General features: G+C 45.0%; 1 protein-coding gene across 1 annotated transcript; it reads right to left on the reverse strand.

Moving 5' to 3' along the window:
* Positions 1-13800: 13800 nt before the first annotated feature.
* LAMC1 (laminin subunit gamma 1) lies at positions 13801-120414 on the reverse strand. The gene is made up of 28 exons (XM_024552833.4): positions 119572-120414; positions 55572-55876; positions 50646-50776; positions 48497-48663; positions 45535-45723; positions 44605-44722; positions 44119-44217; positions 43887-44023; positions 43171-43293; positions 42886-43075; positions 42480-42592; positions 39826-40047; positions 39528-39716; positions 35266-35511; positions 34620-34773; positions 33679-33821; positions 32507-32685; positions 31686-31842; positions 28111-28316; positions 27590-27669; positions 25905-26042; positions 25209-25353; positions 24021-24170; positions 23648-23762; positions 22077-22276; positions 20931-21089; positions 18582-18681; positions 13801-16823 (listed from the first exon to the last, which is right to left on the reverse strand). Exons 1-28 carry the CDS (start codon positions 119981-119983, stop codon positions 16567-16569), a joined length of 4824 nt encoding a protein of 1607 aa, XP_024408601.3. The 5' UTR covers positions 119984-120414; the 3' UTR covers positions 13801-16566.
* Positions 120415-144179: the final 23765 nt, after the last annotated feature.

Below are 144179 nucleotides of genomic sequence, written 5' to 3' on the forward strand. Positions count from 1 at the left end.
ACAACCTTGACAGTTTTCAGGAGTCCTGGTCACTGTTTTGTAGAACGTTCCTCAGGTGGGCTTTGTCTGATATTTTTCCCATCATTAGATTGGGGTTGAGGGGTTTGGGGCGGAAGACCACGAAGGAAAGTGCCATTTTCATTTCATCATATGAAAGAAGCGTGATTACCAACATAACGCATCGCTGCTGATGTTGACCTTAAGCACCAAGCACCTGGCTGAGGCTGTGTTTGCCAGGTTTCTCCACCGTGAAGTTACTCTTTCCCCCCCTCTTTCCATACCTGACTCTTTGGGAGGAAGTCACTATACACTGCCCACAGTTTAGGAGTAGTGAGTTGCCCTCTACCTCCTTGAGAGCACAGTATCTGTGTAAGTTATTCAGAATTCTTCTCTATGGGAGAGTCGTCTTTTCTCCTCAAGTAATTTTTTTGTCTAATCTTTGCTTGAATGAATTATTTCATTTTTACCAGCCACCACTGAAAAATCGTCTACAGCCAACTTCCCCTGAACTGATGTCCTCAACACACACCCCTTTCTGTAACGAAGCATTCATACTTGGGAGTGTTCTGAAGCTGGGCATGGGGGGAATATAACAAAAACGAGATTTCTCAAACACGAGTTAGCAAATGCCAGCAGTGGATTTAGCAGCTCCTTGTTAACCCTTATATGGAAAGGCCTGAAAATGAACGAGGAATTAAAAATAAAACAAGTGGGATAGTCAAAACCAGTATGAATGAAAAGCTGTGAGCCAAGTGGAAAAGAATCCGCTGGCAAGTTTAAACTGGTTACCTCAGCGTGTTCTGAAAATGTGCTTTCGGTGTCCCAGGCCACTGGGTTCCTTTTGTAGCCACAATCCTGCCCCTCCTCAGAAAAGAAGCCCTCTCCCTGTCTGTCCTGAAACTCACACCTGTGGATGGCTCTAGCATTGACATGCTCTTAAAGGTCACGTATACACACACATCCACCGCACAACTTGAGGATACACCCCGTGTTTTAGAATTAGAATAATTACAGTTAGAATAACGGGCTGGGGAGCTGAAAATCCTCTTGGATGTTTCCTTAGAAAGACTGCTTGTAAAGCTAAAAAGTATACATTTGGGGCTCTTCATTTGAGAGAACATGGGGGCTGAGTATTGTTGGCTCAGCCTATAAGATTTCTGTATCTTGTCTGGTCATCTCAAACTTTAGTGACCATTGTCTTCATTTTATCAGGGTATATTTTTTTTCTCTTAAAGCAATTCCGAACTTGTTTGCAAAGCATCAGCTAACAGAAGTAGGCGAGTGTTTGATTATTTCTTCAAAGTTTACCCCAAGACTGAGAGACCCTTTGTGTGCTCAGCGGGTCCCTTTCACTCCCCCGCAGGTGGCGCACAACCGGGTCACCCTGTGCCACGGTGGTTCTGAGACGTTACTTTGGAAACCCACCCACAGCACAGAAGCCCCTGCTTCCCAGCGGTGAACTGCTGTCTGTCCCTGTTCTGGGCTCTCACAAGCCCCTGAGGACAGGCCTTCATTTTGATCTGGTGTCTCAGGTTGTTGCAATGAGCAGATGGAAAGAAGCCTCTGACCAGCTCTAATGTAACGTCGCTGAAGATTTCTTAAAGGAATGACTCTGGCCGGTTCAGAGTCTCCACAGTTCCTACAAACAGAACAAACAGAGAATCCCTGATTAAACAGAAAGTTCGGGACACACGCTGTTGGGGTCGAATATGGTTTCTGGCTAATTAAACGCCCGCTAACAATTTGTTTCTAAGGAAGGCACTGCACTTTCCAAACCGAAGTTTTCATGCCTTCACCTAACAAATTAGGGGTCCTCTCTGTGTCCCCCATATTGTCTAAAGTGTGATTACTGTGATCATTCTGGAATATTTGGGATCTTGTTCGTTCTCAACCATTATTTTTACCCTTCAGCATTATAGTTAATAGAGACAGTATAAGCTGAATTTTTGCCCACCCTTACTTCAAAATTTTGGATAGTTCTTTGTCTTTATTTTTTTTTTTTAGTGAGATCTTTGATAAGAGTTTATATTCTTGAGATTTTTTTCTTTTCAATTAACTCAATTGCTGAAAAAATCCAGTCAAATTAAGGGTTCTGATTAAGAATTTCCAGGTAAATGGTTTACAAACTCTTTACCTGGAGAGGTACATTTAAAAGACCAATTTTCAGGAAGTCAGGGCAACCACAACGGGAAGTGCAGTAATCCGATGTTGGTCAGGGCAGATCAAGTATTCCATGGAAACCACTGGCTCTACCGAAATTACTCAAGCGAACTTCATCAACCCTAATATGAATGCTTGCTAATGAGTATTTGGAATTCAAACCCATCCCTTTCCATCACGAAATCTCATCAAATGTCCCAGTCATATGTCTGTGTGCAGGATGCAGGGAGCCAGGGCATCCGTGAGTCACGATGGGTCATTCATGACTTACGGGCTGCCTGCGAGCGAGGATCTCGTTGGGCCTCGTTTGAGTGCTAAAACTTTGGACAATTTAAGAAGGTAGCTTCAACAGGCACAGAACTGCAAGGGGAAAATGTGACTGCTTAACCAGCTCAGGCAGAACTCACCCTGCTCAGCGACTGGCTCCTGAGATCACAGGTCGGTCTTGCCATTCCAGGTAACAGTGCCCCGTGTGAGGTCCACAGGGGTCTCACCCCTCCCGTTCGTCAAGGACAGCATTCCACCCTCTGAAGAAGGATTCCTCATCCTCTCTCCGGTGTCACTGCCTTTTCTTTCTCTTCAAAGTTTTTCCCGTCTTAAAAAACAAGGGCAACCCCTTGAGCCCACGTTGCATGTGAGCTTCTGCCCTGTTTTTCGGCTCCCTTTTAGCCTTGTCTCCCTTAGGAACAACGAAAGAGTTGCCAATACTTGTGCTCCCCGGTTCCTTTCCTCTCAGTCTCTCTTTAAGGTGTGCCGTTCGATTTCAAGAAACTCCGTCAGCTCCTGCCATTAATTAACCTCTGTCTCCACCACCTCCTTGACACTGCCCCTGCCAAGGCCGTCAGGGATGGCCTTGTTATGGAACCCAGTCCTCAGCCTCGTCTTCTGGGATCTATCAGCACCATCAGACGTAATGGATCATTCCTTTGTCCGTAAAACACGTTTTGTTTGTTTGTTTCCAGGACATTGTGTGCTCATATGGTTTTTCTCCTACCTCACAAGTCACCCCTTCTTGGTCTACTCATCTCCCTGACCTCATAGAAGTGCACTCTTGGTAGAAAGAAGCCACCCAAAGCTCAGGCCTTGGACCTCATCGCCTTCCTGTGCATTATCACTCCCACAGTTTTCTCAGCTTGTCTCACAGCTTTAAGCATATCTGCTGATGACTTTTACATTTATATCATTAGTCTGCTTGCACGGCTCCCCTGAAATCTCAAGGTCACATTCAACTGCCTAGTTGGAATCTCCATTTGGGTGGGTAATTAATTTCCCCAATGTAATAAATACAAAGCTGAACCCCCAGTATTCTGCCCCTCTGCACCTCTTCTATCTCAGTCTTCTCATGCTTTGGGCCTTCAGTCCAAGCACTCGACTCCTTTCTCTCCCAGCGAATCTCACCATCTCATTCTACCTTCAGGTCCTCATCAGAATTGGGTCACTTCTCATCAGCCCCACTGCAATTGCCTTAATCTAAGCCCCCCTCATCCTTGGCATGGATGATGGTGATAGATTTCCTGTGTCAGCCCCCTGCTTTTGCCCTTGCCCTGCTTTAGTCTGCCCTAACACAGCCACCAGACTTCTGTTACAGTTTAATTCAGATTGCATCACCCTTCATTACAAAAGCTTCCGATGGCATTATACCTCACTCCACGTAAAATCCAAAGTCCTTGTAAGAGCCTCAATATCCTACACCATGTAGGACCTCTAATCCTTATTTCCCTCTCTGTCCTCCGTTTCGCTCGCCCCAGCCACATGTCTGCTTGCATCGTGGGAGTTTGCTCCCCATGTGGTTCTGGTCTCTACTTGAATGCCACTTTCCCAGTGAGGTATTTCTTGACCATTTGGTATAAACATTGCATACTCCACCCCACGTCCCAAACACGATCTTTCCCCTTCCCTGCTTTATATTTCTCCATAGAAGTTTCTGCCCTGTAGACGCTGGTGTGCTACCTGGAGGTGTTATGATGGGGGGGGGGGGGTGAGATATAGGTAGGGGCTGGCATCCGTCTGCCTGAGTTCCAGGCCTGGCTGTACCACTTTCCAGGGAGTCAAGATAGAATCTCTCTGTCTTTTGTTTTTCCCATCCATAAAATGGGAATAAGAATAATAGTGGCCATCCCATTAGGTCATGGGCTTAATATTAAGTTCTTAGAATAGCATCCGGAACATACTGCATGCCACATAATTAGCTTACATGTTTCATCCACCTTTTCTTTGTTATGCCTCCTGCACTGGAAGGTAAATTACATCAGGGCAGAGCTTTGTCTACCCTGCACACCGCTCTGTCCCCACCACACAGGCCGGGGCCTCGCTCAGAGCTTCTCAGTATACAGTTGTAGAATGGCAGCTCATCAGGTTTTCTCCTCTCCAGGGTCAGTAAAAACACTTGCTAGAAAACTGCTTACGGTAATGACTGCACATGAACAAAAGTTTGAGGCCCCCCGTGCTGACGTCAGCATGGGCCTAGATACATTGGGGTTACTCACCCACGGCTGGCAGGTCTCTCTCCCAGTCATTTCAGAAAGTCACAGAATAGACTCTCAGCCTGCTAGGCGGGCACGCATCAGCTCTCTTGCTAGATCACTGACAATCAAAAGCCATTTTCCTATAACACAGGGGAACTCACCGAGGTGTGCCACTTCTACATGAAAGCTCCTCTTAGTATTTTCTGACTAGAACATTCTTCGCAGTGCGCCTGAAGACAGCTGATAACCCGAGGGTACTATGGGGTCCCCAGTGAAATGGGATCCCCAAATAAAAGATACTATTATCATCCTGGACCATCTGACGAGCTCTGGAAAACTAGACTCAGAAGGGTAAGCTTAAGAGTTCAAAACCTTTAACTCATTGAAACAGCCTTATTTCTGTTATCGTTGCCATTCTGTTTTAATAAAAATATACCAAGTCCTGGCTGAAAGGTCAGGGTCTAGGTTCTTCCTGCCCAGAGTTCATGGGCAAAGTATGGGGTGTGCTTAGAGCAGGCTGGGGCCTGAAGGGCTGCTGCTCAAAGCGGCCCCCAGTAGTGGGCTGTCTCTGGTATGCAGTTTCCTGAGCACAGAGTGGATGGAGTTCTATATTATGGAGTGATCTTTAAGAAGTCAGTTTGGCCTCGTCCAGGTCTGAGATAAAAAGATTAATGGAGAAGCTAGCGGAGGCTCTGCCCAGTCCAGCCACGCCCCATGGTCCCTGTGAATGCGCACCTTGGGGCGCCCTTTCTTCCTCGGGCAGAAGTCTGATGCTGCAGCCTCTGGGCACATTCTGCAGGCCTGGCACTCCCCGGGGAGCCGCACCCACGTCGTCATGCAGTGAGCACAGCAAACAGGTTCTCCTGGCCAGACGGCCGCTGAGGTGTCTACAGCCCAAAGGAAGTACAGTCACGCACACGCCCAATGACACAGTGACATAAAGGCAGCAAGGGCTCTGCCTTCTCTGGCTTAAAATAAATATAGAATCTACACTGCTGCTGGATCTCCTGTGTGGGGGTGATGGAGTTCACGGGCCCCTTCCTAGCCCTGTACTTAGTTTTGCATCTGTGATTTCATGTATTGTTTTAAAAGAAGGCTCCAAATCAGACAAGCTTCGGGCCCTACAATAACTGAGTTTACCTGGCTATCCTAAATTCTGCGTAGTGTCACATACTTACCCATCCCCGTGAAAGCTCTCCAAGGTGGTGCCGGCCCCATTTCCAGGGAACGCAGGCGAAGTTCACTTGGTGGAGGGCGCACCGCTACCTTGTCCATGAATTGTGCCCACTCTGTAGGGTCTGAGGTTTCCTTTAAGCTTCTTTTGATGTCTTTCAGTGTATTTGTTGGTTATCCTGATTTCAATGAATTGCCCACGTGAAATGACTTGGCTCTCTTTCATTTCAGGCTTGAGGAACCATTCAGGACGAGCTCACCAGATTCACAGCCTTAGATAGGAATGATGAATCATAAAAAGGCTAGTCTATCCCATGATATTCCGGGCTGTTCACAGCTAGTGGATAGAAATGATTATTTAAAAGATCTTGTGGAAAGTGGAGAATCAATTGGCAATGAAAATGCTAACGTTAAAAGATCTCAAAAGTAGATGCGTCAGTCTCCACCTACGTTTTATGAAGGCTTTTGTCTTCCTTGGAGGAATGTCTTCATTACAGAACCAACTGGATGCTTATAAATACTTAAGAGTTTCTTTGTAGTTTTACGAAGCACAGAGAAGAATTAATATTGGTTGCGTCTAATACTATAATTAGCACAGGCACCCTCTGAACTCCTTCCTTCCCAATTCAAAGAAGTTACAACCTGCTTCCTAGCAAGTGTGGAGAAAAGTGAAGATGCTGCCTGGTTAAGCCCAACACGCAGACACAGAGGATATACCAGCAGTGACGACGAACACAAGAGGGAAAATTGTTAAGGACTATACATCGCACTCTCCAATGCTCGAGACAGCATCAGAATCCCCTGGAGGAGGCTTGTTACCATAGAGATTACGGTCCCCAACCCCTGCATTTCTGATTCCATAGGTCTGGGGTGGGGCTGAGAATGTGCATGTCTAAGAAGTTGCCTGGTGAGGTGGGTGTTGCTGGTCTGGGGACATGACTTGGAGAACCACTGCTCTAGGAGATATTCTAGGAGACAGTCCACAACCCTAGGTGAATACAAACTTCAGTTTGCTGCATATTCAGCTCTCACAAGGCTCTGTGCCAGAGCATGATAAAGCCCACAGCAGTTTTTGCCAGCCCTTCTTAGAATCTAAGGAGACGCCAATAGCCTATCAGTGGTTTGGCAGCTCCCCTATTTGATCTCAACATGATCTTTCTGCTTTGGGCCAGGATGAATGACCAGGCACTCCTTTCGGGCCTCCACGAAGCAGTGAGAGTGTGAAATAACTGAACAATTTGCCACGTGGTCGTAGGTCCCGTGAGATGACGACATCACACCTGCAAGAGTAGCCACACGTAATCAATAAAAAGCTGGAAGCTGGAAAATGAGCACACAGAGCATAGGAATTCTCCCCGGGAGGCGGGACCACAGGGCCGGGTTCCAGAACACCTTCCGTGCAGGGAGCAATGGGTGGCAGGAAAACTCAACCACTCTACACACATCACGGAAGCCTCTGTCCACGCGTTTTCCCATCTGTCTGGGTCAACGTGCCATGCCCATTTCCATTTTCATATTCTCTCTGACACAGCTGAAAATATACCCTGTCATATAAGTATAATTTATTCTCCAAAGACTTTCCAAATGAACAGTCCTGAGCATTCATTTATTATACCTATAAATAAGTGCATATTATATATAAATACATATTACATTGATACTTTTGGAAATATATACATGTAAAATATATGTAAAATATAAAGTATTATTATAGATTATATATTTTATATATTTTATATAATCTATAAACATAAAATATACATATAATATCCCTAGGCATCTGTTTACCAATATTCTTATTTTCTAGAGATAGATGTTCTTCCATTTTATTTGTACAATTTGTACGTTTTGTTTTGTTTTGTTTTTTGCCTCTCCATTTAAATAAATTCCTCAGAGCAAGAATAACTGCCTTTGCCGCACTGTAAGACCCGCGAGTACCAGCACTGAGCAGGCCAGCTGACGAGCAGTGGGTGCCCAGGAAACATTTGTCCAGGCTGCGTTGAAAGGCAGGAGTCGTCTATGGCAGAGAACAGGCCACGGCACCGAGAGCCAAGCAGCCTGATGAACAATTGGTTTAAAAGTCATTTTGAGAGTGTTCGCATACATTTAGTAGTCTGCTTCTATTGTTGCTTTTTGACATTTTGAGAATAAAACCTAATCTTTCTCCCTGGAGAAGTGGCAAATTTCAGGACCAGGGCAGTGAAAGTAGAAGACACATCTGAAGTGTGTTGCTGTGCCAAAAGTAAGTGCTCAGAGCGACGGGACTTATCAAAGGTCACAGGGGCAAGCTTTAAGGTGTTTGAAGGTTTTCTCACTGGCCAGGTAAGGGACCCTTGAGAATCAAGATAAACAGACCCGATGCTGTCAGAGGGGAGGGGCTGGGGGGTGTTGGGTGAAAAAGGGAAAGGGATTAAGGAAAAAAATCAGGGACACAGACAACAGTATGGTGATGGTGACCAGAGGGAAAGGGGCAGGGGGAGGTAGAAGAGGGTAAAGGGGGGTAATGGTGAAGGAAGGAGGCTTGACTTTAGTGGTGAACACACAGCACAATATACAGATGATGTATTTCAGAATGGTACACCTGAAACATATAATTTTATTAACTGATGTCACCCCAATAAATTCAATTAAAAATTTTTAAAAGTAGAAAAGTAAAAAAAGGATTAAAATAAATCTCAAGAACATATTGTAACTCATTAAATTAAAAAGGAACCCATGACTCTAAAATGACATAAATGCTATATATGAAATGGGGGAGAAGGAAAAGCTCTACCTCACGGTAGAATGACGATTATTCAATATAGGCAGAAGGATGGAAGTAAGAAATGTCCATTTGGCAGCCCTCATCAATGAATACTAAAACTAGTGGGCAAAAGTGTAAGGAGTAACAGGATATGTATATAGTCTCAAACTATCTCCCCATAAGATGTTTATTAATTACAAAGGATAATAGCAACTTCACAATGAGGAAAGCTGGAGGCACCACCACAATCAAATGTCAGAGTTAACATTTGCCAGGAATGACTTACATGCCTCCTGATTTAATGTATTGAAAAAAATTCAGCATCGCTCCTATGATTTCCTTGCCAAAAGTACATAACCTGTATCCAATCAAGAGAAAATATTAGATGAACCAAATCAAAGAGTATGCTACAAAATAACTGTATTTTTCAAAAATGTCGACGTGAAATACAAAGACTCAGGAACGGTTCCAGATTAAAGGAAAAAGACAAGACAACTGAACACAACTCATGAATTCAGATTTTCTTTTTCTATAAAAGAGATTATTGAAATAAATGGTGTATTAGTTGTCTATGACTGTGTAACAAGTTACCCTAAATTTAATGGCTTAAAATAACACAACTTTCTGTTCTTTCAGTGAGAAGTCTGATTGGGGTCTGCCAGGGCTAAAATCAAGGGGTCGGCAGGTTTGTTCCCTGCTGGAGGCTCTAGGGGAGAATCCACTCACGCCTTTTCCATCTCCTGGAAGCCGCCCCGTGCGTGCTCCTTGGCTCCGGCCCCTTCTTACATCACTTCTACTTTCCTGCCTCACTCTTCCAATGATAAGAATCCTGTGATTGTATTGGCCCACAAGATAGCCAAAATAATCTATTTTAAGATCAGTTTAAATTCCTCTTTGCCGTATAATCTCACCCATTCACAGGTTGTGGGGATTAGCATGTGGATATCTTTGGGGGCCCATTATTCGGCCTACCACCAGTGGTACAACCTGAATAATGCCCGTAGATAAGAGCAGTGTAGCAACGGTAATTTCCTGATTTGGACAACTGTACTGCCCTCACGTAAGAAAGTTCCCTGTCTTTAGGAAATAAACAACGAAGTGTTTGTAGGCAAAGGGGCAGCATGCCTGCAATTTAAGACAGTCTCTCTCCCTCTCCTTCCCCCCTTCTCTCCACAGACAGCAAGAGTGAGAGCATCGGGATAGCAAATGTAGTAAAATAGTAACATCGAGGGAATCTGGGTAAACAGTATCAAAGCCTGTTTTGTACTATTCTTGCAATTTTTCTGTAGCTGTGAAAATATGTAGTAATAAGAAATGTTAATGTAATCTTTGTTAGTAAATCTCCCATTTCTAATGAATATTTAAACTTGTCACATATTGTTAGGAATGACATGTTCATTTTGATGGATCTTTAAAATTCTTTTGAAGCTTTAGAAACATTTTAACAACTGGTTTAATGGCATTACTTGCAATTTACTGTGAACATGTTATACATTGGCGAGTCTCACGTGTACTAGGGGAGTGAAATCAATCATTTCAGATTCCACCCTCCGATTGTCCCGTAGCTTGGGCATTAATGTTGAGTATTCTGTTTCTGTTTTAACATTCAGGATTACTTTAAAAAGAGGGGTCTTGGAAAAGAAGCTGTTTAAAAGCAGGCAAAAGACTGGTGTTAAGAGAATTCTAGCAATATTAATTTCTTAGTTTGGATAAATGTACCGTGGTTCGATCACATGTTAACATGGGAGGAAGCTAGGTGAACGTAGAGATAGGTGAGCCGGCTCTACACTCCTCATCCCTGAACCTAACAAGGGGGAAGAGAAAGGGAGGGACACGCCATGAGCAGCAGGGGAGGGGCGTGAGCTGGGTGGTATATGTGGCCCAGGCTGCTTGAGGATAACCAGGTTCCAAGTAATGCTTGGATACATTAAAGTAGGGTTACAATGGTAATGCAAATAAATAATACAATAATTAATATTAATAGAAGAATAAACTGTTTCATGTACTTACAACTGTAAACCTACTTTTGCCCCACCCTTGTATTTACATTCTGCCTTGATCTCTCCAAAAAAAGGGGGATTTGAGGAAACTTATAACATATATGTGTATAGTAGAGGTTCTTAGAGGGAAAATAGACCAAAATCACAAGAGAGAATAGGGCAACATGCTGAAACAGGGGTTAGGAAGATGGAGCGGGAGAGCGTGTTTGAAGTTCCTCACTGGGCAAACGGAGATCCTAATGCAATGAGGGGCAAAAGAGGGAAAATAATTACAAAGGTGCCTTTTCAAACCTGGCATATAATGCAAGCAAGCTCTCTTGATAGTGCCAGTCCTTCCAAAGTCCCTAGAAACTTAATTAAAGAGGGCAGCCCATCTGCAATCTACATGGTGAACCTCACGTCTCTGGCCAGTTCTGAGCCTCTGTACCAGCCCGACAGAGACAGCATGGAGGGCAGACTGTCTGTGCCAAGAGACACCAGCAGGTTCTAACACAACCTTCCCTGACCAGGCTAAACATGTAATCACATTGCAGCTGTCTGTCCCGAGCCTTTATCTCGGACGCTGGCTCAGCAACCCCGGAGGGTATAATCCACCCCAGACAGCTCTGCCGAGGCTGGATTGTGCTTACGTTGCACAAACCTCCACTTGGAAACCATGCCCAGGAGGAAAGAAGCGTCCATGGAAGAAACGGTGGAGACCAAGGAACAGACAGGAGCAAGCAAAGTCAGGATGGTACATCCTAGAAGACAGGCACTGAACATTCAGAAAGAAATTGCACTAGGAATTCTTAACCCTTAATTGCCGTAGCACAAAATTTGATGATCGCGGTTAGTGACTGCAGTGACAAAGGGTGTCAGCGTCAGGGCAGGCACCAGCGATGGGCCCCACAAGCATCAGTCTGAGGCTCCAGTAGGCTTTCTTGTTACTGGCCAGGGTAAAAAGGGACTGTGGGAGGGTGGAAGGGTGGTCCTCAAAGGTGTGAGCAGGCACATTTCGCAGAAAGTCACTTAAATTGACTTGGCCACTAAGGTGGGAACAATGGTGTATCAGCGTTGTTACACTGTTACACTGTTGACCACGGTATGATGCTCAACTTTGTATAAAAATACATGCAAACTGTCCTGAATTAATCACAAGCCACGCCATTATGGCCTCTATTAGCAGGCTTTCTGGGGAGCTAGAGAAAAAGAAGGGGAATTAATGTTGTAACTTGGGCCAGAAGCCGGGGATACCTACTGAAGGGGCTGTGGATAAAAGTGGCAGACACAGGCGTGTGGACCCAGAGTGGCTGTGGGGAGGCAGGGAGCCGGAGGAACAGGCCTGGCAGACCAGGTTGCTGACTGCATAGCCGGGTGCGTGGTGTGAGCAGTGCCATTTGGTGAACGACATTGGTTTCGACTCTTTTCCTGCAAATCCCTGCTTAGGTGGGTGTGTTGGGTGTTGGCAAGACCCCTTCTCTGCTCACAGCAGGGAAAATGTATGCGGAATCTGAGAAAAGGCAGATGATGAAGCTTGATCCCCTTTACCCCATTAAGACAACCTGAGTGACTACTAGGCCTCCTCGGCCCTGAGGATGTGGCCGTGCACCTGCGTCCTGAGGGAGCGGCAGGGAGGTAGACGTGGGGGAGACACCTGACCATGCTGGAAGCCAGTACAAGGCTGGGGCAGTGGGCACAGGAAGGGTTGGCTAGTTTCAACAGAGTGGGTGACTTTCTGGTAATGGGGAAGGGAAAGGACATTCTAAGCAGAAAGAAGAGTTAAAACAAAGTCAGGGAAGTTTTATAACACTTGAAAGGTTGGGTTTTCTCGCATTTGAATTGCAAGTCAGGGACTTTTAAGCCTTTCTTTGGACTTCTACTAAATATTGAGTATTCCCATTTCTGAAGCATGCATTTGACTCCTACTTAGAATTTTATTCATTCATGCAGAGTGGGCATAACCCTTCTAGCAGACCCAGTACAAACAGAAGGGGCTCCAGCTGACGACCGCTGAGCCTGTAGAGCCTCAGGGACAGAGTACTAACTAGAAAGTTTCTTATTTTCCACTCCGACTATCGATACTTCAGCCAAACCTGTGTAGTGTGAATGGGCAGCATTACCTACCATGTACAGTGTCATTTGTGTCCATCAGCTACAGGCCTGGAGAGACTTGCTGTTCCCCAGGGCTGGGTCTTTCCTCACCTTCAGATGAAGGTGCCACCTGCTTTTCTACCTACTGCCTCTCCGTGGGTCCAGGGGACTTCTCCAGGCATTCCACTTTGAGCTTAATGGGGTGGAGTGGGTGAACGCAGATTTATTTGGCGCTACAACGCTTACTTAAGGAGTAAGCCTGGGGGGCTTTTTTGAGTCATCTTATGCTGGTACCAACTTTTGGTACCAGATATCGCTGACCCTGAAACCAAGAGAGTAGGAGCAAGTTTTTAAAATCCCACCCACCACTCTGACGAGGTAACTAGAAAGGACGTGTTTGCATTTGAACGGAATCCTGCAAATGGACGTGTAAGACACGAGTGACTAGTGCCCTCTAAAGCTCTCAGAGGAAGTCGAATGAAGAGTTCCGGTTTTCCTTTACAGAGTACACAGTTACAGAGTTTATACGGCGGGAAGGCACACGCCATCCACGGGGACGCGGGGCTATAAACAGAAGAGCAGAGCGAAGCCCACCCGGTCTCTGCGGTTCCAGCACCGTTCACCTGGGTTCGGGCGTCAGCCCCCACATGGCCGGCTAGTCCAGCACATTCTTACTCACCTTCTCCTTTTATTCCTTCACATGTTGGAGTGTTTCTCATCTGAAGAAACCACTGTTAGCTAAAGACGTGTGTATTTAAAGGGGGAAACAACTTTTTACACACAGTTGCTAAGTCAGGAAGCCCAAATGATTTAAAAATGGTCCTCAGCGGGCACTGCTTGAACTTTGAGATCACACTGGCCGGCAGGCCTGTGGCCCGTGTTTATGACAGTTTCATCGGGACACAGCCACGTGCTTTTTTGGTCACAGGTTGTCCACAGCTGCTTCTCTCTTACAATAGCAGGGTGTTGTAACAGATGCTGCACCATCTGCAAAATCTCAAATAAATATTTGCCAACCTCTGGGCTACCCCAAAGCACCCCAACCTGAGGAGGACCAAAGAAAAAAAATTCACACATACACGGGACTGCACTCAGGAGAAAAGGCAACCTAAAGACGCGAGTAGTTCTCCCTTCATCAGGGCATTTAAAACATCTTCTGTCCCCCAGTACTCAAGTCACACCACATAGGAAGGGTTACAAATATTCAGATTTTATTATAAATAAAATACTGGTTTTTTAAAACATAAAAAATGCCAAGTGTTGCATTTTATTCACCACCCTGGAAAGCAAGACTGCAGAAATGAAGGCAAACAGCTCAAGTGGAGGCCCACGTCAAAGGGCCACAGGGGGAACTGAAACACAGTCCCGGGGAGCGGCGGTGTGTGCCCGTGACACCCGGCAGTCCGCAGCAGCCGCCCTATCAACCGTATTGACGTAAAATACAGGTAGCTGCAACCATACAATAAAGTAATGGCTGTATACTGCAGGGGTGTAATCAAGGTATCATCTTATAAAGAACTTTTATTTAAAAATAAAATTCTGTTTAAAAATACACCACACAGATGGAGGAAAAAAGGCAACAAATTCTACAAAGTTCGCGTGGCCCAAGACTTACTGGAGTGAACCTGATCATCCGTGGGCTAGATGGGAAACTACCCTAGCGGTCTCTCGTCAGTCCTTTCCCTGTGACCTTGACCACAGTGCCTGTTAGGAAACGACCACTTGACAAGAGGAACTAGCTAGGAAACACAGACGGGACAACTTGGCAAGAGCGAGCCTCGCCTCCTGGGCTGGAGAGAGACCTGAGAAGCAAGCGAAAGCTTAGGGGTCTGACAGGTGAAAACGTATGAAGTCAGCTCTGGGGCGCAAGGGCACACGGGAAGGGGCAGAACTGAGCTGCTCGGCTCTCCCTCTCTATCCGTAGCACTATCCCTGATGCTATGTGCTCTCAGCAATCACACAGACTCACAAAGCTGACCCATCTGGCCTCAACCACTGCAGAAAGGGCCTTTCTAGCCCATGCCTGGCTAGAGCCGCCCTGATGTGGGAGACACCCTTCAGCACAATATCCTCATTCCACCACGCCCCGGCAGCCCGGCACCCCTGCTCTGGAGCAGGCACGAAGCACAACGCTGTGCTGTCGTCGTTAGGGTCATCGGGACCACAGTGGAACAGGGGTCTAGGTTCCTTTGGACATGGGCTGTGTGTGGTGGAACACACGCCGATGTTAACAATGGAGAACGGGCCAGCTGCAAACACAAGGTGAAGGGCACCGCAGTGGGGAACGGGCGCAATCTGAAGAACTGCAGATGGGGGGGGGGGGGAGGAGGTAACCAGACACGTTGTGCCGGGGAAGAGGAAGAGTGAAGTGGACAGACAGTGCCATTCTAGAAAGAGGAGCACGTATATTTACATAAATTCCTTACTCTATAATCATGATAAACAACAAAAAATTCACACAAAAATATAAATTTGAAATAATTAATAGCACCAGTGTGTCAGATAATAGTTTCTTTCCCCCGCTACGCAAAGTACAAAGTTGCATAGTGTTAAAGGCTATATATGAATCTCAAAGGCAGGTTGGAAGGAGAAAGGGGTCGTGCAGCAGGGAACTGTCACACTGTGATCTTAAAAGAAAACCACAGAGCCGAGGACCAAAAGTTGAGAAGCCCACTAGGAAACTCCGCTAAGGGTCTTCCCTCGACACGTCAGAGGGAAGGGTCAGAGTGGGTTGGAATCACAAAGTGCAGGAACTAGACGGTGCTGGCAGCTGCACGCGCTACCAAGTGCACGTTATCTGCCGCCTGGACTTGGCAAACCCTGTGTTTGGGGGGATTCTAGAAGGTGGGGACGTCCAAGACAATGGAGGCTAAGGGTCAAATGTTTCATCTCTTCCCAACGGAAGGAAAGTGGACACACACACGGGATCCCGACGATAAAAGCTGCACCGAAGTTTCATCCGTTTGCCAGGAAAAGACTAGGGCTTGTTTTTCTTTTGTTCTGTTTGTCAAGGTCTGAGGGACCAACTGCTGTTCTCCGCCAGATAACAACACTAGCTTCCACCCTAACCTGCTCACAAAGCTCTAAGAATTAGATTTCGAAAGGAAAACTGTAGTGGTTATCATATCCCTATTTCTTCTGCATAAATTCCACTGATTGAGATACCAAAAGATGTCTGTTGGCGAGCACCAGCTGCCCGCCCAGATTTAAATTATCAGCTGCCCATAGACCTGAAAGAAGTTGATCTTCCCAGTCAATTATTACCATAGGAGACAATGTTCGGCCTACCACTACCGTCCCATATTCTCCTGGAGACTGTCACAAATAATTGCATCCTTACCCATGGATGGCTCAGTGTCCTACACTCAAAGTAGCTAAAACCACTGGTGATGGCTCTCACATTCTAAAGGACCGATACCTTTGGCACAGGATGTTCTAGTTACTTTTGCTTAAAAGGAGGAGGGGCGGGAGATGGAGATGCCTTTTCTTTAGCTATAGACTCGATATACTGGCCATCACAATGCCACTATGAGCAGCCAAACTTTTCCTTCATAGAAACAAGAGTACTGATGAGACTGAGGAGGTTCTGCTGGCGTCAGTGAGCAAGGGAGGGCTCCTTGCTCAGCCCCGGCACACAATGGTTCCCACGAAGTGCTTATGCCACTGAACGACAACGTAGGAGGCCACGTCCTTAGGTGACTCGGAAGGGGAAGTGTGGGTAAGGGGGCGCCGTAAGTGGAAGAGAGACTTTATTAGATAAAACCCTTTGTTCCCGATTCACGATGTTTAATTTGCTTCTCTTTAAACTTTGTGACTTTTCCTGGTTCAAAAGGACAGTGGTGGAGAGCAGCAGAGAAGCGGGGGTCTGAAAATGTAATCTTTGTGTTAAGGCACCGTATGGCCTCACAACGGCTCCCCAGCAGGGAGCGCTGCCTTCCAGCCCCGAAGGAAGACACTAGGGCTTCTCGATGGACGGGGTGTTGAAGCAGCCGGACGGCAAGGTCTTTCTGATGTCCTCCAGGTTGTGGATGTCCTTCAAGATCTCCTCGATATCTCTGTTGTAGTCCATGATGGCAGCTTCCTGCTTCCTGGCTTCGTTCTCCAGGTCAGACACCTTCCTGTCTAGATCACTGACTTTCATTTCGTCTTTGGCTTTGTTCAGGGTGCCTTCGATCTCATTGAGCTTGTTCAAGTCCACTGTGTCCAGCTGCCCTGCAGAGTCAGAGAGGACACAGAAGGGAAGAGATGCATTCAGTGAGGACTACAACTTCGCTCCACGGGCACCCGCTCGCCTTTGTGTAAAGCCTGCGGCGCCACTGTGGCGAGGCGGCCTGCAGGCGTGGATTGTTCTCGGTGATCAAGGGCGTACGCAACGCCAACCAAGCACGACCGCCGGCTGACGCCGGCAGGAATGGGGCAAACCTGGACTGACTATTGGGCTGGCTGTTCTCTCCTGAGAAAACGGCTTTTGTGAAATGTTTTCTAAACACATGGCTGCCATGTTCTAGACCTCAAACCTCATTTGTGGTTTTGAAGGTCATCTGGGGACATACAATGCCTTTTTCATGCTTATGTATGTAATCTGCGTGCCATTTGAGAGCCATCTCATGTACACAAAAGCTTGTGAGCTAGAACCCTAAGCCCACAGTGCGTAGAGTCCGGGGAAGCTGGGCTGGTTCTGGGAGTGAGGGCCTGCTCTCAAGAGGCAGACACTATTAGGAGCCCTCCTATGGAAAATGGTCAGGGTTATAATGCTGAAGTCATTAAGGCAAAGCTTCATTTTAAAATGAGCGAGAAAGCCCTGGCCGGTGTGGCTCAGTGGATTGAGCGCCACTCTGCAAACCAAAGGGTTGCTGGTTCGATTCCCAGTCAGGGCACATGCCTGGGTTGTGGGCCATTGGTTGGGAGCGTGTGAGAGGCAACCACACATTGACGTTTCTCTATCACTCTTTCTCCCTCCCTTCCTGTATCTAAAAATAAATAAAATCTTAAAAAAAGAAAAATAAACCATAAAATGAGCGAGGAAAAGAGGTTCTTTTGAAAGGAGTTGCTTCCGTAACAAATGAAAGCAAATGGCCGCACAGAAATCAGCGCTTGGCACACACCACACTTGATAATTTCGCACACGCCCATCGTACAGCAGTGATTCTCAGATGTCCAGTAATCCGCCCAAGGTCGCACAGCGTACATACAACAAAGCAAAGATTCCGACCCAAATCTGATGAACTTTAAAATCCAGCTCCTTCTGCCACAAAAAGCTACCTCTTTTAGCTTCTTGCTGTCATTTAAAACCCATCTGGTAGCACCTAATTCATTATTCTTGAAACGTGAGACAGATCCCCCCAAAAAAACACTGACCAAACTTTAAAGGCTAGGAAAGGAATGGATGCTGCCCAGCCTCAAAGCTGAACTGACTGGAATATTCCCACTTTATAATGAAGGCTGGTGGCAACGAACTTCTGTCTTATAGTGACACTTGCTCCCTATCAAATTGGATTAAAAGAGGGTTTCCTTGAAAAATCAAGCCTTTTCTTTCTTTTGGCATGTAAATATCAATCAAGTCATCCTTCGATTGGCAAGTGAGAATTCCAGGCAGGGAAGTCATGACCTGTTGAAAGTGTTCTTTTATCCCATCGCTGAAACCCTTTAAAGACACTCTGCCGGCAGGATGAGCTTAGAATAATCACTGTTCAGTTGCATCATCAACCTCGACCAGAAATGAGCTGCCCTTACTGGCAGCCCGTCTCCAAAATTTTGTGAGTCCCTGGACCACAGTCAGACTCCAATACTGAGGTCAGATTCCATGGAAGGACCGCATAAGTCCTTCTTGAGTTAATACAGCATAAAGTCAGGATTCAATTCACACAATACTCACCTTATATATAATATCTATTTGGAGTCAACTAGATCAGATCCCAAGAGCGGTACAAAGAATCAGAGGCGACCTAAAATGACTCTATGGTTACTCACCCAGCTGCTCCAAGAGGTCATTAACAAGGTTGAGGAGGCTGGTAACGGAGTTCTTGGCCTTCCTGGCATTGATCTCGGCTTCCTGAGCAGCCTGAGAGGCCTGTACGGGGGAAACCACAGATGATGCACATGGTCCTGATGGTATGTTCTCACCTTCTTGAAAAATTTCTTCCCCGTGGAGCCAACAAATTTCAGATACTTTCCCCTTTCCTAACTCATAAAGCCACAATCTCTCACTGTAGGTTTCCTTTTTCACTGGGGGAAGTCGTATCTTTATGTTGAGGATGCCACTATTTTTAATTCATGTAACACCCATGAATAGGCACTCATTATACCTACATTAACTGTATCTGTATTTCAAAGATCGGAATTATCTCCTTTTCTCTCATTCTCACTCAAGAATACATGGAGGTGTATTGATAATAAAATCCATTAAGCAGAAATAAGTTGTTTTTAAAGAATGAGCATAAAAACTATGCTTTAGACCCAAAATATGTCCTTCAGAACACTCTTAGGGACTCGATTATTGAAAATGTCTTATTCTGAGCCCTGGTCAGGTTGCTCAGTTGGTTGGAACATCATCCTGAACGCCAAAAGGTTGCAGGTTCGATCCCCAATTGGGGCATGTACGGGAGGCAACTGGTTGATGTTTCTCTCTCACATCGATGTTTCTCCCTCTCCCTCCCTCTTCCTCTCTCTCTCTCTAAAATCAATAAACATATACTTGGGTGAGGATTAAAAAAATAAAAAAGGGAAATGTCCCACTCTCAGAAAACTTTTATAATCGTGTGATACTCTTCTACAACTGTGCCCCTGACCTGCGTGCGCAGGCGTGCACACAGACACACACACGGGGGCAAAGCAACTTACATTTTAAGAATAGACCCAAGGTAAACATATTTGGGAAGATTCCATGAAACCTGAATAAACACACTGTGTGTGAGTCACAGGAGACGGCCAGGGGAGAGGAAGTGTCTAAATATCAGCACGCAGATGCTCTCACCAACAAACCCAGCCGGGACCCAAACAGGCGGCTTCGAGCCCCCCGCCTCGTAATTGTTTTTCCTAGTTTTGGGGTCAAGGCAAGGCGGTATTTTGGAATAGGGACAGTGTCAAAATTTTAAAAAGAAAAAGATAGCAAGGGGGCAAAACCCTTCCCAAGTCAATGCTTAATCTCTGTTCAGATCCCAGCCAGGCTCTCCTATGGAGCCTCCATAGGCTTTTCCAGGCACGCAAGGACCCAGCTAGGACCTGCCGAGCGCAGCACGACCGTGCTGGCCCTGCCGCCCCTCGCCCGGCAACAACCATGAGCCTGCGTTCTTTTGCTGAAAAACAAACCAACCCCGTCGCAGACTCAGACAACACTGGCCCGATGCTGGCCTTTCAGGATTGATGAAAACAGACGGGACAGTATGTGAGAGCGCTTTGTGACCCTTAGAGGTTATTCACCAAAAGGAACAAAAAATGGATCTTCTTTCCACCCTTTGAATTGAGTCTATACCTTTTCTTGAAGCTTATGAAGAACACAGCCTTCTTCTTTCAATAGGCTCTAAAACGAGTGTTTCTACAACCAGATTACAGATGAAATCCACAGACCATCAGCAAATACGAGAAATATGTATTTTTACTATGTGGGAATTTCCACTTGAGCCACGCCTTGGTACGGAAATGAGGACAATCCAAAAAAAAAAAAAAAGCATAATAAAATAGGGTGTTTGCACAGGGATGCTTCCTGCTTTCACGTCCTAAAAGTCTTCTTTGCCTACAGTAACGGGCTAGTAGTCCTCCTCCTCATCCCAAGGTGAAAATGACTCGCAGAGAAAGGCCTGTTTTTCAGCACGTGCCCTAACCAGGGATCCAACCAGCAGCGTTTTGCTCTGTGGGACAACGCCCAAGCAACTGAGCCACACGGGCCAGGGCAAATCTGGGATATTCTGTCAGCTTCAAAAATGTCCTTTTACACAAGAAACTGATCTCTGCCTCTAGGGAGCAAGTTTGCCAGGAGAACAAGAACAGGAAGGAAATGAACTTTTCATTGCATCCTTCTTAGTTCCTTTGTGATTTTCCACTCTCTGTGAATCACCCATTCAAAAATATAAACGCATACTCTCAAATATCCCAAAACCTCAGATGTGCAAAACAATGTTTCGATTTTAAGTGAGGAGCTTCGGGACAGGACAATTGTGCAAGAACCTGGCAGGAGGTCCAAATTCTTTGTCTTCTATGTAAGTTACTAACCCAGTTCTTGACTATAAAAACACAACGAAAAACAGAAGTCCGTAGGAAAGACTCTTTTTCATGAAACGCCCTTCGCTCCCTGCCCGCAGGCAGATGTGTCGCCCCACTTACCATCCCTGCCATCATCATATCCTGGTCAGCATCTTCTTGTTTTCGCTTCAGCTCCTTTTCTGCTTCCTGGAGCTGCTTCAGCATACTGGTCACCTCGTTGTCCAGGTTGGTGACTTCTGCAAAAGTCCTCTCAGCTTCTGCCTTGGTGCTGGTAGCGTTCTAGGCACAAAATAAGTAACGGTTTAAAAAGCTTTTCCTTTCCTTCCTCTGTCAAATGGCTCAACAGAACAGGGCAGTAACCTACGCTGTATGGTGAGGTATGGTATAATTTATTTTTGTCTCTTCTTAATCCTGAAAACGTCATGTTCTATGACTTGCGTTTTTAGCTGTGGCCACACAGCTGGCAAATGCTCAGCATTTAAATGGGGTACATTTTCCACCCCATCATACTGATCAGACTCACTTGGATGTATTCTAAATTTAAAGCGGGTCTTGTTCTACTTGTACATCATACTGTACAAAAGACCATAATTCTGAAATATGAGTATTTTGTACAATACAATCGGTAACGGACCGTTTCAAAGAAACTTAAAAAAAAAAGGGTGATTCTCAAATACATAATTTTAAAATCAGCACCAATCTCTCCTTTCAATAAAATAAATAGATTGGCTTGCAGGCAGGGGAAAAGCCAGGCTGGAGAAAGTATTCTTTACAATGAGTAGAGGAATTCGGCAATGGCAGCCACAGAACTTCTAAGTAGGCGGGGCTTAGATACAGCACCACGCCCGAATGAGCAGCTTGAAAGAGCAGCTGGACGCTGTACTGACTTGGCACCCTATACAAGATTGAAGAAAAGATGCCAACTGTCCAAGTCAAAGATCTATGTTTATTTACAGAGTCTAACTTTTTTGTAGGAGGGGCCCTACGGGTCCCCGAAGCCATCTACCTCCTCACATCTCGGTCGCTGCCCCTGAAACAGCAGACATTTTGGTGTCAAAGACCCTTTTGATGATTCTGCCTCCTCGGGCAGTGTGGTCACCTACTCTAATGCCTGGGGAGAGGCGGGGGGAACAAGGTCGGTTTAAGATCATTGTACTGGAGTCAAGGAAAGGATTTAAGATGGCTCTTAGGGGTGTGAGAGAAACCGGAGAACGACTAGGAAAACCCACGAGCAAAGCCTTTTTTCGGGAAGAGGTGCATGCACACCTTCTGGACGGCGCTGGCGATCCTCTCCGCCTCGTGGGCCTTGTTCTTCGCCTCGGTGGCATCTGCGGCCGCATTGCCCAGGGCCAGCTGCGCCTCCCTCGTCTTTTCATTGGCTTCAATTATGGTCTGGTTGATGGCAGGGATTCTCTTCAGTGCTTCCTCCGCAGCAGTCTTATTATCATTCACTCGCCTATCGAAGTCTGAAACAAGTCGAAGGAATGCATGTGAACTAAGCTCTCAACAAGCCCAAAGGGATCCTTCCGGGGAGCTGTCACTGGATTTTAGGTTACAAACAATGAAAGTCAGGGGAGAAAAATGAGAAAGAGCATGGACTGACGTCTCAGAAGAACAAAGCACACAGTTCTACATGGCAGAGTCGCAGGAATGAACACCTGATCCTGGAAAGCAAGTTCTTACCTGAAAGTTTACTTCCATGCAGGGTTCTGAGTACGCCATCGCTACCCCTCAACCAGTATCAGAGGCTGCAGTTTACCTGTGTTCGCTGTGTATGTGTTCAGTGCTGAGTTAGAGCTCTGTCTGCCTGTGACGCAGGCATTGTATCATTTTTACATGTGAGAAAACTGAGGATCAAAGAGACAGATAATTTCCCCAAGGGTTCCCAGAAAGACAGGGATGGGGATTCCAACTGGAGCCCCCTGACCCCAGGACCCTACATTCACCCACACTTACAGAGCCTGTGGCTACTTTATCAGAGACAAGTCCAGGGCTACACAGTGAACTCAAAACATTTCCTTTTTATCTGGGCAATAAAAGACGACACAAAGATTGACATGTAATTGGCAGAGAAAATTAAAGGTAAATTCACCAGTAGAGGTCAGCTAATAGGTACATCTAGGTTACGTATGTTATCCTACCATAAGAAAATTTCCCTTTTTTTCCCCCCTACTGAGGTATGCAGGGGTGAGATGACATGAGCTCTGGGATTTTTCTCTGAAATACTTCACTGAAAATGTAAGCTGGGTGCTGGGGGATGAAGCAAGTGCAGTAAAAGTCGTAACTGTTGAATGTGGATGACAGGTATGTGGGATTTATTATGTATACCACAACGGTCCCCCTTATCTGTGGTTTTGCCTTCCACACAGTTTGTTATCTGTGGTCGACCACAGTCCAAAAACAGTAAATAGGAAATTCGGGAAACAATTCATTACTTTTAAGGTGGCATGCTGTATCCACGCAGTATATATGTGCTACCGTAAGATTTTGGAAGGGATTGCATTCAATTCCTTTTATTATGGCATTGTTATAATTGTTCTATTTTATTATTATTGTGTTAATCTCCTACTGTGCCTAATTGATAAATTAAACTTTATCATAGGTATGTATACTATCCGTGGTTTTAAGCACCCACTAGGGGTCTGGGAATGTATTCTCCCGCAGAGAAGGGGCGATGACTATACAATCTTTCATACTGTGCATGATCAGACTCTAAGGGGACTAAACGGTAATGGAAAAAATACAATAATTTTTTTTTAAAAAAAGAAAAAGGAAAAAGGAACTCGCCCTTGTGGAGGAAGCATACAAAGGGACGCTGTTATTTGACCCTTTCATACCTTTCAGGTTGTTGAGAATGTCATTGGCTTCTTGTAAGGTGTTTCTTCCCTTTTTGGCAGCTTCTTCTGCAAGAGCCTTGGCAGCGTCAGCTCGGGCGAGGAGCTGGTCAGCAGTCTGCAAACACAGGGCGGATCAGAGGACAGGCCAGTCAGGGTGAGCCACCTCTCTCTTATCTGATCAGACACCGCTGGGCCGCCACCCTGAGACCGGCTGGCGCCCAGCAGGTGAGGCCTGGGCGTCCTGGTAAGGCCCCCTTGGAATGCCTCGTGGTTTGCTGCCTCTGCAACTCTGGTAGCATTACGGACACAGGTAGCACGTGGACAGATTCCAATTTTGCCTCAAGCCATGAAGCAACCTGCCAATCAAACCAACCTGCTGTTCCACCTTTCCGCTCTCCAGAAGTTTCTTTACTTCATATTCCTTCTCTCTCATGTCGTCTCTGAGGTCCTCATAATCTTTCAACTTCTGGTCAACCAGACGGTCCAGATCCTCAGCGTCCTTCTTTATCTTATTTGCCTCGTTCTGTGAAAAGCAAGTAAGATCATTACCATTAAAATTAAGCAAACGGACGAAAAGGTAGACTTAGTAACCCTACAATACTTACTACTCAATAGGTATTTTTAAAAGAACAGCATTGGTCAAGATATAGGCTTTATTGTAAAAAGCGGTGTACACTTTACACATGGTGACATGCACGACACTTAGTTTGATGAATCTGGACAAATATATTCACCTGTCACCAACACCCCAATCAAGATACAGAATATTTCCACTGCAGGAAATTCCCCTGTATCTCTTTCCAGTCAGTGGCCACACCCACCTTTCCAATAACGCAGCTCACTGGTCTGGTTTTTGTCCTCACCAATGAGCTCTGCCTGCTGTATGGACAATCATACAGTGTGTAGACGCCTAAAGAGGCCTAAACCTTTATGGTAAAAATCAAGTCAACACCGCGGATGTGAGAGGTAAAACTCACAGTAAGTTTCGAGTTTAGTGTTGAAATACACCTTTTATCCAGAGCCTGGCGAGAGGATTCATGATTTGAGTGCAGGTGAAATAAAATATTTTCCAGTGTATTTTCCCAATCCCAAAATGTTTTACCTGGCCCAGAGCATGCTGACACACACACATACACACACACACACACACACACACACTTTTTTCCCATTTAAACCATTCTCTTTTATTTCTCTCTCGTTCTCAACCAGATGGTGCCTAGAAGTTAATGGTCCAGGTGTACTCTGCTTTAATTAATGCAAATGTATTATAATCTGGACTTAAAAATTTATGAGGGACTACTCCTATCACTAAAAGTAGTCTTTGCTTTTTAACGCTTATACTCACAGGACTCTTTACTCCAATTAGTTCTATTATGTATCTAAAACGGGACTTTACTGTCAGTGGGTGGACCACGGAGGCAGGTCCCAGAGACAGCTGCCGGGCAGGCAGAACAGCTCTAACCCCGACTGTGTGCGTGTGGCGGGGAGGGCAGGGGAGGGCTGGGGTGGGTGATAGCAGCGACAACCAAAGCCCTGTGCAAACGGGGTGTCAAGCCCGTACCTCCAGGGCCTCCGAGTCCACGGGGGTCAGCTGGGACACGCTGGCGTAGATCTCCACAGCTTTGTCACCGGCCCTCTTGGCCTCCTCGTGTACCCGGGCGGCTTGCTTTTCTAGATCCTGCGAGATGTTCTTCGCCTGTTCGTACCTGAGCAACAAGAGATGGCATTTAGTGAAAAACTCAGTTGTTTCTGGCATCTTTGTATTACCTGGATTCATTTTAGTTGAAATCACTACAACAGTATTTCCAAAACCTCAAAGAAAATGCCACATTAAAAACTGCTATTGTTTAATACTGACATAGCTGAAATTTGTATTTCATCTCGTCTCTCCTATTCACACCACAGGGTTTACCTGATACTTTTCTCATTTTGGACATGCTTCAAATATTTATCGCTCAAGTAAATTTTCTCTCTGTTACAATTCTTTTCCCTTCTGTTTCCATTTATGCAGAATTTTAAGTATGATGGCTAGTCTTGTTACCATTTTCTGCAGTTCAAGAAACTGGATCAAATAAAATCTCCATCTCTCTCCATCCCCTGCTCTAATTATGAAACCATCTGAAAAGCACGATTCACGAAAGAAATGTTGCTTCACGAACACATGCCCTGAACTTGCCAGCATTTAACTTTTCACCGAACTGGCGTTACCTTACAAGAAAACCTGAGTGGTCCTCAGCCGCTTTTAAATTTCACTCACTTTCTATTAAGCTCTTCAATCTCCAGCGCTGTTTGATTTTCTCCCGCCAGGGTCCTCAAAAGCAGATTATACGCCTCAGTTGATGTATCACTGGCTGTGTTTGCCACTCGTACAATGTCGTCAGCTTCTTGCTTGTGGCTGGGTAACATACAAGGAAAAATGACCCGTGAGACAGAACCATCTAATAGGGAAAGAAGCAGAACTTAGGTGATGCTCACCTTATTATTACATGTACATATACTGTATATATATGTGTACATCTACAAGTATCAGAAAATCTAAAAAATTTGGAATTCTGTAATCATTTCAGGGGGCCTGGGTTTATAAATAGCATTCTGTAGTTTGAGAAACATGGTATTTCTAAGAAAATTAATGGTGTAACACTTAAAGGAGCAAATGTTTACATTCCTTCAAAAACTCACTTAGAATTATTTAAGAGTAACTCATATATATAAAGCCATGGATGCGGGCAAGCAGTCACATCTCTACTCATAAACACAAACCCCAGACCGAGCCTGTTTGATCACCACTCTGGTTCAGTTACTACACAGTCTTGAAATAGCTTTGACTATTGGGATTTCTTACATGCAACCCAATCACTGGCCCAGAAAAGCAACTCAACCCCAAATGGCAAGTAACATATCAACACCAGGCCAAATAATGCATTTGAGCTGCATAACCACTAAGGTTTTCTTTAGCTCTAAAAATTTGTATTACATTGTCACACTGCAGTAAGTAGCCATTCTTTTGGTGTGACGAACTTTCCTTCAAGATCCATGTACGAAGTACACTGAAAGTAACTCATCTCCAAGAGCCTAACTTGCTTGGGAGCCTTCCGTGGTGTTTCGGCTGCCTCCTTCTAATCAGAAAACGCGGCCATGAAACCATGAATGTTCTGTGAACTGAACGGCACAGCTCACACAGTCCCAGGTCACAGAAAGAGAGCACAGGTTTAAAAGCAAGATGCCAATGTAACTGCTCCCAACACGGAAGCTGAAACTTGAACATCGGGACCTGTGAGGCCGAGCGGCCACTCGGCAATGCATTCAGCAAACATTTGCTGAGCGCTTACCGTTTGCCAGACACTGTTTTAGGCATTCAGGGCTTCAGCAGTGAATAAAGCACAGACATGCCTGCCCTCACAAAGCTTACATTCTAGCAATTTTTATTTAAAACATTTTTTAACTTGATGCCCTCTATGATTTAAAGTCTTCTTAAGAAATTACATGGCACTTGATTTTTTTTTTAAATCACAAATGCAATAGTCTGTTTTCTTTGGCTGATTTTCACGTGCTTTGACTTAGTAAATGTGAGTAAATGTTTGAGTTTCTATTGACACTCAAACATTTTTATTACACATTTAAAATTTTTTCTAAATAACTGAATTCTATTGAGTGTCTTAATTACCTATTAACTTTAAGGTTTTAAAATTAAGCATCTAAATATGTTATATATTTTTTTCAGATGTGCAAATATAATTTCCCTTCAAGCCATTATACTCTAATATTCAAAGTAAATACTCTAATTTCAAATTAAAAGGAAGAAAAGACAGAGCTGATAACATTTCAGAACAGGGAGCAAACTTTGCAGGACTGGGTTACGGGGAAAGGGTCTGTTTTGCAGGCACAGGACAGAGAACACGGCCACACGGCAGGAAAGCCGTTCAACAGGGATCTGGAGATTACCGCTCAGCAAGCTTTCGTGCCTCTTCTGCCAAAAGGGTCATGTTGTTTGGGTCTCCCGTGGACTCTGGCTGAGTGATTGACTGAGGAGGAAATAAACAAAGCACTAGTTTTAAAGGACTGGATTATTTAACTCTAATAAAAGCAAGTTCTCAAAACTAAATTTTTATAGTGTCATTTAGCAAAAAGAACGCCTCTTCTTCATTTCAGAGATCTTCAACCTCAGCGTCCTTGACGGCAGTTCATGACTTCTATTTTCAGGAAGGGGTAAAAGAAGCTAAAATTGTCTAGCGCCATAGAAAGAACAAAGCTAGAGGAAGGGCCCTTGGGTTTTTATCCAGTTCCCGGTAACAACTGCATGACTGCGATGAGCAATGTGGCTTTCCCACCCCAGGTTTAGACAAACGGAAGGACACAAGGAGACAATCTAGCTGAAGGAGCACTCCACCAGACCTCCTGCCAACTGCCAAGGGATGTCCCCACCCCCGCTCTCGCCCCCACCTCGGAGCATCTCCGTCACTCACCACGTTGGTAACGGCAACCTTGGCTTTCTCAAGTTCCCTGGACGCGATTTCAATCAACTGCTCGGTGCTCTCTACCCGGGCACGTGCTTGTTCAGCCAAGTTTCCAGTCTCTTCGATGGTATTCCGGATGTTCTGTAAACGGCCGATTTGGCTGGACAAGGTGGAGTTCACTCGCTGGAGGCGGTCCAACAAGTTTTGGTCGACATCTGCAATGGCAATGCAGAAGAAGGGGCATGAAGGTCCTGAAGGGTGAGGGGGCACGTCACCGCCCATGGACTCCGAGCAAACACGGCACCTTTCTGACAAGTCTCCCCGAAACCCATCAGCACAGGGGGTCGGCCAGTCATTACGGTGCCCAGTTACATTCATCACGCTGTCTGCTGTCCCACCCACACTTCACCGTGAGCTTGTCTTCCTTACTCATCACTGTAATATCCCCAGTTTCATATGGTGACTGGCAAAGAGAAGACTCCCAAGAGGTGTCTGATGAAGACAAGGTTTTCATACTCCAGCACATGCCAGAGTTCATCATAGAAACACACGCTGTTAAGAGCACTCCCAGCCCTGGGAGCGGGACATTCTTCTAAACTAGGAAGCAAGTAGGGTCAGATGTTGAAGTACGGCAAATTAAATTCACTTTGCATTTTAAACTAAACAGACTCTTGCCGTCACTCCCTACCCCTGGCATATTTGTGTAAAAACCTGATTTCTGCTTTTGAATAGTCCTTCAAATTGTTTTTTATTAATTCAACTTAAGCCTCATACCTGGGTCCTGATAAATCAAAAGATAAATATAAGTCCCTACAAATACAGTTCTGTCACTATTAAAATTCTCACATCATGAGGTTATATTAATACACAAGAACCAATAGGTAAGTGCTATTCAAAACCGACCAGTTCTTATTTCCAGCATGAGGCTCAGTGTTGGCATCTAAATGTTCCAAGGAATGTACAAAAGAAGAGAGGTCAATAACGCTAAGATCAATAACGATAAATTACAGGCTTGGAAGACAGCGGCTTGTGAGCAGGGCCAACAAAGTCCACGTGCAAAGCTGGTCTCCCGCACACCTCTTGCCCAACTCCGCCCAGTGGCCCTGCTTCGATGCTTACTTAAACAAGTCTCAGATAAGCTAAGATTTTAAAGAAAATACAAAAGATAAAAACAAGCTGAAGCCACAGAAAATCCTTTAATTTAGGAGGCATAGGGAGCCAATGAAGTTATGGAAGCCCCTTCCCCGAGGGGTGTCCAATCTGCAGCCACGGGCTGCACACAGCTCGGATGGCTGTGAGTGCGGCTCAGCACAAAATCATAAATTTACTTAAAACATGATGAGATTTTGTTGTCACTGTGTGTCACAATGTATTTAATGTGGGGCCCAAGACAACTCTTCTTCTTCCAATGTGGCCCAGAGACACCAGAAGGTTGGACACCCCTGCTAGACCTTCAAGCATGTAACAGATATCAATCTCTGTGGATAGTTCTTCAGAGAAACAAAGAATCTGACAAGAGAATAGATAACCCAACCGGTAGAATCACTTCAAATGCCTTCCAATTCCACATGTAACTACAAGACCTCATGGCACCATATAAATCACTGCAAAGATATTTTTATTTTTGGCTAGTTTGGGCCCAAGTAGGAAGGTCAGCCAGGAACTCCACAAATAAGGCCTAAGTGAGAGTGGATTTTAACCCCAGCCTCGCTCTGGTACTCCCCGAGCTATCAGAGGCAGCTGCTCATTTGGTCCCCTACTTTTCGGGTAGCTCAGGAGGAATATGATGGCCATGTCCTATCAGAGCCCGTGTCCAACAGAGTCACCTGCTTGGCAGAGGAGGTAGGCAGTCACTGTGGCCGAAGGGAGCCAGACGCAGCTGGGGCTGCACTGAGACAGGACCTGAGACGAGGGGCAGTGCTGGGTGGCCCCCTTTCTTGCCCCCCGACCACTCGCATGTGCTGGTGCTGCCGGCACCAGAGCTGTGTGCGAACCCCACCTCACAGGTGGGCTGATGGGCACTTCAGAGCGGTAAGCCCCCATTCAATCCCTCAATACATATGGCAGGACACAGGGGAAGTTGTTACAAAAGAATGCATTAATGGCAAAACACGTGTCACACACTGTTGCTGGGGAATGCATATCCTAAAAACCCGCTTTTGTTTATAAAGAACAGGAAACATTTATTTCCTCTTAGTGTATGCTTAATACTTCCAATGTTACAATCAAAACAAAAGACAAACACCTAAAGTGGACACGAGCTATTGCTCTCTCCTTTTATATTTTGATTTTTAAAAATTTACCTCATAGGACATACTCTGGATTCTCATATAAAAATTAAGCTGGCCGAAAACAGGTGTTCCCAGTGTCTTCCTTCTCTGTGTTGGTAATTTTATAAATCAAAATTCTAGACACTAGAAATGTTTACAACAAGAAATCAGCAATGTGTTTAGCTTTTGTTGACCTGATTTTCACAGGAAGACTCCTGTGACTCCAAGTGGACACAAATTCAGACACTCAGCAGGGACGTCCACCACGTGGTCCCAGTGTGAACTAATGTTAGTACATTTACCCTGAGTGCCTGGGGACACTGTCTCAGTGATGGAATGCCCCAAATCAAAGTGACCTCAGCCACGTGGTGAGCACCTTGACAGAAGGAACACTATCTCACTCATCTTCCCACCATTGTTTTTTTATGCACAGTGTCTGGCACACTATAGGCACTCAATAAATGTGGAAAAGGACTTGTCCAAATTTAGGGAAAAGCTTCATTTGGAGGGTAAGAAATAAAAATCAAAATCTAAAGGGATTTAAAAAGCAAGTAAATTGTTAAACATTTCTTTACTTTTGAAGTTTCAGAACTGTTTCTTTTAAAGTCAATAAAGTATTTTAAAGTAAACTGTTTTCTAAATCTTAAATCAACCCTTCTTCTGCCTCTCATCAGTCTCGTTAGTTAATGTACAGAGGTATGGATAATGTACCAAATCGCAAATGATATTACACATGCACATAGTATATAAAAATACATGCTTTTATATACGCTAGCATGTTGGCTTGCTGTATATTAAACAGAAAATTTCACAAACAAGCACTAATTTCTAGTCTTTACTTTTGCAAATACTACGTGTTACACGTTCAGTAGCTGTTCCGTCAATACATGAAGACCACGAATTTTCGTCATGAGAGTCCTTTCTACGGAAATAAATCAGTGCCTGAAGTAAATTTTTACTCACTAGAACAATAGAAAATCGATGTTAAAATTTTCTCCTTAAAATAATGCACACCTTCAATGATTTTTGAAAACGACTTAGAGCACTTTTAAAAAATGCATAAAACAGTTGGAATTTTACCATCTAATACTATTTCTTATGGGAGAACTTTTAATACTTACTATTTCTTAAAACATTACATTGACAGGTTCTTGTATTTTCACACATTGTTTAAAAAATAATTCATAACCTACAAGTATAGTTGAAAAATCGAGAAAGCATTTTATAGAACCATACTGATTCACCCTGAGTTAGGAGGCACCTCTACAGACTGGCTTGCCTCCAGGAAGCTGCCCACTGCTGGGTCCTGTGTACCTTTGGCATCCTGAGCCTCGCGAAGGAGCGCAGTCACCTCCTTCTCTGCTTCCTTCAGTCGATCCTCAAAGGCCTGATCCGTCACCACCTCACCCCCAGCTCCAAGGTTCGCTACGAGATCCTCTAGTTCCTGCAGTTTCACCCGGTGATCAGCAACCTAAACGTAACAAAGGGAGAAAAGGAAACGGTGGGACATACAAGTATTCCTGAAGAACTCAACGGTACTTCCTGCAGGAACGGTACTCGGAGGACACTCTATAAAATGCAGGTCCAGACCCTCCACGCAAGTCTATGTGTACACAGAGAGCACGGGTCGTTTGTCTTTACTCTGCTGGCTTCGAAAGAAAAAAAGTCAAGCCTATTCCATTCACTTCATTTTTATTTCTATTTTTTTAATTGTATTTTTCAATTAGAGTTTACATTCGATATTACTTTGTATGAGAAACATACTTTGTATGTTCCAGGTGTACAGCATAGTGGTTAGACAGTCATGTACTTTACACGCCCGGTATTTCCGGTACCCACCAGGCACCGTGCACAGTCATTACCACACTGACTATATTCCCTGTGCTCTACTGCATTCCTTTGACTTTAAATACTACGCGCTGATGATTCTCCAGTTCTGACCTCTCCCTTGCATTTTAGATTACGGCCCTGATGTCTCCACCCAGCTCTCTGACAGGCATCTCAACAGGCGTCTTTGAGGACAGGGACTGTGTCCACCTTGTCCACCATGATTCCTCCAGAGCTCGGAGCACGGGGAGAGGCCATTCAATGTCTGTGCTGTAAACGAATGAAGGTCTGCACTGCTGACGGCTCACCTTATCCTTTACCAGCCGGTAACACGCTGGGCATTCCTGGCAGCCAGGCCAAGACCGGTTGTAGAAATAGTTCTCTTCACACTGGTCACAGCGACTTCCCACAAAGCCTTCGCGACATTCGCAGCGGCCGTTGTCTTTGCACTGAAGTGACAGGGAGCCCTCAGGGTGACAGTCACAGGCTGCAGGGGGGAGGGAAAAGAGGACGTAATATGGAAAAGAAGGAAGAGCACATTTTCCTCTGACTCAGACCACCAGTAAGCTCATTGGATGATCTTTATAAGCAGACTTTTTTTTTAAAAAAAGGCTGATTGGTAAGAATTTTAGTGGTTAATTCTGCTTAGCTAAGAATACAGAAATTTTTCCAGCAAAAGTAAAGTTTAAAGTAAAATGTGCATCCTTTGAAGGGGGGTTACATTTCATGTTACTAATAATTATAGAAAGTAGTCTATTAAACGAGTCAGTGCCCTTCTGTGCACTTCAAGAATTCGTCTCTCCGCTGTTTAGTATTATTTCTCTTACGGAGGAACTAGAAAACCCAAATGCTAGTGCTTATTTTATATTGTTTTATAGTTTGCTTTCTCACTTTGTTCTCTGAACTGAGTCAATCACTTATGCTACGTTCCACGGGAGAAATGAAGGAATTCAGAAAGCAAAACCCCAAGCTGTTCTGAGGCCTAACTCCAGGCAAGTGTTTGTGCCAAGGAGAAGCAGCTGTTTACATGTAACTGCACCAAAAGCGCCCCAAGGGTGGGAAGCAACCGGCAACTGCAGCCAGCAAGTCGACAAACATGTTCTGAGCAGACTCTCTCCCCGTGTCATTATCTGCGCTAAAAATGTGATCGATAAAAAAAAGTTTTACTAGGCACAGTAGGAAAGCTAGGTAATCAAAGGGAGACTTTTCTTGGGGAAAATGAAAGATTGGCAGAAGGGAGGATCAGACACACTGTAAAAGAAGACATAAATAAGGAGGTTGCAAAGAAACCGGGGAAGTGCTCAATTCCCAGAGTTCTAGAAAAGGGTAATATTCATCGGATCAAACATCAGTGATGATTTAGGGACAGCCCTGGCGGCGAGCCCTGTGGACTGCGGCTGCCTACGTCCCTTCTGGACCTATCTGTGGCTCTGCCTGGAATCAGGGGAGACTGGGGTTCTGTGCCAGCAACAGCCCTTACGTTTGCAGCCTTCGGGTCCGAACCCAAAGTGGTTGACCTCGCAGCGCTCGCAGTGCTGACCGGTGATGCCAGGCTGGCACTCACACTGGCCAGTGCGGATGTCACACTGTCCGTTGGTGGAGCCCAAAGCATGGCAGTCGCACCTGCAATGAACAGGACAGGTAAGAAAAACAGACTTTAAGCAAATCCCTCTCCCCCCTTCAGCATGGGACTGATGTAATTTGTAATAGAAAACAATGTTAATGAGGGCTACTGGGCCCCCAAGGTTCAAGTAATCTTCAGGAGTTCTACTCGCCACCTCTTTTTCTAACTTACATACAAACACTTTTTACAGTGTTTAAATAACAGTGTTTGTGTGACCCACACTGCCTGTGGTTCTCCAAGCTGGCACCGCAGAGGCACCGACCACGCACTCGGAAAACAAGAATTCCACACCCGCCACTCTGGAAGGTCTGATTCTAAGCATCTCTGAAAGGACCTTGTAATTTGTGTATTTTTTTTATTTTTTTAAAACATTTCATTTATTTTTAGAGAAAGGGAGGGAGAAAGAGGAGAGAAACCTCAATGTGTGGTTGCCTCTCATGCACCCCCGCCTGGGGACCTGGCCTGCAACCCAGGCATGTGCCCGGACTGGGAATCGAACCAGCAACCCCTTGGTTCACAGGCCAGTGCTCAATCCACGGAGCCACACCAGTCAGGGCTGTGTACTTTTTTTAAAATGTTGCTCAGGCAATTCTAACACAGCCGAGGCTGCTGCATTCCACCCTTTCCTCCCATTAGCTTAATCCCAACTGCCAGGTATTGCCTCCACGGGGGCCTAGCCTCTACGAGGCGCTCGAATAATTCCCAAACAAAGTCGAGCCAATGGTAACTCGTAAAAATGCATCTCTTACAACAAAGCAAGCAAAGACTGCTTCCACCAAAGGCACCCGACGTCTCACCTCTCACAGCCTTTCCCGCTGTGCAGGTGGTAGAACCCAGGGTCGCACTCGCCACAGTCCCGGCCGGTGACGTGAGGCAGACACTCGCACTGCCCGGTCACAGGGCTGCAGGTGCCCTGCTGCCGCGTGGTCCCGTAGGGATTGCAGTTGCAGGCTACGGCGGGGAGACAGAGACAGCAAAAGAGGCGGATCACCCGAGAGAATTACTGAAATGCAAACCATTCAAATAGACTCCTTGGACTTGTGTTGTCCGATACAGTAGCCATCGGTCACCTGTTGCTACCCAGCACTGGAAATGCAGCTGCTCTGAACGGAGGTGTGCTGAAGAGGGGAATACACCCTGGGTTTTGAAGACTTGGTGGGGGGGGGGACATACATCTCAGTAACGTTTTCCTGGTTACTTGTTGAAATGACAGTATGTTAAGACATATTAGGTTAAATAAAGTAGATGACTACAATTAACTTTGCCTGGTTCTCTTCATCTTAACGTCTCTACTAGAAAAATTTAACTGACGTCCGCGGTGCACGTCCATTTCACTGGGCAGTGCTGCTACGGACCGAACGACTGTACATGTTTGAAGAGACCACAGGACGCGTTCTCACAGAGAGAGCACGGCTGTGACAGACCCTGGAGGCCGGCGGTCACCTCTGCATTTGTCTGCTGGGTTGGGAGCCCGCGGGTTCCCGAAAAAGCCGTCCTGGCAGCGGTCGCAGTAGAAGCCGGCAGTGTTGTGGATGCACTTGAGGCACTCTCCCGTCAAGCGGTTGCAGTTCCCGACCGCGTTGGGGTCGATGTTGTCGTTGCACTGGCACAGGCGGCACAGCCGCACGGGGCCGTGTCTCCCCAGCGGGTCTCCGAAGTAGCCGTCGTCGCAGAGCTCGCACCTTTTACCTGGGCACGAGACAACCCGATGTTAGGAAAGACAGGCCTTAGGGACTTCCGGCGCTGCTGGTTATGAGGAGTCCGCTCACAAGTGACCACTGGTCATGGGCAGTTTAGTGTGACCATCGGCTGGGCAGCCACGTACACAGGGCACCAGCCTAGGGGAGCAGAGGACCTGGGCCGCGGTCCTGGCACCGTGCCAAACCAGCGGAGTGACCTGGGGCGCATCTCCGTTTCCTCATTGGAAAGCAGCACCTGGTTGGCCTACTTCACGCCACCTGTTCTGAGGATCACCTGCAATCACACACTGAAAGGGCTCTGACAGTGAGTCAGGCTCAGGGTTATTAACCTCTCGGGCCCCAAGGGATGGAACAGGGCTGAGAGGGGAAAAAGAGCAAATCAAAGATTTATCTTGGATTTGCTCAACTTTGACATTCCTTTACCATCTGAATCAAGATCATGGCAGAAAAGAATCGGCGCGTTCAAATTCGCAAGACGTGAAGAGCATTTAGTAGAGACACCATCTACAGAAGTGTGGGCACTGCGTAGGGGACAGCAGGAGGGTGTAGCATGTGCGACAGTAACCACGGTCGGCGGGCTCCGTAACCCGGGCCACAGAGGGTGGGTGGAGGGTGCCACTACCAGCACCCAACAGCGTCTAACCTGACTGGAAAGCCCTGTTTGGCGAAGGCCACGTGCCAGGAGCTGAGAGCCTGGGTTAAGGTCACCGGACCACGAGGATCCTACAGAGAGGGAGCCTTGGAATGAACACTCTGCCCTGGCCAGGGAGGCTGCCAGCTGATGCGGTGTGCACAGGTCTCGTCAGGGTGGACACAGATGAGAACGGACGAGGAGGGGCGTGCGGAAGGTTTCCAGCCCACCACCCACGTGGAGCTGGCAAGTGGGCAGCCGGCGCCCAGGAGAGGGGGGTCAGGGCTGAGGGACAGATCTGGCAGCTGGCGCACAGAGAGGCTTTGAGGCCTGAAGACGGGGCCTGCTCAGCTATGCGGAAAGCACCATCAAGTTGACGTGAAAGCCCTAGGCTGAGAATCACGTGTGATCAAAGGAGCCCCAAGAGGAGAGACTAGGAGGAAACCAAGGGGAGGGAAGCGTCAAAAACGGCAAGACGAGAAAAGGTTTGGAGCCAAGGGAGCAAGCAGTCCACCCTGTCCAGGGTTGCGGAGACGGGCAGATGAGATCTGGAACTGACCACTGCAGCCAGCTCCCAGCGACCAGAAAATGTGGCTGGGGCGGCATGGGGGTGGCAGCGTAGAAATAAGATGCTAAGAGGGGAGCGGAGGCCGGGGGCCTGCTCATCTCGGCTGTAAACAGTTAGCAGACCCTCACCTGAGATCCCTGTCCCGATCAGTGTGAAGACAGCATTTCAGTTCAGCTTTTCCATCAGATAACCTAGCTATTCTAGACAGGACCCACATTTAAAATGTCCCGAAACCTGTTCTGAGTAATACTTAATTTAAAAAATCTGGCCGAAAACCTAAAACAGAGCTACATGGTAGCACATGAAAAGCTCTCACTCCGAAATACCTCCTGGCAGCCACAGCTCGTTTACCCTCTTGTCTTCCAGTCTAGGTTGTAGGGTAGGGTCCTGGCTGTACACCTTGTATGACCTTGCACAGGTTATATGCCTTTGGGCCTTAGTCTTCCTCATCCTCTCACCCCTCAGTGGGAGAGGTATTCTCCTTCCTTCCCCTTCGCACGCTGTGTGCCTCGCTCTACCTGAGCTAACCGCACTGTATTCAATGATACCCGCTTCCCTCCGTACTCTCTTGGCCCCAAAGAGATGGAACCATCCCTTAATTGTTTTTATATTCCCAACGCCATGCGCTCAAAAATTGGTTGAAAAAAGAGTGTTGTTATTAATTTGCCTCAAAGGATTTTTTTAAAGATTAAATGTGAAGGCAAACCATGTTTTAAGGTCTCAGTGACTATCAAGTTATTTATATTCTTTAATGGTCTTCTAACTGAAGAACATCTTACCTTGTTTTACCTACAATCTCTATTCATTTAGTCAATAAATATTTGTATTCATTGAACAAACACGTATGCTGAACACTGTTCTGAATGTTAGGGAATCACAAGTGGGTAAAACAGATAAAGGTTTCCGCTCTCAAGGAGCTTAAGTGGGGAGTGGAAGAGCAGAGGGGGAAGACAGACAATAAACAAACAAACACAAAAGGATCAAATGGTTAAAGAGTGCTATGCAAAATATAAAGCAGGATAAAGGAATAATGAGAGTAATTTTTTTTACAGCATGCCGTTTTTCATATGGACATCTACGCCCTAATTAACATCCTTAAGAACTGCTACAGGTCATTCCCTTCAAGCCAGGTGGTAACTAATGAAACAAACATATTTCACAAACTTTGTGTGAGAAACGTCTGATTAGTGACCAACAGGTTTGTAACGTTTCCCAAGACCTCCCACATTATACTCCATCTCTCCATGAAGCATCCCAAATACTCTCAGCCCACCGTTGGAATTATTTTGCATAGACGGGAGAATGACCCCACTGTGCTTAACCGTTTCATTGTGCAATTGCCACCTCCCTAGTGAAATCACAAAGTGAGTAGGGGATCTACCACCAAGTGTGGCATGAAGCCCTTCTAAGAGTGGCTGCTGTAAGTGGGATACGCACTAGGTGCTATGGCAACAATTTAAAGGGCACTAAGGACCTGGGGCAGGAGCGCAGGGAGGGTCCATCAGAAAGCTTCCTGGGAAAGTGATGTTTCAACCCAACGCCCCAGAAGAGACAGGAGTTGGCCCAGAAAAGGGAGGTGCCCTGAAAGAGAACAGCACACAGCAGGCCAGGGTCTGGCCCACCTGCGGGATGAGGAGAAGCCCAGAGGGGCTGGAGCTGCGCGTGTGAGCGGGTGGCGGGGAATGAGGCCGGAGAAGTCTGTCTGCGTGATACTCTGTTGGGCCACTGCTTAAAACAAAAAAAGGGCAGGAAAGAGTCAAAAATATGAAGTTCTAGACTAATGTCTTCTCCTTATTTTCTCAACTATCTTAAGCGAGCGATCGAGTCTCTGTGTTGCAACGCCCCTGTTCCTGGGAGGGGTCAGGGGAAGGACGATGGCCTGTTTGGATGCTGCCCAATCAACAAAGAATGTTTTGATGGAACACAAGAGATACAGATTACTAGCTCAGGGTTTTGGTTTTTTTCCACTTATTTTTACGCTCTGTAGCAACTTCTCTGGAACAAAAGGTTTGTGATGGAGTCAAAGGCTGTATCAGAAGCCTGGCCAGAACCTCCCCAGGACTGGAGGCTGAAGTCGACAGGAGAAGACAAACCGTGACCAGTGAACCTCAGTCTCCTTGGTCAGCCAGCCCAGGGTGGTGGGGGGACAATACTCCTTGAGTAGCTAGGAGAGATCTAGTTCTATGTTCTTATCACAAAGAAAGAAACTCAGAGAATGGAAACACTGGCCTATCCAAAGCTCAAAAAAAAAAATGAACACTTTCCCAACTACATAGGCTAGGCTCTGATACTCTGAAAGAACTATTTTGAGAAAGAATGTAAACAAAATTTTAAATTACCACCTTACACCAAGACACCCAGGATCAGCGCCCCACAAAACTAAAAACCACGTTTTGGCTCTCATCTAGTGAGGGGCTGTACTGCAGTGACCCAGGAGTGTCATGCCTGGGCTGAAATGCTCGCTGCTCCCACGACTAGCCTGCAGGCCTGGCCACGCAACTTCATGTCCCTGTGCCTCAGTGTTCGTAGCTGGAATGTGGGAGTAGGAGCAGAACCCGCCGCACAGGGTCGTGAGGACTCATGAAGCAGGAAAGTAGCTGGCCATAAACAGGTTAGCTACTGAAAGTACCTGATATGCATTTTATAAATCTATAATCAACCCGTGTGCTGCAGTACTTGGCCTACTAGGAAAATTGCAATCATTAAGCCAAACAAACAAACAAAAATTTGGACACTCCGAAGCCCTTCTTCCCAAGGTGTTTTTAGGGGACGAAACCCTGCAAGCCGATGGGAGGAGCAGACTCACCGGTGGTGCCAGTGGGGCAGTTCGTGCACACCACCTCCTGAGTCTTAGGGACGACAGCACAGCTGGAGCCCCCAGGACACGGACAGGGCTGGCAATCGGAGGAGGTGCCCGCGGTGGAATCTCCGTAGTAGCCGTCACTGCACTTCTCACAGTGGGGACCGGCTGTATTGTCTCTGCAGTGACAAACACCTGTGTGGACAGCGGGCATGAGACGACAAGTCAGTAAGACAATGAGCATTTCCTACCCACCTGCTAAAGAGAACTCAGGTCCAGCAGCCCCCGAAGAGCATCCGCTTACCCGTCTCAGGGTCGCAGGTCTCACTGTGTCCATTGCAGGTACAAAGCACACACGGACTGTACGGCCCGAGACTTGGGGTTTCTCTTCTGTAACCTGGGAGGCACGACTCACAAAACTGCCCTCCGTATCCCACAGGGCAGGTGCAGGTCTCCACCCAGGTTGCGGGGACTCCAGGTCCAGGACGAGCACTTGCCAGAGTGACATCATCCAAATATCCAGCACCTGTGTGTCGTGTGGGAAAGAGAATCCCTGAACTGGCTTCTGTTTTCCCAAAGCTCATGAAAAGTCATTAACATTAAAGAGTAACCAGACCCAAAATTCCAGGGACAATCAACCACTAGTACAGTCATTTATTGGAGAAGGTAAGTAGAAAACAGCATTCAGAACAACGTGTGGTACCTGGTGCTATGTCTGGAATAGCAAACTTAGGTTTTTACACACACACACTCTCCTCCAAGTTTGGTGGATTTTACAGTTCTCCCAAACACCAATATTAACAATGAAAAGCATCGACTGGACCATAATCTGGGGCAAGATGGAATATAAGAGCAAGAACACAGAGGCCAAGAAGAGTTTAGGTCTGTAGTCATGAAGCAGTGTTTTTGTTCTTTTGTGACAAAAGCAGACACTGACTGTAGAGTTCAAGGATAAGAAAGCAGGCAAAGCACCTGTCAACAAGTACCACTCAATTATGTATTTTTACCCTGCCTTAAACAGCAAAAATAAGCAAACAAGTTCTAATGCTCAGGGCTACTTCAGAGAGTATGCAATTATTCCGAAGCAATTATAACCAATGTGTATGACAATGCTTTTCTCATCTCCAGAAAAAAATAAAAACAGAAGAAGCCTTATGCTGCCTTAGACCAATGGTTCCACCAACCCCACAGCAGGAGCGCGCCATGGAGGAGGTAGGACGGGAATACGTCCTCGCATTTCCCCCTCATTTCCATCCCACTCCTGTCTCTGGCCGCCGATCTTTCAAGTGTACTTCCCCATGTTATCACATATCATTTGCTGCTTATATAATTCTTAGAACTTGATAACCTGAGGCTGAAGGACATCTCTCCTATTACTGCCTTGAACTTAGCTAACTTTTAATTTCTTCATGGTTTTTTCCAACAATTGGATCATGAGATACATTTCCATTGGCTGATGTTCTTCCAATGCCAACATTCTCAAGTCGCCCCACCCTAAAAGTATTCCTCCTTCCATCCTGTCCCTAAATAATCCATCTCTTTCCCTTCCCTTGTAGCCAAACTTCCTAAAAGAACAGTCTTTACTTCTTGACCTTCAAATCACTCATCAAAGCGCTGCACTATAACTTCAGTTTCAACACTTCTTAAACGAAAAAAAACCTCTCACCAGCGGTTCCTTAGTCACCCAATCCAAAAGCCAATGGGGTTATCTCCTTAAACTTGTTAATTGTTTCTCCTTCTTAAAATTCTTTTTCTCTCTCGAGGCTCGGGGCATGGTCCTTAAATAACTGTGTTTCCAGAATTGCATGTTCTCTTCTTTCTTCCAAGTTTCCAAGTTCAAACACTATTGCCCATATACTGACAACCTTTTAATTCTAGATCTCCAGTCCTAAGCCCCAGAGCCGTACTTCTAACTACTGTACTTATAAGACATTTTCATCTTGCAGGCATCTCAAAACCAGCACATCCAAGGACTCGAGGGCACGATGCTAAGTGACATAAGTCAGACAGACCAAGCAGAAACCGCACGATCTCACTTACACATGGAATCTTTAAAAAGAAACCAAAAAAAGAAAAACACTTAACTCATAGCTACAGAGACCAGAGATGGGTGGTTTACAAAGTTCCTGGTATAAAATAAATCAGTCGTGGGGATGTACGGCACGGCACGGCAGCTACGGTTAACACCGCATGTTTGAAAGTTGCTGAGAGAGTAAACGCTGAAAGTTCTCATCACAAGGGGAAAAAATTCTGTAACTATGTATGGTGATGGACGTTAACTATACTTATTGTGGCCATTATTTCACGATATATACAAATATCAAATCACTGTGCTGTATACCTGAAACTTATAGAATGTTTGTCAATTACACCTCAATTAAAAAAGAAACCAACGCATCCCATCTGCTGATGCCACTCCCAAAGCCACATCACCACTCCGACTCCACCCCCAGGGCCTGCCCTTCCACAGGAAGGTCTTCATTACAATGAAAAATGTATAGGAAAAAAATTTTAAAGGCATACTTAAAACAGCTTTATCTAAAATTATAACAAATGTTCATTCAGTAATTTATACTTTTTCATAATTTAGCTGGTGGTTAAGAGGCTTGATAATTACAGAGTAATAAATAAAAATAAATAAAGGTGAAGACATGTGAGTCAATAAAATTATAGTCCAAAATTTTAGAAGAATCTATCTATATAATGCAATCAGTCGTAATAGGCTTATCCATCATAAAACAACAGTATTTCCTAATTTTAACAAGTTTTCTCCAGATTCTTACAAGTGGTTAAAAATTATATTCTTATGCACACTTTATGTACAATGAGGTGGTTTATACCACTTCTCTAGGATCAGTCTTATAGTACTAGGACTTTAGAGATACCCTTTTGCATATTATGACTCCTTCGACCCAATCATCTGGTCAAACAGCTCTCCTCAATCACATCCTAACTTACTTCTTTCACTGTATGTCCCACGGATCTTGATGGAGGTCAAGTTGTTAAGGAGCTTCTGAAACTCGAAAGGAGTAAGAGTAGGCCTCCAAGGGTAATCTGCTGCTTCATGGAGCCTGGAAAGAAAGAAGAGGCCACACTAACTCCCGTAAGGTCACATCTGGGTCCGGGAAAGCACTTCTTATCCATTTAGGCCCCGGCAATCTGAGTGAGTCAGACACCAGTCTGCCGGGTTGACAGTGCAGTCGGCAAGGGTGTAGGAGAGCTAGGGGAAGGCTCCCTTTTACAAAGACCCGCTCAGAACCCTGGAGTTTTTCTTCAACATTCCCCTTGAGGCCTGATAAGCTCGGGTAAAGAAACCACTTCTGTAATTCTGGACAAGTCAGACGGTACAGCGACGAGGTCTTACCGGAAGACGTATTTCACAGTGGTCTCGCTTGGGTAGGAGTTGCCCTGCGCGATCAAGGGCACGGACACTCTCAGGCCTGCCCCCTCGAGCACCAGGTCTTCCGCAGAGAGGCGAGTGTCTCGCCTGTCCACTCGAAAGGAGAAGGAGAGGTTCTGCCCGTAACTGAACACCTGCTTGCCCAAGAACTTGGCTGGAACGCAGACACACGGGGCAGGCACGTGAGAACGAGACTCCGGGACCCCGGAGGAGCGCCCCCCTGCCAGCCTGCTCGCCAGCCTCACTTACCAGGAGCGATGAAGTACCTAGGAAAGTAGCTGTCTGAGATGACGGCGATGTCTTGCCTCTCGGAGGACCAGTCCAGTGACGCGTCAGAGCCGTCCCTTTGCTCTGCACGCCACCCGTCCTCATCTGCAAGCAGAGGAAGGAAACACAAGCACCGTTACATGGGAAACACCCTGGATTCACCTCCTCTGCATGTCACAGAAACACAGAGAGAGTATAGAGAAGGAATCGATGAAAGCTTTTGAATAAATGAATCCTACAACAGCACCCATACATGCTGCTGTACCTTTCAGTTTACCTTTTGCTTTATTCTAGGTAACATTAAACTACAGTAAATTAAAAAACCATATGTATGTCTTCATAAAGTACAGCATAGGGAATAGTGTCAACAATACCGTAATAATTATGTGTGGTGAAAGGGGGGCACTAGATTTATGGATGTCCAATCACTGTGCTGCACACTTGAAACTAATATGATATTGTCTGCCAACTGTAACTGAAACATCGAAAAGTTAAAAAATAACTACTAACCACAAAAAGAAATTACATAGGATGATAAAAATAAACCAAAACACAAAAAAGCCAAATAAGAAAAATCACGTTCATTAGAAAACATGAAGTGTTGTCTCCCTCAAAAAACCCTCAGAGTTACTGATTTTTTTTTTTTAAATACCCTAAGTCTAGTCGCACACTTCTAGGGGACAGAAGGTCGAAATTACCAATCTGAAAGGTAGAGGTTATAGGGTAGACACTGTAGCCGACGGCATTTGTGCAGACAGAAGAATGCCCAAAGCAAAAGCAGGGTGTGCAACCCCTGGGATTCGATGGTTCCAGATTAAAAAATCCAGGTTTGCATCTGAAAAAGATTAAGATACCATCAGGCGTTATTTTTTGGTACTTGAAATATGGTAAAGGAAAAGACTCGATACAGTGTGAGAAAGAACGGGCTACCTCTCACAGTTGAAGCCTTCGACGTTGTCTTTGCACACACACCTTCCGGTTTCGATGTTACATTCATCCGTGCTGCCGGAAGGGTCACACGCGCACGGCCTGTTGGATGGAGAAAGGGCAGAGAGATGAGAGAAGGGACAGGAGGAAAGAAACGACACTCTCACAGTCGACCTTTTGTTGGACGTGTTAATACACTGTTTTTTAAAAAAAGGAAAAACGTAATAGAGCAAAACAAGTAGTAATGTCATTTTCAGATTTAGACTTGGTTTCAATCAAGGATGCCCGCCACATTTAGATATTAAAACTCTGCTTCATCTCTGTACAAGCAATCCTGGCTCATCATTAGAGCCAGGAGTCTTGAATCTTGCTGACAATTATTTGGGGGAAAAAATGTTTCTATTGCTGCAGATAAGCCACGAGTCTTATTATTATGAATGCACTACCTTTAGATTCTGCCCCCTTGTTTTGGTTTTGAAAAAGTCTCACCTGCATCCTGCCTCAGTGAGAGAATGGAATCCAGGTTGGCAACGGTCACACTTGTCACCCATCACTCCGGGCTTACAGCTACATCGGCCGTAGCTGTCACACTGCGTGCTAAGAGAACCTACAATTTAAAAGGCATATCAGCCACCAGATATGTAAGCAACACTAATATGACAAAGGAAGACAATTGGTAACTAAAGGCAATGCCTGGAAACCAATGTAATCTCCAGAGAGTTACTAAGAAAAAAAGATCAAATTTTAAATCAGAATTCTCTCAAAATCAGACTGCGTTAAGTCATCCCATTTTACCTTTCCAGACGCACACCCTACTGATCGATGCGCAGAACCCTAACAAGTCACTCTGCACCCAGTGGTAAACTAGACATACGAGGCATGTCCCTTCTCTGTGAGAAAGCACGGGCTCCTTGAGGGTCATGTCCAGAATTTAAGTTTGTACCAGCACAAACCACAAATACAAAGGTCAAACTCCTGAAAGAAGAGAATGGACTAGGAGCACATGACAGCTATGAATACACACTAACATAAAAAAGTTCAGCGCACTAAGGATTTCAGACTAAACAAAGTCATTAATAAGGAAGAACTCACGAAGCAGCTAACATTTTATAGTCCAGTTCAAATAGTTCTCTAGGATCTTGCTGCTAATTATTTCCAAACCATTACTCAGGCCAACCCCAGTTTTATACACACCAGAAAATCAGCTGGAAGTCCGACATCGTGGTTCAAGAGAGTGGAAGTGGGGGTACAGGCAGATCCTGAATCATTTACAAATTATAGTCATGTCCACATTTCCATACTGAACCTGTACAATTGCCTAGGAGGCAGCTTTATTACCTGGGGATACAGAGAATGCTTCCTCCTGCCGCCCCCCGCTTTCACCCCATCAGGCTGAAGCAAACACCACCCGACACTCACCGACTGGACTGCAGTGGCACGGAGAGCAGGCTTCTGTGCTCCCGAGGCGGAAGAAATTCTCCCGGCACCTCTCACAGTTGGGGCCGTCCGTGTTATCCTGGCAGTTGGTGCAGTGACCACCATGGCCAGTGGAACGATAGAGTTCAGGGTCAAAGTAGCATTCTTGCGCTCGGCCATTGCAGTTGCAGGCTGTCAGCCAAACACACGAGTTAAGTGAGACCCGGGTCCCTATGCACATAGTGTTTTTACAAAACTCGAAACAAAACAAAAAAAACAAACCATAATTTCCCACATCTCTGCGACAGGTGGCATTAGAATACGAATGACCACCAGAGCCCTGACTGGTGTGTAGCTCGGTTGGTTTGGCACCATCCCACAAAGCAAAAGGTTGCCGGTTCGATTCCCAGTTGGGGAGCACATGCATAATATGGCTGTGGGTTCAGTAGCAGGTCAGGGCATTTATGAGAAGCAATTGATTGATATTTGTCTTCCTCTCTTTCTCCCTCCCTCCCCCTCTCTCTACTAAAAAAAAACAAGGCCACCAGATGCACTGTTCATTAAAGAATGAAAGAAAGAAAGAAAAAAGAAATACAATATGTCAATAAAGGATTTATAGAGCCAGGTTATCAGCTTACTAGGAAATGTTCCTCCTTATCAAAACCAGCACTATCATAAAAGGAATCTCCCAGCCACCGTTCATATACGAGTAAAAGCCAAGTCAAATCACTGTTTTTCTGAATCCTCAGAAATCCTTCATCCTCCTCCCACAGCTGCGTGCACGTCAGAGGCACGTCATCCTTAACCCACAGTCATCCTTCATCCTCACCCCAACTCTAAGAACAAGGGGCCAGTGTACAGGCAGGCTTCGAGTGAGCTTAACGTTTCAGGCCTCAGATGATTCAAATACAGTAAGAAGCTAACTTTCAAGTGCGAGATTACTTGCACATCCAGGCTGGGCTAACCCGAGACACATGTGTTAAAATTAGTGCCTGTGCAGATGGGAGCAGAATTACAGGGGATCCAGCAGGTCCATCCATCCACTGGGGAACCCCAGTGCCACCTGGGTCATCTGTGAAGTAACTAACGGTCCCCCCTACAGGGCACAACCATAGTTGAAGACCAAGTATCTATAGTCACAGAAATTCTTTATTATATTTATATTCAGATGATTTTCTCAGAATTATTGATTCTGCCCAAAGTACAGGTGGTATCTTGAGCACTAATTAAAAATAAAGCTTTACTTGATTTCAGAGAGATCAAGAAGTTGCTGTTTTAAAATATCTGAATATACATATTTTCTTTTTCTTTTCTCCCTTCATTTACACTGTTCTTTTGTGGTATTACCCCTAAAATTTTGCATAAACTTGAATCAGTGGCACCAAATTTACAGCTGTGTTAAGTAACTTCCATAGTTCCCTTTCTCTTCTTCAGTCGCTACTTCTTTCCCCTCAATTCTCCCCAGATTATCCTGCCATCACCCAGCCACCCCCACCAAAAGAGTCTGGTGCTCAGAGACCACCAGCCAGAAAATTCCCGGTTCCCACTGTTCTAACCCACAGCTACAGCACAGGCTGCGGCTCCCTCAGCAGCAGCTGGTAGGAGCGAAGGCAGCTGCCCTTTTATCTTCCATAGCTCGAGAACCTGGAAAATACTGGAGTCCTGTCACAACCTCCAGAAACTTCATTCTCTGAGGGGCCGAGAGGAAAGCAAATGGACCTCGCTCCTCATCAAAGTCCGTTAGCTCCCACATTCAGCTCATTTGCTAGTGGTAAGCTGGTGACACAGTGCACTTGGTGTTCCCATAATGTTCCTGGACAGCCTCTAAATATGACCACATCGTTAAAGAGAATATTTTCCAAACACATGTGCACATTTATTTAGATGGCACATCTTAGGAATATTGCCTTCTTTCTTTTGCCAGCCTTTGCCATGTAGCTTCCAACACTGGATATTACAGGTCAGTAAAAGAATTAAAGCAGCTCAAGCAACGGCTTAGGAATGCTGGAGGAGGCTATAAAATTAATCTGCAAATCTGGGATTAGTTAAAGGAAAGAAAAGATGAATGAGAAAATCTGCTCTGGGCAGCTAATGGAAATAGTCCTAAGTCAAGATACCAATTCTTTCTCAAGGGTTCTGCCAACAATTGCTGCAAGTTGAGAGTGTCTTCGTTCTAATTCCCTTTATTCCCAAGAGAATCCGATAAGGAACACTTATAAGGACATAAGAAAATTACAGCTGTTTTAAAATTTCTTAAGACCTTGGCAAGTCATAATCACATGTTTTCATAGTTTCCTTCTCCTGAGATTCCTTTCTCTATCTGTTCAGAATAAACGAAAGCCACTGAAGGAATAAACACTGTGCTATCTTTTCCAGCTCACCCCTTCCTAGGAATACTAGTCTCCACTTTTCTTCCCAAAGCCACCCACGTCTGCATGAGAGGAGTAAAATATTCTCCCCATTGTGCTCTTTAGTGAGATCCAGGAAAAATAATTTTGACAAGCTTTTGAACAGCAGTCTCAGCCTAGAACTCACTGCAGCTGACACGTGTTAATCAACGACCTTAGCTCTGGAGTCAATGAGTATTATAGGAAGATGGATATTTTAAAGGGCAACAAAGAAAGAAAACTAGAAAAACCATTATGTGAGTGCAGGTGACAATGGCCCAGTACTTGAACCTAAGCGAAGCGCCAGGCCTTGTAGATTAGCGCCCATACTGGGGTGAGTGTTCAGGAAGGAACATGCGACCAGCTCAGCTTATGTTTACAGCCAAGTGCCCTCGTCTATGACACGCCTCTGACATGCACACGGCTGACTGTCATACGCTCTCCATCTCGGAGGAAGCACCGCCTTTCGGAGTTTTCCTTGCAAGGGGGCAGAGGTGGAAGCCACCCGTTCCCTCCTCCACCTCTGGAATTTCTCACGGTAACCGGTAACCAAGCGGACCACCGCCACGCGCACTCACGCAGGCACTCGCTGGCGCTCTCAGCCGTCGCCCTCCTCCACGGCCGGTCGTTGAAGAAAGGAAGGCACTTCTCACAGTCCACCCCGTACGTGTTATGTTTGCAACTGCACACCAGCTTGTCGAACTCATTCTTCACACACTCACTGGCGTGTCCGTTACATTTGCACCTGCGGAGGGAAGACACGATCAAAAATAAGAAAGCGCTCCCAAAAAATGTCCCAGAAATGGATGTGGGAAAAGGAGGCACACAGGGAATTCAGAACCACCTCAGTGTGTGCTTGAGACTCGCAACTGGGAACTGAGGGGCTGAGCAAGGATAAGTGTTGACTGAGGGCTGCCTGAGCTTTCGGGTGTACAGAAAAGTTCAACAGGGAAACAAAAAAGGCAGCTGTATTTAACAGGGGACGGGGCATAAACCAGACATGAGAATAGGCCTTAACAATGTCTGGGGACATCTGCAGAATCGCTTCCTGAGGTCAAACATGTGTGTGGCAAGAAGCAGCCAGCATACTGGTTAAGAAGAACCTGGATTCGGAAGCCAGGTGGCCCGGTTTTTGAGCCCCGCCCTGAGACTTACCTGTAAAATAGGGATGATGATGGTGTTTACTTCATAGGGTTACTGGGAGGATCAAGACTTTGCTTTATTTATGTGCCCAGGGTTGTGGGGGCACATAACAGGTAAGTAATTAGGTCAGCAATTATCTGCCATCGTGATTTAAAGTATTCGGATCCGAAGGTAGCAAGAGCCGCTGGATACCTCACTACCACGTGGGTCTCTGGCAGCCTGCTATTCTCACGGGTTGTTTGGGGTTAAGGATCCTCAAAGGGTCCCCTAGGCGCAGGTGGAACCATAAACGAAGGACTCGTGGGAGTCCCCATGGGTAACCAGCATGCGCTCTGGCACACGGGCGTTTCCCTCACTGGCTTCCTTGAAGACAGCAATCAGCTCCAGAGCCCCAGCTGCCACAAACATTTCCGAAAGGTCCGCAGCACGACCGGCGTGAGTCACAGATTTACAGCTGCAGCTCTCACGCTTCTCCCAAACCCCTTGACTGCTGCAGACTTAGATGTTTACATCTCAATTTCACGTGTTTACAACCAAACTCACGATCTCCCCAAATTGGCTCTTCTTCTTCATCCGCTTGGGTCACGGAACCACCATTCTCCTGCTCCCTAACCCTTACAGTCACCTTTGAGTACATCCTGGTGATTCCTCCTTCACAAGACAGCGCATCTAAATGTCCCTTTCCTTTCTACTGTTACCACCCTGATGTCACCTACCGCCTTGCTCGCACAGCATCGGAGCGGGAACGGACGTTCTCTCACGCATACTCTACTCTTACACACATGCCCACACGAACCGCCCTAATCCACTGTTTCCATACCGCAGCCCAACTGCAAAAAACTGTGTCACTTCTCAGGGCGGCAGCTTCCATCAACTTTGACTGAGCGTCAGCCCGCACCAGGAACACTGCATACAAAAAGGATGGTTCCGCTCTGGAGGCCTCGTAGTTTAATGCAGGGGATGCAAGTCCAAGATTCTCTCCTGCTGTGGAAGGTCTCTGGCTACCAATCTCCCTCTCTGGTTGACAACTCTGCAAGTTCGTATGAGAGCTTTTCCTTAAGTCAAGTAGCTCTATACTCTCTTGACTCTAAACTTTCGTTCGTGACATGCTCACCCTCCTGTACGCGACCCAGACACCCTCCCCCTCACTCGAATCCTACCTGTCCTTCGAGACCCAGCTTACAACCCATCTGCTTCTCTAACTGGCCTGACAGTTCTGTGGTGTTCTCAGGCATCTTGTTATCTAAAACATGGCACTAGACTAGTATTTAATTTTTCACATATTTATGCACTGCCTGCCCATTCATTTGTAGGGTCCTAGAAGGTCAAGTTCTTCTTGGCAGATACATGTCAGTCTACACTTCTTTGGCAGCTTCGTGGTGCCTATTATAAAATTTTGCACTTAAATTCTCAATGAGAACTCACTAAGTGTGTTAATTTGAGAAAGGTTTTAGAAAACCTAATTATGTACTTTGTTTCCATGGTAGTGAGGTCTAACATTATTAATATAACTGTAAACAGTTGCTACATTCACTTCTCAACCAAAGCCCCAATCACTTTCAATGTTTTTAAGAGATTACTTACCTACCACCTACGGCAAAATCAGAGATTGCGTAATAATAGGACTTGAGAACTTTGGGGTCGTTAAACACTTCATCTCCAAAGGTGTTCAGGCGATTGAGAGTTACTCTGATGTCAGTGGCTGTTACCCATTCCTGGGAGGAAATAAAAATAAAATCAGGAAAAACAGGCAATGGGGCTGAATGTAAGAGGCATGAATGCAACGAGGTTTTCTAGACGGTTCATGTAGCATTTCACGCATGTCCTCTCCTAGCATCACACTTACTATAACACTCAATGGTTCCTGTAATTTCTTAGTATTTTTTTTCCTAGGGAGGTGGGATTGGCTGGGGTGGGGTAGAGGGATGGGGAGAAAATGCAGACAACTGTAATTGAACAACAATAAAAATTTAAAAATAAAATAAAGAAAAAAATATTTTTTTTCTTTCTTGACTCTTCCTTTTTTTGATTGGCATTGTTACTTTACCAGAGTCCCTCAAAGCAGGAATAAAACCAGTCTCGTCACAGGCTATTGAGGGGCTTAAATGAAATATACTTCTAAATGCCTGGCATACATCAGGTACTTGATACATGTGCCCCTTCTCCCCAGCCTGTCTCCACACCCCAGACCCAGTCAGAGATGCAGGCACAGAGCTCCTGTGACACCACACTCGTACAACACACGCTGGTCGTTGTCTCCTTTTGCCCATTTGACACCATGTCTCTCCCCCTCCACACCCAATCCACTACAACAGATCTGGGAGAAACAACCAGGTCCAAGCAATTAACCAGCACAGTGGCCCGAACCAATCAGAATTGGTCTTGTCTTGATCCTCCCCACAATGTCACTTCTCTGTGATGCCTTCCCTGGCCACCCTATCTAAAATTGGTAAGACCCCCCCAAAATCCATATTTCCCTTCCCTATTTTATTTATATCGTCTGCTTCTGCCACCGTCACCAGCAAATTGTAAGCCCCACACAAGCGGGAAGTTTTTGTTTTGTTCCCTGCAGCTTCTCTAGCATAGTAGGCGCTCAAATAACATTTGCTGAGCAAATGAACAAATCTGAAGAAACCACAACTGAGCGACTTGGCAGATGTACCACAACGGCCAAGGGTAAGAACGGAGGTTACAGTTTTCCCCGAGGTTTTAGGAGACCGAGGCCCTTATAATAAATGCCTTTTCACTGAGCCCACGTTAGTCAGATGTTTACATCTGGGGTAGGCTGTTAGGATAACGGTGCCAAGCAATCATGACTGCCAGTGCCCACACCCTGCATAGCCCCATTCCACGCCAATGCCGGGCCTAGGCGTGTGATCTGCTTTAGCTGAGGGGACATCAGCAAATGTGACACCCGCAGAGGCTTGATAAGCCCTTGTGCACTGGGACCTGTCCTCTTGGAATAATCCCACCGTCCCGTGCAGAAGCCTAGTCTGGCCTTCTTGAGGATGTAAGGGACAGGGATTGAGAAACCCAGCTCCGAGCTCACCTGCCAGGGAGTGAGCCTGGGGCTGCAAAAATGAGTGAGAAATAGTAACTTGTGGCTGTTTAAAACCCTTAAGTTTGGAGTGGTGTGTGACATACAACCACCCAAAGACACCGCTTCCACTTCCAGTCCCCTCCTGGGAACGCATCTGAGAATCACCTCTAGACACGTATCAAGCTAGTGCAGAGCTGTGGGCGTCTGTGCTCTGCGAAGGCTCCACGTGTGAGGGGACGCACGCCCCTGACTAAGAGCCACTGCTCAAACCTGGGAGACAGAACAACACACGGAGCTCAGAAAGGCTCTCCCCCACGAGGCCCCCAGGTATAATTAGAAAGGAAAAGAGATGGTGATTTTACTGCACCCAAACTTGGAACTCCCATAACGACTCCCACTCGTGGCCACAAGGTTAGGAACCCTTGAGTTGCCTGTGCTATAAATAGCTAAACATATCTCTGCGTTTCATGCTTATTGTATCTTCTGCAGCCTTCACCTTTATCACAGCACTCCCGAATAAAAGCTTCTCAGGGCTGAGTCTAAGCCTTCTCTCTTTTCTCCCACAGCGGGACCCTTCCACAGAGCAAATCCTGGAGTAAGACTTTCTAGGTTCTGAATCCCAGTGCGGACACTTAACAGCTGTTTGATTTGGGGCAGGTTATTTTATCCTCTCTGGGTTCTCTGATTGTTCATCTGTAAAATGGAGATAATAAAAGCATCTACCTTACAGAGTTGTCATGAGAATTAATTGAGTTAATTTATCTAATATATTGGCCCAACTGGTGTGGTTCAGTGGGTTGGGCTTCATCCTGCAAAGTTTATCAGTTTGATCAGGGCACATGCCTAGGTTGTGGGTTCAGTCCTTAGCTGGGGTGCATTCAAGAAGCAACCAATTGATGTTTCTCTCTCACATTAATGTTTCTCTCCCTTTTTCCCTCCCTCCCTCTCCCTCTAAAAATAAATAAATAAAATCTTTTAAAAGAATACCTAATATATCTAGGGGGCTTAGAACAATGCTTGTAGCATTGTGATACATTATAATTAAGAGCTGTAGTAAATGCTAATTACGGTATTATTCTAAATCAATGCATGCTCAGGAATGCTCATATAGAGTGAAACCAGGAGGGGTCTCCTCCCCCAGACGGGAGACCACGGCGTCCAGAGCGCAGCATGGGGACCGAGAGGAAAGGACACTTGGCTTCCCTCCTCACTGTCAGATCAGCTGAAAGTCAAGTCAGTTAAACCTCACTGGCAACTGGATCTCGGAGCCAGAGCTCTTCTGTCCAGAGCCACAGAATTAATGTTTCTGCCCAATGACACCCACTGACCAAACCCGCCGCAGGCGCACACAGCATTTGTACCACATTAAGCCTCGTGAGCTCCTGTGGAATAAGAGCAGCAAACAGCAGACTTCCCAGGGCTGGAGAAACAGCTTCAAGACAGGCTGACAAGGCACAGAGTTAGCAAAGCTGCCGGAAAACCAGTCCCAGCATTATTATGCCACTGCTTCTTCCCTTTGCCTATGCTGCTGCCTCTCCAGGAGAGTAAAACACGGCAATCTGTGTGGGAAGAAGCGAAGTTAGCCCATGTTTGCACAACCAACTTAAAGAGTAGGTACAGATCCCTGTTCTCCTAGGCACACAGTCTCCTGCTCTTTCATCTACCGAAGTCGGCTCTTCTTCCTGCCATTGACTTCACACACCTCTTACTGCCGGCGTTAGAAACGCTTTCCTGAAAGACCATTGCAAACATATTCACTGGTCACTACAACCTCAGAGCTCACCAAAATCAAGATTTATAATCTCCCAGACAGCAGCTTACAGAAACACAATGGAAGAGAAGAACTGGACTCACAGAGAAATGTGTTCTCAGCTTTGGCCACTGTCCAAGACCACAAAACCAAATTAGAAAGAGTCTTGAACACCCTAAGCCCCAGAGAGAAAGAACGAGAAGACACTAAAGCATGAAGCCCCGCCCCCAAATGGGGGATTCCCTACCGCAAAATCTCAACAGCTCTTCACAAAACATACATGGCGTTTGCAAATCCACATCCAGTATTTCTCGTCTCAGTCGATGAACACAGGATGCCCCCATTTAGGTGTTAGTTTCAGCCACAGGACAGGAGTGTCTCCAATTCTGGCTTAATGTGCTGAGTGCAGTATGAGGCTCGCCAGTCTCTCCATGAGCAAACAGCCAGAACATAAAAAAATTCACAGAAATCTAGGCAATACAGAAAGACTCCACATATGTACACAGGATTTGAGGAAAAAAAAATCTCTATTCTTCCTATTGCTAAATAGGGGAAGTTTCTATGACAAGGCTTGAGCACTATACCGGGGTGGGTACCTAAATTTTCATCTTGTGACAAACCCCAGTGCTTTCAGGAGATGGGGAGTTCTCATGATTGACAACAGTGCCAGAAAAACCCAGTCAGCATTCCCTCGCACAATAACAAGGGACATGGCATTCTTAACTGTCCCGCTTCCATTGTTCCCTCTTGCTAATAAAATATTGGAGTGGCCAAAAAGTTTGTCTGGTTGTTTCCATAAGACAGCTCTAGTAGCACTTAGGTGTCTTTAACTTCTTTCAAAAACACTTCTGTTAGATTGTATTGTGACAGCTGTCATATCAGTGTGCATTTTAAAAGAACTTATCAAAATTGGTGAATTTTTGTGTAGACATTTTAATAGTGAAGATGGAAGAAAATACACAATGTTTTTGGCATATTATGCTTATTATTTCAAGAAAGGTAAAAACGCAAATGAAATGCAAAAATGAGTTGTGCAGTGTATGGAGAAGGTGCTGCGACTGATTGAACGTGTCAAAAGTGGTTTGCTGGAGATGTCTCGCCGGATGATGCTCCACAGTTGGGTAGGTCAGTTGAAGTTGATAGCGATCAAATACAGACGTTAATTGAGAAAAAACAATATTATACTGTGCAGGGATAGCTAACATACTCAAAATATCCAAATCAATAAAGTTATTGGTGAAAATGAATCTTTTATTTTATGGAAAAAACCATATGGACTTTTTGGCCAACCCAATACTTTTTTATTTTGTCCAATCAAAGAAGAGGTAAGAAAGGATGTGAGAAAACTGGGTAGATTGGTTCAAATACCCTTTTCAAAAGGTCAGAAGCAAACTGTTTCCACTTCAAGTACAGACACGAAAGTTAAAACTGTTGAACTTTTTAAAAAAATTGTAAAGTTTGTATATCCCAGGATATATCTGCAAGTGCATGAGAACATGAGAACAAACGTGAACTTCGGGACAGGAACAAAACTGCTTTCCTTCACTTAGCGAGAGTGCGCAGGGGGGCAAAATAAAGTCCAGCTGTTGGTCTTGCTGGAGTAGACTCTACTTGTACCCCCGACCTTACAGGTGGGACCACAGGTGCCCCTTATCATAGTCTTCCTCATCTTGTACATGGAAGAGCCAGCCGGCTCCAAAGCCAACCTCTGGACGCCTACCTGCAGCACGGGGCTGTTGTCGAAGTTGTAGGCGCTGGGTCTTCCTTCCAGGGTAGAGAAGGCCACATTGCCCCCGGTGAGAGGGGAAATGTCACTGAACTCGTCTGTGCACAAGGCCTGCTGCTCGTCCTCCCCTGTCCTGATGAAGCCGCGGTTGGCCTTGACGTAGGTGTTCTGGCAGGAGCCACTGTAGTACTGGTAGGGGATCCAGGGCCCGTCCTCCCGCGTGCGCTTGTAAATGGCGAAGCTCTCCGGCCGGCTGGTGTGGAACTTGAGGCGCACGTATGTGATATCGAAAGCTTTTCCTGTGGGACAAGCACATCAAAGTTCTCACGTCAGGTACGAAGCCAAGAAATTCCCTCTCCTCCTAGTGTGGTTTGGTTCTTGACAGAGAAAGAGTGTGCGAACCAATCTCTGCACACTAGGCTAAGAAGGTTCCAGAACACACAGCACATTGGCTGTGCCCCGTAGGCTATTCTAAACCTGGAGGAGTGCACGCCTCCCCAGAGAAGTAACGAGTTACGGCTCAGCTCTAAGTTAGCTCCTAAAAGCCTACTTTTGATGTAGGTGGTTTGCCACGAAAATTGCAGCGTATATTAATACTGTATTTACACTATTAAACATAAAGCTGAATTTAAAAAGCACATTTATTCTTAATGGTGGTGCCTCAGCAAAAGCTTATTAGAGGATAGAAAACATTTTTTGACTTTCTAAATGGGTATTCTGGGTACTTCCAAAACATTTTTGAAACGCATTCCTTATTAACTGCAATACTGCTTCTTGAGGCAGGAAGAATATTGTGACACTGTGATGCTACGATTCTACCAGGCTGAGAGAGAGAAACCTGAGACGGGGGGAAGGACAGGGACTGAGACACAGCATGAGGAGTAGAGCAGAAAAGAAGAAAAGGGTTATTCCAGTGGCTGAATGAAGACAGGGAAAAAGAAAGAAAAAAGGGCAATGGTGGCTTCCAGAAACCGTGTTTCAACATGTCCAAAAGAGGACACATGAGCGGTGAGCTGTGATCGGGAAGGGCGGCAAAGGGAGGAGTCAGTGGCCTGCCAACCCTCCGGGAGAAGTGTCACCCGGCACCAGGTCAGCGGCTCCAGGCAGCTGCCAGAGTGCGGTCTGACAGCCAGGGTGCCGTGGCTGCCTGACAGCCAGCGTGCCTTCAGGTGGGTGCCAGAGGTAACGTGCAACTGTTTTCCATCCCCACTCATCCTTATACACCGGGTGTTTCTATCCCTGACACTGTCTTTACTTTGCTGCTTCGGTGCGAGAGTGAAGATCACAATTTAGTCAAGCAGTATTTGCTAGGCACAATGACAAGCTCAGTCCCCTGGTACACGCTTTCAGGGATAGGATGTATCAGACCAGGGGTCCTTGTACTCTCCAAGCGAATTAACTCCAGAAGAAGACCCATCCTACTCCTCCCCTACACAGCTCACAGAAGAGGAGCTCCTGCACCCCAAAGTGCTAGGACAGACTTCTGCCCTTCTCTCACTTCCTTGTGCCCACTCATTCCCAGGGGGGTGATGCTCACGGATGGCCTGGAAACTGCTCAGCTCCCTCTCCAGCTGCCTGGCCGAGTCCGTCTGCCCTCCTGCACTCCTCAGTGAGAGACAGCACCTCTGCCTCCATGCAGGGGAGGCCCGTTGCTGTCCCAGTACGGATCTGGGACTTGGTGAGTTCAGCGGGGGCAAGGAGGTGGTGGGGGAGAGGAGAGGCATGGAGTAAGAGCAGGAAGTCCATGTAAGCTGGGTGTCTAGGGTCTGTTCTTCAATCCAGCCTATTTACAATAAAACTGCTGTGATGAGCCGTATCTGACTGTTTGCCAACTGGTCCTGATCTTAAGAGAGCCTTAATTAACTGTCCCTCGCATACATGAAACACACAAAGGCCTGTGGCATGATGGGAAGAACACAGGACTGGGCATTGTAAGACCTGAGTTCAGGTCCTGCCCCCCTCAGTGACTAGCTGTGTGATTTCTGCTCTCCTATTTCCCCTCTGTAAGAATGAGGAGGCTAATCCCTGAGCCACCTACTTCAAAGAGTAGTTACAAAGTCAAACTAAGATCTTCTATATATTTGATTAATTGTAAAACTCTACACAAATACAAGGTATTATAATAGAGTTTAGAAGAAAATCCCTGACCTAGGACCCTGGATATGTGCATGCATAAAGGCCTGGCTGCTCCAGGGGCCACCTGGTATAGGGCCACAGGGTGTTAGCCCAGCCTAGCTCTCCTCCCTGGGAGGCAGTACGACATTTCGCCCGGACACAAGCCATGGAAATACAGTTTACAACCCTCCTGTTAAAAGGACGCAAATTTAAAATGTCTCTTTACTATGCAAAAAATGTCAAGTCACCTTTGAATGAGAGTGAGGTTATAATACAGTACTTAGGACATTCCGGAGACGTATCTAAGACATTCTAGAATGGCAAAACAACTTAGCATAGCATGTCTCAGGAGCAGGTGGCCTGGGATGTTCAAAGGCGTATTCACTCCTCTCTAGATTATTCTCACTTTTCTACTCTCTGTCTACTTTTCTGACATCTCTTTAGCAACCCAACCTGCAGGAGCCTGGGTCAAAGGAGAGAAGGTAAAATGGATCAAGGTATCTTGGGTTCCGGAGCAACATCTGTAGCACAAAGCCACACCCTGAAAGAAATGGACAGCAGTGGTCACTGCTGGCACCCCCAGAGAAGCAACTTTGCTAGCACTGAACTTGGAAGCAGCCCAGCTTGCTGGTGCTGGCCTTCCCTCCCCAAGCGTCCTTTTCGGAGCTGCCTTTCTCATCCTAACCTGTAGCCACAGCTGGAAGAGGAAAAGCCACCGTGGCAATGTGTGCAGGAGGCACGCACTCGCCACACACACCACGAGGCAGCCACGTGCACTGCCCGCTGAGTCGCAGGCAAGCCAGTGGCGGCCACAGACCACTGTGATTCCATGTGATGGGTGCTATGACTAGGGAAGGGCATCATGGTTTGGGAGCATAGAGGAAAGTCGTAATCCAGATTTGTGAGGACAAGCAGTATTTTTTAGAGGATGTGACATCTAAATCCAAGACCTGAGGAATGCAGAGGAAGCAGCTAAGCCAAAGGGATCAGTCGTCCAGGCAGATGCAAGGGCGTGTGTGAAAGCCCCGAGGGCAGAGGAGTGGTCACTGCAGGAATCAGAGTGGGGGAGTATGCCTAGAACTGGAGAGAGCAGCTGGAGGCAAGCTAAGCAGGAGGCAGAACAGGCCAGGCCAGAACCCATGCTAAAGAGCAACTTCAATTTAAGGACAATGGCAAGCCACTGGGGGATTTGTGTCAGGAAATACATGATCTGACTTGATTTTTTAGAGAGATCACTCCAGCCACTGTGTGGAGCCTAGGATGGCAGGGACAGGACTAGGATGGCCGGGTGAACAGTTACTAAGATGTGGCAGTGATCCTGGAGAGATGACAGTGACTGAACTAAGAGTAGGGACGGCGGGAACGGACAGAGATGAATGGATGCGAGTGCGATGTGAGCAGCAGACATCAGCAGCACTTGGCAGCTGATGGAGGGTGATGGGGAGCAGGGGCCACTTCTGAAAGCCTCCTGTGCTGTGACCCTGTTGACATCTTGCTGCATCGTCACGTGTTCTTTTACTCATTCCGTAAGGTGGAAGGATTAAAAATAGCGCCTAGTTTTCTAATTTAAAAACAACTAAGTGGAGAGTAGTACCACCCACTGAAACAGAGAACAGAGGAGGTTAAGCAGGACTGGAGGCAGGGGCGGAGGGCAGGATGGGGAGAGGAGTTCGATTTTGGATACACTGGTGCTGAGGGGTCTGCGGGCCACCTAGACCAGAGGAGCCATCTCGCAGGGAGCTGGATGTGAGTGGTCTGGAGGTTCAGGAGAGATGCCTGAGCTAGATGAATAGGTGTGGAATTCATTAGTATGTAGACAGATAATGAAGACTTGGGCTGGTCAAGACCACTGAGGCAAGTGTGTTAAGTGAGAAGACTTTTGAGATCACGTGGAGGAGCATCACCATTTGGAGCACAGGTGGAAGGTGGGACACAGAGAAAAAGATGAACACTACAGGGAGGAGAGCAAGTGAAAGAGTATAAATATCACAGAAGCCAAGAGGGTTTTTAAGAGGATATAATGGTGCTACAATCTGCTAAGAGAGTCAAGTAAGGTAGTGACTAAGAAGCATCCACTGTCTTCAAGCCACAAAGGTCACTGCTGTACTTGGCAGGAGCAGTCCCCCACAGGCAGGGACAAGAGGGGGAAAAGTCCCCTGGGCAGGGAGCATGCATGGTAGAAAATGGGGGGAAAGGAGGCACAATGAGAGTGGCCAACCTGTGATGACATCCGGCTACAGGGAAGGTGAAGGAGAACGAGGCGAGGAGGACAGTTGATGGAAGTGTAGGCTCAAGAGAAGATGTTTCTCTTTTTGGGGGGCGGGGAGGGGCTTTCAGATGGGAGATAAGAGACCACACTGCCCGCTGCTGTGCTGAGCTGGTGGAGAGGGAAAGAGGGGCCATGGAGCTGGGCCTGAGTGCCCTGTACCTATCGCCTCCAGGCAGGAGGAAACTCGCGCCCTTGTTTCCCACCTGGGTGCCAATGCAAGCGACCCCTCAGGTTTTAAGGGATGGGAGTTGAAAGGATCCTAACCGATGGCCTTTTATTTCCGTGCAGTGGAAATCAAGGGCGCCTGCTCGGGGCTGGGGCATGTTGGGCGAGGGCTACTTGAAGAGCATGTAGAAAGTTCCTAGACGCCACGGGACAGACTAGCAAAGGAAGCCGACTAGAAACAAAGAAGGCTTGCAGGGCAGAGACAAGGCTGCGGAAGAGGGCAGGAGGTCATGACTTCACATGGACACCTTTGTGTGGGTGTGACTGTCTACGGCTGCCCTTGGCACCCCCTTTACAGGTACAATGGAGGGACAAGATAAGGGGACTAAAGTTACTTTAGGACACTTGGAATCGATTCTGAGTAAATATGGAAGCGAATACAGAAAATAAAGTGGGACAGTCAAGGCTTAGTTCTCCGTGCTACCCAGAAGTAACTCTTTGTGAGCATGGGTAACGAAGAACTGGAAAGTCAGGAGCTACTTTTTATTCCATTAAACAGATCTATCCTGGGCTCTCTCACCACACTGCCCTTCCTGACTCTTTGTCCACCCTCCTCACTTCACAGTGGACAAAGCACCACGATCTAGTTAAATGGCAGGTGAGCAGGAAACAGGACCAGGTCTCCTGGTTTACAGCCCAATGACAGCTAACCATCCTGTCTTCACACCGAGATCGTCAAAGTCAACAGATAGAGACGCCACGCCAACAATTAAGAAAATCAGTCAGTACACGTCTGGGAAGTGTTCCAGCAGCCGCACAACGAGGACCTCTCCCACCCCTCCTCTCACATGCACGCGCGTGGAGACTGACCACGGACACACACACCCTCAAGAAAATATTTAGCTTCCGAGTGTTCTACTGCCTTCCCCCTCCCCCCGCCACATTCCTCCCATAAAGAAAAAGCCTAGAGTGCAGATGTTTAGAAGGAAGCACACAAAATTAACTAATACTTCCTGCTCTGAACTCCTGCTGGTGAGGGAAGGAGAGAAGGGGAGGGGGCTGCCAGAACAACGAGAATCAGCCTTTGTTCGCACAGGCCGAGCCAAAGAATTCTGCTTAAGCCTCCCACGTGGTGAAGTATTTCTAATTGCTGAGTAGGGGAGAAACCCTTCCTGTCTTAGAACTGGATTCAAGCACTGACTTCTGGGGAACATAAATGCTTCTCTGTTGTGCGTAGCTCAGGAGAATTCCATGAGTTCCTTGTAAAATAGCCTTCTTCACAATGAAGTAATGAACGCCAGTGGCCATCCAGAATTTTACAAAACTTCAAAATGCCCTTCAGGGGCCTGAATTAGATGAAGAAAGGGATTTCATTCTGAAGTTTCAAACTAGGAGTCCCTGATTCACTATTGTTCTTATCGGCGACCTCCTTAGAATGATAAAATGACCGTTTTCCTTGCGGTCAGATGGGATCTTCGGAATATAAAAACTTTAATAAGGTTGTAGTACAGAGAGTCCACTAGAGATGATGGATGTCTAGCCTGCTAAATGGGATCCTCCAAACAATTAACACAAACAGTAGTCACCAAGAGCAACCACTTGAAAATGTTTTCCATTCTGTGAGTGTAACTGCTGGCTGATTAAGAGTTCCCAGGACAACGTGCACAGCTGCGTTCCAGCTGTTGTCACTTCACCTCGGCAGACAGATTGTCCAAATACGGCCTCGCCGATCAAGATGACCGAGGGCCAAGTTAATGCTGAGTGTGGGATCCTTAAGTAGACACAGACAGGCGGGCAGGGAGGGAATGGCAGCGTGCACAGCGGCCTGGGCCCAAGGAGTCATCCCAACCGCCAGAAAACTCAGTCCCACTTGCCCGTTAAAAGGCTGGTGACTCCCGCCTAACACTCATCTTCAAAACAGCTTGTTTCTGAAAAGTTACTCTCCGGGTCCTTTCCCTTGTACATCAGTGCCCCTTTATCACGGCCTCTCTGCCAATCAGCGAAATGCCAACAGCACAAGGGCACAATCCCATAGGAAATACGTCTAAATCAGCACAACTCACGAATGAGGATAAGTAGCCTTTATAGTTCGGTATAAAATAGTCATTTTTAATTATATTTACTAAAACAAACACAATGGAATTCACGATTTCAGAAAGCATCCAACGAATAAAGAAAAGGCCTCATGGTTCGCATTTCCCGAGCCCACACAGTAAGCTCTTCCTGTCACATCTGTCGCTGCCGTGACAGAAAGACACGCTGAGACAACTAGTGCTGGACTACAGAGCGTTTCAACCCCAAGCTGCCACCTGAGCTGTAACAGAGCAGGCGGGGAAAGAGCAGTGAAGAGAACCATTTATTCAAATGTTGTTTAAAGCCAGTAAAAGTCTACCCACGGGCTATTTATGGAAATAATGGTATGGCAATGACAAAGGAGGTAGTGGGAAAACAAAGGTCTTGAAATACATTGGCATGATTTGGGGAGGATACCCTCGTCACCTCTTAGGGAAACCAGGTGTTTCCATAAAGCACCGAATTTAAAGTCAAGCCCAAGAAGACAGTTCGACCCTCATCTCTCAAAACTCCTAGTTGGGGCTATCGCTGGGAAAGGACACAGCAGTAACCTAAGTGTAGCATGATACAAATCTAAAAAACATAAAATCTTTCCGCTTCTATCGCCCAACTGCAGCATCCAGAAATGCCACGTACTCTTCAGCAAACGCAAGGGCCAGAATTGATTTGGGTTAACACACTACTTCAATATAAGATCATCAGACAGCTTATGTGAACAGAAAGAATTCTTAACTGAATGCCAGAACATCAATCACTCTTGAAGAGGGATTTCGAATAGGTGGGTATTACTGTTAGAGGCTAGAGATATTTTCCACCATCAAAACATAAAATAAATTTATCCTAGTTTGTAGACCTCTGTCATTTTACTTGAAACCTTCGCCAGAAGAGACAAGATTCCCAAGTGAAATTCCAAGCCAAGAGCAGGGCACACACCTTCTCAGCCCAGACCTCATGCTTACGAGACTCACTACCAGCCCTGATTCAGGCCAGTGGGTCACAAGCATGCCTGAAATCCTTGAGCTGAGCGGGAGGAATGAAGCCAGCATCCACTCCCACTCACCCAAGCTGAGGCAAAAAATCCGCTCTGCGGAACAGGGAACTGACTGACACGTGGGATACAATGGTGTCATCTAAATGAAGCAAGGAAGTTCATTACCACACTAGGAATATAAAATACAGAAAAAAAGAGGCAATGAAATATAAGCTGCAACATTAGAACCCACATTTAAAAAATATGTAAAATTGTTTAGCTATGAGAAGAAAAGAAACACCACAATTTTATGGCAAACTACATCTTCTGTGACATCCACATACTATCGAGAACTGGCTGTACATGGATTTGCATCCATAATAGAAGAGGAAACAATGTAAAACAGTGAGAAAATCTTACTGGGAAAAGAGAGATTCTTATATATAATGGCGCAATAATAGACTAAGGTGAATTCTAATAAGCCCTTCCCATCCACACACACATGCAAAGCCCCAGAGAGTTGAACGACAGTGTGCTTTCATTTATTCAACAACTATTTGCTAAGTAAATTTAAGCTGAAGCCCACCATGACGTGCTATTTAGAATAGCCCGCTCTTCATTTTGCTAGGATGCCTTATACTCTCCTGTTTCTCTAATTCCTAATAAACCTGGCCCCTTATTTCCCTAGATCATATCACTACAAATACCATAAAATGTCTTAAATACTAAAATGTCTTTCTTGGCTTTCACAATTGCTTAATTTCTTACCACAGCCACCCATTAGGTCAAGCAAGGTTAACAGCCATAACTGGTCTTGATAATTCCAAGTCCGGTTTTTTCCATTTATTCAGCACCTACGATGGCACTGTTTTAGGCACTGGGGCTACAGATGAGAATCACACTGGCAAGGTCCCAACTTTGTGGGGCTTAGGGTACAGTAGGGAGTGGAGGTGGGGAAGGGACGGATAGAAAGCAAAACCAAAACCAAAAATCCTGTGTGTCAGATGATAAATGACCCGGTGAAGAGCAAAGCGGGGGTGGAAAACATGGGAGAGGAATGCCATTTAACAGTGTCTCCAGGGATGGCCTGAGGTGGAGAGGGACATCTGAGAAGAACCAGGAAGAAGTGAAACATGTCCGGGAGAAGAGCATTCCAGGAAGGACAAATGTGAACGCCACGAGGCAGGAGCATGCTGGCAAGCTCCAGGGAAGGTGATGGGGCCAGTGGGGCAGGATGTATAAGGGACAAGGTCAGAGAAGTGGAGGGGAGCAGGGCCTGCCCATCACATAGGCCTTATGGGCCATTGTAAGACTGGCTTCCACTCTGAATGAGATGAACACTCACCGGAGGATTCTGTACAAGGCAATACCATGATCTGACTAGTATTTTAAAAGGATCGCTCTGGCTGCTTTATTGACAATAGATGACACAGGAGACTAGAGACAAGAAGGCTGGTCAGGGGTCTTCTGCAATCATCCAGACATGAGTTAACAGTAGCCTGGTCCAGGGCAGAAGCCGAGAGCAGTGATCAGATTCCGGGGCCGTATTTTGAGGGTAAAGCAAACCAATTTTACTGATGGACTGATGTAAGGTGTAAGCTGTTCCATAAACAACCAGAGAGAAGCAGCTGCCATTTACTGAGAGAGTGAAGAACACGGGAGGAACGGGAGCGGGGACGGAGCGAAAGCAAACTGGGGATTCAGCTCTGGACACTTTCAGTTTGAGATGCTCACGAAACTTCTGAGTGGGGATGTCAAGCGGGCAATAAAGTCTGGACTTCAGGGAGAGGTCCGGGGAGGAGAAGGAAGTCTGGAAGCCATCATTACTCAGACAGAACCAAAGGCCACAGGGCTAGGTGAAAACACCTAGGGAGGGAACATAGATAAGGGGTCCCAAGCTGGGTCTTCAGAGATGCCAACTTTTAGAGATGGAGGCGGGGGGTAGATAGGGAGACTCAGCAAAGCCAACTCAAGAGGAACAGCCACTAAAGCAGAAAGAGAGTCAACAGAGTTGAATTCTAGAAGCCAAGTTTAAAATTTTTTTTTCAAGGAGAGAATAATCAACTGAGTCAAGTTCTCCCGAAAGGTTGATAAAGATGAAGACTGAGCACTGGCCGCTGGATTTAACAGCCTGGAGGTTACCTGACAACTGGCTGGGCAGAGTGAGAGGGAGGACAGCCAGAGAATGTCTGGGAGGGGCTAGGGGTGGGAGGGGGAGATTGGAGACTGCGAACAAAGACATCTTTCCAAGTAATTTTGCTATAAAGGAATGAGATGGTGGATGGAGGGGAGAAGAGGGAGTTCAAGGAGAAATGGCTTTTAAAGGTGGGAAGACAGCATGTGTTTCAATGGCGGGGAGGTCCAGTGTAGCACTGAACAGTGGGCATCTTCCCCGGCAGTGTGGATGGATTACAGTGGGTAAGAGACCAGTGTTGGTCCACAACGAAGTTCTTTGAGAGAGCCTTCCCAAAGACTTCCTTCAAGAAAAAAGTAATAACAGAATTAACAAAAATAAAGGAATTAACGGGATTATTTAAGTATCTGGATTAAAAAGTTGTCTGATACCAAAACAGCTCAAAACCCACAGGAGCTGCAGGGCGCCTCTCCGAGAGACCAGCCCAGGTGGGGGCTTTCCTGCTACCGAGGTTCCCAGAATCCGGCCCAAGGTACGGTTACAGCCTGGCTGTTAGGACCACCTTGAGAGCTTCTGAAAGCAATGCAAACGGCCACACCTGATCCCCCAGAAGGGTCTGGAGGAGTTCCCCAAATCTGTGTTTTAAAAAGCACTCCAGGTGATTTTTATGCGCATTTGAGAAATACTTGCGCCATTGTAAACTCTTCACACTGCTTCCCACCCTTTGAAGATTCTAGTAGGAAAAGGCTTGAGGCTGGTGCCACTCGCACTGCAGAATGAACCGAGGCCCTCATGAGCGGTGACTTGGACTTTCACGTGCCATGGATCTCAAGGTGAAATTTATTGCAAGTGTTAACTGCACAGGCCAGAGCGGTGGCCCGGAATCATAGCGGTTCCTCTTCTTTAAGATGCATACAGATGTTAAACTCCACAGCGGCTGCTCACTCCATATCCAAGGGGGCTTGGGGTGACTGTGCCAACTGAACCCCAACTCTCCAACATTTTTCTTCATGCCAATTTCCTCTGTCATTCAACTTGCATCCTCGAGACTCTATTTCCCGGGGGGGAACAAATATTTCCCAAGTAGAAATAGATGTTTGATCTTGAGAAAACCCACCTGCTGCTGGAGGTTTTCACAGTGCTCTTTCCAAGCTGACAATGGTCCAGATTCTCTGTAAACTAAATTTCGCCATCCCTTCTGGTTCCTGTCCTTCCTACCTCCTCCCAACAATTACTGATATTTAATAAAATGACACCAGACCAACACCAATTCTCAACGGCAAGGGACTAATCTGGGAGCAAAGAGTTAACTTCTGCTTCGGCATTCTCAAAAAGATAAGAAGCACTTTTTCTCCTTTGTGTAGAAGCCTAGACTTGTTTAATCCCAGTCTGTGTCGGGCAGTGTTGGCATTTTCTGGGAGGGTGTTACATGCTGCCGGTTAAAGACCAATGTAGAAATATTTACTTTTTAGAGAAGAAATTTCAGGTATGTATTTTAAAAATATATACATACAGGCTTAAGAGCAAAGTACCAGACATTCATATTGATATTAGAGAGAGGGCGAGGCGGAAGCTGAGGGTAAGAACAAGGAGAGGGAGAGGAAGGGGGAAGACTGAGATTGATGAGAGAGTCAGCAGAACACTCGAAAAGTGCAGACTTGATATTCTAGGTTTTGAAGTCTCTCCCAGCTTTCACACCGGACCTATGGGGTGGCCTTTTATTTTTCATGTTAGAAAAACTCAGAGGCCCCTGAGTGCGCCTCCTTCCAGACTCGAGCCTTTGGACACAGGGTTAATGGTTTTGAACCTAAGGCTGGCAAACTGCACCTATGAAATAATAACTAATTCTCGATATCAAGTATATTTGAATTCTTATAAATCTTGTAAAATTCCTGAGCGTGCTTCCTCTGTCTTCCATACTTTTTGTGACAATGGAGGAAAATTCTGATTTTCTCGGCCCAAATTTTAAAATCGTATGCCCTGCAGAAGAGAGGTCAGTGAACGGGCAAAAAAGATCAGCAGTTAAAAGGTGAGGGGATGGAGATTTAATTCATTTCCAAAATCAAATCTGTCATAATAACCTTTAGCTCTTATACGGCCCACAAAAACGAAGCCGTCAAGCAGAAAGACAAGGAAAATGACACTTGAATGAAGTCACACCATTTTCCAGTGGCGCCCCCTCACTCCGCCCAGTAAGCAGTAACAGCAGTGAAAGGAAGGAATCAATTCACACAGCTCTCGGAAACTGGGGTCACAGGAAAGATGGCGTGCTGAACACCACCCACAAAGTGGAAAATGCAAGATCACACTCCGATCTCTGCGAGAGAGAACCTCCCTCCCTTGTCCTCCAGGCAGGAAGGAATTCAGTCCTTCACACAGGCCTCCTTGTGCGTCTGCTCTTCTCGGCGGATGGATGCTGTACACCAAAAATATGCTGCCAACTGTCACTCTGTCCACAAGCGACCGATTGTGAGCAGATGCCTTATGTCATAAGACAAGCATAAACGAACACAGCCTCTTTGGCATTTTTCATTCACCCACCCTCTTTGCAGAGGAATGGAAGTGCACATGCTACACAGTATGTTTTAGAAACCAGGGTCTGTGTCCTTCACATACCTTCACCTCTCGTGGGCTGTGCTTGGACTTGCTGGCGCACGGCGGATTAAATCACGCTCCCACCAAACCGCGGAGAGGTCTGCAATCTCCCAGTTATCTGCAAGCCAGCTTGCAGGCCCGGGGGAAAGGAGCTGCTTATTCTCCCTAAGGACTCTAATTCAACACTCAATACTCTCGAGTACAGCCTCCATTTAGAACTTTGGGTAACCTATCGCAACAATCAAAACTTCCAACCAGAAGTCGATCGAAATTATCGATGTATTTACTGTTACAGATGAAATAGTTGTGTTTAAACACACTTTTTCTACTTAAATAGTCACATTTAAAGCCACATTTTTTTAGTTAAATCACTTTCCCTTTAATGTACATTAAGTGTCAGAAACTTGTTCGTTTTAAATTAGTAAAGAGGATTTTTATTTTTCAAAAAAAAAAAAAAAAAAACCACCCAAAAAGGAAAATAGCAAAGAGTTTCAATGTCCCTCTTCAGAGAGGAGAAAATTTTTGTGATCACTCCCAAAATTGTTTTAACTTATGTACATACCACATCCAGTAAGGGGATATTAAGGCAAAGAGAAGATCATGACAAATTATTCGTACAGCACCTTTCAGGTAGGTGGGTCAGATTCCCAGCACTTCAAAACCAGGGGCCTCTCTTATCTGCTTTCTCCTTCTCCACTGAGAGCAAACAGTCAGGGGTGGTATCAGAAGCAACGTTCTTCAAGTCCATCCTTCTCCGTATTTCAAACAGACAGTGCGGCAGCTCTCACCCACGGGAGGGCTTCCAAGGCACCACAATGGGACTTGCTCTACCTTTCTATTTACATTCTGGACAGCAGCCAAAGTCCCTCCTACCTCTCTTTGATCTGATGCCAGAGACTGGTATCCAACACCCACCTAGAAGAAATTCCCATAGGAGCTCTACAACTAAAGAGGAGTTAGGAAGGAGTTGGAAAATATTCTCTAAGCCCAGCCTACGTCCTATTACGCCCCAGTGTACAAACTTGTGCCGGCTACCCAATCTGTGCGAACCCCCCAGGCGTGGGATTGCAGGGTGTTCATACTCTGAAATACCGTGCTCCACGTCCCACCTCCAGACCAGGTCCCAGAACACTCCAACATAACCTGAGCCTTCTTCTCCACATACCATGTCCCGCTTCCAAGCCGTTCTCTAGCCTTCACTCCTGCCAAGCCCCACCCAGCTTTCCAGGTTTAGTTCAGGCGCCACTGTCTCCACCACACGTCCAACCTGTATCATCCTCTAAACTCTTCAGAATGCAGAGCACTTACTACCTGAATTCAGTACTTGAGTATTTACTGCTTTGTGGAAGTTTCTTTTCCCCTACAAGAGTTTAACTTATTCAAAAGCAAGAAACCTATCTATACTGTTTGGGTATTCTCTAAAATAGTACTTTTCAAGCTTTTCCGACCATGATGCACAGTAAAAAAGAAACTTTACCTTGTAACCCCAAACACACATGTACACACACACACACACAGACTTGGAACTCGGATTTGATAAAACCATGCAACAGCATGATCCAACCTGATATTCTATTCTAGTACCTTCCATTTGTTAGAAAATATAGTCAGAGCTCGCTACGGGGCTTTCAGGGCTAGGAAGCTGTTGACCCTCAGGGACAGCACTACCCTGCCATCTCTCCGGCCTGCTCTTGGCACCAAACAGGTGATCAGTAAACATTTGTTTACCGTAGGCTGACTCACCTGCTACATACAACAGACAGAATTCTACGACAAAACAATGGTTTTTTGGAAACTGACAAAGTTTAAGATGATAGCTTTTAAGACCTTCTTCCAATGATTTTAAAAACAGAACAATTGAAAAAGGAGCCTTTGTATGTGGCAGCCTTCAACAAGATCACCCTTTCTAAAAGCTAAAAGGCAAAAATCCCATTCATCAGGATGGCAGCCCTAAGAGGGCGAGAAGCCACCAACCCTGCCTGACCTAATCCTTCCAAAGAAGTTCTGTTTAGCAGTTCTGGTTCCAAAGTCCTTCAACCAGGAGGAGCCTGCCATGTGTTGGCCTTCAGGGCGGAGGCAAGGCTCTCCTCTCTGTGGGGCAGATGGACTGATGCCCAGGGCTGGGGGGAGATTTCTACTACAGAGAAGACATTTGGGTATTTCCTGAGAAACTCAACACTCCATGCCTCATGCTCAGGGCACTTTTTAACTGAATTGTTGGTACCTGGAATTATCTCACTTAGTTTTTGCATCTTTTGTTTATACCCCGCCCCCTGCACACACACAAGAAAGTAATGAGGACCCGGGCTTGTCTCCTGCCGTCCCTTTATTTTGAGGTACATTCCTGTTGGTGTCTTTTAAAGGAAGAGAAGTATTTGACTTATAAAATAAGCAGCAACCCTACAGGACAAAGAGAGGGACCAAGGTAAGTCTGGTGCGTTCATTCACTGATTCATTCATTTTGCAACAATAGGCTAAAATGTACTGCATGCCCATCGGGTTAGGCACTGAAGACACACGGATAAAACCAGAGTCAACCCTCGTCCTGAAAGCATTCCATCTGATCTATAAGGGAAGACGCAATTGATTAAAACACGAAGTGAGAGCAGAACTATGCCAGGCAGTACGGAGCGACCATGCACTGATATTCTCGTCCATAAAGCAGTTTTGACAAAATGGACTTTAAAATCCAATTCCCAGAAGCTTGATTCTGCAGTCTTAAGTGTTAGTGAACCTTGTAAGGATGCCTCCCTCACTAGATCCCAGATCCTTTTTCTTGTAAGTGCATTGCAGAGAAATGCCATAGGACCTGATTCCACTAAGACAAATGACATCGGAAACATGAAATATTAGATACCTTCCAATTCACTTCGGTTCTTTAAGGACTTAAGCAGTTTTCTGAACCCATACAACGCTCTGCCAATATTCTGTGCCTGGTCAAGTCCTATAATCTACAAAGTAGAGCAGAAATTACAAGTTCCTTTTTTAAGGGGAAAACTTTTCTAACGACTGAGCACAAGGTTCTCAAATGGTTGCTTCATCTTTGGATGAGGAAAGGACAACTTTTGGTTTCCATCTGCACCAAAGACGAAGCAGTTTGATCTGTGGCTCTACACAAATAACCAAACATCTCTGTCCGCATCCAGCCACAAGGACAAATGACACGCAATGTGGTCCAGTAAGTTCTTCAGTAGCAAGAAAAAAACGGATTTTCTGCTCTTTTGTCTCTCGCCAGCAAAAGTAAATGTCTGGAGCCCTTTGAAAATCAGCCCGGTCCACACAACCGTGGAACTGAACTGAATTCCCACCACTGCTTGGCTCACGCATTCTTCCTCAAGCTTGGAACAAAGGCCCCATTGACTTCCGCTCGTAGGCGGATTAGAATTGCGACCAGCGCTGGAGCCCTCTGCTCACAGCGATTCCACCCGGAGAAGTCAAGGAGCCTCCCCTAGATTTCTCCCCGTTTTTGTTCTTTCCATGGCAATAAAATGGCAAGACCACCACTTCACAGGACTGTGTCATTTGGCATGAAACAGGCCTGCCTATGCTTTTTAATTTAAAAAAAATTTAATGCTCACCTAAGGATACGTTTTTATTGATTTTAAAGAGAGAGAAAGGGGGAGAGAGTGAAAGGGGGACCGACGCGAGAGGGAAACACCCACCAATCAGTTGCCTCCTGATATGCATCCTGGTGGACCGGGGATTGAACCCGCAACCCTTTTTGGTGTACAGGATGATGCTCCAACCAACTGAGCCACCGGCCAGGGCCTGTCTGTGTATTTTAAAATAGATATGGGCATTACATTTCCTCATCTGCCTGCCTATGCTTAGCACCGTTTCCAAATCTTTTTAGAACTCTTCTAAAAGGTCAGACTAAGTGGGCACACGCTAAGGGTCAAAACATTTCAAGTTCTTAAGTGTCCAGTGAGAACTGAAAAAGAAAAATGTTAGTATGAAAAATGAAAGGCATATGAGAATGGGAAAAAGGGCTAAGTGGGAGAAAACAAGGACAAAAGGAGAGTACGAGCGTAAATCAATTTTTGCCAGTTTTCTGTGTCTTTAGAATTGAAAAAGCACGCTTCTAAACATTTTTTAGTGGCGCCAACTGTCTGCATGACTTTCCAAGCATCATCTGAAGGTCCGCCAGAACAGAACACGCAAGGATGTGTTCTCTGCCTTCCGGAAGTCCCCTCTAGCGGGACCCCAAAGCAAAGTGCAGCACGGAGCACAGAGCAGACAGGCTCGGTTTCGGGAAAGGCACAAACAGGGCGGGCGGATCCCACGTGGATGGTTTCCTGAACTTTTACAAAGCGGTTATGCATAAACTGAGGTTTCTTCTTCTGAGTAACTGATACGATACAACGGGTGTTTTGGGCACAATAGACCAATCGATACAATATACACCCTTACCTGCATTTTCTTTCAGCGCATCTCCAGAGATTTCGGTGTACGAATTTTAAGAATATCACACTGAGTAGAAGGCCTGGACTGTCACTCTTAATGACGGGATTTTAAAAAGGAAGCATTATAAGGAACCCGCAGAGAACTTAAATGAGTGCATTGGGCAGAGATTGGTTCTAATACCACACAGGCCTGGAAACAAAGGGATTTCTCCCCTTTCAGAAATGGGAGAACTGCTTTGTATTCCAGTTCTTTCTAAGTTTCCCGATTACCTTATTTTAGACCACATATTACTGTGGGGAAATCAAATTAGCTTGAAATGACCTCAAACAATGCAAGTTTTGGAAGTTTATAAAGAATGCAGGATAGAAGGTTTGTTTGTTTGTTTGTTAGGAGGCAAAGAAACTAACCATATGGCTTTAAAACTAAAAGTGCTGAATACTGTAAATAATAAGCCTTTTAAAGGATGCTTTATTGGGCAGCAGAGTAAGTGGCTACATTGTGAAGATCCCAAATAGAAAACAATGGAAATGGTATAAACTGATGTTACATGAATCGGTATACGTGGCTTAAGTTCAAATTTCCCTGATAGTAATCTCATACACATTTTAAAAGCAAACAATTTATTCATGGAAATGAGGATACGTAATATGATCTGGAGAACTGCCGAGGGCTTAAAAGCGACTTGAACCATCACCAATGTCAGAGATGTAGGTAAAGAATTAGAGTAAGATGGTGCCATAAGATGTAAGAAGATGGAAAACCACCCTAATGTTTCATTTTATTGAAACACATTAATTAAATACTTTAAATAGACCTCTGATTATTTTGCCTATATCCCTAAAAGTTTTTACATCATCAAGATGGCAAAAACCTGTTTTTTAAAATCTTCTAAAAGGGAAAATAAGAAATAGCTTAATCTCTGCGGTTGTCTTTAACACAGATGGTAAATGCATGTTACTACGCAAAAGAAACAAGATGGGAGCCCCAAGGGGGAGTCTGTACGAGAACTCTTCAATACGGGACACAACAGCACCCACACTAGTGTCCGTCCCCGAACACCCCGATACAGGGCTGGTAGCATGTGGGCGGCAGGTCGGCCACTCGTCCTGGTACGATCCCCGTGTGTTCCCACACAGTAGCCACAAGTCACCCAGGTGGAAGGATGCCCTGCATGAGACTCTTCCATCCCCTCCCAGTTTATCCCTACTTTAAAGGCAGGTCAATCATCCATCATCAACACTAACACAACGAAAGAATACCAGTATAGAGATCAGTAGAAAACGGTAGTGTGGAAGGCACCCTTAATGGTAACAGAGTAACACAGAGAGAAGAAAATCTTCTTTTTCTCTTATTTGCCTTGTACCAATTAAAAAACGATCACCTTTCTTGGCCTCCTCTGAAGTCCTCCCACCCATGCAGGTCACTGTGAAAGCCAAAAACGTCGAAGAATCGATAGCCAGGATGGCCGGCATGTGGGCATTTGAGCACTGGACTACCTGTGCACGAGCCATGCTATCCAAGGCCAGAGAGCCCTTGCTCCACAATGTCACTAACAGGACGAATGATGACACCGTCCACCATCAAGGCTCTAGCCGGGGACACCTCACCAGGAACCTACCCTGACTCTAAAGAGCACGTCCAAGGTCACAGTTCTCGCTCCAACTCCCAGCACTAGGACTCAGTTGGCTCTGATCCTAACAGACCTCGAGAGACGCCATCTGTAGAGGTCCGGGCACACACCGAAAACGCCACAGACGCGTTCATCAACGCTAACGGAATGGAAGCATCAGTACTGTAACCACATTAGCACAGGGCTGTATTTCCACCAACGATTCTGAAATGGAACCCGCGGTCTCTGGGTGGCCACGGTAATTTGCAAAATGGAAGATGATGCGAGGTCCCCGTCCTTCACCTCCTTTTCTTAGGCACCGGCGTGTACGTGCGCACACACCGCACACCCTGACCCCTCCAACTGCACAGTCGTTTGCCAAATGACATCCTCACAAGGAAGTCATCCCAACTACATCTATATACCAATCTCCTCTTTAGGATTAAGAAGCATTACTGCGCTCATTCATTGTTGGCGGGAGTACAGCCACTTTGGACGACAGTTTGGTAGTTTCTTACAAAACTAAACACACACACTTTTACCAGTAATCACACTCCTTGGTGTTTAACACTAACTGAGGTGAAGCTCATGTCCACACAAACACCTGCACATAGATACTTAGAACAGCTTTATTCATAATTGCCAAAGCTTGGAAGAAACTAAGCTGCCCTTCAACAGGTGCATTAATGAACAGACTGTGGTCCATCCAGACAATGAAACACCATTCAGCAATAAAAAGAAATGAGCTATCAAACCACGAAAGGCCACGGAGGAACCCTACGTGCACATTACCAAATGAGGTAAGCCCATTTGGAAAGGCTACAGATGGTAGGATTCCAACTACATGACATTCTGGAAGACACTCTGATGACGGTAAAAAGGTCCGTGGCTGCCAAGGATTGGGAAGGAGAGAGGGATGAATAAATAGGGCAGAGAGGATGTTTAGAGCAGGAACACTGTCCTGCGTGATAGCGTAATGGCGCTCACATGTCATTACACATTGAGCGCGCCCGCAGAATATACCACACCAAGAGTGGACCCTGATGCAGACTACGTGGAAACTTTGAGGGACATTGATGGGCCAGTGTTGTTTCATCAATTACAATGCACCACCCTGGCACGGGACGTGGACAGCGGGAGAGGCTGTGTGTGCGGACTGGAGGGGCTGGGGTGGGGAATACGTGGGAAACCTCTGTATTTTACTTTCAGCTCAATTTTGCTGCTAACCTAACACGGCTCTAAAAATAAGGTCCATTAATCTTAAAAAAGAGTATTACTAAATTTCATTTAAAACTCTTGTTTTAGAAGCCAAATAAACTTTGTTATAGCCTTTCAAAAGCAGTTTTCATCCAAAAGTATTAAAATCGTAGACCATTAGTACCGCCCAAAAGTTGTCCTGAGGCCAGTTTTAACACTAAGCAAGTCAAGACAAAAATAGTGTCAAAAAATAAAATTTTGCCCATCTAACAACATAAATAATACTAATAAGATTACAGAGTCGAGCAGCATAAATTTCTCTATTTAATGCAGTGTTAAAAACACCAGCATCAAACTTTAATGGTTGACATTTAACATACTAGCAACTGAATATGGAAAAAAACAAAACAGGGAGAAATAAAATCTCTGATCCCCAGAAGGTCTGACTTAACCCATGACCCCTAAGTGTAGTCAGGAGTATTCTCAAGGCTCCTTGGTCCCAAAGCTACAGTCTGAGGAAGGAGGGAACAGGGAGACCTGAGCTTCCTCGGGGAGGGCCAGGGCAAGACACCGGGATGGCGGAAAGTGGGGCTGATCCTCTAAAAACTCCAGGCTTTGCCCATGTACATTTTATCACGATTCAGTGTAGTGCTCTCTCGAGAGGCATAAGCGAGGATGAAGGCTACGGCCTAGAAACTACAGAAACGATCTGGGTACCTTAAATGTCGCCTGTGGAAAAAAACAGCCAATACAATGAAAAACAAATTTTGGTTTTTGCCTGTTCACGGCACTGCCATTACTCAGTAAGATATTCCTTCATTATAAGATGACCACAGTAATAAAAGTATTCATGTTTCTATTCAGTAGAACTCCATGGAATCTATTCTAAAGATGGGGTGACACTGGTTAGTTTTTCAAGCAAAATCATCTGATCTGCAGCTTTTCAAACACAGAAATGTAGTATTTATCAGTCCATCAAATGCTGATTAGACTCCTGGGAACTGACTTGTGCTAACCAAGTTCAGCCAAAGGGACTCACATTCCATAAACAACCACATGCTCGTTTTTGATGAAAGCTATTTGGTCAAAACAGCAGGAGCAGATAGCCTGCACAGGGCATGTCCTTGCAGAAGACCAGATCAGAGAGCAGAGGTTGCTGGGTAAGCAGGGAACTGGGGCAAATGGGAGCTGAACATTCCCGGGCAGCAGCTCTATCAGGTTGTGGCCGACCGCCCTTCTCTAGTCCAGAGGTGGTTCTCAGTAAAGGCAATCAGACCAGCTGCCCCAAAATCAGAGGGTGCTCTCCCCCAGAGCACGAGACACTGGTTAAAACGTTTGCTCTTCATTTCTCTTTTTTACAATACCCCTTACATGTCACCAAAGCTTCTGTTATTACGATTTCTTACATTAATTACAAGTCACGACCCCCTTCATCTCACAATGTTGCCTTTACCTGTATCATAAAAATGAGCTAAAATGACTCCATCTATTAAAGGTTTAGTTTCTCACCTGGACTGCAGATTGGGCATTTGAGGATCTTACTTATCTCATTACTGGAGCTTTTAGACTAAAACGCACTTAAAAACACAATTAACATTCCAATGTGATACCTGTTTTCCTACTTAATACCTTGTCTCCCTATGCAAAAATTCATAGGATCCAACACTCGTGGGGAAAAAATGTGATAAAGTTCCTGTTAAAAACCATCTTTCTGAACCAGTATCTTTCATAATTTTAATCAGTATCGAAAATATCAAGGACAACATACATAAAAACTACCTAAGCAAATGAACAAAAGGCAAAAATGACTTTTAAAGGTGAAGAAAAAAAAAATAACACGAGTTGAACCTAAGAGAAAATTTCATGGCCCCAAACAGGTTAACCTGCAAAGGGCTGAGAGAGAACTGGTCAGGGCTGGTCCACACCCACACGAGCACCAGCACTGTGAGCAGGGAAGACAGAAGGGGGAGCTGCCCAGGGAAAGGCATTCCTGCAGAGTCAGCCAGTCTGCAACCACCAGTGAGACCAGTTCAAAGTGACCCAACAGGATTATCTCTGGGATCACTATGTAAAAAGAAAACTATAGAATTATTCGGCCAGGTACTTCAAAGGAATTCCCGCTTCCCCCAACTTTAGCAATTGTAGCAGCTTTTCAAAAGAAAGAAGAGGGGGTGGTGGAAGGAAGGAAGGAAGAAAGAAATGAATGGAGGGGCAATTTGGGTTTAAGTCTGTTTGCATTGGTAGGTCCTTTCTTCTGTTCTCTCTAAATACGGAAAAAAGCAACCCACAATGTTCCCCAAAGTGCCTCTTAATTATACCAGTTACCAAAATGAACTCATGAAAAGTCCAGTCTTGGTCTTTCAGGCTACTTCAAGAGACTACAGTGAAAAAGTCAGTCACTAGGTAACAACTAAAATCAACAGGCCCTTCGTTAACTAGTTGAGTAGGAGGTTAAAATACTTTTCTGTGGTTAAGTATTTACGACAGGCATCAGGGAGGAACAGTTTGGGGTCTCTAACAGAAAAGTTTTGTAATTTCTCGCATGTACCCACATAGTGTGAATGCCAGATGATTTTCTGGGAAAATTTCTATCAAACCTGCAATAACCACCGATCGAACCAACAACATTAATTAGCGTACATCCACATGATCAGTTGACAACTGAGATGGCAGAAAACGAAGAAAAACGAGTGGAGAGGGACCTCGCTCCCACGTGGGACAGATGAAGTCCGGCCCAGGTGCCCTGTCTCACCCTAGAGGTCGGCCAAGGACAGGCTGACTGAGGTGTGAAGGTGGGTACTCAGCCATCCCAGATCAGGGGAGGGGGAAAGGAAGTTAACCCCTCTGCCTTCCCGCCCCAGCTCCCAGCTTGGCTCCGCTGCCCCTAGTTTGATGGGTAAAGGGGGCAAAGCACGATGAACAGATGAATGGAGTCGTGGGACACGCGAGTGGAATGAAATACAACTACTGAGGTGTTTTTTCTCACGTTTCTCATTTTTCATCAAAAACCCATGACAGCATTCTTCTCTTCCTTACTACTAAAAAAGAAAAACGGCTAAGCTCGGTTGGACGAGATGTTCTTCTTCCTTACTCAGGAGGAAGGCGAATGAAAGGGAGCTGAAGGCTGACCGGGAAGTGCACCTGACGAGCATGAAAAAGCTCAAAAGCACGTACCCTTTCACCGGGTGAATGGAGTCTTCACGTCCACCCTTCTCACCCCTACGGAGACCCATTCACAGACTCACTGTTGGAAAGGACTGGCCGGGGGAAGAAAGATCTCTCTCTATAATAGCTATAAGATCTGGTAAAATGGCAGAATGAGGTTTTGTGATACAGTGCTTATGACAGCTGCAGAAACATTTATAGAAGTTGGCCAGACAACACGATGTTCAATCCACTGGTTTCATACGCGCTGGTGCGCCAAGAGATTAAGAAACTGTTACCAAACTCTATCTTCCCTTTCCTCTCCCACAGGAGGCAGCTGGGAGTCACCAGCCAAACATTTCAGAACTTGAGGATTTGTTTTAAAGGAAATGTAGCATTAAAAACTCTCCAAGGAGCCGTGGCTGGTGTGGCGCAGTGGACTGATCGCTGGCCTGTGAACCAAAGGGTTACCAGGGTCACGGGTTCGATTCCCAGTCAGGGCACATGCCTGGGTTGTGGGTCAGACCCTCAGTTGGGGTCGCGTGAGAGGCAACCACACTTTGATGTTTCTCTTGCCCTCTTTCTTCCTCCCTTCCCCTATGTCTAAAAACAAATAAAATCTTTAAAAAAATTTTTTTAAACTCTCCAAGGATAGGAGAATTCTCTCTGCCAAATACTTGCAGCTACTCATTCCAATCACTGCACTACACAAATCACTGCCTTACCTGAAATGGGCTAATGCTAGAAGCTGTAAATTCCCTGTCTCTGGAGGACAGGGGAGGCCAGATCACCGCTATCCAAAACAAGCAACCAAGATGGTCCACTGGGACGTGTGGGGAAAAGAGTAGAAACTCTCTTTATACTTAGGTTATCCTTAGCCTCCTAAACTTGCCATTTGTTATACCTATAATGCGTATGTTACAATAGTAGGTATGTATATCATTTATAAATAAACTGATATACATGTATTACGGGTCTACGCCAAGAAATATTTTACTACTAGTGTGCTGGATCCAAAGGGTTTAGAGACCACAGGGCCAGACAGCCCCTAGGGCCCACGCTTATGAAGGGACTCTGAGATCATCTGAGAGTTCGTGCCTTAATTTTAAATTCCTTTCACTCTTGCTCAAATGCGTTTATAATTTTAATAACCCGTTTTGGAGAATACTTTCTGTGAGACAAGAAAAATAGAAGCAGAAGACAAAACTTATTTCAGTAAAATTCTTTTAGACTTAAGTAGGACTGATATTCTGTTTGAATTTCAGAGAATATAAATTTTAAAAACTAAATGAGACAAAGTCCAATCTGTATGTCCAAAGATACATTAATGAGAGAGGTTCTCATTACTTCTATTCAGCTACCTGGTATTTAAGTAAAATTTCATCGTTCATTCTTGCAGCACTGAATAATTTCCAAGATTCTTTTTCTTATAGACTCCAATATGATTGTGAATTAAAGTATAAAATGAGATCAGGATGTACAAGATAACTTTTTCTAACATATAAAGCGTCCAAATCCTCCATGACGGAGAAGATGGGAGAGAAGTTAAACACTCAGCTCTTCCGTAGCTAAGTACTGCGCCTCCTCTTCACTGACAAGACACGTGGCTCAGGGTGAATACCGTTTCTCAGGGGGCACATCGCTGTACAACCAATTCCACACGGAAAACGCCCTCTCTTCTCGAGGTCCCTGTGGACGGGAGCCTTTCCCAACCGGACAATGCCAGCTTTGAACCGGGACCCTGAGAAGCCTAAGGAATGCCACACGCCCCGCTCCTGTGGCTTCACACACACTGGCCCCTTAAGCATGATCAAAGAGTGGACCACACGCTGGGTGGTAAGCTCGGAGGAACGCACTTTTCAGACAGCAGCACGTGCTTCCTGCGTGCAAAAGGTCATTCTGGACTCTGCACACTCTGTCTTCTCTGACTTGTAGAGTCACAGAGCTGAAGAGAGGAAGAGCATAACAATCAATGAAAGTAACTTTTCCTTTATGAAAATACTATATAAACAATAGAAATCTAGGCATGCTCAATGGCAAGGACCTGTAAGTCTATAAAAGACACATGACTTACTAGAAGTGAAGAATATGATGTCAAATTTTCAATAAAAATATTTTAAAAGATTAAAAAATAAAGACACATGACTAATGTTACTATGCACCTGATTTAAATAATTTCATAATTAGTTTAATCAAATTTTCTTTACAATACTTCCAGACGATAGAAAAGTAAAGAATACTTCTCAACTCACCTTATAAAACTAGTATAATTTTGATACGAACTCCTACAGGGGCAGGATGAGCAAGAAAAACGAAGGACAGGCCGTTATCACTTGTGAACAGATGTAAAACACGCGGCAAATCAAAGCCAACAATGCATTTGGTCGCGTGCTAATCTATGTCATTTTCTTTGTCGTTTCCCATGCCCCGAAGAAACCTTCAAACTTGTCCTTTATCTGAGTAGACAATACATTTTATAGACTGTGTCTAATCATTTCAGTGTTGGAAATGTATAGGTCTGCTTCTCTTGCCTATTATTTTGCTGGTTTTCTTTTTTTACATCCTGTTTTCTTACAAGCCTGGGTATCTCTAAGTGTTAGACATTGTATTTAAAAACACACATATACACATAAATATGTATGTACACACACACACATATGTATGAATAATTTGAGACCTAGTATCTTCCTACAAAAGGATGTTCAATTGCTTATGCCAGACACCTGGGAGTGACAGCGAACTGGCTCAACCATAACCCAAGTTCAAGGCTTGAATGCCCATGGATTGCCCAGGGGATTCAAGGCTGGCTCTCAGTCTTTTCGTGGAATGGTGTATTTGTGTCCCTTTACCCAGGAGATGAAAGTCTCTCAGGGAACCAGCTGCGAAGTGTGGGAGCGTCATCAGACTGCCTACCTTTGACAGGCCCTAAACTTTGACTGTCTCCCTCTGACTTGTGAGGCTGCCAAAACCTTTGCTTTGCAGCTAGTTCTTTCAGATTGGAAAATGCCCTCAAGGCTTACTGCTGTGATTCCTGCCTTTTCTTAAATTCATACGCAGAAATTCTTACCTATTTTGTTAGCACTGAGATGTTTCTGCCCTTCAGAAAAACAGTGCTAAAAAAAAAAACCTAGCTGAGAACTATCAGAGGCAAAAGTAGCTCCTCTTTAGTAACATGTAAAAAAGACACTGCATTGTGTCCAAGTTGGGCTTATCCTGGGTCTCTGTAAAAGGAATACAGTGTTTGAAAACCAGCAGGAAGAGGGGCTCCCTGGCTTTCCACTCGGGACCTCTGGCAAAGCAGATATAAGCACAGTTCGCTTTGGGGTCCAAGGTAGGCACAGAGCTGTCTGGGGACCCTGCAAGGACCCCAGTGAATTAATTGTCCCAAGACTTCATGCATAGTCTTTGGAATGTGTTGTAGCAAGATTTTATCTACACTCAGAAGCTCACCATTGTTCACATTATCACGGATGGTCCCCCCAAGTAACAGACTTCAGGAAGTCGAACTTTACCTCTGTGTTATTATTTGTTCTTAGCTCCAAATTAAATAGTTCCCTTAATTTTCAAGATAGTTTATCTTTTAAAAAGCATAAAAATACCCCATGTCCACTCAGATATCTGAACCATGAGTAAGCAGGAGCAATACGCTTATACTCTAAATACAGTCAATTCTCACTATTCCTGGTGGTTATGTCCTCTACAGTTGCTACAAACACTGAACTAACAAATATGGAAGCATTACTCCTAAGGGAAATACACGATTAGATTCTTGCAAGCCTCTGGTCACGTATCGTCAACAGATCAATACATAACCTTGTCGTATGTGTGCTTCTGTTCTAGGATACCTCATTTAATATACATTATTGATTAACGTTGAACTCATGTCCAACATTGCTATAAGCTCATGCCTGAACAAAGCTAATCTCACCCATGTGTTTTCTCCCACATCAGAGCCTTCTTATGCTTAGGGACACCAGATACTTGAGGGCCATGTTAGGTAGCGAAATCAAGAAAAAGCACAAAAATGTGCAAACCACGACACCCCACAGACCACAGAAAGGACGCATTCACGGGGCGGGAAGGGAAAAAAGAAGACAGAGAGTCACCTGCAACTTCGGGTGAGAAAGTGTGCATCAGGGGACCCAAGTCTTTCACCACTCTGCATACGTCCCCAAATAACTGCAAAAGTGCCGTGGATATTGATTTTGGGTTACAAAATAGCGAGTAGGCGATTCTGTAAATACCAAACCTGTGACTAGCGAGGATGGTCCATACAGAATCTACACAGGTACCGGAAGAGCAGCACAGCTGCAGTCTCCGTCTTCCCAGCGTCTAGAAAAAAATACCGACTGTGCTACCCCTATTACTGTTTTCAATTACAGCTGTATCTGGATACAGTTTCAACTTTGAAGAGAGAAACCCCACAGGGTAACAGCTACAGAACACATGTAAAGCATGTTCCTCCACCCACGTGTAGACAAAACATCTATACCTGCACAAGTCCGAGTTACTCACTGTGTCCCCTCCGCCATCCATCACCAACCAGCTCCCTCATGCGACGACGTGTACGTATACACATGCGTCACCTTTCAAATTTAGAGCCTCGAGAGACACTTCCTGGATCAGCCTTTTGTGGAACAACAACAAAAACATCGGCTTCCTGACACATAAAACACGATTTCCTAAAGAATGATCTCCAACAGTACTGTTACTTTGTATAGCGACACAGCAGGTGGCAGGGCGTGAAGAGACAGGAAATGAGAACAAATGTCGCCCACACACACTTGCAGACCACTGCAGGGAGTTCATCCTCACACAAGGCCACATCTTCATCATCCAACCCCCCACCGCCTGCAGGACCCCTCTGCCTTTACCCACCCGGCCCACCTCTCGGCTGCCCTTTCCCCTGGCCGGCGATTCTTTCCACGCAGTTCTTTCCACGTTAACAGAAGAAACTAGCCAAGGGGGACGTCACAATCAAGAAAGACTCCCCTAAGTAAGTACAGGAAAAATTTCCAATTCCTAAATAACAATAGTAACTCCAAAATTCTCTAAACAAGAAGCATATCTTCCCCTTAAGCCCCAAATTTAAAAAAGGTACTGTTAATATCTACAGCAATTGCTAAACTCCTGCCCTCTGACCACCTCCAAAGAGCAAGGGTTCCCGAATTACTAATTACTAATTAGATAGAGCGTTTATTCTACTTAGGAAAATCTAATAGGAGCTCTCACCTCACTACCCCAGAGCTCGAAGTGTCCAAATACATAGAAATGGTGGTACACGCATGAGATTATGACCCAGAGAGCAGAGGAAGAAAACACGGATGTTAGCGTCACCCCCAAACTGGGAAGCATCCCAGGAACACCTGAGCATCCACAGAGCATCTTGGCCACCTAAACTCTACAGCAGGCCGGAGTGATGCTGAGAGCCAGGACCGAGAGCCCAACAGGAGGGGCTCCACTCCGAAGCCCCACAGAAGTCCTGGTCCCTGTCCCTGTACTTGAAATCACAGATGTCCTAAGCTGGAAGGAGTGGAAGTGTTCCCAAGTCTAAGTGCCTCATTCACAAGTGAGGACACAGGTCCAGAGAGCAAACGATTTGCTAATACGACAACTGAATCATGGATCGAACGGCATGACTCTGCATTTGCCTTGTGGAAAGGCTCTATGGAGGGACAATTTATTAGGCAGTAAAATCACGCACGTTTTATAAAATACAAATCTGGTCATTTCATCCCCTTGTTCAGCTCTTCCGATCATTTCCCAGTGCACTCTGGACTTTAAAAAGTTCCTGAACACGGGGCATAAAGATTTTTCATGGCCAAGCCTACGTATCCCTTACCTACTCCCACACACCCCCCGCAACCCGGCAGTCACTCATCTGTCCACACACTTGATCGTTCTCTGAGTAATTACTTATGAGGAGGAGACTCAGAGCTCCTCTGTGCTGGGCACCAGGCCATCCCAAACTCCTTACAACTACTCAAGTGGGTCATTCTGTTGCTGGACGCAGTGCCTTTGCCCGAGCCCCTCTGTCCACCTGGCACGCCCTCTCCACCTACTTCTCCATCCCCTGGACACCATAACTGACTTAACTCAACACTCAGTGTAAAAACTGAAAAACGTACAAAGACCAAGAAATTTGGATTAGTGTGCCAAGTAAAACATATCTGGTGAGCTCTCTGAGAACACCCGTCTTCTTTTCGTTGATACGTCATTTACACACTACACAATGCACCCATTTTTAGTGTGTAATTCAGTGGGTCTTAGTACATTCGCAAAGCTGTTCAACCATCACCAATGGCCAATCCCAAAAACCTTTATTGCCCCCAAAAGAAACCCCAAGCCCACTGGCAGTCACTCCCCACCTCCTGGCTACGTTAATCTACCTCTGTCTCTATGCGCGTGGGTGCATTTCTCACCATAGGTCAATAGCCAAAATATTGAAATATTTTTTAAAACATCCTAACAAGAAACTTAGCAAACATATACACTAATAAGGCTTCCTTTTTTGAGATAAAAGCATTTTATTGAAAAACAAAAGCAGAGTTGACCTTGCATAACGTATAAATTCCAGTTTAACTTAATACACTCAATGCAGTTTAGTTATTTGTTCTCTGGTAGGCACCAAATCGCAAACTCGGTATTTCCAGAAGAAAAAAAAAAAAAATGAAGCAGCCCAGTAAGTAAACTTCTGAGAAAGCGGTTTGCAGACACCTAGAACTCGGCAGGTTTGGGGAGGCAGCATAAGGAGATTCCCAGAAAGGCTTTCCCTGTCAAACCTTCACACACATCTTTAACTCCCAACTTGGTGACTGAAGGTCATGTTTCTGATACCCTGTGATAACGATAAATGAAAACAAGCAGAAGCTCAAAAATACACTCAGTTCTTATAAAGCCTTAAGGATTTGTCACCTCTTAGTATCACCTTCCTAGATTAATAAAAGATAGTTTCCTGTGACTGCCAGTTGTTGCCTGTGGTGCTGCCTGGAAAGAAGGGCCCTGAGGAAGCGCACCTGTGTCTCACACGGCAAACACAAGGATCTGGTACTCTCCACGCCCTTGTGGGGTGGCTGTTTGCAGCAGGATGCTGTCCCTTCTGCGGGGGCAGCTCTGGGGCTGAGGACACAGTGCTATGTGTGGCAGCTGACTGCAGGTCGCAGTGGACAGCAAAAGCCTAAAGGCGGCCCCCGCGGGGAGCTGTGGTTCAGCCCGAGGCAGAGGTTCGGGGACGACATGCAAGTGGCCTTAAAGAAAGAGACACAGGTAGCAGGACGCTCTGGTCGGGCAGCACCCACAGCAGCCACGTGCTACACTCGTTCTCTGCAGCCACGGGGAAGCGGCAGCTGCGCGAGGGCAAGTTCGCCGTGTTCAAGAGCATTCCCGTGTTTGAGAGCGACTTCATCCAGATCAGCACAAGAGAAGTGACCGATGTGTACGACAGTGTGCAAATGGTCCCTGCAGGGGCCGCGTACACCAGCCCCAACCTCACACCTCACAGCGTCTGACGTCATGCTGCCGGCACCAACGTCAGCTGTGTGGTTGGTGCCAAACAGGATCGACACACCCAGGCAAGGGGCTTCAAGAACTTGGAGCCCGTTGAAGTTTGTAAAGTTGTCTGTCTACAGTGATGAGAGAAAATAGCTCCCCTGGAAGGTGGCCACGGGCCCCTTTTTACCTACAGTAACGCCCCCTTTCCGATGCAGAAGATCTGTTTGCACCCTGGGAAGACCTGGTGTTCTTCCTGAGGCCGCCAGTGGAGGCCCTGACACGGGGGGAGGTCCCTTAGACGTCAGCTCCTCTGACCCCCACCCGACGACGTGGAGCTGTCACCAGCATCCCGACCGCCCAGGCTGTTCTGGAACACTTACATGCTCCTGTAGACTCGGGCAGTCTGATCTGTGGTGGGGCATTTTTAACTACGAGAAAGCCCTTCCTTATTTGGGCCACACACTGATTTTTGTGTAAGCCTGCGGCGCTGCAGCATGCTCTGCACACAGGTGCATGACTGGGAGTAGCTACCAGAGTGTAAAATGGACGTCGCTTTTGACCACAGCCTCCCTTCGGGAATCTGTTTCGTAGATGTGCCGAGACAAGCGCGTGCAGTAAGAGTGTGGGGGTGCTCCTGGCGAATCGCACCACGCATTCCCTGGCCCTGTCCGAGCAGAGCTGCAGCGACCCTTGCGGGCGTGCTGACGGGGTTCCTGCACCCACTGGGGGACTGCGCTTGGTGACTCCAAGGGTCCTTCTAATCATAAGCTCTTGTGCTGTTTCTCCTCTCAACACAGGCCAAGCTCCATGGAGAAGGGGACCGAGGTCAGCATCAGGAGCCTCCCCCAGTCGCTCAGGTGTCTGGGGCCACCTCTCTTGCTTATGCTGGTGGGGAAGGTGTCCAACAGCATGCTTCATGCAAATACTCTGTGCTCAGGGACACAGTGTCTTTCCTCACCCTGGCACCAGCAGGGCCTGACCAGGGCCAGCATCAGTGACACCCAAGGGCTGTGTGAGTATGGATGTAGGAGGGGAGATGGCCAGCAGCCCTGGTACAGAGACCTTGGAAGGCCCAGGAGCTGGTCCCTTCGTCTCAGCCTGGCAGAGTGAAGACCATGTGAGTGAACAGAATGGAGGACTGAGAGCCTCCCAACACCAGGCTGATGCCCTTGGGAAGGGAATGGAAAAGGAGAAAACTCGCACCAACAGGCCCTCCCATCCTGGTAGGAAGGGGAAGGACAAGTCAATCCTAAGATCCCGTGGAACCGCTCTGGGAGAGCAGGAGGAGGACCAGAGCAGCCTACGGGGCCAAGGACATGGCTCCTCCCCCCAGGAATACAATATCCTCAGTGTCACCCAACAGGGGTGTAGGTGATCTCAAAAACTGAGGAGGAGCTGATGTGGAACTAGTTCAGGTGGGTGGCGCCTAACTGAGAGAATCTGTTCCCTGGTCCCTCTGCCAATCTGTGGCTCTCTGGAGTCTAGGAGGCCATGCCAGCCATTCACGGAATTGTGGGTATGGACTAGAATGGATCTCCAGCGTTGTGATCTGCCCACCTGTTTCAAGATGGGGAAGCTTAACTCTTCTGAAGTGGGTCAACTCCTTCATTTCTTGAAACAAATAAATGTCTGCTATATCCCTTAAAAATAATTTATAAATTGGTCTGATATGGCTTGAAAGAAATTGTGGTCTGGCTCCCTTCTCCCTATCTAAGTAGAAGTGGGCGTGTGATCCCTAGTTTACGCTTGGGTTATTTGGACGAGACTATCAAGACGCCCAAGAGTTTGGTGTGTTTTGGAGCCACCACTGTGCATCAGATTGCCCATATGCTGAGCTTGCCGGCGTGTCTGTAATTTGTATCCAGAGATTTCGGTGGGTTTGGAATGGTCCATTTGCCTAGAGAACTTGCTTTTTGAAGATGTTGTTCGTCTGGCACACTTGTGTATTCGAATGATTAAGTCTGTCTTGGTTATTACTATGTACAGAGTGGCACATTTGTTTGGGTGCGTTTTGGTGTTGGCCATAGTACTGAACTTAGCCACCACTTCCCACATTCTGTAAAGTTTCAGTCATGGCCTGTTCTTCTAGCTGGTGATGTGACCCAAGGCAGTCCTGGTGGTGGGTCTGGCGGGGATGCAGGTTCCCAAAGCTCTGGAATGACCCCTGGCACGGATGTTCAGGCCATCAGAAGCATCCCAGCCACATCAGATGGGGAGTCCATCACTACCTGTCATAACTTTACCCTACCCGCCGCAGTTCTGAATCACAGCGTTCCCAAAAGGGAAGACGGCCATTAATTAAGTCTGCCCTTGAGAGTCTCACACTCTAGAGTCTCGTCCTCTCACTGCACCTCTGCCCAAGACTGGAGGCTTCTGAACAACTGTCATCCCAACAGCTGCCTCCTGCCTTTGCGCCTGCAAATAGTGAGGGCTTGTCTGAGGCTGGGAAATGGCTTGTCCAGGGGGAGTGCAGACACCAGCATTGGGTAACCTGGGCTTCACCCCCAGCATTTCCCATTTAAAGGCTGTCTGACCTTGGAAGTGACATTCCACCTCTCTGAACTTCGGGGATGATGATGATGATGATGATGATGATGATGATGATGATGATAACAATAAAAATACCACCACCTAACCAACAGGATGATGTAAAGATTCAAGTCTCAAGTTCAGTTAGTCACAATAAACAAGTTAAGTTTCTTTTTCCCCTTCATTTCATCACCCATGTGAAACCCCAGTAACAGGTCTTTCCAAAGTCCTCTCTGCTTTCATGATACTCCCAACACTATTAATATTAGGGTCAATGTTGACAGGCTACAGAGCACTCAGCATGGAACGACAGCAACAGGAAATTGACAAGATACATTTTGCCGTTGTGCGGCCACCTTCAGGAGGAAGCACCCCAATCATTCCTTCAAAATCGGAGTAAGAGTGCTTTCGTAACTTAAAAATGCACTTACCAAAAGAAGCATTCCAAACAAAATTTAAAATGTTATAGATCAAAGATTAATTTTTAATTCTGAACAAAATCCCAGAACTGATCAGTCAGTCAGCAATAGTTAAACAAGGTCCTAGGTGTGAAATCTGTAAGAATATGACCGGCTTTAAAGATTTTCTAGACAATGAACATTGCTATCAGAACAAAAAATTAAGTTTCAGATGCACTCCTAGAATTTATTTAAATGTAACCTATGACTTCGGAAAAGTTATACACCAATGACTAAAAAACACAACACACAAAACTTACTGTCCCGAGCTCTGTAGCACATCCTTCTAGGATGCCTCATATAATCATCATACAATACTTTAAGGTCACAGTGTCATTTTTTTTAGTATATTTTATTGATTATGCTATTAGAGTTGTCCCATGTTTTTTCCTCCCCTTTACCCCCTCCCATCCTATAGCCCCCTCCACAACCATTCCCTCCCCCCTTAGTTCATATCCATGGTTCATACATATAAGTTCTTTGGCTTCTCCATTTCCTATACTACTCTTAACCTCCCCTGTCTATTTTCTACCTACCATTTATGTTACTTACTCTCTGCCTTTTCCCCCACTCCCTCCCCCTCCCCACTGATAACCTTTCATGTGATCTCCATTTCTGTGATTTTGTTCCTGTTCTAGTTGTTTGCTTGGTTTGTTTTTGTTTTTTAGGTTCAGTTGTTGATAGTTTTGGGTTTGTTGTCATTTTACTGTTCATAGTTTTTATCTTTTTCTTAAATAAGTCCCTTTAACATTTCATATAATAAGGGCTTGGCGATGATGAACTCCTTTAACTTGACCTTATCTGGGAAGCACTTTATCTGCCCTTCCATTCTAAATGAAAGCTTGGCTGGATAGAGCAATCTGGGATGTAGGTCCTTGCCTTTCATGACTTTGAATACTTTTGTCCAGCCCCTTCTTGCCTGTAAGCTTTCCTTTGAGACTCAGCAGACATAGTTATGGGAACGCCTTTGTAGGTCACTCTCTCTTTTTGTTTGTTCAATTATAACATTCTTTATTTTAAAAAAAGAGAATGATAAAATTAAAAGATGCCAGATTTTTATTCCATTTTCCTCAAAAGCAATACCAACAGTATACTCAACAGGACGCCTGTGTAGAAGGCTGCAGTGTACAAGGTATAAAGGAAAACGAAAAACTTTAAAGTGCAATGTAAATGTGAGTCTGTAATAACAATCACAGTAATGACGATAATGCCACTGTGTGCCCGTCACTACACTGGGAGCTTTACGAGCATTCACTCCTCTAATTACCAAAGTTGTCTGATGAAGTAACACTTTGTTACACATGAGAAAACTGAAACTAAGTTTAAGAAACTTGACCAAGTCACCCAAATAGTAAATGGCAGAACTGGGATTTGAACCCAGGCTGCCCAGCTCCAATCCCTGGCTCTCACCATGCTGCCTCTCAGAGTCAAGTACTTCTAAACCTTGTCAGAGCGCTGGCTTCCAAAGAAGTACTCACACTGAACAAAATTTAAATTTTTAAATATTTTAAAATTTACTATTAAAGATATACACTGTGGTCTTGACCGGTGTGGCTCAGCTGGTTGGGTGTCGTCCCATAAAGTGAAGGGTCACGCCTTTGGTTCTTGGTCAGGGCACAGGCCTGGGTTGCGGGTCTGTCCCCAGTCAGGGCACAGATGAGAGACAACAACCAATGTTTCTCTCGCACATCAGTGTTTCTCTCCCTCCTTTTTTCCCTCCATTCCCCTCTTTCTAAAAATAAATAAATACAATCTTAAAAAAAAGAAGATACACACGGGATGGTTAATTTCATGTGTCATCTTGGCTAGTCTACGTGCCCAGCCGGTTGGTCAAACACCACTCCAGATGTTGGCGTGCAGGTAATTTTTAAATGTGATTAACATTTACATCAGTAGACTCTGAGTAAAGCAGATTACCCTCCATACGTGGATGGGCCTCATCCAATCAGTTGAAGGCCTTAAGAACAAAGACTCAAGTTCCCTAAAGAAGAAGGAATTTGCCTCCAAACTGCAACACAGAAACTCTGGCTGAATTTCCAGCTTTTGGATTCAAGACGGCAATATAAACTCTTAACTGGATTTCCAGCCTGCTGGCCTGCCCTACAGATTTCAAGCTTGCCAGTCTTCACAAGCATGTAAGTCAACTCCTTATATAATTTATATATATATATATATATATATATATATATATATAGAGAGAGAGAGAGAGAGAGAGAGAGAGAGAGAGAGAGGATTTACGTGTATATGTACTTACTATGGATTGTTTTATATACACACATGTGACTGACATGTTTGTGCGTGTGTATGTACATCTATCTCCTGCTGGTTCTGTCTCTGGAGAACTCTGCCTTAGATGTACACTTAGATGTACTACATACACTTAGATGTACTACATACATAATTTTAACACCAAACCCACTCACTCGTGCAGACAAGTCCGTTTGTTTTTGTGCAAACACTGGGAAAATCTCTCCTCCGCCTCTGGGGTACATTTAAAGCCTTACATGTGTGCCTTTAATTAGGTTAGTTATAGTTCTGCTCTGTCTTCACGGGAATTCCTTTTCAGGCTTGTCCGCTTCTGTGAGACTTTCGTGGCATGCACACGGTCACTGTCCTGTGTGCCAGACTCAGATGCCAGGGAAGCCCAAAGTCGCCTGCTCACCTGGGGCCTGCACCTGCCACCGCGCAACAGTTGGCTCCACCATAATGAAGACGTTACCCACTTTGTTTCATAATTCTTCAAAACAGACATAAAGTTTCAGGTTCTTACTCCTCTATTTTCTTTAAATCTCACTGTCTTTTACAGTTATAACCTGACAATAAGAACTTAAGTACTTTATCATTCCAAGTACATTACTGTATAACAGAAATGCAAGAGACAAATATTATCTGAAAAAAAGAAGAGGGAGGAGGAGGAGGGAAAAAATTCAGCATCAAGTATGATGGATGACTATGCTATTATGGAAATAAAGTCAATAGCATTATTTTAGAATACCACCCAGGGAAGATTCCAAGCCACACCATCCTTTGCATATGATGTGTTTATTCCCCAGCTGAAATTGGCTAAACTCTTTGTAACACCTGAATTTTATGAGACAGACGTGTCTCTGTCTTGCTTGGTTTTGTAACGTGTTTCTGCAGGAAAAACATAAGGAAGAGTTACAGGTCATTACACTGTCCTGTTTTCAAGCAGCGACAGAAGAGATGTCAGGAGGAGCGGGGACCCCCAGGAAAGCAAACGCTAGGCCATGTCTGAGTGGCCATCGATAAGCATCAGATGCCAGCATCTTCCAATCAGCCACGGCCGACGCCAACAGAGCTGCCAATCTCCCCACGCCACCTCGGAAATGATCGTTTTCCAGGGTGTCTAAACCCACACACAATGATTTCAACTTTTCTTCACACTTCAGTTTGCCATTTGCTCTGGGGCAACGTGCTGATTTGGGCATTTCCAATAAGATTTGTAAAAATCCCTCTTTGGCTGACAAATTCTATGAATGAACTCTCTATGAAATAAAACATGTCTGCATTACACAAGTTGCCCGCCCTGCGAACAAGCGTCGATCTCACTGCACTCAGGCCTGCAGATCAGTGTGAGTTTGCACTCCGCATGCAACACAAAATAAATGCGACCACCCTGAAACTCTGAGTGAAAAGCTGACAGGCCTTCGATTGTTTTGAAGTACCCGTGAACATCTCACAGTGTTAGAAGGTCTATTCCAAAACCACTTTCCACCAGACAATGAGCAATGAAACTGGACGTGGAGGCATTCACCAACTCCCTGGCCGCTCCCCCAAGAGAACCGAGCTGATAAGTAATGTGACCATCACTAGATACCATTTGTGATTCAACTCGAAATCAAAGTGGCCCACTATTTCTCCTTCAAGTTTCCTGAGTCAAGGGTAATTAGACACTGCCCTAACACTGCCAGGCACGCTACTGAAGAAGCTATTAAAGATCCACATAGTGCCCTGGCCAGTGTGGCTCAGTGGGATTGAGCACTGGCCTGTGCACCAAAGGGTTGCTGGTTCGATTCCCGGTTGGGTCCCATGCCTGGGATGTGGGGTGCATGAGAAGCAGCAGCAAAATGATGTTTCTCTCCCTCTTTCTCTCTCCCTTCTCCTCTGTCTAAAAATAAATAAATAAAATCTTAAAAAAAATAAAATAAAGATACACATAGTAATTTTTAACACTTTCTGACAAAAACAGTAATAATATTGATGCAGCAAAAAAAGGCTATTAGAATTAATTATCCATGTGACTTTGAATGCTTACTTTGCAAACAAAAATATGAATAGGAATAAGTTAAATATGAAACAGACTAAAGACTGAAACATAACTCTCAACATGAAATTTAGTATCCTAATTTAGATCCATGTAAATAACAACACTTTTCTCATCCATTCTCTGTTATCGGGAGTTCGATTTCATTGGATAAAGGGTCCTATTACTAAGAAAGTTTGCCAATGTTCAGAGTCAGCTGGGCATGTTCAAAAAGATGGGTCTTCCTTCTCCACCACTTCCCAATTATGCACAGTGTCCCCATTTAACTGCCCAAAGCCTAATTTCCTTAGTAAACTAAATTATCAACATTTACCTTACCAGCTCTTGTGAGCATTCAGTACAATGTCTGTGAAGCACCTTGCTCCCGGGCTGGGGCGGAGGAGGCACTCATATTAGCTCTCCTGCCTTCTTTTAAGGCCTGTGTGTGTGTTTGCCTCAATGGGAAATGAAATTGGGAGATAGGAGTTTATCAGTTAGGTCATTTACTTTTCAATGTACAAGGTCACAGAACAGAACTGACTTCTGATTAGAATTCCTGTTGACATTTTTCATAACCCACTAAAAAAAGACCTTATAGAAATATTTCAAACAAACATAAAACTTAAAAGACACAGACACTTTAAAAAAAAAGGAAGAAAGATTTAGGCGCTGTTTTCCGTTGTCACTGTCAACGACAGCGATGACAAAATGTCAGGAAGCCATGCTATAATAAGGAGACTATAGGAACATCTTGTAAATGACAAAGGAACTGACAAATTATTTCCCAAGCTTCCTTCTGGGCCTACAGCCCAGCAGAGATGAGCCTACACTGAAATAATATAAATTTAAAACAAATTTTTTAAACCCTAAAGACAAGAGTTATTACAGAAAGAACTTTTGTTCCTCTGAAAACTCAGAGTGTAGAGTTTCAGATTTAGGTGGAGTTTTTAGTCACTAATGCCAAAGACTTAAATAGAAAAAGGACTTTACTTTTGAAGGGAAGAGGAAAAGAAAAAATAACACCTTGGCAAACCAAAATGTGAGACATCTAAAAGTGAACCAGTCTGCCAGGGTTTTGAGGTTTGTTGTTTTAGAAGTCTCTCCTCTTGCCTTTCAGCTCTCATTAACTCACATCTGGATTGCTACAATAATTTAACTAGTATTCCAGGGTCCAAACTTTTCCTCATTCCAAACCATCCCGCCCCTAGACGAATTTTCCTGTAACTCTGCTATGAAGCCACTCCTCTGACAAAAACCCTAAAACGGCGCCCTTCCATAAGACATCTCAATTCTTCTGCCTCATGTTAAAATATTCCAAATGAAGTGATCGTATCTTCTCGTTTCCACAAGCCCTCTTCCCAACACAAATCCTTCTTTCCAATTAAACTGTCTCATTCTTCCCATGAAAATAATGCTAGTTCTGCATCCTTGTTTTTGCTCATGCTATTCTATCAACTGAGGATAACCTCTAATATGGTAATTTATGTTTCCATTCATTCATTCACACAAGCATCTAATGAGTATCTACTATGGGTCTGGCACTGATCTACTGCTATGGATACAAAGATGACTTAAGCCTGGTCCTTGACCTCAGAGAAGGTAATGATTATTTAGTGAGTCAGACATGTACACATATCATTAGGACACAGTTTAATAACTGCTGTAACATTGTGTGCAGGGTACTGTGGAAACGCAACGGAAGTAATGACTCACCATAAAGGAAGGTAGGAGATGAGGAGAGCAGGGTCCGAGAAATGGAATGTGAATGAAGTCTTGAAGGATGACTAACAGGGAAGTGGTGGGCCAGGGTAAAGGGACAATTGCTACTTCAGAAAACAAGGCAAGTGATTCACCTGGAGATTCAGCATGACAACGTGCAAGAGGTAAAGTTGAAAAGTACATTCACATAGGCTTGAACCTCTGGATACGTGACGAGGAGCCGAGGATGACTTTTAGACCTGAGATGATCAGATGTGAGATTTTTAAGGCTTTGCTCTGAAAAGACTCTCCCTTCCACATCCACAGAGCCTCCTTGGGATGGATAACTTTATGTGTCAACTTGTCTGGACCAAGAGGGGCTCAGATTAGACATTACTCCTGGGAGTGTCTGGAGGGTGTTTCCAGATGAGGAAGGCATCATTCGATCCACTGAGGGCCTGCAGAGAAAACGGTGGAGGGAGGAAGGAAGGACTCACTGCTTGCTCCTTCCTGTCTTCTCCTGCCCCTGGGCAGGGTTATCAGCACAGGCTCCTGGGGCTCTCGGGCCTCTGGAGTCAGGCTGGAATCCCCGCAGGCAGCAGGTTGCGGGATTGCTCGGCCTCCCGCGTGAGCCCATTTCTCCCAGCAAACCTCTTCATTCATGTATGTATCCCCCCACACTGGACAGCCCTGGCTCTTCCCCCCACTACCCAACACTCACATTTCCCTGTTTGCGCCCCCGTCCCCCTGAACTGCCAGAACAACAACAGCTGCCCTCCTGGGCCACGGCTGCATCCCGTGCACTGTGCCAGACCCCTCATCCCATCATCTCATCCACTCCCTACAACACCTCTAAGACAATGGAGCTCAGGACCAAACACTCAAGTTTATTGCCCAAGTATCACACAGCTTATCGGTGGTAGAGGCCATTCAAACCTGACTCCGGACTCTGTGGTCTGCATCCACTCTGCCACTCAGAACGCAACCCTGAACTGCAGGCACTCGCCCGTCCTCTCCCCATTTCACACCTACGTGTCCTCTTTTCACTGTCCTGCAGATGGCTGCAGGACCTGGCTTCTTTGCCCGGGGCTGCCACACACTTGTTGCTAACTGACCCTGGCTGGGCAGGTCATTCAGCCTGGCTCATTCCCTTGGCTAAAATGAAGAATCGGACCAGGTGGTCCCTCAGATCACTTCATTATCTCCTACCACACACATGGGGTTGATACAAATCACAAATGCTGGTGTGTAACAGGGCCACTGGGTGAGAGACTGGGACGCCACGGCCCACCGTGACAGATGTTGTGAGTAGTCCATCCATCAACCTTTATGCAGAACAGCTCCCAAACTAGGAAGCCAAGCCCAAGTTAACAAAATCATCCTCCCCTCACCTGTGGACAGGTTTCTTATTCTAAAACTGCCTCCTCCAAGTATGGATGGTTTGCTTGTGAAGGCTTGACTGAGGGGCCACTTCACCATCGGGTGATGCCGAGAACAGTCACAAGATGAGCAGTCAGCTGCAGGGAACGCGACGGGAGCCATTGCCTACGTTAACCTTCCCCTAAACCGAGCGAGACACAGAACAAAACAGATCCCGCCCTGCTGCACCCATCCTTCGAGAAAATCTTCGGAGACTTCATTCCAAGGAAAGAAAATGCTATGTGTTATAAAAACAGAGCCATTTATAGCTATTACCTTACTTGACGAGCCCTTGGCTGCTGAGATTGGAGCTGATGGGTTTTATCTTTAATAAACATGTAAGTCATTTTTTTGTTAGTAGCTTTTTTGTGAGGTTTTTTTTTTTTTCCCCCCCTCCTTCATTAATCACCTTCTTTCACCCTCCAGGGAAACCAAGTAGGTGGGCAAAAATTCCTGGAGGTTTTCTGGGAGGTACTTAGAACACCCACACCCGAGACATAAAAAAAATACTTCAAGCCTACACAAACAGTCTTAGGCGATCACCTGGTTAACAAGAAATCTTAGTATAAATAAAAATAAAACACTGACATATTGAGACGTAAGGAAATGTTACAGGAAAATGAAAAAGATGGGTAAGAACTGCAAAACTTCACCCCAATCCCTGTAAGATGTGTTTTCCAATGATTCACTTACACACCAGACTCCCAAAGCACCAAATCCATCCTCCTCCTTTTCAACGAGTGTTTTCTGGGAACACAAAAAACCCCAATATGGCTCACTATTATCTCTTCTATCTACTATAATAAATGCAGAGAAGAAACAAGACCAGACTTAAATTTACACCGGCCAAGCAAATTAAAATAACTAGCGGAGTCTTCACCACACAAAAAAGTACTATACACATTTCAAGAAGCAGACAGACATAAAAGATGTAGAAAATTGCAAACATTGTAAAGTTCAGTCACCCTCAATAGCCCCATGATATCGGTATAAAACACGATAGACATACACTCACACTCACGCAACCACACAATCAGCAAGCTTGAGATAAACCTTCAAATTCCGTCTGTAAGTATATTTCCAAGAACTGACTAAATTTAGGATAGCTGAAGCTGCCAGTAGTGACGAGGTTTTGGAAAGCTACATCGGAGACAAAAATAAATAAATGTCCTCCCATGTTAGAATGAGAGAACGCCTCTTTTTAGGATGGTCAAATATACTCCATGACATCAACTGACGGTTTATATTTGGGAAGAGATGAGGTGTGCTAATATTTGCTAAACGAGAGCAAACCCTAAAGGTGACTTTCCATTATGAGCTTGGTACAGTGTAGGTGCTCAAGTGCACATAAACGTATCACTATGTAACACGGTTAGACAGTGGACAGTGTCTCTGTGCAGGAGGGGAAACAAAGAAAAACTTTAACACAGACTAAATGAGGTCGATTTATATGTATGTTTTCAACTTCTCAACCCCCCCAGCTTAGGGAACAGTTTAAAAGCTGTTACAAATATTTAAATAAATTTCTATATGGTTTGGGATAGTCTAGGAAGTTTCCGGGGAGACAGGCAACCTAGTCAAACTGGGTATCAGCCTGTATCCTGAGATGGGCTTACCCATCAAACATAGCTAAGGAGGGGTGAGAAATGAGCGCTGACCACATCGAGTGCCTGGAAGCATCCAGAAGGCTACGAAGTGGGCACCGCTGTGGCTTTGAAACACACCTGCCACCACCAAATACCCTCTCCTGGAGAAGCTGAGAGAACCAGGTGAGCACCAGTCTGTGTCTCTCTGCATCTGTCTTCTGAAAAAACATCTTAGCGAGTTCAAAAACATGTGGTCCTGTTCCAGAATCCTCCTCATCCCCACGGCTTCCCAACAGCCCCGTAGGCTGTGAGCTCTCCAAAGGTACAGACTCTCTTACAAAGCTCGCAGTCCTCAAAGCTTTGCACATAGTAGGTGCTTCATAACATATGCTTATTCATGCTTATGGTACGATTTTAAATAAGACAGAATGACTCAAATGTAACACCTACCATCTAAATAAACAGGTGCACAGACTGGGGGCAGGATGCACACTTGGAAGCGGCCCTCTGTCCCATGAGGTACAGATCTACGTACATAACCTTCTGTCCTGGCTTTTGGTTGTTACTGAAAGAAGCTCAAAACCTGAGACGGGGCACAGAGCAGCAGAGAGCACCAGCAAGGAAGCGGGAATCCTGACCTTAGGCAATTGCTACGTTTCCCGGACCTCAGTTTCTTCTTCTGTAAAGTGGGTGTGGTCGTGCCACGACTTCTGAGGTCTGTGAGGCGCCTTTAATAAGTGGTACTAACGAGTTCAGGAGGGTGGGCAAGACCAATGAGCTGGGGGGAGGGGTGGGCAGTGAAGACACCTCAAGGACAAAGACAGCACAAATCAGGCTTGAAAGACGGGATGCTTGTCCACTGAACACCAAACACACCAGGTTCGGTAAGGGCAAGGGGCTCGTGCGAGGTAGGTTTGAATTATATAAGGTCTTTGTGATTGGATCCATCACCGGTGTGACCTTTAAAAGCATTCGTTTCCTCAGGGAAGCTGATGAGCCTCAGTATCAGACCCTCACTATTCAAGCATTTATTATCTCAGCATTTTAAAAACAAAACATTAGTTTGAAATGAAAAAAAAAAAGTTAGGTCAAGACCAGCCTTAAAAACATACACCCTTAGAGTAGAACAGAAAATATCCCAGTACAACAGATGAAATGATGGTGCTTGCATGGGCCGGCTAAGCAGCAATGTAGAAAGCATTTCTACAGTGAAAGATACCGGGGGAAACTGATCTGACTACCAAGAAAGGACAAGGAAGTCGATTTTTAAAGTAAATCTGTCAAGCTTTTTTTTACCTTTAACACACTCTACGGCCTAACGAGCAATCTGACTTGCAGCATGCTGGTGTCCTAGACCCAAACACACGTCCCGCAGTGCCCTTCCCTGGGCCGGCAGCAGAGTCACAGACAACTCCAGCCAGCACTGGGGAGGCAGCTGTGGGCCTGTGCAAGCCTCCTGCCTCACTCCCTCGTGTTTCCGTGAGGAAACCCACGCACTCTCAGGACGACGATTCTCAAAGTTCTAGTCCCTGACCTCTGGAGAACTCTCACACGGTTTCCTGGAGTAAGAGAGAAGAAAATGCAAACAGAGAAAAGGTTTCTTACCTAATGCATGTAATTCAATGTACACTGTGTTATATTATAAATGAGATCTTCTCTGTCCTCAAACTGTTTATAACCTACGAAGGGGTAGGTGACAAACACCCACAAAAGCCACAAGGACTCTGTCCAAGCTGAGGGAGAGAGTGGGACATGAGCAGGAAGAATACAGAAGTGAAAGACTCTAAGAAACGCAAAGCCTCTGGAATCTGCCCTTGAGTATGAAGAGAGTACCGATCGGCAGCGCGTGGGAGACAGGGTGAGGGTGCACAGTGGGGTGCCTCTGAAGCAGGAGGACAGCCGGAAAAGGACATGAGCGCCACCCGAAACTGGGCAGGTAGAGAGGGGGACTCCTGTGGGGAAACGGTGGGAGACAGGGTGAAGGGTTTGGCAGTGGGCCCACAGAGCCGAGTGCCCTGAATGGCAATCAAGGACAATATGGTTTCTTTGGCAGGCCACGTAAGGGAAGCTTATTGGTCGGGGGGAGAGCAGGAAGCTCTGGACACCAAGAATCCGAATGCAGCTTGTTTGGTTGCTGTTCCCTACGTGAATGCTCTCCTGGAGATCATCTCAAAGGTGGGCCCCTCTGCCGGCCTCCCATTCGGTAAACACAAAAAGACGCTGACCAGGGAAGAGCCTGTTCTCTCAGACACAAGACCCCAGTGGCAGCAACTTGGTCTGAAGCTTCAGCTAAGCTCCAGTTCTCACACAAAAATGCATGGCCTCGGGACAGCCCTGGCTCCCTTCCCGCTGTGCTCCAGTTGAAGCCAAGCAGTGCCATCTCTGCTGTGAGGGCGTCCACAGGTTCTTTTCAAGCCCCCATGCCAGGAAGGAAGAAAGGCTGACGTCCCCTGGGGAAGGAAAGCTTAGGCCCTCCAGCTCCATGCCCCAAAGACTCAGCAACTGCTCCCCTCGTCTCCTGCTGCACAGCGAGCAACTTCAAAGCCCAGTGGCTTCTGACAACAGCCACTTTCATGTCTCATGATTCTGAGAGTCAGGAATTTGGGAAGAGCTCGGCTGGGTGACTCTTGCACTCCGCACGGTGAAGTCACATGGTGGTATTTATCTGGCAGCTGGGGTGGTCACACATGGCGCCCCGGTGGGGATGGATGGGAGGCTGGACACAGAGAGAATACCCCCCAGAGAGCCTTCCCGAGTCCTCTCAGGCCTGGTGGCCGCAGGGCAGTCGGACTTCTACATGACGCTCCAGGAGACCCAGGCAGAAGCCTGGAACCGGCATGTCATCCCATGTGCTACCCACGTGGGTCAAAGCGGCCCCAGGCCAGCCCACAGGCAAAGGGAGGAGTGCCAAGGCGCTGGAGGTCACCTGAGTCCACGGCAACAACCACACCACAGCTGCACCCTCGGCAGCCCTGATTTGCTGGTCACTGAATATTGGACATTTAAAAACCGAGGTGAAGAAAAACTCATTGGACGACCTCACATGAAAAGGAGAGGAGAAGAGCCGAAATTCCAGAGCAACAGGTAAACTCTGACTCTGCTGCTCAGGGTTTAAGGCTGAAACACCTAAGGCCTCACACACACTCACATGTTTGAACTGAACGCCAGAGAGACACATGAATTTGGGCAAATACATCACAGCTCTATTTACAACATTCACAAAGCAGACGTAATCTCCATTTCTCACAAGGGGTGGGGTAAATCTATACCTACAAACAAAAACTTCTTTCAAGAGAAGATTAAACAACTACTGAAGTCCATGGGGAGAGCAAGCAGGCAATAAAACCCTACACTCAGGGTGATCAATAGCAACTGTGAAATTTGATGGGTAAAGATCAGTCAGTAGATAATACCGTCTTGACTGGGAACTGTACTTCCAGCACATAGGACGCTAAGTATATCAGGCAAGGACACTGAGTTTGGAAGACACGCAGAAACACCTGTAAGATGCCGCCCACTACAGATCTGATTTACCAGAGATACTGACCACCGCACCTCGTCTTGCTGTACCTGGGGGTTAAAACGTATGCCCAACTCACACAGAAGAGGGTCCAGAATGATTTTTTTTATAACTTGGTAAGAATGGGAAAGTATGTTTAGGGACAAAAGAAACAATTTCCTTCACCAGGAAACAAAACCAAAAACACACCAGGAAACTCAAACACAAACTGACACAATGAATCGAACTCCACATTGGAGAAAACAGCTATCAAAACAAAAGTCAACAATAAAATGGCGACATAAGTTATGTAACGTTAAAAACCAAGACTTCTTTACTACAATTTAACGAATTTCTGGAAAACCCTAATGCTATAATTACAATCGGACCAGTGTTGAGGGATTTTCATTCCCATACGTCTTCTCTCCGTCCAGGGCAGTGAGCGCCTGGCACCACGGGAACGCCAAGGAGCTACTCACCCCCGAGACTCACTTAAAAAGCAGTCGTGCTCAGCAACTAGGGGGAGCTGCCAGGAAACTGGAGAACTTTCTCCAACCTTCCACCATAATGCAAAAAAAATTGTTAATAGCAACAAAAAATAAAATGTGCCGAAGAATACATCTAACAGAAAATGGCCAAGGCTCGCAAGGAGGGAATTATAAAACATTACTGGAATTCATTAAAGGAGGCCTAAAATTATACTATGTTCATGGATAAAAAGACTCAATATTGTCAAGATGTTGATTCAACCCAAATGGATGTATAGTGTCCCTGTAATTTCCACCAAGATCCAAATAGATGTTACTGAACAGCGTGATGAGCCAATTCCAAAATCCACGTGGCAGAGCCGAGACACAGAGACAGCCAGGAAGTTACTGAACCAGAAGAGTAAGTTAGAAAGGGGTTTGCCTGAGGAAATAAAGCCAACACACAATCAATTGTGAAAGGCAATTCTGAAAACTTCAGAAAGCCTTAAAAGAAAATATATGAAGACACGGAAAAGGCTAACTACCAGAGAAAATGCTGATACATTTGATCATATTGAAATTAAGATATTCTGCCCCCAAAATATCATAAAGAATATAAAAAGGATAAATCACACACTGGTAGGAGATACAGACAGTATGTCACTGATAGAGGATTAGTACACAAAATACATAGAGAATACTAAAAGTTACTAAGGGAAAAAAGGGAAAAAACATGAAGAGACAATTTGCAGGAGAGGAAACACGAAAGACCAATAAGCACGTGAAAAGAAAACCTAAACCACTGAGATATCGTTTCACACCGTCAAGTGGGCAAATAAGAATTCTAACAACACCTCATGGGGATCAACGGCTGTAAACGCTGCTGGTGAGCATTCAGCAGGCACCTCCCCTCTAGAAAACTATTTGCATAATCTCATAAAACTGAAAACCCTTACTATGACCCAGCAACCCAGTTAAAGAGACTCTCACACGTAAGCATCAGGAGACATACGTGAGAATGCTAACGAACATTATTCATATGAACCACAACAACATAAGTCCATCGGCAGGATAACCAAATGAATTCCCTGTACTATAAGCACTTAATGGAATCCTACACAGGGACGCAAATGAATGAGTTACAACCACACGTTAGAAATGTACCGACAAAAGGAAGTTGCAGAGAGATGACTACACAGAGTAAACCATTTTATAAACTCAAAGACAAGCAAAACACCATCCAGGGGTGATAAAACTATCTTCTTTTTAAAGCAAGGGAATAAGACACAAAATCTGGGGTGGTGGATATGAGGGTGCAAGGAGCGCTCCTACAGTTACTCATCCACTTGAGAGAGAAGTTTCCACTTTTACTCTGATTTCTGTGCACTAAGACTGACAATCTGTTGCACAGACAATATAATTATCTCTTTTATCTTGTATTTACCTGTAAATACAGAGCAACAGTTCACAGTAATCCACATAACGTATTTCAAAAAAACATACGCCGAAAAAAAAACCCCTCCAGAAATGAGTCCTGTGTTACTGGTGAGCACTTGGAACCCATTAGCCCAGGTGACAACAGATTTCCTTCCAGAGGAATAATCTCTGGGTTTGCAGGCCATCAGTGCTAAGGATTTATAAGGAAAGTATGACATTGTAACAACTTGCAAATGACATGAAGGAGGAATTTAAACACCTAACTTTACAGGGCTTTATACTCAGTGAAACAGAAACTCTCAATGTCTCAGTCTGAGAAGCTGGGCTCCCCTAAAAAAAGAAAGGTATTTCACTTGGCATTGTGGATCCTGGAAAGGAAGAGGAGGCTTCTTAAAAAGAAACAATGTTATAGTTGGTTTCAGCTCTTTTCCTGTTCTTAAAAGAAAATTCATCAGAACAAACAGGCAGGTCTTCTGGTATTGTTGTCCCGGCAAGGGTGATGGCTCCAATTTTGAGAAAACAGTACTGTGGCCTTTCTCTAGAGGTTAGTGCACAAACCTCCGGCAAACACTCTTCCAAAGCCACAGTCGGGACACATTTAACTGTTCAATTTAGCTCTGTGCTTCCCTATCCGTGTAGAATTGAGTTTTCTGCTTCATCCAGGCAACCCAAGAATATTCTAATGCCTCTTATTTCCCAAGCCAGGCACCCGGCTCCAAGTTGCTGACCCAGTGGTTTAAATCACACTTCCTGTCCTCAGTGAACTCCTACGAGGGAACGCACATGGAAAAGATTCCAGAATAAGACAGTACGCTCAAGTGACCCATGAGTGGTACAATAAGCCCTGTTGTGGTCACACTCCCAGAATGTTGAAAAGGATTTACAGAGAAGGCAAATTCCTCCTCCCAAAAAACCCTGGAGCAATAAAGCCCAGAGCATATGGCATATGTTAGGCAAAGAGTGATGGCCAGGGCCTCTGAGCATATAAAGACAATGGGTTTGACTAAGAAAAAATAATAATAATTCAAGGAGACCACAATCTTTTAGAAAGCAAAAACCAAGCTGAGAGAACTCTACGGGCAAAATCATTTATTAATATAACTATTTACACACCCATCCTCCACCTAAGTGATGTTTTCAAGAAGATTCCGAGAGACACTGATCACTGATGGGCAACGACGGACAGAAGGAAAACCAAAGCTGGGACGAGCAGGCAGTGGGCAGGGAGACGCAGGAAGTGAGGATGGAGTGAGGGCCCAGACAGACCTCACGGACATGCCCGCTTCCGAGAACGAGAATATCCGAATTGACTTCCCATTCAAGCTTTCTCGGAAGACATGGCTTTTAGCGCGGCCAGGTTCCTAACAAAAGCATGCACAGGTACTGGAGATGAAATTGCGGTTTTACAAAAAACAATCAAACAAAACCTTTTCTTAGAATAGGTATTTTTGTTAGAATTCAGCCACTAGTACTCCTCTTAAACAGTTACATAATGCTCCTTTTGTCCTTCTGAATATTCTTACCGTAATTTTATAATAACCCATCCACTCAAATTCTTAAACTATACCTGTTAATAAAATGCATCCTCTTGATTAAATAAAAAGTTCCTATTCGTTGGGCTTTGCTCATCTCATTAGATAATAATCAGTTTATCAAATGCCTGTTGGGTGCCCAAAGTTGAGACAGTCTCTACTCGTTCTAACATCACTACCTGAAGAAGTGCGGTAACTTACATAAGTACGACAGGCCCATAACCCTCCATCTGTGTATCGAAATTCAGAAAGTGCTGAACAGCGGAGGGTTCTCCTGACCTTTGACAACGAAACAGGACTTAAACTAGAGTGCAGCACTAGTGGCCTTTAATCAGCCTGAAGAGGAACACACCTCACTGCAGGGACAGGAAGTGTGTGACCTCGGGGCACTGCTGCTACTGCGGGTGTTCGGCATGCACACCTATCTCACCAAACTTACCACAGTTCCCTAGCTCCCAGTTGCTGACCTACTTCATTTAAACACAGTTCCTCCCCTCTGTGAACTCACATTCAAGGAAAAGGCAAACACACATTAAAAACGATTCCAGAACAAGACTGTACATTCAAGTGGCCAGAAAGCAGTGCACGCGACAGGCACTGTCTTCTCCCACGTGGCATTCTCCATCTAAAACACACCTGGCCTTCACGACGGCTTTGATTCATCCATCCCAGCTGAAGGCAAACAGGGTCAGGACTCTTGACTCAGTCAAGATCCCGCCTGGGAGGTGCTCCTCCCAAATGGACCCGACACAGAACGGCAAGTGCGAAATACACAGTCTCGGTGCCAGGGAGGGCCCGGGGAATGAAAGCTGGGCAAGTCTCTGCACAAACGAATCTGCGACGGTAGGGAGCAGAGGCTGCGCGCCGGGAAGAGCAGGGTGAGCACGCGCCGCCCCTTCTTTTCACAGCCTCTTCTCCTGGAGACCTAAGGTGGGAGGCTCCACGGCCTGCTAGTTTTTCCTAGATCCAATCACTAAAACTGTGAGCAGCAGGATGGGAGCCTCTGGAAGAAGGTGCTCCAGGAAGACCCAAACTTGGGAGGGGCAGGATTCTGCAGCACGGCATTGGCAAGTACGTGACCGGAGTAGGAGCGCTGGCACGCCAGAGCCACCTGCCGAAATCGGTTCTCCCTCTCTGCCACCGTAACGAACTTGTGGCTGGGCACAGCCTCCACTGCGTACATGAAGTGGCCAGGTGACTAAGTGCTCTCCAGTGGCAGATGATGCAATGATGAGCCACTTTCGGGTCTCAGTCTTAAGAATGGAGCACACACTCCTTAACAGCATCTTCCCATTTGGAATTTAGAGGTGCCTATGGCCCAGCTTCCACTGCACACAGAAGGACCGTAGCCTCAGGGGTGGCACAGCAGTGAAGACGAGAGGAGCTCGGCTCCCAGAATGGCTGTGTGGGTCGGGCTACCTATCTGCCCACCCACCTCAGGACCACCCCATGAGAGAGCGAAAAACGCCACTGCTTTTCACACTACGTTATCGTTGGGGCTCTTTGCTGCTGTGGCAAATGTCTACCTACAGTGACAGTAAGGACACCACGCCATGCACGAGCCACCCCATTCCACCTGCCTAATTTCAATGACCCTATGAAAAGGCAAACCCCACCTTGGGAAAATCTAAACGCAAGGGCCCTTTCTCCCCTCCACCTGCATTCTATGGCCGTAGCGGTACAGAAATAGGATTCACTCATTTGGCAAACTTTTGAGCACCTACATAAAAGGTATCATGCTATATACTAGGGATACTAAAGCCAACGGAAATCAGAAAGCCATGAAAACCCTCCCTGGAGCAGGCCCTCTGAACCGCATGCTCTTCATCCGGAAGTTAAGCTTTAGGTATTGTAGCCTGGTCTCTAGCACTTTGTGGTGCCTTTTACATAACAGGTCCTCCATAAATATTTGTTAGGTGAATCAATAAATTCAAGTTGTTCTCAATGAACTCAGTCTAATGGGGCAAACAGAGAAAACAATACAATGTAGCACCTGACACCACAGGCCTGCAGTACGTTTACTGTGTTGACTTATAGAAATGAACGAATATGTGAGTATCAAACGACATCATGGCAAGTGCTGCCGGGGGGCAGGAGGAATCGGAAACCACCAAAATCTTGCTGGAGCTGAAGTGTGCCATGGGCTCTGAAGGACAAGGAGGGGGTCACCAAATAAACACGGAAAACAAAGAGGAATCAAGAAAAGATGCAGCCCCTGGTGCGGAATGGGCATGTTTGTTGGCGCTGGGGCTGGAGGGCCGAGCTCCCAGCAACACAGGAACCCAACTGGTGCTCCTTTCATTTGAACGCTGTTGCTCCACCAAGGAAGCCGCAGACTGAGTCCTTTTCTTCAGTATCTGCATCACCTTGCTCCAGGATTTTCAACCGGTGCGCCGCAAGAATTTTTAAACTACGTGATACCTGACTGTTCGGTCGGGGCGCTGACCTCTTTCCCCTCAGACTCCTATTAAAAAATGACAAAAAGCCAACACAATAGCTGTTGGGTGTGAATGAATGAAAATTACACCTATTTCTTTTTGTCAGATTGGCAAAAAATACAATGTATTTTTTTGGCGTGCCACAGAATTTTAGTAATCAGGTTCTGTGTGCCATGAGAGAAAAAAGGGTAACAATCACTGGCCCTACTTGCTTAGTATCAACTGTTTGCTGCTAACCCGAGCTCTCCCTTTTACCTACAGGCTTAATTTTCATTTTTAAATCTAAAATCAGGGTTTATGTGACTTGTTCTAACAAGTCCTCTATCACATAATCAAAGAATCTCAAAGTTGGTAGGAATCTAAAAAGTCACCAGATGAAATTTTCTGAGAAGCCATTTATCTTGATCAGCCACGATCATATCTGCTTTGCAGTCACTGGGGGTTTTTATCTTCTCTTGGGCGCTTTACGTGTTGTTGGTAAACACATTCTTGCTCTCCCACTAGAATGCACGCTCTTCACGTTGGAAAGGAAGACACTTTCTCCCTTATCTCTTATTCCCAGCGCTGGACAACCAACAACCAATGCTGAGCGCAGCCCCACCTTTCCACCCCACCCCACCAGCTCTCAGAAGCCCCAGTGCAGCCCCACCCCTTTGCTCGCTCCCAGGCACAGCCTCACTATTACCGTCCAGTAAAGAGTTGCACCTTCTTTCCTATGATCCACGCGCACCCCACAGGTAGAGCTACCCCATGGCTTTTTTCACCTCCATTTCTACTTTATGGATTAGGGTGGAGGACTCCAAAGGCTTTTTAAAAAATGAAACAAGTCCCAAAGAAATGATCCCATTTTGAAACTCCAGGATGTCTGCATCTCGGGAACTGGAACTGTCGGCTATTTCCCTGCAGACGGGGCAGGCCCAGAATTACTCGTGGCCTTTCCCGTGCCACCTTTTGTTCCTCGGATGAGGTTATGGCGCTTCCTTGAGACTTCCTGTTTGAATAACCACACACTTGGGTGTTCAAGCTCCCATGTGTCCATTATTCACCATAAAAGGGACCCGAGGAAGTAGCCGGGCAGCTGGACACAAAGTGATGTATGAACAAAACAGCTGTGTGTTAGCAGGACAGACAAAAGACAGCAGGGACAGAGGCACTGCTGTGCGTTTCAAAAACAAGGTCTGCTCAGTCAGGCATGGTGAAAAGGCTGCCGGTTCAGAGCTTGGTGGCCCATTTCGTAATTGAAAATCACTGGAGATGTGAACGAGTCTGTTTTTAGTTACTGCCCCAGAGTTCCAGCCAACACCACCCTTCCCAGCAGCTCCCCCATGGATCTGTCACGGACATGGCAACGCCAACTCCAAAGTTTTCGCCAAAAAAATAAAATAAAATAAAATAAAAAAATTACCACCTATTTTATTTCCTAATCCAAAAAGCAGATCCTCCCTTCCCCAAGGGGCTTTCCTGTAAAAACACAGAGATACACATACAAGAACACACAAAAAGTAGCCCAGAAAACAAGCCTCTGAACATCTGGAAAATCCGTCAATTTCCAGAATGAGTCCATCTTTCGATACCCTGGTTTCAGCACCCGTGACTTGTGCCAGGACATAGAAGCTTTTAAGTGGGCATAAGTTTAAAACCAAAATCTTAGAACGACCACGAAACGGAATGACTCGAACGCCACCAAGGAACCGACGCTGACTTACTTCCCAGCGTGCGGCGAACATGCTGAACATTGCAGCAAAGGAACCCGTTTGAGCCTCTGAAGCAATCCCGAGAAAGTAAACAAATTCTCTTCCAGCTGCACTGCAGATGTTCCCACAACCCTGCGTAATCTGCAGCGCAGTTCTGAAACTTCAGTCTTCAACAGACTTTTATTCCATGAATTTGTCTCAAATACTACCAATTCAAAACAATATACAGGGCCGCTCTAAAAGTTAATCCTGGACACTCAACCCCACGGGACATGACCCTTTTCCCACGAAGTAGCCGTCATGTGGCCGAAGCAACTGACGTATACAACTGCTCTTTTGGTCTCCAACTGCCTCTCCCCTCATAGTCTTCATCCACAGCCCCTGGTTTCTTCTCACCTCCCAAAAGAACATACCATGTCAATGAAAATTCCAGGATGTTCATTTCATCTCTACAGAAAACTCAGTGACACCAGAACAACAGGAGAAGTCACCAGTCCTATCAGAACAGGGCTCATCACCAGCAGAAACCAGTGTGGGAGGCACTGCAGCACCTGGCTCAGGTGTACAGAAAGGTGGAAGCCCCCTAACTTCCTGCCCGTGAATAGGAAGCTCAAAGAAAAACTGCTCGATTCATTTCCATCAAGCTGTCACTACCCCCTTTTCAAAAACTGTGGAGCTTCTCTCTTGGAAATACAGTTGACCCTTGAACAATGGGGGGATGAGGGGCGCAAATCCCTGCATGGTTGAATATCTGTGTATAACTTTTGACTCCCCCAAAACTGAGTGACAGGCATTCCTCAGTATCTGGTGGGGCGGGATTGGTTCCAGGACCCCTCCGCAGATACCAAACTACGCTCCAGTCCCTCCTCGTACGCAGTGGCCTAGAACAATGCATACAGTTGGCTCTCAGCATCCACAGGTTCCCATCCCTGGATTCCCAGCCATGAATCAAAAATGCCTTTTTTGATCTGAGGTTGGTTGAATCCGAGGATATAAAACTGCAGATATGGAGGGCTGACTGTATGGTGAAAAAAAACCCGCACGTAAGTGGACCCACACAGTTCAAACCCATGTGGTTTAAGGCTCTGTAGTGAGGACTTTTATATTCTCTTTGAAGAGAGCTGATGGAAAAGCCCCAAGAAAATACTTATGCGTCTATATTTTACCACTGGCCATAAAAAGGGGGGGCACTTTTAAGCACAACACTCATCCCTCAAATGTAGCAATGGGTGCCATCCCAAACGACCTCCCCATCAGAAAGGAAACGGAGCATGCACATTTGAAGGTCACGGGTCACTAGGATGTGATGACATCACAGAAATGCAATGTGTACTAAGCAGGACTATGAAGAAAGCAGTACTGTGATTCAGTCACACCTAAAATCTAATCAGTCGACTCAGTACTTGTAAAGCGGAGATGGTCTGTAGCAGGGACGCAGCCCAAAATACAAAATCTAAGTGGGAACTGTGACCCTGTTCTTCAGATACAAAGAAACACACACAAACACACACACAGACACTTTTTAAAATGTACCTAAGAGTCCTCTGATTCAACCTTCCTCAGTGATGCTCTGGGGAGACTAAGGAGGTCTACATTAAATAAATAGATACATAGATAAGACAGATTAGATAGACATTTACAAAGTAATTTACAGGGGTAATCAAGGTGAAGGGAGTCACTACCAACAGTGACAAAAAAACCCCTAAGGCAACAGTAATTACTGACCAATCAATATATAAAAGGTTATTAGACCTATTCACTCAGCAAACTTAAACAGGAAAAAAGCAACCATGTAACAGAATTTTCTTGGAGCAGAGGGGACACGAAACAGAACAGGGAGATGGACCTGGCTGCTTTATCTTACCGGGTGTCAGATAACGTAAGCAACTGGGCAAAATTCAGCAATTCTCCAAGAGCAGAAGGGGTCCTGGGGAAGGGAGGACAAAGATAAAGTGGCATTCCCCTGAACACCCTTCAGGAAATGGGGTCAGCAATTCACTTTCCCTGTCAGGAGACACTGACAAAACCCAGGATCTCATTCTGAAATTCAATAAATTCCTTAGAAAATCCTAGAGGCATTGACAGTTAGATAGTATAATGCTAGTATTAGTCCCCCAAACCTAAAATTCTTCCATTGCCAACAAAGTGCAAAGCTCTTTTTAAAAGAGGCAGCCCCAATCCAGAGCTCCTCAAGCAAAGCTCTGCCAGAGAAACCAGGTTCAGCTCCTTGGTTTTAAGTTCATTTCAGCCCCCAATTAAAGGTCTTTCTATAGTTCCCTATCACTTACAAGGTCTGTTCTGACACGGCAGAGTAGCAAGAGCAAAATCTAACCACAACAGGTCTGGATTCCGAGCTAAACTCAGCCTGTCTGCCCTCAGAGAAGTCACGATCAGCTTCTATTATTATTCCATAGGACGTAACAGTAGTTCTCGAGATTGTAAAGAATTCAAAGAGGTAACCCAGAGGTACTCGATGAAAGGTAATTTACTTTCTTTTGTCACCTAGTTTAAGATCCCCCATCTCCCCAGAACCCATCCTAGTGTCTCCACCACTCCACCACCCCGTGGAAAGCACACAATGCCTTCACCATTATCTGGTTACTTTTACGCCTTTATTCAACTGCCCTTCCTGGAATGTCCTCCATTCATGTCCACTTGGGTCTTTTCTTCAAGACCCAAGAAGCTTTTCCTGGCTAACTTCAATCCAAACACTTCATTCAAAGTGCTTTGCATTCTCTCTGAACTTCAAACAGTTTCAACTGAATTATCTTTGCTGTGCCTATCTCGTCCCATTGATTTCCTGTACACGACTGGGTCTCACGTCCTCAAACACATTACAAATTACTGGAGGATATGATGTTTCAACATCTATTGTTACCCCCGCATTCCATATCGCAATGGGCATCAATGAAAATTTTTCTCACCAGCTGCCTTATTTACACAAGATCATTGTCCACTAACCAGTCGGAATCCCACTCCATGTAACTCCATTGAGCTCATCGCATTTTGAATGGGCAGGGCAGGTCTTTTCACTTAGCTGTAAATACTCCACAAAATTTCACTAACTTCTCTAAGAAAGCCACACAATTCAAGCTTCAGACTTACTGGCTCCATGAGAAAAAGCCACTACCTACGCAGAACATGTCAAAGGAAAGAAAATGAGGTCTTCACATTAGTTACAAGTAATTAGAAATTAAACAAGTTATACAAAAAGCAGGCATTGTAACCAAGCACACACCACCAAGAGACATTCTCAGAGAATTCTCTACCTGCAGGAAAAAACCACAGACTCACCATCTTATCATTGCAAACCACAAAGCATCAAACAAAACCATTACCTGCTTAAAGGTAGGTGAGAAAAGAACTCTTCCCACACTCCACTCTGACTCTGCCTGCGCGCTCTTCTGAAAGCACTCTGCAAGCACTTCCATTAAAACCAGCCGGTATCTCAAGTGAAAACAGCTGGTGCACTTATTTGTCCATTCACTCAACAAATATTAGTTAACACCTATTAATGCCAGCAACTGCCGATAGCAAGTAGAAAGACAGTAAAAGAAATACATCTTAGATGATTAAACCTCAGGTTCTGTGCCCTCCTATTTTAAGCCAAAACCATACCAAAAAAAAAAAAAACCCAAATGACATCACCTACTTTGTGTTGCGATTGCTTTCTTCATTTTTTATTTTGCAGATTCATTTGCATACAATGAAGTGCACAAATATTAAATGTACAGTTCTGAACCGGCACATACGCATATGCCTATGTAACCTCCACCCAAGCCAGGAAACAGAACATACAGTGAGAACTACAAAGGAGGAAAGGAAACGGTGGCCAAGAACAGTGACTCTGGAAACACGGCAGGTGCCTCTCGCGTCACCTCCACGGGCAATCATTCTGGCTGGCCGGCAGACACCTCCGCACACACTGTGACATATCCTGCACGGAAGTCACTGAGTCCCACACTCTGCACAAGACCATTTGTGTTTTTGAGTTCAAGAAATTTTTTAAAAAGTGAAGGAGGCTGATTCTGGATTCCTATTTCCAGGAACTTTCAAAACATAACGAAGATGCACATGGACAAAACCAAGCGGGGGGGGGGGGGGGTTGGAAGCATGGGAGGGTGGTAGGGATGGCTAGGGTGGGGGGGGAGTGGTGGGGAGTAAATGCAGACAACTTTTATTCTATAATTTAAAAAAATTTAAAAACATTAGGAAGATGAAATAACAAAGAATTACATAATCCAAAACAGATTTAATCCAAGGAAGAGGACATAACAAAAATCCAATGGTGCCTTCACTCCAACAGGAAGCGGCCACACAGTTGGAAACAAAGAGTAAAAGAAGGAAGCGAAGGGAATACAACTCCTGAAGTTTTAAAGGAGTCATGTAAATCCCCTAATTCATCTCCCAGCCTCGCCACAAGGTTCTCCTCCCACCAGAGATCTGAGAGGGCCATTGTCTCAGGAAGAGATAAGTCTGCTTTATTTTATTTCATGAATATGTAGCTGCCCAGGGCACCAGGCTGACTGGGCGCAAGTTATTTTAGGCTGGGCCCCGGGAAGGACCCATGGAAAGAAAAGCAGACATACTTAATTAGTGTCACCACGATCTGGCACAATACTCTCTAAAACCTCAGGGTCGTTTCTATAAATGAGTCTTCTGGTTTAGCAGACTGTCAATGTAAGCCCAAATGAGCGAACATCTAACTTTATCAATTCACAGGAAAGGAGATGCTTGCAAACCCCAGCGGGTCCCTTTACAAATCTTAGCCCAAGCAGCTTAGGCAGAGTACCAGAGCCAGCACGCAGGCATCTTTGAGACTGATCATCTGAGATAAGTAGCAGGTTAATCCCTTATTTTTAGCAAACAATTAATTAATGTTAATTATGCTGCAGTGAAATGAGAAGCAGACTAGTCTCTGATCCTGCCTTCAAAGACCTCATGGCCCAGGAGTGGAGACAGAGAGACAGAGTGGGACCGCTCATCCAGGCTAGAACGAAGAATGGAAAGGGGAGAGAGAGAAACCCGGGAAGGCTTCCTGAAGGAGGCGGCGCCAGGAAGAAGGTTGCAAACCAAAGCAGCAGCCTTTTGAGCATTAAAAGTTCAAAACTTAAACCTAATGATTAAGAAGGTCCTAAAGTACCTTGTCCTCCACTCCAAGGAGTCTAGACTTTCTCCTCAAGGCCTGAGGAACCACTACACAATTTTCAGCTGAGAAATGGTACCATCAGACTTGCATTTCAGAACCATCACTCAGTCTGAAGTGTGGCTGCTGTCCAAATACCAGGGACAAACCTGGAGGCAGAAAGGCCACCAGTTAGTTCAGAAGCTGCAGCAGTAATCCAGGTGAAATTCAGAGGGGAGCTACAGGCAGGCAGAGACAAAGAGAAGGACTCGAGAGCTACAGTGGCTGGAGATGGGAGGCCAGAGTGGAGTCTTGGGCAGATGAGAGTAAAGATGGGTGGGAAAGCTGGGGTGGAGATAGAGCTGGCCAGAACAGACACACCTCCCCGGAGAGGAGCCTATCTGGACACCAAACAGAGTAACCTTGACCGATGAGAGCCTGTCAAGCATGGTATCTTTCACGGGAGACTTGGCAAAAGACTGGTCCCGAACCTCACAGTTAAACATTAGTGCTTGTTCACTAAGACAGGGCTTTGAGTTGGCTGAGACAATGATGAAGGATGAACATAGTTGTGGACATCCCAAATAAACCGTGTCCAGCACGTCCTTAGGTCTAGAGAAGGAGCTGGCTGGCCTGGAGCTACAAATTTAGAATCACTGATTTGCACAGAGTACATGAAGCCTTGGGATGAACAAGGGACAGTGAGCAGAATGGCGGGGGGGGGGGGCAGGGAGGAAAAGCTCCAGAAACAAGTGAATAGGACCAGAGAGGTACTGGGAGAAAAACCAAGGGAACCTGGCATCTCTAAATCAATGTGCACATACACTTGTATTTTTAAGTTGCCCTGGAATAAACTCATTCGTTTGAGAGATTTGTTAGAAAAGCTAAGAGTTTCAGGGCCTAGTGCCTTTTCCAGGGGTGTCCAATCTTTTGGCGTCTCTGGGCCACAGTGGAAGAAGAAGAGTTGTCCTGGGCTACACGCTAAATACACAAAAACTGATGAGCAAAAAAAAAAAAAAAAAAAAGGTTTTAAGTGTATTTCCAATTTTGTGTGGGGCCGCATTCATAGCCTCCCTGGGCCACGTGCGGCCCGAGAGCCATGGGTTGGACACCCCTGCAAGGAGTTAAAACCCACCGCTAAGGTGACTTTTGGCAAATCCCTACCTCAGGGGCCTCATCTGTGCCTGCACTGAGTCGTGGAAATCTCATCAGTGAGACCCCGGAGGTTTTTATGAACTGTGAAATATTACAGAGGCACTCCTGATTTATTATTGTAATTGCATTACAACCGCGTATAAAGGTTCCACCTAACAGAGTATAAACTTCTGAAGGCGAGGCCTTCGATCTTCTACACCTTCCTCTGGGGTGCTGTGCTGTGTACTTAGTGGGAATTTAAGAAATGTTTGCAGAATCTTTGGCAGTAACATGAGAATGTATGCACAGGGCGCAGGAGCGCATAGCAGAAGGCATAACCTACTTCCTAAAAGGATTTAGAATTGAAATAGTCAAACATTATCCCTCCCACAAATGTGGCCAATGACAAAATTACTGGGAGGGAGGGGGTGCCTTACACTGTAGTTCCAACTTCTCTCCTAATGGGTCCATTGTTTTGCTGAATATTTTAGAAACACGGAGAAGGTATTTACAGAAAAAGCAGTGAATGGCAGAACCGGAAAACAACAGCTTTATAAAACTGCGTTCACAACCCCTGGCCATTAAGAAGAGCTCCTCAGCCTCTCAAGTTGAAACCTGCAAAGTGTAAATCAGGCCTTTGTGAGACAAACTAAAAACAGTGTCCCCCCGGGGTGCACAAATACCACAGTGAAGTCGCCAGAGTGAACTATTTCCCCTGACACAGTCAGAGCCTACCTTGCAAAGACTGTCCTGGGGAAAGAAAATCGCTGTTTGTTTCATGCTAAATATACACTCAGAGGACCAAATAGAATAAAATTTAATATCCTTATATATCAACTGTTCTAAGTTAGACACACAAAAAGGATATTTAGATAGAGCTCCAAGAGCATCATTGAATCACTATTTGCTCCTAAGGCTTATGAGGAGCTTGGAAATAAATCTGGTCTTGGTGTAAATTTTAGGAGTTCCATAAACTTTGATTGAGTTGGTTTTATAAGCACTCCCTTAATCTAATTGTTTTGAGAAAGAGAGAAAGCTACCTTCCCCCAAGATAAAGACCCAGCCTGCCAAGTTTCCATCCACAGGGACTATCAAGTTAATTAAAAAGGCTGTTTAATAAAAGGCAAATCCTCAGCGACAGTCGTACTATCAACTACTGCACTGATACTGATGGAGCCTATAATGACTTATTATAAAACACAAAAGCCAAACAAACCACAGTCGAATAATCCATACAGAAGTTAGAAGAGAAGATCCAGAAGTTGAAGGCAAAATACAAAAGACTTCTTGAAAAGGGTGCCTGGTTGGGATGTCTCCCCACCACAGGCAGAAAATGCAGTTCTGGCTCCCGCGGCAACTTTAACTCACTGGATCTGCGTGCACTGCCCTGCTCCCTGGGACAGTGCGCATTCTGCTCAAGACATGGCTGCTTTCACAGTCAACACTGATTTTCCTGGCTGCTGTACAAGTGATGATAATTGTACCATGATCTAATTTGTCCTCGCATCTGTTAAAAGGCGCTTCACCCCGAAAAAGTTACCAGCTAAAATGGTCATGTGACTTTACATATCCACGCGTATGCGTGAAGTTTCTGGAAGGTTACATGAGAAATCACGCATGGTGGTCTCTAAAGCAACTGAGCACGTGGAGATGGAGAAACTCACTCGCCATTATACCCACTGTTTTCATTCACCAGGTCCTGCTGTTTTTAAATTAAAAAATGACTTAGGGTCTGTGCCAAAGCGCGTATGTTTCTTGTGACAACTTAAGTGCAATCTGCCTCTGCTTATTTTAAAGTTCACTGCGTTTAAAGTTGAACATTAAAAGGAAGCCTAGAAAAGTGGTGGCCAGAACTAGCTCTTGCGCACTGCTCACTTGGCGTTTCACAAGCTCTGTAAGGGCAGAGCACAATATGCATCACTTGTTTAAGGGTATGTGAAACTTGAACTGGAGGGGAGGCTTAATAGATGCACAAACAGTCATGGTACTTGAATTCGTGGGAATAATTAGTTAGCTAGAGCCCATGGAGTAACTGGAGTCAGGGAGTGAGTATGCGGAATACAATAACGGCCTTGCCTATTTGCCATAAACTATAGATTGTAACATGCATGCATACACATATCCTGTCATTTACAAAGAGCAAGGGGAGGGGGAAGAGGGAGAGAGAGGGGGAGAGGGTGGGAGAGGGGGGAGGGGAAGATATTGATTGAGATGTCAACCTTACTATGTACAAATCTCCCTCCCCTTCCCCACCATTCACAATTTACTCCAGGACATCATTTCTGACCCAAGCACAAGTACAGTGAGCTCCAGTCAAGTTTTTAGAAACTGTCTATCTGAAAAGTTTAAAGTAAATGTCTTTATAGTGAATCACAATACTCATATGGAAACTATTTTAAGAAACTGTTTTGTTTTGTTTTTACTTAGGAGTTTTAAACCCATAGTTTATGAATTACATTTAGCAAGAATATTATCAAAAACTAAAAAAAAAATGCAGTAAAAACAAGTCCAAACATATACTATTTTTAGAGTGAAAAGTCATGTTAGAGCCCTGACTAAGGTGAACTCTAAAATCTCTTTTGACCTTTTAATCACCAAGACCGGGAGTTTATATACCTACCTCCCAGTAGCAGCAACTGATACTGGACGGATACTGTCTTACCCACCACATTGTCTTTGTGAGAGAGAAGTAATCACTGAGTCATCTACCCACCTCCACAATCACCTGAAATGACCTTCTGCTACACAGCACCCACAGCAGAACACTCAGGCCAAGATGGACAGCCCCACCTTTACCTAAGTAAGACACTCTTGTTCAAAAATTTTCAGTTGACTCTCAGATACTTTGAGACATCAAGGCAATATCATTGCTTTAAAATTTTTAACATTTGAATAGATCAAATAAGGGTTTGTAGGCATTCAAAAATTCAACACAGAACCTTTAACAAGTCAAAATTTAAACAAAAAATAGCTGAATATAAATTTCCAAAGTAATCTTGGCCACGTTTAAAGATGCAAAACTGAGGAGAAAACAGCTGAAGAGCTGGCAGTCTCACAGTCTCAGGAGTCCCCAGGTGTCTTTAGAAAGACACGTGCTTCCACGACACTGCCAGCTCTACAAGTGTCCAACACCTTTGCAAAACGGAGCTCAGGACAGTTTACTTCTTCCATCTCTGAAAAACGGGTGTCTCAGAATTTCACTTTATGAACTTGTTTTCAAAAAGTTTCATCTTCCTAATGCCTTGACTACAAATAAAATGGCATTTATTGCATCAAAGGTGCTAAATACTGCTTTTCTAACACTCCACACACACAGCAATTTCACTGCACTTTTCAAAGCACTTTTTGTAAGTCATAGCCCTTCCCTGGCATGTTAACACTTACATAAACTTCAGTGCACCAGAGAGCAGTGGAAAGAAAAATAACCAGGACCAAAAGAACCATCTGCCTACAAAACGTTCCTTCCAAAGGCCCCCAAATAATGTCATTCGCTTTGTAGAATTATCCTGCTTTGACAGAAAAATGGCCCGGTACCGGTCCTCTCCACTACTACCAGCTACCGGTAAAAATCAAGATGCCTGGTGCAGCAGGGATTAGGAGTTTCTACAAATCAAATTCCGGTTTCTCACACATTTGTAACTCTGTTACACAAAATAACTTATCATTCTGCTTCTTTATATATTGCAGTGATGAAGAAAACTTACCTAGATCAAACATGACCGTTTGGTACTTTAAGAGAAACATGTCCATCCCCATACACCTCCCCCAGCAGTGAAGTTTTCTATACAACCCTTTCCTGATTTCTAAAAGGTCACCTATACATGTTCTGACACTTGCTTTGAATCGGAGCAAAAGGTTAGACACTAAGGAGAGACTTTTTACCCAGGGACAGACCCGGGCCCAGCTATCACAGTGAGTGCAGACACTTCCTTTTGTTTCCCCGGGGCCAGGATTGGCAGTGAAATAGCTTTGTGGTGTTAAAGAGCTTCACAGCTGAAGAACTGTAAAGAACAATAACTTTAAAAGTGACTATTTATTCCAACTACACATAGCATTATCGGTTGTAGAGGCATTTGCTCCCCTCCAATTCCCTAATCTCAGACCCTGTCCATTCTAGCTCACTCAGCAGAGCAATCACCGGCAACCCTGGAGAGACATTTCAACAAGGCAAAAGTGCTTAAGGTGGACCTTCCTGTCTGATCTGAGAGAGAAAAAGCACGGGTGGCGGCTTCTGATTCATGTTTCAAAATAAGAGGGACCAAACCAGCCGACATGATGAACAATCAGGGAACGAGAGTCCAGTTGAGTTCGAAAAAAATAGAAAAGAGCAAACACAGAGATGCTGGCGGGAAGCATCTCGGCCGTGGCGGGGTGTTAACTGCTAGATCTAGTCTAGACGTTGGAGAAGGGAGCCTCTGTGTGGCCCACCCTGGGGAGCGGAGCCAACACGCGTCTCTGCGGGCCCCACAGGCTAGGCCAGGGGTGACGACGGCCCGGGCGCTGGGCTGCTGGCGAGCAGCAGTAGGGGACGGGGCTGTCACCGCTTACCCAGGTGCAGCGTGAGGTTGATGGAGTTGGGGTACTGTACCCCGGCCAGCATGGTCTGGCTTTGCCACCAGGTGGTGTCGGCCTGGTTGTTGTAGTCGGTCAGGAAGGCTGCCCCGTGCTGCAGGTGGGGCTGCCCGGCGTCGCACAGGTGACAGGACTTGGTGACTCCGGTCACCCCGGTCTGCACACAGTACTCCTCGGGCGGAGTTCCGCACGTGTTGGTGGCCACCACGGTCACGTTGAAGGCGGCGTTGACGAACTCGGGCATGCAGCGCTGCGGCCGCCCGCCCTCGTCCATGCACTCGTCCATGGCTGCCCGGGCGCAGCCGGCCGCCGCGGCCAGCACGGCCAGCACCGGCCAGAGCCGCCCCCGGGGCCGCAGCGTCCGCGCGGCCCGCTCGCCGCCCCTCATCCCGCCGCCCGTGCGCTGGGCCACGGCAAAGGCAAGGGCGCGTTCCTCTCGCCCAGCGGCGTCCCCCGGAGGCCGCTCTGCGGGCTCGGCTCCCGGGCCCAGGGGCCGGGCTCACGGGGCGGGCGGTGGCGACGGATCGCGCGGAGAAGAGGGGCCGGTGGGCGCTGCTGGGGAGGACCGTGCGGCTGGCTGACCGCTGCCCGGCGCTCCACCTCCGCGCCGCCCGCACCCACCCAGGACACAGTTCGCACTGCGCGCCGACCCCTGACTTCCGAGCGCGAGCCCGCGCGCGCGCGCCCCCGGGAGGAAGGAGCAGGGGGTGGGGTCGGCGGGGTGGGGTGGGGTCTGGCGGAGGAGCAAGCCCAACCCCGGCCTCCTCCCCGCAGCGCCCGCGGGCCCCGTCGCTGCTCCCCCGCCCTCCGCGCACCGTGGGCTGCGCGTCCGCCCGGCGACTCGCAGCGGCGGAGGGGGCGGTAGCATCTCGCGCTCGGGCTCGCGGCGCGCGACCGGAGGGGCGGGGCCGGGAGGGGCGGGGCCGGGACGGGGGCGGGGCAGCGGGGCGGTGCATGCCGGGAGGGCCGGGGCGGCCGCGGGGAGCCCGCTGCGCGCGCTGGCTGGACACTAGGGTCCCTGGACCCCGCGACCGCGGAGGACTCCAGGCTGGGGGAGGGGCGGGGCGGTGGCCTTAAAAGGGCGACGCCGCGTCAGTGAGGTCGCGCGGGGTCGGCCTTCCGGCCGGATCCAACCCGGACCGCAGAAGCGCGCATCTCCGCCCGCCAGGTGTCCGTCCTCGCGTCCGGCGGGGCCGCGCCCGGAGGCCCGCACCGGCGGGACCCGAGAGTGGGGGCTGCGCGCAGGCCCCCGGCCCCAGCCGGCCGCCCCGAGAACGCCCCCTGCTGCGCGGGGTCCGCTCCAGCCCTTTCCCGGGAGAGGGCCGGGGGTGTCCAGGGGGGCTGACCCGGTCCCGGGAGAATACAGGGCCTGGTTGCAGCATCAAAATGAGTTTTCTGGAGCGATTTCCTGCGCTTAAATTAAAGTGTAACCAGCCATCCAGCAGGGCAGGGAAGGAAGTGGAAAGGCTGGGAATGGAATGACATTTCTCCCCTGGGTACGCACCCACTGCGAAATTCTTCCACTGTGTTGTTTATGTTCTCCAGTTTGCCTTTAAAAGACTCGAAATTATCTGGATCTGACATCCTCCTTTTTGGGCCTGCTGAGTCACGGAATATTTTCCGTGCCAGAATGACTCAGTTCACAGACCTGAGCCAGAAGATCATGAGTTTTGTCCCGGATCAGAACCCGGGCACTTAGCCGGTGCTGATACCTTCAGCAAAGGCAGCGAAGGCAGGGTGCCACCGACAGCCCGGGCCGGCGGTTTTAAACCTTTGCAGCCCCCGAGCTCAGTGGATGCTCCTCGTGGATTCTTATGTGACAGATTTAAAAGCGAACACACAACTTTTCAAGATCTTAATAGTAAAGTGGGAATAATAATCACAGGGCTGGATAGGGTGGGGCGGCGGGGAACCATACCTGGTTTGGACCCCGGTAAGTCCCCGTTTAGAAAGGGATAGAGCGGATCTAAAATAGTGAAATCTGTAATGTTTGGTTTCTACGGTTGGGGTCAGTGTTAACTCCAGGAAGACTAAGGAGAATGGTCCGACTGGGGAGGGGAGGGTTCCGGAGGGTCTGTCAAAATGCTGAGCTTGCTCAGCAAGGGCCTGGATCACTTACATTGTTCGTTTATTTAATGAGATGGGTGGAGATTGTGCGAAACTAACTCTTCACCCCTTGGTACCTCTTCTTTGGGAGAAGAAAGTTATAGGGCTGTGGGTAGCAACGCTTTCATCCTTTCATGCTTGAGTGGAAGCAAAATAAATATATTCAATTATACCTAGAGGGGATGATTCTTGGTCCTTGATTGTCCTCGAAAATGAACGAGGGCCTAAAAAAAAAAAATGCGTTAGTTGTAAATGAAGCTACCGACATTTTTAATAAATATGTTAATACATTGCCTTACAAATTTTCAGTATTTTATTGGATATTGGCAAGTAGTAGGGTCTTCTGCCACCAAATAGGTAAGGAGACCCCAAAGGCTGCAAAACCAACACGTGTTTGCCTGTTTCCACTCTTTTGGGTGATGTCCAAGGGTACCTTCAAACCATTACTTATGCTTACCTACACCATCATTTCAGTACCAGAACCTCATCTGGTATTTGTAAAGTACATAAAAAAGATTTTGAATTAATTTCTAAATTCTGTTGCTCGTGGAGATGAGTTACAGTGACAAGGAAATACCTATTTTGAAGAGAAGTAAAATGTAACCAGCCAGTGTGCTTAATGATTACAAATAAAAAAATAACTGCTCCATTGTTTCAGAATTTAAACAAACCAAAGGTTAAAACAAAAACTTTAAGACAATTAGGGAAATTTGAACATTAATTAGATATTTGGTGATAACAAAATAAGTATTTTAATTACCTGGAGATGCCACTGTTGACTAAATAGACCTGATGTGCTATTTTTTAAGTGAAAGTGTGTGGGATTTTCTTTTGCATCAGGTTACCCTGTTTTTTCAAAAAATAAAAATAATTCCAGAGCCCTCTCATACCTGTTATTAACTGCTGGGAAACTCCATCCTCTAGTAAACAGATGTGGTGCTTAGAAGCAAAGTGTGAAGGTGTGGGAGAAATGGATTCAGATGCCTCAAAAGATGGTCTTAGTGGCCAACCACGACTGCATCTGTGTAGCCAGAAAGGTAGAGTGAAGGGAGGTAGCTGTGTATTGTACAGACAAAAGAGCTCCCACATTAAAAAAAAAAAAAATCCCACTTAGAACTCCAAAGAAAAGAGATTTCCCCCATCAGGAAATAGATGCACAGTTTCAAGGAAGGATGCTGATTTCCCTGCTTTGTGTCACTTGCAAATCCCTGTGCATCCCACTTCTGCCCAGGTGCACACTGTTCATGAGGTGATGAAGCAGCCCAGCAGAAAACCATGGAATTTGGGAAGAGCAGTGCTCCAAGGATGGCAGATCATAAGGCAGGAAAAAACCAAAACAAAACAGATGTCTACTATATCAAGAGTGAGATGTGTGATATAATTAGAAAAAAGAACTTAAAAAGTTGCATTGGGCTTTTAAGGTTGCAACTTTACCTATTTTTTAATCCTTTAAGAAATAACCAATGTGTTTATTTTTCCATTCCTTAGTCTTCCTGACCTCATTTCCCTGTATTCTTCCCAAGCCTAAGCACCGCTGTACTGAATCCTTTATCTTTTATATTTAGAATGCAAACTAAAGATAGCCATGACTACTAATGATATAATGTCAGCCTTACTTAATTCTGTTCCACACTTTTCAAAGTGTAATAACTCTGAAGCAGGGGATATTAACCATGTAGTGCTGAGAAAACTAAGACTCAAAGAAATAAAGTAATATCCTTGTAACCTTGCAAGCAGCAAGGTCAAGGTGAGAGCCTACCCTCCCTGGCCCTTTGTCCAGTGCTGGGTTTTTTTCTGTTGTATAAACGCCATAGTGAGAAGAGGGTAAAGGAAGAGCTACCTCCAACTTCCCAGGTTTTTAGGTTATCAAATGGGAATTTTTAATGAGGTGAAAATTAACGTGATACTGGAAGAGAATTGCAATATCCGTCTTCCAAGTGACACTAACTACACATGATTCTTTGTGTGAAGTTTATAGATCCCGCCTAGGTCCTTGGCACAAGTCCAAGCATCACAAGATAAGATATCTTTTGTGGCCTTGCTCAGGTAAAGACAGGGTTCCTCTTGTATGAGGTCAAGTCCTTCCTTCCTGCCCAGCCCCACACACCCAGCTTCAGCCACCTTGACCATTGTGGTACTAGTTTAAAAAGGGACAGGAAAGGACACATACAGTAATTCATACAATTTAAACTAGAACTTTATTACAAAGACAATAAAAAAGAAAATATTTCCCAAAACGAGGAGTACAATCCCTTCCTGACTGAAAATAGTCCCGTGGAAGGAGCAGAGAGCCGCACATCTCAAGGACTGTATTATTCCACTAAGCAGAGGTGGACTGCATCGCTGTAGAGAACAGAGAGAGAGGTAGTCGTTTACAAGTAGGTGTCAGGGTTTCATTGTGGGAACTCAGAATGCCCTGAGGATTTGAGCCTGAATGGTTAAATATTGTTAGGCAGGGTGCAGGTAACAGCACAGTGACTATAGGTAATAATACTGTGTTGCATATTTGAAAGTTGCTAAGAAATTTTCATCGCAAGAAGAAAGACTTTTAACTACATGTGGTGACAGATACAAATGTCAAATCATTATGGCGTATACCTGAAACTAATGGTATAGATCAGTTATACTTCAGTTTAAAAAAATGATCTCTTTTCAAATTCTTTCAAAACAAAATGAAAGTTATTATTATTGGTAGTTTTCTCCTAACATTTCATTGCCTAATAGGTTCATTATCTCATTCGATTATTTAGAGATATATATATTGCAACAGGCTTTGTGTTGTTGTGTTTTCTTTTTTTTTTTTTCTTTTCTTTTTCTTTTTTTTTTTTTTGAGGATGGGCCTGCAAATTACATTGTTCAAAATTAGAAGTTCACAGCTCTTGAGAAAAACTCTTTAGGAGGCCGTTACTCTACCAGTTTCAAAAAGTTTTTTCTGGCTGAAATGGGTATGGTCCCAGCACAGAACTCAAGGGTCTCCATCTCCTGCATATATATTTCAGTAAATGCTGAATTACTTTATCCTTCCAGCCAAATTCTGTTTACTGTAACAACCAAATTAAAGCAAGACTTTAACATGTTCTTACATAATTCTACTATACTAACATGCCTTTTTTATTTATCAGAATTCCCTCTCCTGGCCCATAATATCCTTTTGTTTTAATAGACATCCTTTATTGAAAGTGCGCACACAGGAAAAGATGCACAAGTTCCAAGGGCATATAGTTCGATACTTTGTATCACAAAGTGCACACACTTGTGTAATCGCTACCCGGGTCCAGAAATAGAATGTTACCCTGACCCAAAGGCCCCATCCCGTCCCTTGGCAATCAGAACCCCCTTCCTTCTCCCGCTAAATGTAACGTCTCTCCTTACTTCTAACAACCTTGCGAAATTCGCTTATTTCCAGTTGTTTGTAAATTCTTTTTGATTTTCCGTCTACAAAATCAGGGTATCTGTGCACAGTGATAGCTTTATTTCTTCTTTTCCTTTTCAATACCTTTTAGCTCTTTTTCTTCTCAACTTGCACTGATTAGGACATCTAATATAATATTGAATAGAAATGATGATAATAGACATCTTTTTTAAAAAATTACTGATTTTTTTTTCTTGTTAGAGAAAGGGAAAGGAAGGGAGGGAGAGAGGGAGAAAGAGAGAACATTGATTTATTGTTCCACTTATTCATGCATTCATTGGTTGCTTCTTGTATGTGCCCTGACCAGGGATCAAACCTTCAACCTTGGCATATCTGAACAATGCTCTAACCAACTGTGCTACCTGGCCAGTGCAACTGTAGACATCTTTATCTTGTTCTTGATCTCAGAGGAAAATGCTTCAACATTTCACCATTAAGTGTAATGTTTGTTGCACATTTTGTATATTTACTTTATATCAAATTAGGGAATTCCTTTATATGGGGGTAGGCAAAAGTAAGTTTACAATTGTGAGTACGTGAAACACAGAGTTTATTCTTGTATTACTATTTATTCTTGTATCATATTTTTCATATGAACAAATGTAAACCTACTTTTGCCTACCCCAGTACTCCTAATTTGATAAAAGATTTTTAAAAATTATGAGTGAATGTTGGAATTGGTCCTGATTTTTAAGCATCTGTTGAAATGTTTATGTGACTTTTCTACTATACATACCATACGTTATTATTTTCTTCATGTGCCGAATTACATCGATTAATTATTAAATTCTAAACCAACCTTGCATTCCTGGAATAAGCCCAACTTGGTTCTGCTCTTTTTATCTATCACTAGATTTAGTTTCTAATACTATATTAATATTTAAGATTTTTTCATCTATGTAAATGAGAGAAATGGCCTTCTTACATTCCTTTTAAAAAAAATGCCTGTCAGGATTTGTTATCAAGGTTAAGCTGGCCTGGCCTGGCTGGTGTGACTCAGTGGGCTGAGTGCTGGCCTGCAAAAGGAAAGATTCTGGTTCGAATCCCAGTCAGGGCACGTGCCTGGGTTGCAGGCCAGGTCCCCAGTTGGGGGCGTGTGAGAGGCAACAGATCAATGTGTCTTTCCTTCTCTTTCTCCCTCACTTCACCCTCTCTCTAAAAATAAATAAAATCTTTACAAAAATATTAAGCTGGCTTTACAAATCAAGTTGGGAAGTATCCCTTTTTCACTATTCTCTGAAATAATCATTTTAAGTGTTATATCATCTCTAAATATCGAAATAATTCATCAGGGAAGCCATCAGGCCTTTTTCCCTTGGGGGGTGGAAGAAGAGGAGGAGAAGACTTTTTAATAGTAAATTCAATTTTAAGATAAATACAGAACTATTTAAATTTTCTACTCCTTCTGCAATCAGTTTTAATAATGTGTTTTACAAGAAATTTGTCAACTTCATCTAAATTTCAAATTTATTTGCATAGAAACATTTATAATTAACTTTTATTCGTTTTAATGATGGCAGGAACTTTATTCATTCCTGAAACTGGTATTTTCTCTCTGTTTCTTTACTTACTAGGTTTTATCAGTTTAACCAATTGCTACAAATTACCAGCTTTGGGCTTTGTAATTTTCTCTATTATTTGTTCGATGTGTTATTCATTTAGGTTACTATTTTCTTCTTTCAACTTTGAGTTTGATATTCTGCTCTAACTTCATGAGATGAAATATTAGAAGATAAATTTCAGCCATTTTCCCCTAAAATATGTGTTTAAATCACCACCTAATGCCACTTTAGTTATATCTCATGAGTTTTGATACGCCATATCGTTTTTATTATTCAATTCAAAATAGTTTGTAATTCCTGTTGCCATTTCTACTTTGGCCTACGGGTTATTTACAAGTGGGTGGCCTAAATTCCAAGCATTGGGGGAGTTTTTAGTTATCATTGTTATTATGCTGATCATTATTATCCTGTTATTTCAACTTAAATAGCTGGGACCTTAGGAATTGTACTGTCCACTATTGCGACTGTCGCACTTGGCCCCTGGAGTCTGCCCCCAGCTGTGCTTTAGGGGGGTGACAAAGAGGACTCTGTTGTCAGAGCAAGTTAGAAAGGGAGGGCCGGCACCAGAACCTCTCTGACTCCGGCCCTTGAGGGTGAACTGCAGAAGTGGCAATGGCCTTTACAAAGCGGGGGGGGGGGGGGGGGGGGGGGGGGCAGGCATCAGAATAGACCACCCGAGACCGAGTAACAGCCCTTGGGTCCCTGGACTTACCACGACATGGGGGTAGGACTCAGAGAAGGAAGCTGTTCTCACAATATGCAGGACAGGTGTGTGGGTAGGTGTCATAGTACTACTAAAAATATGTGACCTTAAGTGATTCTCAAAGCTTGTGAAACAGGATATAGCATTTTCCATTAATATTTCATTTGATATTTAAGAGACATGAATATAGTTTAGTGTCTCTAATGTGGTTAGAATACCCATTGCTAGTATTTACTCCGTACTTACCATGTGCCAGGCATTCTTCTAAGCATTTTGCCTCTCTCACTTAATTTAGACCTCATTTCTGTCATTATCCCCATTTTCAGATGAAGAAACGAAGGCACGGTGACATTAAGTGACTTGTCCAAGGTCATTCGGCAGCTAGTGGAGCCTGGATTTAAACTCAGGTGCTATGGCATTAGAGCCAAGACTCCAAACTGCTGTGCATAATAGCAAATGTTCAACATTTTGAGTGATCAACTCACGTAATCTTTGCAATGCCTCGGTGAGGTAGGTACTTTAACTATCATCCCATTTTGTGGAAGAGCACAGGGAGGCACGAGGAGGCGCAGTAATTTGCCCCAGATCACACGGCTAGAAAGCAGCAGAGCTGAGACTCAAACGTGGGCAGCTTGCTGCCGAGTCTTCATCTTCACCATTAGCTAACACTGCCCCCCAAACTATATCAACTCACCAAAGACATGGTAATTCTGTCACAAATAATGAGACGTTTATTTCTGAGTACATGTTTTGCTCATAAATAAGGTCTTCATAAAGTTCTTTCCAACTTTTACCATTTAAAAACATAATTCATAGCCATCACAGAAATAACCAGCAAGCAATAAAGTTTAGGGCAAGTATCACGGCACAGAAATACGGACTGTATTTTCAGTTTGAGTTCTATGACGAATAGAAATGACTGTTGTAGATAAGATCGGCTGAGGGAAAGAAAACTTCAATTTGCCTTCAGTTATGCACACGGGTTATTTTTTCCATGGCTGCGACCTGAATTATTAAAGTTTAAAAGTTAAACTTTAACGTCAAACCCCTCGAGGACTCCGTAAACATGCTGTAGTGACAAGGCTTATGTGGTGTTAGTGCCACATGAAGGGGAAAGGGGACCATTTTCATCCAAGTCCAGAGACTCAGTCCCCTAATAGCCCACTAAGCTTAATGACGGCAGGGGTGAACAGTCCTCTTGACACTCGTGATGATTTTTAAACTGTCCCATAAACTATACAGTAATTAAAGTCCTTAATTCGCTTTTAAGTGTTAGCATGCCACAGTTTCAGGACCAGGGCTTTAAAATCTTTACCCGATCATATCTGACTGAAGTCATAATTGGTTTCTACTAACCTTTCACCTTTGATCTTTGGTGTGTGTTCACTCTACCCATTTGTTAACCACACAGGATATGCTTTTCCAAAGCAAGAATTAATAGTGACTCAAGCGGATTTTATGAAAAAGTCATTCCAGGAAGTAATTTGACATCAGAGTATTCACTGAACACAAGAACACCATTTTCTCTCAAAGAGCTGGATGGTCTTTCGGTTGTCCAGCTTACAGGCACGTCAGAGCTTTTTCAGGCATAAGGCACCCTTGTTTTGTTTAACAGCATCCGCACAGTTGTGCTACTGGAAGCATGGATCGCTTTTTCTGGAATGCGTTGTGGAGAGGACAGTCCGCATGCAAGGGACCTCTGTGATGTCACTGACTTTTAACAAAGAAAAAACTTCAGGCTCTAAAGCAGGAATACAATATAATTACTGCGCAAGGCGAGTCAGGGGAAATATTCCATCCAGCTCCCCAAGCAGGAAAAGAAAGCAGCCGCTTCCTAAGAATTCTTCTCAGTATATCACAACACGAAGGTCCAAGCAAATGGCTAAAATTTGGGAACGAAAAACCGGCAGAATGTAAAAAAAAAAAAAAAAAAAAAAAAAGGAACACATTCTAGAAATGGGCACCATGGCGACTCCCAAGAGCCAGAAGTGCTTTAAGAAAAAGGACAGACTTTAAATTATCGTTATGGACTGCACACTTGTGCCCCCTCCAAAACCCATGTGTTGAAGCTTTCAGCCCCAGTGTGCCGGTGCCTGGAGATGGGACTGTGCAGGGAGTGTCAGGGTTACGTGAGGTCGTGAAGGTGGGCCAGGTCCGATGGGATCAGTGCTCGGATGAGACGCCAGAGAGCAAGCTCCTGTGCTCGTGAGCTTTCTCTGTCTCTCTCTCTCTGTCTCTCTCTCTCTGTCTCTGTCTCTCTCTCTCTCCCTCTCCCAGTTCTCCCTCCCCTCCCCAACCCCACCTCCCTCTTCCCCTCTCCCATCCCCCCTCCCTCTCTCCCTGCCACAGGAGGACTCAGCAAGAAGGTGGTTGCTTGCAAGGACAGGAAGAGAGCTCTCACCAGAAACCAAATCAGCTAACACCCCGATCTTAGACTTTCAAACCTCCAAAGCAGCGAGAACATAAATGCCTGCTGTGGAAGCCTCCCAGTCCACGGTGTTGGTGCAGACAGCCTGAGCTGACGGTTAGCAACCGCCCCACTCTGCTCCAGTCCTCCCCGGGCAGACACAAAGTGAGCCTGATGTATCTCAGAAACTGTGACTCCGCGTGTGCACTGAAGACCCAAAAATAGGAGTCCATTATCTCTTAATATGCCCAAGTTTGTCACGATCGAAATCCAGTGACCTCTAAAGTATTCCAATAAAAGTGCTAACTCCTTAGTTCCTTAGTAAAGCTCACGTAGTCAGAGAAAACAAAATCCTGTCTGCTTGTAGCTCTAAGGCCTGTGACAGCTTTCATGATCGTAGCATTTCAAATTCAATTTCAGTGATTTTAGGAGTGAGTTTTCCTTCACTTACTATGTGTAATATCCTGGCATTTCTATGGAAGTGAGGTGTAAGAACTAAGAATTAGAGTACTTTCCCCTCATTTTGCGTATGGGATCATGCCTCGTTTCATACATAGTACTGTTGTAAGTAACAGCATAGCTGTGCATTATTCTGAATTACTGGAGTGTTTCTTCTTCTGGAACTTCCGCCTTAAGACGGCTCACTATAAAAACATCACATGAATGTCGATCAAGTGCATAAAGAATCACTGTCATCAGGCTGCCCTCCCGACCAGCCATGTCCCCTCACCCAAGATACTCATTACACGGTGCACCGGAGCCACAGAACAGCCGAGGGAAGAGTCCCCACCACATGTCACACCATGGCCAGTGACGTGCTCAGAATAAACTCACACGTGGGCCTGCTTTCATTCAAGCCGGCGTGTCTTTTAGAGTCCTGGTCACCTGAAATGAAAAACCAAGGTTTTTGTTTTGGTTTTGTTTTGTTTTAAATGTGGATTGATACCAATGAGAGATGGAAGGGAGGTTGTAAGGGGAAAAAAAAATAAAGATAAATTAGATCTAAACATTAACTAATTTCTACTGAATAAATGCAGTTTACCTTAGAAATGGCAAGTTTGCCATTTATTTATTTATTTATTTATTTATTTATTTATTTATGTTTTATCCTTACCCAAGGACATGCTTATGAGGTGAAGGGAGGGAGAGAGAGGAGAGAAACATCAGTGCGAGAAACATTGATCAGTTGCCTCTCATATGTACCCCAACGGGGGACCGAACCCACAACCCAGGCACGTGCCCTTGACCAAGAATCAAGCTTGTGAACTTTTGGTTTACAAGATAACACTCCAACCAACTGAGCCACACTGGTCAGGGCAGAAAGTTTTCAATAAATTTAAAAGGACCTTAAAGAAACTTAATTTTCTTCTCCACTTATTGATTTGAAGATGTCTTAACACTTAACATAGGGCCATTAAACGTAATTGACTGAGTTGGAAAAAATGCATCTTGGAAGGGAGCCTAATGAAATTCAGACAAGAAATACCAGGTACCTTGTATCTCTGACCCAAGACCTCGAATCAGCCTCACCCTGACGCGGAGCCAGGAATCCACTCCAATGATCTGTCTGCGGAGCACTTCTCACGTCCACTTTTCTCATGTAGGCTAACCCTTGCCCATCCTCCAGTCACTATTATTTATTAAGTGATCCTCTTATGCAGAACACCATGCTAGGCACCGGGAGGATGAGGGGAGGCAAGAGTTTCAAAACAAACAGAGCTCAGGTTTTGATTCTAAGTTCATTTAAAATTCAGTCAAGAGGATAGAGTATATAAATGTAAACATTATTCAAGCACATTTTACAAAATAACACAAACTTTTAAATGTTACATAGCTCAAATACCTAAGTGCATAAGAATTAGTATGCGAAGAACCTCCTTCCCATATAAAAGAGTGAATAAATGAGCCATGGATTAGAATTTTAAAGGTCACAGGGCTGGCATAAAAAGAGAAGGTACTGGAAGTGAAAATATGGACTGATAAAACATTTCAGAATGCATTGAAATTCATATTTGCTTGAGTGTACATGAGTAGCTGGCTTTTAATCCATCCAAGAAATGCCTATTGTGCTTCTACTATTTACCAAGTATTCATTCGTTCCTTCACTTATTCAACAAATATTTTTTTACTGCCTGCTGTGTGTCAGGAGCTAGAAATTCAGCAGTGCGGGACAAGGCAAAACACACTTTCAAGGTGAAGGCACTTGAAATCCAAGGAGAGGTGCAATATTGTGACTTATAAGAAATGTAAATATGTAAAATTCATGGGACCAAAATATATTTCTTGTATACATTTGGTCTTCATCCACAGCCCCTGGCTCACAGACCCCAATACCCTTGGAATTTCCTGAGTGTTGAGAATGCTGAAGTTGTCTTTTATTATGTGAATGAAGTGACTTTTGGAGAGCACCTCAGGATAGAGACTGGTTGACAGTGGAACCAACCATGTGATTAGAGGGTTGGAACTTCCAATTCCTTCATCCCCACCTCTGGAGAGAAAGAGGGGCTGGAGATAACGTTCAATCGCCAGTAGTCAACAATTTAATCAATCCTACCTACATAACGAAGCCTCCATAAGAACATGAAGGGACGGGGTTAGGAGAGCTTGGGACAGGCGTGTGCTTGGGGAAGGTGTGGAAGTGTGAGCAGCTCTAGCAAATTAACCAAAACTGAAGAGGGAGTTGTCGGAACCTCTGATTTACAGCCAGTTGGTCAGACGTGCAGAAAACCACCTGGGCTTGTGACTGATGTGTGAAGTCCAAGGAGAGGCTGTGGAAACCTCTAATCTGTAACTGGTTGGTCGGAAGCACAGGTAACAGCCTGGCCTTGCCCCTGGCATCTGAAGTAGGGGACAGCCTTGTAGGACTGAGCCCCTAACCTGTGGGATCTGGTGCTGTATCTGGGTAGGCAGTGTCAGAACTGAGTTGAATTCTGGTGCCTGAGAATTGTTTGTTGGTGTGGGGAACCCTCGTGATGTTGAAAATTGTGTCTCAGAACATGCAAAAGGGGAAGGCAAAAATTTAAAAAATAATAATTACAATAAAGTAAGATGGCATATGATATACAAAATATTAGAAGTTATTGACAGAAATATTAAAAAATAACTGGAAGTTACTTAAGCATGGAAGTAATGTGACCATATTTGCAAGTTTTACATCTTTCTCTTATTGCAGATGAAAAAGGGAATCACAAAGGAGCAATGCGAGAGGGCCATTTAGAAAGCTGGAGCCTGCCATCTCCACGAGAGACAGATAATAATGGATGAGGGACGGAGAAATGTGGCAGACTGAGACAGACTTAGGGGGCAGAGTAAATGCCTTCTAGGGTTAAGAAGACAATAAGAAAAATACTCCCAGATTCTGAATTCATTGACAGAGTTAGTTAATGGTAATGTCATTTCCTGAGATGGGAAACATTGGAAGCAGAAAAGGTTTGGGGGTAAAGTTTAAAGATGCTGAGTCCAATCTCCAACAAGTTGAGTTGAGGTTATAACACTGTTAGATGAAAAATAAAGCACTGTGTCTAACCCGAGGGTTCACACTATGGGAGAAAAATAATGAACACATTATTATAACTCAGCACACTAAAAGGCTAAAGAGAGGTATGCAGGATGTTGAGTTGGTAGGGATAGGTGAAGTTACACCGTGGTAAGGAATAAACACCAGTGCTCAATGACTTAGCCAACAAAAGTTGATATGGTGCTTGCGTGAACTCTAATGTGGCTCAAAGGACTTTCCAGAGCAGCTTCCTCTGTGCGGCGTGTCTGGGCCGTTGCTATCTTGTGGTTCTGCCATCTTATCACAAGACCTCCGCAGCTGCGGACAGTAGAAGGAAGAGTTGGTGGGGTCTTGCACGAACTCTAAGTGTTTGGACCGGAAGTGGCACATCTCACTTCCACTCACAGCTCTTGGACCAGAAGAAGTCACATGGTCTTACCTCATTAGAAGAAAGTTGGGAAATGTGGGCACCAAAAGACTATTCAGTGAGGAGCAAGAGTTTCTGCCATAGACATGAAATGAGAGAGTCAGGAAATATGGGAGAGTCAGGAAATCATTCACAGGGAGGCCACCTTTATGCTGGGACCTGAAGGGAGTCTAGGAGGGGCCTTGAGATGAATGCAGAGGAAGGACTCTGCAGTCCGAGGGAACACCATTCCCAAGCACGAAAGAGCTCAAGATTTGCAGGTGTCTGGGGAATGGCAAGAAACAGCTCGTAATTAAAACTGAAAGTTTCGGGGGAAGTAGAAGAAAACAGGTGATGATAAAAATTGGGGAGGGCATAAATGTCATTCAAAGGAGGTTGTAGTCTGACCTGTAGTCAAGGGTGAGCCATCGCTTTTAGACAAATAAATAACTTTATCAGCTTGGTGAGGAACAATGGCTAGAAGGAGGAGAGACCGAAGGTAGGAAAGCAGGCAGAAGGAATGAGGAGGCTCAACCGTGGAAGAGGCAATGGAGAGTTATCTACTCAGAAGATAAAGTGGACGGGACTTGGAAAACCATTGACAAGTGACGATGAGGGATGGGGCACCGTGGAGAATTAATCTGCGGTCTCTAGCTCGGTCAGTTCAGTAGAGGGCAAAGCCATGAACAGAGGTGGGGAAAAAACAGTCATCAGAACAGATTTAAGAGTAAAACCATTTGTACAGTTAGAAATTCAAGACTCCAAAGCCATCCTTTGTAGGAGTTCGTTCACCAAGGACTAATCTATGCACATGTTGCAATCACATTTTCCTTTTAAAACAAATGCTCTTCTATGGAAACACTGAGGGAGTCGATTTTGCTATGGGCTAAAACCAGCCCCTTCTTTGCGTCTCGTCTCGGTCCAGTTTCTACTGCCTCCCGGACCCGATGTGCCTGGAGCATGGAAGCATCTGGAGCACCACGCTTCCTTATTGCTGCCAAAACAAGTTAACTCATCTGTGGCTTATCTCACATCCGCCCTGGAGATCTCATGGGAGGATATAGTCCTTATTTCTAAAATAATGTGTAGAAAACAAAAATAGCGTGGAAAGAAGTTTCTGCACATGATCTTTGTAATTGCTTTTCAAAATAACTTAAATAAAGGTAACATGTGTGTTTAAATATTGCTTGGACGTGATAAATTATCTGTGTTATGATTTTCTTTTGTATTCTTACGTGCATGCATTTAACTTTGGGGGAATGATTTTTTTGTGATAACTCTTAGATTCTGTTTTTTCCTCTACTGACTGACTTAATAATTTGTGGTAAGGCACATGACATTTTGACAATTAGGCCCTTGATTGGGAAGCAGGATAATAATATTTAACTTTCCTATGAGGGTATTATTGGGATTTATTCAATCAAAGGCTTTAAAACACTGTTGTTCCCATGGAGGAAATGTATTTATAAAAACTAAGTATGAATAATTACTGTTATTTATTTTGAATAGGATCACCTATTTAGTCCTTATATTCAGTGATTCTCTATTACATGTTAGGTGTTGAAGATAAAAAGATACACAATATATGGCTCCTACCTTCAAGGAATTCTCTATTTTACTAGAGAAGATAAATAATAAGATCAAAAAGTCAACATAAAGAAGTACAATTTCATAAATGGTCAAGTGAATCACTAGACTTAAAAAAAAAGTAAAAGAAAAAAATCAACAGAAAAGTTACCTGAGATAGCTGTCCCCCCAAAAATTTCAAGAACCTTATTGGTTGATTCTTTTTTCTACCACTAATAAGTTGTAATAATTTTCAAAGCTTCCCCTTGATGTCAAATTGTTTGAAGCAAGTAATATTTTTCAACGTAGTATCTTAAGAATCACAAGGAAGTGGTTAAAAAAGTTGGCCCTGGATGGGGACCACCTGTATTTAATTACTGACATGTGACCTTGAACAAGCTTCTAAGCCACTGAATGCCTCAGTTTCTTCATCTGTAAAGTGGGAGTAATAATAGCAACGTCTCATACAGTGGTTGAGAACTAAACAAGTTAGTTACACATGCAAAGTACTTAAAAGCGATTGCCACTTACTAAGCACTCAGTAAGCGCTAGCTATCGTTATTATTATTACTGGCCGCACTTCTTTCTTTCTTTCTTTTCTTTCTTTTCTTTTTTTCTTTTCTTTCCTTCCTCCCTTCCTTCCTTCCTTCCTTCCTTCCTTTCTTTTGGCCACACTTTTTTTTTCTGTTTTTCCATTTTTATTTATTTTTTAAATATATTTTATGGATTACGCTATTACAGTTATCCCATGTTTTTCTCCCCTTTATTTCCCCCCACCCTGCACCCTCCCTTCCACCACCATCCCCCCACCTAAGTTCATGTCCATGGGTCGAACATGTAAATTCTTTGGCTTCTCCATTTCCTATACTATTCTTACCCTCCCCTTGTCTATTTTGTACCTACCATTTATGCTTCTTATTCCCTGTACATTTTCCCCCAGTCTCCCCCCACCCCTTCCCCGCTGAGACCCCTCCATGTGATCTCCATTTCTGTGATTCTGTTCCTGTTCTAGTTTGCTTAGTGTATTTTTGTTTTTGTTTTTTTAGGTTCAGTTGTTGATAGTTGTGAGTTTGTTCTCATTTTACTGTTTGTATTTTTGATCATCTTCTTTTTCTTAAGTAAGTCCCTTTAACATTTCATATAATAAGGGCTTGGTGATGATGAGCTCCTTTAACTTGACCTTATCTGGGAAGCACTTTATCTTCCCTTCCATTCTAAATGATAGCTTTGCTGGATAGAGTAATCTTGGATGTAGGTCCTTGCCTTTCATGACTTTGAATACTTCTGTCCAGCCCCTTCTTGCCTGTGTGGTTTCTTTTGAGAAATCAGCTGATAGTCTTATGGGAACACCTTTGTAGGTAACTGCCTCCTTTCTCTTGCTGCTTCTAAGATTCTCTCCTTATCTTTAATCCTGGGTGATGTAATTATGATGTGCCTTGGTATGCGCTTCCTTGTTGGCCATACTTCTTAGCGCAGTATTTTGCATGTAGGAGATGCTTGCTCTTTGAATCACATTAGAAGACACTTAGTCATAATCCAGAATCAGATAAAAAGAGCCATTCAACTGTTGTCATTATTGACAAAGACAAATATAATGTCTGTAATGATTTCACCTCATAGAGAAAAAAGGAATACATGGATAATTACTAAGAGTTAGAAGTTAAGTGTGGACCATGAAAATGTTTTGCAGAACAAGAGAAAGGGAAAAGTATCTTTAATGTGTCACAGGAGCAGAGACAATGCCAGTCTTACAGTCCTGACAATGGCCTAACGCCTCCCGCGTGGTAGACTCTCCATGAATATTTGTTGACTGATAATCCAATAGGAAAGGGGGTGGGAGTGGGTAAATGAAATTCTGAAAAATCATCTAGAGCATTAATCAGAAGAAAATTTCCATTTTTTGACCTCTTCCACAAAATGCAAGACATATCCTCTACGAAACAGTATCAGAAAACCATCATAAGAAAAGGATGGGATGTGGGTAGACCAGGCAACAGGGATGAAACACTTAAATTACCACCTGTGATGACCTTGAAGGAAGGTCTTTTGGAGGCGAGGTCTCAGCTGACGTCCTGTCTGCTGCAATACATCTTAAGTGGGAGGTCGGGGCGGGTCCACAAGGAGTTAAGACTGTCGGACTGTGAGGTGCTGGCTGCTTCCAAGTGCTGATGTATATTGTCCAAACTGTGGGGAGTGAATATGCGTGGTAATTAATTCTAAGGATGTTAGATCAGGAGGCAGGAACATAACGTCAGATTGGGCTGAATTTATCAATTGGCCTGTATCCATGAGAGATTCTGAATTCAGTGAGCTAATCCAAGCCGCTGAGAATAGTTCTGTTAGTCGTAACAGTGTTCTATTCTTAGTTAAGTTGAGATAACAGAAATTCCTGGGTATGAGATTCTCAACCTTGTTAGACCCAAGGCCCCCTTTTTTTACTATAATTTTTGGTAATATACCCTTTCTTCTCAGGTTAAATTCATAGTTAATACACCCTACTTGCACATATTATTTTAATCAACATAATATTCTAACTGTAACATAAAGAATATTTCAGTGTGTGAATGCTGAGGCACAACTCTACTAGAAGACGCGGCAAAGCAGTCACGTCTGGAGCTATATGTGGAATCCCCTTAACTACGACACCCCAAATGCAGACCGACGCAGATGTGCTGTTTTGAGGATGCAAGTTCACAGGCAATACTGCAGTCACTGGCAGGATCTTCTCAAAATGATGAAACAAGTATTGGTAAAGTGCTGGACCAAACAATATAGAAGTTAACTTCATAGTCAAATCGCAAGAGAGGCTGGGAAAGGTAATCCTTATTCTGGGTAGCCATGTGACCAGCTCAAGAAACCCTCTATTGTTGGATAAAACAAAGAAAGAACTCGCTGGGACAAGTGTGCCCACCAGTGCTCGGTGCTGCAGAGCTCAGCACTGTGACCCCGAAATGGCACACGCTCAGGGGTCCGACATGGAACACTTTCCTCCACAGTGAAGGTGAATGTAAACATTTGTTCCGAATATGGATTTCCCCGGCAATACTATCTGTGGGTTTACTGAATATCTTAATCCCATCAAGGTATCTCATACAACATTGCCTCTGTCCAAATCATTCATTCTACAGCAAAAGGAGCAGACAATGAACTGATAAGATAGACAAATGTGTATCCCCCCATGTATTTATGTTCCCAAAGCAGCTGACCCACTAGGACAGTGGAAAGGACTGGTTAAGATTTACTTACTTCCTAGCTGGGACACACCTTGCATGCTTATGGCACGTGCTTCTAAAAAGTGGTCAGCGTGTGATGTGGCTTCTCCCATAGCCAGAATACATGGCCCTAGGAGCCAAAGAAATGGGAATGATAACCCCTTAGTATTACACCTAATAACTCACTTGTAAAAGTTTTGTTTCTTACCCCCACGACTCTGGGCCCTGCTGGTGTAGATGTCTTAGGGCCCTAAAGGGAAATGTCTCCACCCATGGTTTCAGTGAATGGGACCTCGAGATTCCCACCTGACCATTTGGGCCTCTCCATGCCACTGGGCTATAAGCCCATGGTGGATTTACTCTAGTGGCTGAGGTGATTGATTGTGATTATTACCTATTAGGCTGAGGAAGACCATGTTTAGAACTTGAAGACCCCTCTGGAACACCTCCTGGTGCTGATATGTCTCGTGCTTAAACTTCATGGGAAACCAAGCAACTCAATACAGGAAGGGCTGCCAAAGGCACAGACTCCTCAAGAATAAGGGTTTAAGTCGCCCTACCAGGTGACCGCCTGCACCAGCAAGGGGCCTGAGACCCAAAGGAACACGGGATGAGTCGTGGAAGTACAATTAGTCCTCACTCAACGTTGTCGATAGGTTCTTAGAAACTGTGACTTTAAGCAAAACGATATACAACAAAACCCATTTACCATAAGCTAATTGACATAAACGAGAGTTACAAAAACATCACCAAACTTCTAAATAAAGATCCAAAACACTTCTAATATTAAACACTGAAATAAATGTGAACTATGCATACATTTCAGAAAGGTTAATAAAAATAAGTTAAGATACAGATTTTCCAGCATTCTTCTTCCAGTTCAGGATCACAGGCGGCCAGAGCCTATCCTGGCAGCTCAGGGCACAAGGCGGACCCCGCCCTGGACAGGACCCCCTTCCATTGCAGGGTCACTCACACACACATCCTCACTCACTCTAAGGGGACAATGTGGGCATGCCAATTCACCGCCTGTGCACATCTCTGCTTCTGATGTGGCAGAGGTGGCCTGGTTCTGGTGCCAGCCACTGCGGAAGCGGCTTCCTGACTCAGCTGCTTCTGGATTGTGACAGAGTCGGCCACTGCCTGGCTCTGTGGTGTGACTTTGGCTCTTGCAATGGTCCTATAAGTCAAATAAATGTCCTTGGGCTTACACCAGCTACCACATCTTCTCTAGACAGGGTAAGAATCTACAACAACACATAGAGGAGCTACAAAACAGATCTGTCACAGGAGAATGATAAAGAAATGTTCCATCTTCACGACTACACACCAAGCCCAGAGGCCAGTCAGCTCATATTAGAATTGGAGGATGGTGGACTTTGGGATAAAGGTATCCAGCAAAATAAAAATGAAACTCACAGATAACCTAAAGTGATTGAGCATTTGGAAAAATTATTGCCGAGTGGGTTGGAAAAAATTAATGGTAGGAGCATTTGGAAAAAACTTAGAGCTCGGTATGGAGAAAAATTTAAACAAATAAAAAAGGAGGCAATTAATAATTGCAGGAGAACAAGAAAGTTTACAGAAAGGACACATCATCAAAGTACACTATTTGGCTCCACAGTGAACAATATTTACATAATCAGAACAAATATAAATTAGCTATTGCACTAAAGAAATGGGAGAGGAATGGAAGGCAGTACAGAGGCAAATAAATCCTCAACTACCATAATAGGTGATCTCTAGATTCTATCTAAAATCGATAAATCAAGAAATGTCAACAGAAGTATAATTTTAGAAAGATGAATAGCAGAAGCTACAGCAAGGAGAGTTGAAAATGGCTGCCCCAGGGAGTTACATTTGGTGGTAGAAGGAGGAGAAACTATTGCTTGATATGAGTCCTTAGTATTACTTGATAATTTATCTATTTGTATATTTATTTTGATAAAAATTTTAAATTTTTTAACATAAAGTACGGAAAGTTAAAAGAAAATGTAACAAACTATGCCCAAATAAATAGAAAGAAATAATTAATAAGAACAAAGAAATGAGCTGATAAATAGAACCAAAGCCAAACTAAAAATGTCATCTTAATTGAGAAAACCAAAAGCTGCTTCACTGATAGTATGTACCAATAAAATAGGAGAACCTTTGGTAAGACTAATCGAGGAAAAAAAATGAGTAAAAATCATTAAACATCATCAAAACCAAGAAAAGAACACAATATTAGACATTCTTAGATTAAATTGTCAAATATTATATAAAACTTAATTGACAAACTCTTTGAAAAGGATGCTCCCCTAGCAAATACAATACAAATATTACTTTTGACTCAAGAAAGGGTAAAAACAATGAGTACATTAAAACCTTAGAAGAAATTGGAATCTGTCAAAGAACTACCCTAAAAAAATTAACCAGTTTTATACAATTTCTTCATGTAGTTTAAAATTTTTTATGTGGTAGAAACTGTTCAGGAACATGTGTTCAAAAAACTTTTTCCAACCCGTTCTATGAATCTGAGATAACCATGGTTTTAGTCCTAAAATAGGATTATAGCATAGCAGAAATTATAGGCAGTCTCACTAATGGAAAATGATGCAAAAATGCTAACTAAATACTATCAAATTAGATCCTGCAGTGTATGAACAGATTAATACTTTTTATCTAATTCTTAGGTTTATCACAGGAATATAAAGATGCATCAACTCTACAGAATCTGAGCATATAATTCACTACATTAAAAGGTTGAAGTTAAGTAAAAGCGATCATCTCAAAAGGTAAAAAAAGAATTCAATAAAAATTCCACATGTACTAATACCCTTAGACGCTGGACTATATCTGGATAAAAGTGACCTGTGAGACTCTATGGCAAACACCGTGTTGAACGGTGAAATGTTAACTGCTGTCCCATTCAAATTAGGAAAAAGCAAAGACTGATAGCATTGACATTGCCCTGGAGGTGCTAAGTATTGCAATAAGCTAAAAAAATGAAGTGTAAACTTGAAAATGGGATAGACAAATGGTCCTTATTTGTAGCAATATGTACCAGTAATAATCACTTGCAAAATTAATGAAAAAAATGAACAGTGGCAAACCAAAGAAGCACCCCCAAATCTCTGTAATGCCAAAGATTAGATCTATTAAGACATGAGCACAACCCAAAAGGAGAAAATGACGAAAATTTGCTCACAGACACAAAGACCATCCGACACGCGGAGAGACAGGTCGTGTCCTGGACAGGAAGACTACATGAGACGGGTGTGTGGTGAGACAGCTGCTACTGATAAAAACCACAGAAACGGTCAAGAAGAAAATCCACCCCCCACCGAATTTATGGCTTAAAACCAGCAAAGACCAGCTCGATCCAACACGGTGACTGATTTCACCCAGTGGTAACCCCGAGCCTCATTATAGGGTCTTTGCAATACATTCGCCTGCTGAACATCCCAAGTCGCCACGATTGGAAACAGAAAGCCCACGAAGGACACGAAATGGCACATGAAGCCCCTCTGAGAAATCTCCACCCCTTTCCCCCAGGAAGATCTCGAATATTCCTCCCCCTCATGAAATACTCCCACCCCACCAATTAAATAAACCTCAATAAAGGAAGCAAATTTGCTAAAGGGGAGTTGCTTTGTCTGTGGAGTAGCCACTCTCTGTCTTACTGCTTCACTAATAAACTTACTTTCACTTTAAACTCAATTCTGGCTCATTTTAAAATTTTTTTCCTACGTGAAGCCAAGAACCCCCAGTAGGTCATGGACCCTTGGGTCTCTGGTCCCCCCCCCCCAGAACACCTGCATCATACATATTGTGGTGTTCATTCCTCAAAAAATAAATAATAACCTGTATATTCTACCAAAGGATATTTAATTTGTTTCCAATACTTCATACAAATTTCTGGATTTATAATCATAATATAGTCATCAAAATCAGGAAATTAACACTTGTGATCTCATTAGAGGAAACAGATTTAATCTAGAATCACTTATTACATCAACTTGTGGTGTCTCTTTACACTCCTTCAGTACCAAACAGTTCCTTAGTCTTTCCTTAACTTCCATGATTTTGATATATTTTTAAGAATTACTGGCAAGTTAATCTGCAGAATGTCCTTCAACTTGGATTTGTCTGAGATTTCCTTATGAGTTCAGGGGTTGCACCTGTGTGGGGAACTCCGTGGAAGTACTGCTCTGTCCTCATTCCACCCAGCCCAGGCACGAAGAATTTGTATTTGTTCCATTTAACTCTGATCATTGATTAAGCTGAGGTCCGCCCACCTTCTCCACTTTACAATGCACTTTTTCTCTTTGTCATTAATGAGTATCTTATAAAGCAGTACTCTGAAACTATATAAAGTTTCATCAAGCCTTCAATTTCTACATTTATGTTAGTGTGAACTCACGAATTCATATCCTGTTACAAGCATTATCTTGTTGTTCAAAGAGTCCCCTTTTTGACCAATAGGAATCTCTTCAAATTGACTTCTGTGTCCTTTTGACATGCCCCTATCATTCACTGAGTATTTCCCTTTGGTCTGACACAACAAAAAGATGGTCCAGGCTCATCTTTTAATTTCCCTGCACCAATTCTGAAATCAGCCATTTTTATAAGGAGTCCTGATTCCTTGCAGAGGTAGGAATCTGCCTCTGGCTATTCCTGGCTTCTAAATCCCGAGTGGTATTTAGAAGCCAGCTTCTGGACAGTTGGTGTGCTCATCGTTATTGAGGGGGCTGCTGCTCCAGACTAGAATGAGGTAACATATGTATCTTATATCTATATTTCCGGATGTCTCTGTAACACTGAAATCCAGGGGTTCATACCAATACTTCTAATTCTAATCCAATACAAAAATGTTCATTCTAGTTTTCTTCTTTTCCATATCGGTAACTACCTTCTCCAGAAAATGAGGAAGCTGGCACACATTATTGTTAATATAGTTGTTGGGGTTTTTTGTATTATTATTTATGTTTATATATTATCTCCCATTGCCTCTGCTACATGCTTAACTTGTCAAGGAATAGCAATAAGTCCAGCACAGCAGAAATGGGGGGAAGCAAAAGGGAAAGTGGTAGAAGACAAAATCAGTGTTGTATCACTACTAACCTAATATTAAATCTTTGTCCTGATTTTGTGATAAAACATCATATGTATTATATACATGTGAGTTACATTTAACTTAAGCAAAGGGTGATCTTATAATGGACTTAATCTTCAGACATGTATACTTTTCCTGTTTTGTCCTTTGAATTATTTTTTCCTTATTCATGTGTGTAGGCCTCATAATAATTACCGAGCACATGGCAGGTGGCCCATATACTTTTTATTACTTAATTTAAAAACTTAATACATTTAAATTTGATTTTAAAACAAAATTGAATATTATTTTGTAAATAGTTATTGACTGTATTTCAGAGGAAACTGGCTTATTTTTATATCTTCTTAAGGTTTTCTTTTTTAAGAATTCTATTGTTTTCAATATGTAGCTTAGACTCTTAAAAATAACATTTCCTTCCCCTAAACATCAATATATTTATTTTTTCCTATTTGGCAAACACTGATTTGGGGTTTCCTAGGTTTATAATAGAACAAAAATCAACCCACTCCATTCTTAAGAATTAAAATGAACACACGCCTTATTGCATTCTTCTTTTTGGATCTTGTTTCAGAATAACTATGAAATATCTTCTTAATGCTGTACCTTGGTGAGAAAA

This window comes from Desmodus rotundus, chromosome 12 (genome assembly GCF_022682495.2).
Source record: "Desmodus rotundus isolate HL8 chromosome 12, HLdesRot8A.1, whole genome shotgun sequence".
In the NCBI taxonomy this organism is placed as follows: Eukaryota; Metazoa; Chordata; class Mammalia; order Chiroptera; family Phyllostomidae; genus Desmodus; species Desmodus rotundus.

Bases quoted from the DNA above. Each gene is read 5' to 3' on its own strand.
- LAMC1 (XM_024552833.4), bottom strand. From the start codon at position 119,983: ATGAGGGGCGGCGAGCGGGCCGCGCGGACGCTGCGGCCCCGGGGGCGG. The intron at 33,822-34,619 runs GTGAGACGTCGG...TGTTCATTGCAG, and splicing joins AGCGGGAAAGGCTGTGAGAG to GTGCGACTGCCATGCTTTGG. The intron at 28,317-31,685 runs GTACACAGGACC...TTGCCATTGCAG, and splicing joins CGAGGCTCAGGATGCCAAAG to ATGTCGACCAAAACTTGTTG.